Source organism: Parus major, chromosome 5 (genome assembly GCF_001522545.3).
Source record: "Parus major isolate Abel chromosome 5, Parus_major1.1, whole genome shotgun sequence".
Classification (NCBI taxonomy): Eukaryota; Metazoa; Chordata; class Aves; order Passeriformes; family Paridae; genus Parus; species Parus major.
The window spans coordinates 56,978,258-57,120,330 of NC_031774.1; the positions used below are offsets into that span (position 1 = coordinate 56,978,258).

The 142,073-nt window shown below is 48.9% G+C and overlaps 4 protein-coding genes across 5 annotated transcripts; 2 read left to right on the forward strand and 2 right to left on the reverse strand.

The window, feature by feature from the left end:
* Positions 1-10,434: 10,434 nt before the first annotated feature.
* Positions 10,435-15,209, reverse strand: JKAMP (JNK1/MAPK8 associated membrane protein). Of its 2 annotated transcripts, none has more exons than XM_015632216.2 (7): positions 15,101-15,209; positions 14,862-14,953; positions 14,144-14,298; positions 12,926-13,132; positions 12,085-12,266; positions 11,341-11,417; positions 10,435-11,076 (listed from the first exon to the last, which is right to left on the reverse strand). In XM_015632216.2, exons 1-7 carry the CDS (start codon positions 15,111-15,113, stop codon positions 10,807-10,809), a joined length of 996 nt encoding a protein of 331 aa, XP_015487702.1. In that variant the 5' UTR covers positions 15,114-15,209; the 3' UTR covers positions 10,435-10,806. The 2 variants fall into 2 exon arrangements, with proteins under 2 accessions (XP_015487702.1, XP_015487703.1); XM_015632217.2 differs by having other exon boundaries at positions 10,435-11,025; positions 15,101-15,208.
* Positions 15,210-15,360: 151 nt separating this feature from the next.
* Positions 15,361-18,544, forward strand: L3HYPDH (trans-L-3-hydroxyproline dehydratase). The gene is made up of 5 exons (XM_015632218.3): positions 15,361-15,964; positions 16,182-16,351; positions 16,636-16,758; positions 17,610-17,747; positions 18,062-18,544. Exons 1-5 carry the CDS (start codon positions 15,415-15,417, stop codon positions 18,185-18,187), a joined length of 1,107 nt encoding a protein of 368 aa, XP_015487704.1. The 5' UTR covers positions 15,361-15,414; the 3' UTR covers positions 18,188-18,544.
* A 1,529-nt stretch (positions 18,545-20,073) lies between these two features.
* Positions 20,074-22,667, forward strand: GPR135 (G protein-coupled receptor 135). The gene has a single exon (XM_015629707.2). The coding sequence runs from the start codon at positions 20,074-20,076 to the stop codon at positions 21,340-21,342; it is 1,269 nt and encodes a 422-aa protein (XP_015485193.2). The 3' UTR covers positions 21,343-22,667.
* Positions 22,668-31,500: 8,833 nt separating this feature from the next.
* DAAM1 (dishevelled associated activator of morphogenesis 1) lies at positions 31,501-121,426 on the reverse strand. Its single transcript, XM_015631815.2, has 27 exons — positions 121,342-121,426; positions 103,151-103,249; positions 84,100-84,323; positions 70,778-70,867; positions 61,946-62,017; positions 60,661-60,755; positions 58,565-58,898; positions 58,015-58,125; positions 57,794-57,897; positions 57,300-57,366; positions 56,859-56,976; positions 56,596-56,734; positions 56,173-56,231; positions 55,655-55,842; positions 55,034-55,339; positions 54,827-54,934; positions 50,685-50,714; positions 49,262-49,365; positions 43,977-44,061; positions 43,090-43,196; positions 41,221-41,309; positions 40,832-41,000; positions 39,983-40,090; positions 37,453-37,513; positions 36,713-36,844; positions 35,021-35,191; positions 31,501-34,427 (listed from the first exon to the last, which is right to left on the reverse strand). Exons 3-27 carry the CDS (start codon positions 84,280-84,282, stop codon positions 34,218-34,220), a joined length of 3,240 nt encoding a protein of 1,079 aa, XP_015487301.1. The 5' UTR covers positions 84,283-84,323; positions 103,151-103,249; positions 121,342-121,426; the 3' UTR covers positions 31,501-34,217.
* Between the last annotated feature and the right edge of the window lie 20,647 nt (positions 121,427-142,073).

Here is a 142,073-nt window from a genome sequence, read left to right on the forward strand (position 1 = left end):
AATGAAGGTACCTGCATTTCCCAGCAAGCTGGGAGATAAGGTTTCACTGCTTTTTATGTTCTGTCCTACTTTCTGTTGTGTATATTTGATATACTTTCTGAATGACAACCTAAAGACAGATTACCAGATGAAAAATTATTTAGATTTTTTACTAAAACTGGTATAATCAGGTTTCTACAGTGGAATAAAATCACATGAAATTTGGCCAGGTCCTAATTTGCATAATATATTAATTAATCATTGTTGCTTTATCTTACAGAATTTTGTCATTTGGTGCATAGCTGTGGTTTTTGCAGAAAATTATTTTCTTCCAGTCTTTTGTTTTGTTTTGTTTTGGAAGGCTTCAGATGTTTTCATTTAAAGTGTTAAACACTGCACAGTACCTTGCTCAGTTAATTGCATTCTTTTTAATATGGAAGAAAGAAATGAAAAGAAAATCCTTGATGCTCATCTTCCAAGAAAATCTTCCAAGAAAAAGGTTGAATTTGAAAAGCTGAATATAAAATTTTTGGATTCACAGCTTTTGACAAGTCAGAATTCAATGGTAAATTATACACAAAATTCTTTGGGTTCATTCAGTGCAAAGGTCAAAACTCAATTTCATAATTGGTCAAAGTGAGGGGCATTTATAGAGAAATGTAGTCCCTACCTTTTAAGAAAAAAATGAACTTTTTTTGATGTCTGACCTTATTAATTAATTAATTACTTGGTTACAAGGTAATTTTCAATAACACCAGGTCTGTACAGACTGTTTTTACCAGAATCATGGAAGAGTTTGCTACTCTTTTGCTCAATTTGTCAGGACATTTTTATAAGGAATGTTAAAAAGAGTCAGGGAGAGGCTGATTTGGGTCCCTCCCCTGCCTCTGGTGGAGCTGCTTGGAGGACCAGCTGAAAAGGAGAAATTAAAATCAACAGATATTTAGTGGATGCAAATTATGATGTGAATAGGAAATTCAGAAAAGACTGTTCAGACATTATCAAAGACTTTGTACACCTCCAGAATTTTAACCTGAATTAATCCTGCAGTGAGAGCCCCTCAAATAGATTTCACAGGTTAACATTTTAAAGTTTATTTTCATTACCAAGATGCATTGGTTATTTTTTTTAACTCTTTCTGTGATTAAATGCTTTTAAATACAGAAAATACTGCCTTAACCACTGCTCCTTCAGTATTTTTTCTTTGCAGGCTGTTGAAATTTTAAGTGTGAAATCTCAGAGGGGTTAGAAAATACTAGATCCTCATGCAGATATTATGAAAACTTTAAAAAAACCCACCAGTAGCAGTAAAGGGATTCATTATCTGCTGTTTTGGAAATTTCATTTGTTTTGACATATTCTGTTTTATTTTTATAGGCTATATTTAATTCTCATAGCAAAACTGAAAAAACAAAACCAAGCAAGTGGAAAAAATGGAATTTAAAGAGACAGACATTTTGGCATCCTCAGAAAAGAGAATCTGTGGCACAGAGGTTTCTCCTTCTGTCACCTGAACTGCAAGGCATCACAAAAGGTGTGAACAAACAAAATAATCCAAATATTCTGTGGATTTATCCATGTTGTATTCATGGAGCTCAATGTGCACATCCTCAATTTAACACTGTAATAATAATTTTATAATTATTATTATTATATATAAATTGTTTCTCTCTTGATGTGCCTTTTGAAGGGTTGTAGAACAAAAGTAAAGGGGGAAAAGCTGAGACTCTTCCTGGTGAACCAAACCCCATTTTTGAATCTGATCTAGGAATCCCTACAGAGAAGGAAATATGAGTTCCTGGAAACTTGTGTAAAACCATTGCTCAGAACTCTACTATTTTTCTTGGTGGCAGAACTATTTCATTAATGTCCTCGTGAAATGAATGTTGCCATTAATTAACAATGAAATTACTGTAAAAAATGAGCTGCAGCCAGCATCCAGCCATGGCCCTTGATCTTGTAGGGAGTTATAAATGTCTTATCTTTTCTCAGCTTTAACTTCAGCAGAAATATCTTTGCTGGGGAAGTTGACCAAGATGTTTTGCACTGTTTTTCTCTTTCTTTTTTTCATTTATTTGTTCTTTTTCTTTTTTTTTTTTTCCTTTGTGCTGCATTTTTACAGCTGCTCAGTTGAGTTGAGCTGAAGAAAATATCTCATCAATTTATTTTTTCCTTTATATTTTTTGCCACATGCTCCCCAAGCCTGTTCAAGATGGATTTCTGGTTCTGTATTTTTTGCTTTAAGACTGTTAGGATGCTGGGGTTTCTTATTCTTCTTTTTTTCCTTTTGGTTTATCCTCTTTGACTTTGTATCAGGTTTTTTTCCCTCAAACACTTCTTTAGGCAGGCTCATGCTTCTTGCACAACTCCTGTTTTGTACAGGAAATTAAAAAAGGAAGCAGTTATCCCTTGTTCTGAGTGAATCTTGTCAAACACACAAATAAATGCACAATGCTCACCCAAGAGAGAAATGGAAATTTGTGCTCAAACTTTTATTCTATAGACCAGAAGGTTGGACTTACCCACCTGAAAGCACCTGTTTTCTCCCTGTGAAAATATTTTTCTGTGGAAAATATTGCCTCTCCCCACAAGCCTGCCTTGACTTGTAATTTAAGACCTTGTAGTAGAAATCCTACAACTTCTGGATGTCCTTGCTTTCTTTGCCAGTTTTATTCTCATCAGACATGTCAGTGGGAATTAATGAATAAAGATGGAATGGAACAGAGCTCAAAAGCATGTAGACATGCCTTATATCCATATAAGATCTGAAAATTAGAATGCATTATTTTTTTTTTCTTAATTTTAATTTTTTTTAATTATTTTTTTCTTAACAATCTCCTAAATATGTCTGCATTGGTTTTGTTTATTAGGATTCAGCTTGATTCTGAGTTACTACTTTTACAATCAAAAATTGCCCAGGAAAAGAAGGATTTCAATAATGAACCTGTAAAGGTAAGAGAGATATATTTATCCTGGCTCAGAGTTCTTACTACTGAGGACATGGGCTAATGCTGAAATATTTGAGAGGCATTGGGAGGTCTGATGAGCTTTTGGAGAGTATTTCTGTGCTGGGATGCAAGGGAGGAGAGGGTGATGAGGTTAGGATGTTGATTTGGGAGGGACTAAATGTGCAGTAAGAGCATGGGGCAGACAGATGGACGTGGGAGGATTGTGGGGAGATTTGTCAGCAAGGATGAGGTTCCTGGTCTGGAAAGCTGAGTGTGGAGTTTTCAGAGTTGTCCTGGCTGGCTTGCTCCAAGCATTTTTTATGTTATTACTGACTTTCACTCTATGGGGGGTGGAATCTGAATCTCTTGGGGGCTCTGCACATGGGGGTTCTGCTGGCTGTGGCCAAAACCTCTCCTCCAGAAGTGTGCATGTCAAACAAGAGGCTGGGCCATTAAAAACTCTGCCATGCTGGGGTTAGGCAGCACGAGCTGGGAGCTGCATTCTCCCCATCCCATGGCCACTCCACCTGCTCTTCCACAGCATTCACAGACCCCAATCACCCACACTCCTATTTCTTGTGTCTCTTTCATTTTCCTGCTCCTGCCTCCATTAGCCCAGACCCACAGCTCCTGCCTGCCCCCACTGATATCACATTCCTACCACCCCATCCTTCATTGTCAAGACATCCCCATTTTAGGCCCTGGTGGAAGTTTTCTCTGAATTATTGCAGTAAATCTACTGGAGTGAGTGATGGTGGTCAGGACACCCCCCAAGGCTACTTGGCTGTCACTGCTCCTTAGAACAATGAGCAGCTTCTTTCCCAAAGAAAGCAGGGCACTGAAATGCTGAGTATGAACTGTGCTGCTCTCAAAGATTCCAAGAGCTCCTTTGGTCTACAGCAGGTGCTCTGTCCCCAGGGAAATTGTCTGACCTGAGACAGGATAAATCAGGTGCCAGGAGTGCAGGAAAGATCCTCTGTGCACGCCTGACTTTAGAAAAGTGGATTTACAGCTGGCCTTGAGGATTGTTCTTGTTCTGCTGGTGGAGAGGTTGTGCTCCCACATCACAGAGGACAGCTGTGGTCCTCCTCAAGCCTCCCTAAAAACCAGGGCTGAGGCTGTCACTGCTGAGCAAACCATTGTGCTGGATTCCTTCTCATGCTCTTTCTGGCAGCTGAGCTAAGCAGAATGTACAAAAAGGATGCCAAATAATACCTTGATACTTTCCTACTCTGTCTTTTCCTTCATATGATCCATCCTAAAACATCTTCCTCCCTCACCTAACACAATGCTGATGAGAATGTTATCAGAGGATTGCCCTTTCTTTTGTGTCCTAGCAGAATGAGGTATAAAAAGTGATTGTAGCTGTTTATTTTCACTCAGTGACACACTGGTAAAACTCTTACTTTTCTTTTTTTTCCTCCTGTTTTGATGAAACAACTGAAGTTGATTCCTTTTCTCCTCCATTTTTCTTTTGGGGCTTTCAGTATTTCTTGTATTTGCCCTCCACTATTTTCATTTGCAAAATGCCTCAGTCTGCATGCTGTGTTATGGAGGTGATGTGTGTGAGGGGAATAAATTCCTTTGTAGGAACCATGCCAGATCAAGCTCATTCTTCTCATTACAGTGATGCAAAATATCAAAGTAGTTCACAGAAATGAGACTCAGCTCACCTTTCTCTGCCTTCCTCACATACCTGTTTCTGCCAAGGGAGCCATTCCCTCTGTTCTCCATATTTTACTCTTTTTTTTCATTTTTTATACTGATTTTTCTGCTACAGCCCTTTATAAAGGGCTTTGTAAAGCTCGTGAGAATATCCAAACATCTATACTTTGAGTTTATCTGATGTTTCTGGTCTTTGATCACAGGAGTGGATACGAGGTTTACCCAACTTCAGAGTCTCAGAGGGAACAAGAACAGGCAGTGCAGCACTTGACATTGAAGTCCTGTGCAGAAGTGAGTTCAGAATCCTGTGTTGCTTCACATCCTGGGCCCAGTTTCATTCCTTTGTTTGGTTTTATTTCCTGGGTATCATCTTGTTTCTCTGTTCTCCAAGTCTCCCAACCTGCATAAATTGTTCCTGCCCTCCCTCTCTGTGCTTTTACCTACTGCAGCAAAACAAGAGGGATGTATTTTTCCACTGAAAAGTCATTTAACTTGTGACTTGTGCTTCTTTGGCCCTGACTGAGATGAATTCCACTATGCTGAGAGATGCACATACATCAAATTAGACTTTTTTTTGGCCAGAGCTGCTCGTGATTATATTTAAGTGCTCATCAGGAATAGGTGAGTGAAGTTCAAATCAGCTTCAGTTCCCAAAATAGCCAGGCTGGGTGAGGCTCAGGGCTGGTCCTCCCAGGATCCTGTCTTCTGCAGTGATCAATAGTCCTCCTTGGAGGAGTAATGCAAGAACAGTCAAATATAGAATGACCCTTCTTCTGTATAACCTCCATGACAAATGGAGTGTCAGGAACTTCTCTGGGTGAGGATGATATCTGCATTTTAATAGCTTTTGATGGAATTTTATGCTATGCTGGATCTTCAGTGCAATATTCTCCTATCACTGACTGACTCTTTTAGCTCACACAGACATTTATCCTCCCTAATAACTTATATCATTTATTTAATAAGGACAAGAATTCTCATGTTTTAAACCTGCTGTCTCAAAAGTTTATTGGTATTCTGAAGTTCTTATATGAGAAACAGCAACTCATCTCCTCAATTGCTCCAGCAAAGGGGTGTGCTATTTTTATACACCTTTATGTCCCTTCAACTGCCTCTTTTCCAGGCTGAGCAAAAACAGCTGGAAAAATCACCCTAGATAATTGTTACCCATGCTCTACTGACTGAACAGAAGAATAATTCCTGTTAGTTTGCAGGAGGTCTGGCCTCATACTGGAATTAATCTTTTTTTTCCTGAAAGACTCAGGTGATAGGATAGAGCAAATGCTTATCATAGCTGCAGATGACAAAAATGATAAGAGTGGGAGCACCCTCTGCAGGGAAGAACTAGAATTAAGAATTATTTTAGCAAGCCAGAAAATTAATTTAAGGGAAAAAAATTAATAATAATTTTTAAAAATCCATGCTTTTGCATTTAGGTAGAAACAGTTATTCATGCAAATCCAACATGAGGGAGATACTTAAGCAGTGAAAAACAGGATTAAAGTTGAAAAGTTGAACACAAGTCAACAAAGATTTGCAGCAGTGAAAAAGTCAACAGTCAGACCAGTGTGTGTGAAAAGGTGGCCTGGCAAAATTTAAGGTGTGAGTTCTCACTGTAGCTTTGGTATAGGACAGACCCAGAGTTTAAAGGAGGATGCAGATTATTTTGAGATTGAAGAGGAATTCAGTAGAGATGATTTTAAAAAGGCTGAAGAAATGTGCAACTTTTCCATTTGAAACAGGTAAATCTAAGAGAAGGCATGGTAGGAGCTATCAAATAAATAAAACTTCCTAGCAAGACAGTAAGCTTTTCTCCTTGTCCACTTCCTCAGACAAATCACTGGGAACAGAGAGATTTAACATAAGAAGAAGGCCCTTAGAAAGCATTGCCAGCACACAGAGGAAGCCCCTGGGATCAAACTGGAATCAGCTGAGTTTTGCAGAGACAGAGAATTTCTGCCACCAGGGTTTTTAAGGACAAATCAAACATCTGTCTGGGGTACTTAGGTCTAATTGATTCTGCTGTACAGCAGAGATGGACTAAGATGACCTTTTGAGATTACTTTCAGTATTCTTTCCTCTACTGTAAAAAGGAGAAGAATTAATCAGGCTAACCTTGGTAGAAAACCCAGAGAGAAACAAAAGAGAAATATACAAAATTAAAAATAAATAGATAAATTAAAGGAGCCTGTTTAAATCAATCATTCACTGATAGACCCTGCTTTTAGTCACAACAGCCTAAATCTAATGTGCAGTCATTAAAGGGTCTAAAAACTCTTTTTCTGCTTTTCAGAGAAGAGAGGTGAAATTTGGAAGGAAACAAAGAGGATTATCCAAGGGCAAGGCACCTGCCTGGGGCATAATCAATATTGTGTGTCTGGAGCATTGTAGGATTGCAGGAAAAGGCTTCCCTGGCACATGGTGGGGGCTGGGATGCAGCTGAGGTGAGGAACAGGCTTGTGAAATTTGGAATTTATGCTTTGAAATGATTCTGTACATCTTTCAGGCCCTTGGCTATCAGCTCTACCTGATCCTGTCTGCCTGGAACCGAAGGCTTCCCCCAGGATGAAATTTAGCTGGGTACTGGTAGAGCTGACCCATTATTGGGTCAACACAATTTTGTGGGAGCAAAGGAGGAAGAGTTTCCCTGCTTGTGCTGCTCTGGCTCTTCTCACCCATTTTATTTGGTGCCAAAGACAAGAGTGGCTTGTGTTGATTTGGGAAACTCCTAAAATTTGTCTGATGGAGTGAAATGGATGATGCTGTTGAAAGAAAAACTGTCTTTTTAATGTCAGAGGAATACATTAACCTTTGTATTTCCATAAGGTAAAACTCATTTTATTCTTCCTGATCTCTCTAGAAACAGTGAAACTCTTTGGAAAATATTTAGAAAAGTCTGGTAATACTCAGTTGTAATTATTTTTTTCACAGAGCAATAATGAAAGAAGATATTTTTGCAGTGAACTCAAGCCAGCAATATGCAAAAGCCTGAATGACCTGACAGTGCTTCATGGTAACATGTTAATAACTACTTCAAAACCAAAAAAAAAAAAATAAATTACTTTTTTTCTTTTTAAGGTGACATTTTAAAGAATATCTTTCAGTCCTTATATTTTACTTTTTTGGCACAGCAATCTACCCTATTTTATCTCTTAATGGGGATAAATCTTATAAATATTAATATTAATATAAATATAAATATTTTATCTCTTAATGGGTATAATGTTGTAAATCTTCTGATGGGATGGTCAGAGGAGATCTTTATTCAAAAGATGAACTTAAATTTTCTGGTGTACTGGTTTGCATAAATCTATTTCACTTACCATGTAAAAAACAAAGTTGCATATTGCAAATAAGGCACTACTTTCTTTGAAATCATATGAGGCAAATTATTAAATCTGTGTCTTCCAACAGTGTATAAAATCTTGGCTATAAAAACAAGTTTTCCTTATTCCTTTCATTGGTCAAAGCTTGATACTCAAGCTTTTCTTAAATCTGTACCTCATAATGTTCTTGCTGTTCTCATTCAGCTCATCAGCCTTGTAATATTTTTCTGGTTGGGTGTGGCTTTAATTTTTAGCAGAAATTCAAATAAATGATGAAGTAAGTTTTTTTCACCAGTTTTCCTGTGAGAAAAGCAAACTTTGGGGTTTTTTATGCAATGATTCCTGCAGAGCTGCAGGTCTGGTAGTCAAGCTGTGGGAAAACAAGATAAGCAAAACAAGTTTCTTAACATTTTGTGGGTTTTTCATATTAAGAAAAAAAATAAATAAATTTTACTCTGTATCACTACACAGATTTCTGGAAAATGAGTGGGAAATACTGAACACAGTGCCAGCTCTAAGAACAGAAGTTCAGCAATTAGAGGAAAAGATCAGTGGTTTTTATAGCAGGCTACAATACAAGCTGGAAGGACTGGATACTCTGTCAAAAATCCAGAATGGGTGATCACTGTAAGATACACCAACCTTTTTTATTTTTCCACACTTCCTTCTTTCCTTCTAAATCCCACAGTATATTAATTCTTAGCTGGTTTCATCAGGCACTGTAGTGATAGAAAAGGAGGAATGGCTTCAAACTGAAGAAGAGGTTTAGATTGGATTAAGTTTAGGAAGGAATTCTGCCCTGTGAGGGTGGGGAGGCCCTGGCACAGGTGCACAGAGAAGTTGGGGCTGCCCCATCCTTGGAAGGGTTCCAGGACAGGCTGGACAGGGCTTGGAGCAACCTGGGATAGTGGAAGCTGTCCCTGCCATGGCAGGGACTTGAAACTGGATGGATTTTTAGTCCCTTTCAATCCAAACTCTTCTGTGATTCCCTGAATCTGTAAAACACGAGCAGTGTGTCCATTCCACACTGAGACCATTTATTGGAAGAACCAGAAATGCTTTAAGGCATTCCTTAACTTCCTTAATCATCCTTAACTTCCACTTCCTGAAGAGCTGTGGGAATAGCAGTGAGGGGGCTGTAAAACAGTCTGAGCACCACTGATCTTCCCAGAACCCTGTGTTTGCTTTTCCACAAAGGATAAATAAAACTAACAGACCCCCAGCTCCTGCAGCTTGTGGCTGGGTGGTTATTGCTTCAGGACTATGTGGTTAATTAATGTTTATGCTCTTTAAAATTTTCATGTGAACAATTTGTACTGCTGCTTCTGTGGCTGCCATTATGTATATAAATATATATATATTCTTCTTTTAATGCTTCTGAGAGAAGATGATAAAAGACTTTATGAATTTGTGTTTCACATTCCAGGTTTTGCTGAAGGCTAAAGCACTGGAGTCCAGCTGAAAGGTCAGTGGTTGGGGTGCCAGGCAAGGTCCATGGGGTGCACTCCCTTCCTATAAGCTTTGCTTTTAACAGAATCCCTCATTCTGCTTTCAAAATCAACACACTGTTTTTCCAGACCTAACAAAATATGTACTCTTCACCTGGGGCTTGTTACTTTCCTTTTAAAAACAAGATCTAGCACAACATTTAAACCCAATACACATAGTCCACACAAAAACATACATGAAAGAGTAAAGTCCTTAGATGTGGTATTTTAACACAAATTTTAATCCCATATTTTAAAACTCTCCTCTAGATCACTGTGTCTGCAAATTAGACATTGCACACAGCAATACAGACAGTATTTGATTTAAGATCAATTACTACCTCAATCCCTAAATAAAACCTCGCTTCTGCATGCAAGACTGAGTTTGTTTGCACACAATTTTTAGGTGCAGTGAGCCTGTCAAGTGGTATTTCACATTAAAATAAAAAAAAAACACATAAAGCTATGAGGAAGGGCATATCAGACAAAATGAAAATAACCCTTCTATGGAGGAGAGTGACAGCTCGAGGCAGCCTGGCTGAGGTGACACCTTTCAAAGCCTCTGAGCTGTGGCAGACTCTGTCCTTAGCAGTGGTGGCAGGTGCTAGAATGAAAAAAGCATTGTTGTCACAAACATAGAAATCTGCACTGTTACAGCCAAAGATCCACAGTGGAAGGAGTTTGATTTGAGAGGATCTTTTTACTCTTGGTTGTTTTTGGCCCTTCAGCACTGCTCTGCCTCCTCCTCTAGAACCTCTACAGCATCAAGTTGCGCTGACCAAAATTAACCCAACTACCACAAAAAGAAAATCTTTGATCTATTTAATGCTCTCCATGAAGCACACAGGGCATAAACTCTACCTTATGGAGAATTTTACAGGGTATTTCTTCTCCTTTTACAGTGCATTTCTTCTCCAGACTCCAGACTCAAATATCATGAAGAATCTTTTACTGGAAGGAAGAAAATAGTCTGTATTCACTGGTGGGGGATAGAAGCTAGAGTATGTGATGAAAAAATCAAGTTCTCTGTTATATTCAAGCTCTATTTTTTATTTTTTTTTATTAAAGTCTATTGAAAACCAGGCTCTATTGTTTTATTCAAATATCATGTTAGGAAATGAACAATACATAAGCAAACCATTGTACTAGGATGTGTCACAAGCTTTTTATACAGATTCACAGTGATAAACAGATAAAAAGACATTGCTTTTGATCTATACCAGATACTTAGGAAGAACACAAAGTGCAGCTTTTTAATATTATACAGTCTCACCCAGAGGTGTTTCACCAGAAGTCTGGCACATAAACTTCTTTTTTGGAAACAGAAGTTTCCAAAGCGTGACAAGCACTAAAACTGCTTCATCCAGATCACTGGGACAGAGTTGCTGGCACAGGCTCCTTTTAATGTCCATTCCCACCTTCGGAGAGGATGCGTGAGGGCTCTGTGTACTTTGCTGTCATCAAGTAGAAGAGGGCAGGGGCAGGTACCAAGGCAAGCAAAGGCAGGTCCTGCTCAAGCTTATCCAGTTTGGAAATGGAGATGATTCCATAGGCATGAAGTAACCAGTGGCTGAAGAGGACAACGAGTCTTTTCTTCCTCACGAGCAAATCCTTGAAAAACTTGCAAAATAAACAAAATATCCTCTTAGCATTCAGCCTGTTACCCAGCTCCTGAAAGTTAAGAATTGTGACAGGTAGAGCACAAAAACCATGTGAAGCCTCCTGGGTTTGAGCCCTTCCAGCACACACCCAGTTTCTCAGTGCACCATCAGAGGGAATTCTCATGTGAGACTCCTCCAGCCAAGAGGGGAAGGGATAAAGGAAGAGGCTTAAATGTAAAATACACCACTGAGAAAAGGCAAGAGACAAAGTGGTCTCTGCTCACTCAAGTCTTTTTTTACTCTGAGTTTTAACACAGGAAACATGTTTACCCACCTCCACTTCAGAAGCAGACATGTACACAGCCAATGTAACCAAAGAGAGCACCAGGATGATGTATGGGAAGGCATAATCTAAAGGCAAACATGCAACATGTTAGCAGGCAAAAAATGGCACAGCTTATCCTTCAGCAGAGAGTTTTTCCACAGGTGTGAAGCAAACTGAGCTACTCTAGCTGCCTCTTAGCACAGCACCACACATGCACAGCAGTGAGGGTCAGCCAAGCACAGCCCTTCAGCTGCTCCCTCTGAGGTTTTCTGCTGTTTCTCAGTGGAGTTACTCAACACTTACACCACAAATTGAAAAAGGCACATAATGAGAAAAGTAGGCTGAGTGGAGATTTTGTGGCACTTCTCCAAATGTGACAAGAATGCTGGAAGCTGAACCAAAAATAGTCAATCTCCCCAAATTTACACTGAAATCCATCTCCAAAATCAGACAACTCTGCCTTAGCAAAAAATGGAACTAGCTCACTCAGAAGTACTTTCCTCTCACACCCCCTCTATTCCTTCTTTGGGAAAGGGACAATCTCCAGCAGCACTGCCTGAGGCAAAGCAGTGTTGGGCAGGAGCCTGGTGAGGACAGAGCTCCTAATGAGCAACCTTTTCAGGTGAAACCCCTCAAAATAACCCTAAACAATATCCTTATTCCCAAAGCAAAAAGTGTCCCTCCCTACTCTCCCTGAAGTCCTCAGTGTGCATTTATAGGTGTGTTCAGGAGTGTTTTTAGGAGAGAACTCACAGAGGAGGCCTCCTCCCACGGCCTGCAGCACGGTGAGGATGGGGAAGAAGTAGAGTGCTGCATAAATGCTTTTAAATCGGTCAGACCTTCCCAAGCCACAGGCAATCTTCTTAACCAGGAGAGGTCGAAGCAGCATCATCAACACGAGACAGAAGGCATAATAGATAAACACGATGGTGTACCTGGAAGAAAAAACAAATCCTTAAAATAAGCACTTTTCTCATGGAGATTCGAGTCACAGCTAAGGAATTTAGGGTTAGTCAGTGAGCTCTAAAGACTTTATAGGCAAAAGGTGTAAATGATGGGCTCACTTTTCCCTAGGGGAAACAGTCAAGATGTTTCTTTTCCAAGGAAAGGAAAACAAAAAGAAAAAAAGTTTTTAGCTACATAGTGACAGGAGGAGAGGACATTCTCAAACTGCACAAGGGGAGGTTCAGGTTGGACATCAGCAGGAATTTCTTCACAGAAAGGGTGATCAGACACTGGAATGGGCTGTCCAGGGAGGTGACAGAGTCACCATCCCTAGAGTTGTTTAAGGAAAGATTGGAATTGGCACTCAGTGTCATGGTGGTGTTGGGCCATAGGTTGGATTCAATGATCCCACAGATCTTTTCCAACTAAATTGATTGTGTGATAACCTGGGCTATGCCACTTGCTTTGATTACTCAGAAAGTCATTAAGTGTCGCTAAATCTACGAAAAACAGCTCAATGCACCAAGGATTATAGGAACTGACTTCATTGATCCCAGCTCCACCTGAACACTTCTGGCAGCTTTGAGGAGAGGCAGGGACAGAAAGGCAGCTGTACAAAGGGCAGGGAGCACAAACCCTTGACACTCACAGGGGGTAGACGGCCTCGTGGGTGCAGTGCACTGTGGTGATGTAGTCGGGGCTGGGGTTGTAGAGCATGGTGTACCAGTCTGAGAGCTTCTTCACGCGGCAGGAGCGGATGTGCAGGGAGCCCACGGGGTCACTGAGCAGCAGCGTCACCACGGCCGCCACGCTGCACTCCAGCAACGCCGTCAGGTGCTGCAGCACCGCGCTGGAGCTGCGGGACAACACACACCGGCACTGCCCCGCTGCCAGCTCCTGCCAAAGCCCAACACCCGCTGGAAACAGGGCCTGGGCTGGACAGAGCCTTCTGCAGAGCTAAAAGCCACTTTAACAATCTCAGATGATTTAGGGTGCAAAAGAGAAGAGCAGTGAAGGTAACGCGCCACATGTCTCAGGAGGGGTGACATTGCTGCATGTGATATAAGCAGAACTTCCAAAGTTGCAAGTTTTTGTTGAAGATGGTAAATATTCATATGTTAAACATTCCCAGTCCCCTATCTTTTCAGTCCTCATAGAATCACACAATGACTTGGGTTAGAAGAGACTTTAGAGACTATACAGTTCCAACCCACTGCCATGGACAGGCACAGTTCAGTACACTCCAGAACCATCATTAAAAAACTCCAGTCTAACACCTAATGGCCACATGCAGCTATGGATTTAAACTTCTTTTTTACAGAACTTCTCTGCTGTTAAGGCCACAGCAGCTCTGCTATCAAGACCCAAACCCAGAACGCATATTTCTAAAGAGAAAACTCAGACCCATCCGCTCAGTGCACTTGTGCAGCCCTGCTGACACTGGCCCAAGAGAGTGGGGATGATACAGCCTGCTGCTTCTGTCTGCTGGGAAACCAAATCCAGCCCAAGCTGCCAGATGGACTGTGCACCGCCACATTAAAGAGGTATGGACCATGCCCTGAGGGCAGTGACTGGAAAGGGTGTCCTGCAGGACACTTACATTTGTAAATAAACCCTCCTACAGCTGCTCTAAACTTCTGTGAACTGTATCAGCTCAATCAACGAGGGTGGATGGGGCTCTGAGCAACCTGGTCTACTGGAAAGTGTCCCTGCCCATGAGAGAGAATTGGAACTGGATAATCTTCAATGTTCCCCCCAACCCAAACCAGTCTAGGAACTGCTGGACAGTTCAGTATCTCAGACTGATCACTCATGGATAAAAGACTTCCAGTTTCAAACAACTCATCTAGAGAAAGGGTACACAAACCTCTTTTTTCCAGAATACCACTCAATAAAGAACCAGTGTAAAACCAGGGGCAACATGGCCATGAAGCCGAGGTACAGCCAGTCATAGCGGTCTGGAGACCCCACACATTCCCGGCAGATTTTGTTGTCATCAGTTCTTTGGCCTCTAGGACACACCTACAGAAAGCAGAGGTTGTATTTAGAATCCCAACAGCAAATCACTGCAGCTAATGGAAAAACAGCTTGAAGAAGTACAGGGCAAGACATAGACCAGATTTTAAAAAGACAAAACCTCAGTAATTTCTCTACTGAGATTTGCTCTCTCTGGTTCTTCATTTCAATATAAACAAGGGTGAGGCATGATTAAAAGCCTTCATGCAAGCCTCCATTTTCCTCTCCTGCTGTCACACCACTCCTTTTCATCTCAGCTCCCTCAGCAGGCTGCTCACAACCACTGTTCCCCAGTTTCTTGCCCCCTTTCATCGAACCTTTCCTGAATCTCGCTCTCCCTTAGCACTCCAATAAAATCGGAGAGCACAGTGATTTATTTTAGCACAGCTCTCCAACACCATCCCGTTCTGTTCCAGCTTTTCCACTCAGCTCGGGTTCAGCACCGAGCCTCCAGCACGTCGTTCGGGAACCGTGTCCCGTTTGCTGTTCTCGCCCCGCAGCCGCGGTCACCCCGAGCCGCAGGGCCGGGACCCGCCGAGCCACCCGCACCCACCGAGCCTCGCACTTACCCCGCAGTCCCCGTACGTCTCTACGGAGCCGTTCACCGACAGCACGGTCCTGCCGCAGTACAGCCCGAGGCAGGCGGGCTGGATGTCCACAGCTGCGGGGAAAGCGCGGGCCGCGTTACCGGAAGAGGCAGCGAACGCCAGTCCCGGCCCGCTCCAGCCGCTGACAACACCTCAACCCCATCCACACCCCCACCCTCATTCCCAGGCCCGTCCCGGTGCCCCATCCCGGCCGGTCCTACCGGCGCGGAACATCGCGGTAACCCAGCAACGCCTCCCCGGCACTTCCGGCGCGGCGCTTCCGCTTCCGCCGCGGGCCGGCTCCCCGGGAATGCGGGCGCGGGAACCCGCAAGGGGCGGGGCCTCCGGGGGTGGTCTGGGGGCGTGGTTTACGGGTATGGGCGTGGCTATGAGGCGGGACTGCATTATGTGGGCGCGACGTGCCGTGACGTCATGCTGAGATGCCGAGGTGGGCGTGGTCTCTTGTTTGTGGGCGTGGTCTCTCGGGGTGTGGCCTGTGGCACGGGCGCGCCCCCGCCCCGGTGTAGCGGGCGCGATGGCGGCGCAGGGCGGCGGTGACGGTGACAGTGGCAGTGGCGGAACGGGACGGGCGCTGCCGCCGCACTCTCCCTCGGGCGCGGTGCTGCAGACGGTGGAGATGCACACGGGCGGCGAGCCGCTGCGCATCATCCCGCGGCTGGAGGCGGCGGAGCAGGCGGCGGCGGCGGGGCTGTCGCTGCTGTCGCTGCGGCGGGAGGTGGCGGCCAGGCAGGACCACGTGCGGCGGGCGCTGATGCACGAGCCGCGCGGCCACGCCGGCATGTACGGGGCCGTGGTGGTGCGCGGCGGGGCGGCGGCGGAAGGCGCGCACCTGGCGGCCCTGTTCCTGCACTGCGCCGGCTACAGCGCCATGTGCGGCCACGCCGTCATGGCCCTCGGCCGCTTCGCCCTCGACTACGGGCTGGTGCCGGCGCCCACCCGGCCCGAGACCGCCGTCCGCCTGCGCTGCCCCTGCGGGCCCGTCACCGCCTTCGTGCCCTGGGACGGCCACCGCAGCGGCAACCCCGTGCGCTTCCACAGCGTGCCCGCCTTCGCTGCCGCCACCGGTGGGGACCACCGGGTTTTGTGGGGTGGTTGGTGGTGGGCTGGCTGAGGGGCATCAGGCAGTTATCTCCCTAGTTCTGCAGAGGTCATCAGGGTGATGAGCTCTATAAGGTGCCATAGGAGTACTCAAGTTACCATCCCCGTCCACTGGGTTCCTTCACTGGAGCCCATGGCTTCGCACAGTTTTAGCTCCTCACCTTCCTCCCTTTTCCTGCTCAGACTTGGCCATTGATGTCCCTGGCCATGGGAAGGTGGTGGTTGACATTGGCTACGGTGGCACTTTCTACGCCTTCCTCAATGCCGAGCAGCTGGGCCTTGATGTGTGCTCTTCAAAGACCAGAGACCTTGTCAGTGCAGCGAGTGCAGTGACAGAAGCAGTGAAGAAACAGGTATGGATGAGCACTGTGGTATCCCAGCATGTTCCCTTTGGGGTGACTGCACCAGACTGAGATGCTCAGTATGGTGGAAGAGTCCCGTCCTCCTGGCTTCACGTTGAATTTCAGTCTGTAACAAGGATGTGAAAAGGAGCCTTCCTGCTTCTCTCTGTTACCTGCAAAGCAGAGGTGGAAATGCAGTAATGTGGCCTTGTCCCCTCCCATGGTCTCTCACAGAAGCTGCACTGCACACATTGCTGCTGTTGTGTACATTTGTGACCTCTCTGTGCTGTTCCCAGTTCAAGCTTCATCACCCTGAGAGTGAAGACCTGGCTTTCCTCTATGGCACCATACTGACAGATGGGAAAGATGCCTTTAGTGAGGAGCCCACCACCAACATCTGTGTGTTTGCAGATGAACAGGTACAGAAATGAGCTCTTCTCAGGCACAAGAGGCACCACAATTGTCCCTTAGATCCTCTGCAAAGAAGAGAGAGTGTTCTGATTCTTAGTTTGGGCAATGATTGCTTGTGCTGCTGTCATGTCCCTGGAGAGCTGAGTGCCAATTCTGGTTTTGCTCCTAATAGCAGAAATCCTTCTTCACACCTTAGATGGTGACATTTCAAAAAGTTTCATATCCAAAACCTGTTGATTGGAATCCAGGATTCAGGGGCTGTGACAGGAACCCAGCATAGTGCATGTCCCTGAAGTCCTAATCTAGGGAACATCTGCTAGGGATGAACAACAGGAGAGAAATGGGGTGTTAAAATTCTGTTCTTGTTTGCAGAGCATAAGGTATGATCTAAATGGCAGGGGAAGTTTTGGTTGGACTTCCCAGCAGTGAGGAGTATGCAGCACTGGGACAGATCACCTGAGAAGCTGTGTTTTTGGAGATTTTAAAAACCATGCTGGCCAGGAGTTCCCTCAGCATAAGGAGAACCAATCTTGCCTTGAGGTGTGAGAATGGGGCAGGTGGCCTTAGCCCCTCTCAGTCCTTTTAAGATGCTGGGAAGATTCCAAGTGTTCCTAAATAACCTCAGTGTGAAGTAGATCATCCACCCCTAACTGTGCCAAAGCCAATCACAGTCCAAAAGTACCCCAAACTTGCTTCTTTTTTCCTTCTCAGCTGTGATATATCTGAATTCTCTACAAAACCCTGGGTTGGAGGGGCTTCCCCCAAGTGCAGTGTGAAGGTGGCAGAGAGAACTGAAGGGAGCAATCTCATTTTGTATTAAACCCCAAAATCTAGAGCTGATTCATCTCTCCTGCTGTAGGTTGACCGAAGTCCGACAGGTTCAGGGGTGACAGCTCGCATTGCCTTGCAGTACCATAAGGGACTCATCCAGCTGGGCCAGAGCAGAACCTTCCGGAGCAGCACCACGGGCTCCTTGTTCACTGGGAAGGCAGTGAAGGCAAGTGGCTTGTGCTGGGCTTTCCCTTGTCTCAAGGGCTGCTGGAAATGTGCACAGTGGGGAAGCAGAAAAGCCTTTCTGTTCCTGGAGAAGGGTGTAAGGAAGGAGGGAGGTGCCTGTAGGTCTTGCCCTCCCACAAACCTGGCCCTTGGAGGATTTTAGGACCTTGTTTTGTGTGGCTGCTGCACGCTTTGGGATGTAGCAGGACAGAGTGCTCGGGGAGGGGTGTCTGCATAAATGCCAGGTAGCACAGGAATTCTGTGGGGTTGGGAGAACCTTCTGTTGCCTCTACCCTCATCCTAATGCCCCTGCAGGAAGCCAAGTTTGGGAACTACAACGCTGTCATTGTGGAAGTCTCAGGAGAAGCCTTTTATACCGGTACAGCCACCTTCACTGTTGAAGAGGAGGACCCACTGAAACATGGCTTCTTCTTCAAGTGACCCGAGCCATGGATGGTGGCAAAGTCTCACTGATGGTGCTGCACTTCTCCTGCCCATGAATTTCTGTTTGCTTCCCCACACGTTGGAACAGGAACAGCCTTGGGTGGTGTGACAGCATTTGTCACATTTCAGGATAACAGGCTTGTTGCCCTGTTGTGATTAGCATATTGGGTGCACTATGATTAGCATATACAAGCTGCTCTGAGAAGCTGTAGCAGTTTTCTTCTTTTTCTTCCCAATAATTCACAGAAAACGGAGCTGATCTTGGGAGAGCTGCCTTCAGATTTATGTGCCTTCTCTATGTCTGCAAATTATGAATTTCAAAATTAATTTCTATTAAATGCCAACTGAAAACTCTGCCGTTTTCCTTGTTTTCACTCTCAGAGCTCATTTGCAGGATTCTGCTGAGTATGTCATGACTCTGGGTTTGAATTGCTAGCTCTTGTTGTCTCCTGCTCAGCCAGCTGTGCTGCTCTGTCTCATGCCCCGACTTCCCTGCTCAGCCTGTCCTTTCCTCACTCATTTCACGCCACCAGGGCTCTCCTGCACCCAGGGGCTGGATGCAGCTATTTGATCAGAATTTCCTATGTTCCTGCTGGGTGTCCATGCTGTGCTGCTTCCCTAAGCCTTCCTCTCTCGCTTATCTTGGACCACTGGCTGCAAATACCCTGTGGTTAACTTTCAACAGGAGCAGCTGTGTTTGAAGGTCTGAGCCATGAAGACCTTTGACTGCTAATTATTTACTGATTTTGTCCCAGTCCAGAGGCAGCTTGTGCACCAGAGTGCAGTCAGTGCTTGCTTTGTCAGAGTCCCTCCAGGGAAAAAACAAGCATTTGCAGTGGCAGGAGCAGAGCTTCAGACCTCTGGTGGTCTGTCACTTCCACTGTGTCTCTGGACAAAATGGTGCTTGTTAAATGAAGACACTCATGGGAGGAACTGGCACTTGTTAAAATGAGACATGAAAATGAGAATGATCATCTCACAGAAGCTCATGCAGCAGAAGGGAGAAAGTCATACTGGTGAACTTAGATAAGGTTGGCACAGAAAAGCCTGGGAGGAATTTCTTCTGTCAGCTTGAAAATAACTTTGTAGCAGGAGGAAACAAAAATCCCGATTTATGCAACTGCCGTGCTGACAATAGAGGGGTTTTAGGATGGTGTCTGGGGCTCTTGCTCCCAGCTTTCCTGTAACCCCCTTGTAAGTCCCGTACAACCTCTAGTCCAGGAGAACAAGAAGTGACACACACATCCTCTGAGCTTGCAGGAGCACACTCTTACCTGTGTTTTCATCTGGGCATCTCTCTTCTGACCAGCCCCCCAGCCCAGCTCTTGGGAAGGAGCTCGGACAGAAAGTCACAAAGCCCAGCACAGGACGTTTGGAGGCTCTTCAGGCATTGATTGCGATGCATCCTTCATTACCTATTCTCTACCCCCATCTCTAAGAAAATTCCAGCTAGGGGCAGGCAGCACGGATGACAGTGGGGACAAAGGGTCTTGCTGCCCATGGCAGATCCCTGGCCTGATCCCTCAATCCTACAGGTGATGATCCCTCAAAGCCCGGCCCGGTGAGCCGGGGTGGTGATCCCGGCCTCCCCCTGAGTGTCTCGGGGTAGCCGGTCCTTCGTGGTGGGGAGAGGACCTGCCAGGGGAGCACATCTGTGGGGACCCATGGCCGACTCCGGGATGGGGCTGACGGCGGTGTGGGGTGCGGTCCCCCGGCCCCACCGCTCGTCTGTAATAAGGGCTCCGCTCCGCCGCCCCCGGGTCCAGCCGGGCCGGGCCGGGCCGGTTCCCCGGGCAACGGCGGCCGAGCGACGTCAGCGGCCGGGGGGGCCGGGAGCGGCGGGGCCTCTGCAGCCGCGGCGGGGCCGGGCCATGAGGCTGCGCATGGAGCCGGCGGCGGCCGTGCCGGGCAACCTCTCCCGCGGCGGCGGCGGCAACGAGAGCGGCGGGGCGGCGGCGGCGGCGGCGGCGGGGGGGTGGTCGGCGGCGGCGCTGGCCTCGCAAGCGGCCGCGCTGCTGCTCATCTTCGCCCTCTCGGCGCTGGGCAACGGGGCGGTGGTGCTGGTGATCGCCCGGCACCGGCAGCTCCGCACGGTCACCAACGCCTTCGTGCTGTCGCTGTCGCTGTCGGAGCTGCTGGGCGCCCTGCTCTGCCTGCCGCTGGCCTTCCTCAGCCTGCTCAGCCGCCCGCCCGGCGCTTGGCTCTTCGGGCAGCGCCTGTGCCTGGCCAGCGCCGCCCTCCACGCCGGGCTGGGCATCGCGGCCACGCTCACCATGGCCCTACTCTCCTTCGACCGCTACTGTGCCATCGTCCGCCAGCCGCGGCACAAGATGGGCCGGCGCCGCGCCGCGCAGCTGCTGGCCGCGGTGTGGCTGGCGGCGCTGGCGCTGGCCGGGCCCTGGTACGGGCTGGCGGGCGAGGGGCGGCGCGAAGCCAACCCCGGCGCCTACCGCTGCGTCTACGTGCTGCCCTGGGGCTCCTCGCGGCTCGGGCCGCCCTACGGCGCTGCCCTCATCGTGCTCTGCTACCTCCTGCCCTTCGCCGTCATGTGCTTCTGCCACTTCAACATCTGTCGGGCGGTGCGGCTGGCCGAGAGCCGCGTGCGGCCGCTCACCACCTACGGGCACCTGCTGCGCGCCTACGGGGAGATGCGCACGGCCACCACCGTCCTCATCATGATCGTCTCCATCATCTGCTGCTGGGGGCCCTACTGCATCCTGGGGCTGGCCGCGGCCGCCGGCCGCCTGCCCTTCTCGCCCACCATGGACGCCGTGGCCAGCGGGATGGCCTGGGCCAACGGCGCCATCAACCCCCTCATCTACGCCGCCCGCAACCCCAACATCTCGGTGCTGCTGCGGCGCAGCCGGGAGGGCGGCTACAGGACTAGGAACAACATGGTGGCTTACCTGTCGGTGCCCGGCCGGCAGCCGGAGCCCCGGAGCCGGGCCGAGCGTGTCCGGGAGCGCTACATCAATCGGCACAGCGGGCCCCCGGGCAGCGGCCTGTCCTCCTCCAGCCCGGCCAGCGGCGGAGAGGTGGCCATGTGGGCCTGCAAGACTCCCGCGGTGCTCTTCTGTCGGGATGGACAGCCGGACACTCTCTCCGAGGCCACCCTGAAGGCCAAAGCGGGCGCCATGGACACCAGCCTCTGAGGGGATGGGGGCCGGGACGGAGGCCTCTGGCTCCGGGGCTGTCTCCCTGAAGAAAGTCCTGGTGCTTGGAGCCCTGTGCAGCCGGGTTACCGGGAAACTGTGATGGCACTGTGTTTCTTCTCCACTGTGCGAGCTCTGCTTTGGAGACCCGATCTACAAGCAGCAAGAGCTCTGCAAGGAAGGGAAATTCTTCCTTTTCAGCAGGCCTGATGCATCGGTGACAGCCACCAAGCCCAGCCAGCCTAAAAGCTCAGCTGCAGGAACAGGACAGCGTTTGCTCCAGACCTGCAGAAAGTGCCACTGTGAAGCTCAGAGGCTGACACACCAAAGCTGACTGAACGACTGTGTGAGCTGTTTGTTAAGTGCCAAAAAAGCAATTGAAAGCTGAGCACTGGCAGCTGGAAGCCGCTCTGAAATCACCACACTGTGAAAACCGCATCGTGGCAGGAAAATGTTGCTTTTACCCGTTATATGTGCAAGTGCCAACAGTCATACAGTCACAGACTGTAGGACAGGCTGGAAAAGTGATCTGTTTATTATTTTTTTTATTTAAACTCTGAAGCATAACAAAAAAAGTGATTGTAAAAGGGAAAATGTATGGTACTGGATGGGAAGGAAAGGAGGGTAATACCTCAGGTGTTGGAATCTCAGCAGCCTTTTCTCTTTTTTTGCGGGTACAGTCAACTTAAAATACTATGAATATGAGAAACATGAGTTCCTCAGACAGACTGAAAAGGGTGTGGGCGTCAACTGTGGTGTGCACAAGATGTATGTTTTCTTTTTGAGCTCATCCAAAGTGTCTGACATCTCCAAGAGTTTTACCATAATTAGAGGAGCTGTGTGAGAGAAGTGTGTGAAAGGAGAGGTAAACCAGTACCCCACGTGCTCAGTGTGTGCTCTGCAGCGTGTGAAAATGTGTATATGCACAGAGCAGATATTGTTGTATTGATGGCAGCAATCCACTGGAATACAATATATAAAAACCAGCTGTTTGCTGTTGAAAATAACACCATGAAAGTGCAATTGCATAGCATAAATTTGAATGAATTTATCAGTGTTCTGATAATATTGATCTTCTTGTTCAAAGGCCCAAAGCCTTAAATTAGTATTTTGAATCAGAAATTAAGATTTGGCCTTCATTTGTCTTTGCCAGAGTTAAGTGTGAGACAGTATTTTTCCTTGTACAGGCTTTAAAAATGCAGTGTTTTGGTTTTACCTTATTTTTCAGCTGTTTGTGATGCAAGTAAAAACAGTATCATTATTTTGTGAAACAAGAAATAAATTGTCTTTTATGCAGGAAAAGAAAGTGTCTCAGCCTGGCATCATCCTCAGGCCAGCACTGGGAAGGGAACTCCTGTAAAAAATTGCCAGATGAATGACAGTAGAGAGACCTAATGTTTGTGAAATTTTAATGGAGCTGGTTTCAGTGCTGTAAGCATTACTGTAACTTTCTTCTCTGATGTTCCTGAAGCCCATGAGGAAAAGATCTGACCCTTGACTACACAGCACTGCTAATTTGCCCTGCAGCTATTGGATTTTGCAGATTGAGCAGTATCTTTTTGCTGTTTCAGAAAGCAGCTGTGCAGAAAGTCCACTGCTCTTCACAGGAGCTGTTTGACAGCGAGTGAACACGGCTGGCTTGTTGGAAGGGAAGGGCAGGACAGGAATTTCTGGCACACCTGCCCTTCCACAGCAATGCTGGCTAAGTGTAAATGGAAAGGGATGGTTGAGAATGATGAGATTGGATTTCATTCTTACCTGGGGAGCTGCAGGTGGTAACAAGGAGGTTGGTGGGGGATAATTGATCATGCAGAGCATATGGCAGAAAGCTCCTGAAGAGGGTGGTCCTGCTCCCCTCAGTGCCTGGCTCTGGCCACCTTCCCTGTCCCTTCTGTCCCTGCCACCCCAGCTGACTCAGGCACTGAACAACCACTGATTCCCTCTTTTTCATACTGGTTTCCTTTTCTACTGATTTGATGTCCTGACCAGGGTACCACAGCCCAGGGAAGCATCTCTGTGGCAGTCAGTTATGGCAAGGGAAGGGTGGGGATGGCAGGACTGAGGGAGCTGCACTGTGAGTGGAAGTCACTCAGCTTTCTAGGAAAGTGGTGGTGAAGCTGCTCTAACACAGGTTTCAACATACTTTTAACAAGCTCAGGCTGGTGCATGTTAGTCTTGCATGTGAGGAATTGAATGAGGGCAGCTGGCTGTGGTTTTGGAGGCATCACAAATTGGCACATTTCTGTGAAGAGCTAACTTGGGCTGTAGCAAGGGGAGATTCTTGACCTGATCCTTTTTGACATGGACCTGGTTCAGCTTCAGTAGAGAGCAGCTTGTGTTCCAAAGCTGGCCTGTGCTCCTCAGAATCACAGAATCACAGAATCATTGAAAAAGGCCTCTTAGGTCATCAAGTCCCAGCATTGCCAAATCCACCACTAGCCCATGTCCCTCAGAGCCACATCTACATGTCTTTTAAATGCCTCCAGGGATTGTGACTCTTCCACTTCCCTGGGCAGCCTGCTCCAGTGTTTGGCAACATTTTATCTGAAGGAATTTTCCCCAATATCCAATTTAAATTTCTTCTGGTGCAGCTTGAGGCATTTTCATCTGGCCCTTGTATTTGTTACCTGGGAGAAGAGACCAGGTTGTTGTAGAGAGATCTCTTCCAAACCTCCTTTTCTCCTGGCTAAACACTCCCTCAGCCACTCATCACAGCACTGTTGAACAAGTCAGGTACATAGGTCTCTACAGCCACATTTTTAAAAGTATGTTTTAAAAAATACAACCAAATGGTCTTCAATAAACCACAAACAAAGCTGCAGGCTGCCTGCCAAAACAGTGCTCGAAATGCTGCTGTGTCCCAGCTGTGCTGAAGGTTGTGCCTCTCACCCAGCAACACAGAGTGGGTGAGGTCTGTCCCTGCACCTCACAATGGCTCCACAAGCTCATCTGGGAGAAAGAAACCAGTGGATTAAGCCACTGTTTTACTCTAGGTCTGAAATATCTGCCTGTAGTTGCATCTGCTTGTTCTTGGGTGAGAAAACATTGCAGCAGGTGGCTCCTGGCCAAGCCACTGTGGGACATCACCCCCACACCTCCCACATGCCCATGCTGCTGTCACCCCACTTAGAGGTCCCCTTTCTTTGGGCTGAAAAACTCAGAAGGCAGGAAGACACTGATGTTTTAGACCCTACAAAACTGGCTCTGAGGCTCCAACCCTCCAGCCTCTTTCCTTTTCCCTCCCTTGAGATGAGCCTGGACAAAACAATTTGCACAAATCTTATTTGATCAAGGATGGTGGGACATATTTTGGCACACCCAAAATCACGTGGATTGTTCTGTGCAGGATATTCAGCATAAGAGAAAGAGGAGCTCAAGTGATTTGAAGGCCAGTTCAGCCCTGGATCCTGGAGACAACTTCAGTCAAAGGCAAATTAAAAATGAGTCTTTGGGCTCTTTAGTCTCTTGTTGACTTTCCAGCACACTTAAACCCTCAGTTTAAGAGTACCTTATTATTTGGCAATGACAATACGCTCCTGACTGAACTAAAGCATTATATCTCAGAAGGAAAATATTAAATCTTGATGAATGACAAGCATTTTAGAACATACTGCTCCAACTGCATGCAGCAGTAGTTTTCCTGCTGATTCAATCGTCAGATTCATTCAAGTAGTTATTTTCCACTCCCTTCCTAATCTGTGGATGAAGCCTCCGTTCAAAGCAAATGCTGTGTGCATAACTTACGAACTGTGAACAATTAGCAGTCCAATTAGCAGTATTTATAAGTGACAGCCAGATGGGCTGTAATAGCTGCCATCAATCACCAGAACTGGGAGAGCTCAGGAGTACGAAACACCCCAGCACTGGTGTTGATTCCTGTATCCAGCAGATGCCAGCAGAGACCTAAGCAGCCAGCACAGCTGCCCCGTAGTGATCCTGAGAGAAGTCTCTTTCTGTTAATGAGATCAACCACTGCCCTTCCAAATTCCCAATCCGAGCACTCAGGGTAGGGGTTGTGACCCATGCCCAAAGAGCACCTCACCAAAACCTAGTTCGAAAGACAGATTCAACACGTGCTGCTCTTTGGGAAGTTTGTTGTACAGGCTGAAATGAATAATTTGGAAAACACATCAGAAAAGTGGCATTTTGTGCATGCAGGCCAGGGCTGCAAACCTGCAGCCTGCAGGGCTGGTGAGATCAGTCCTGGTGCTGGCAGGGTGCTTTGTTCAGCAGCACAGCTGCCTCTGCACTCTGGCTGCTTTTGTGTCTTCACATAATGACTCTGATAATTAATAATAAATGGGTGCTCATCCAGATCTGCTTGCAAAGCATTACAGAGCCACAAAGTGCTAGGAAGAAGAGGTCCTGAGTCCTCCAGGATGAATATCCCACAATAAGATCCAGTTTAGAGGGACCTCATGCCCAACTGCACAGTGCTGCTTTGCTGCTGCAAGCCTTGGGCTTGCCATGAGCAGTGGGCTGAGTTTCAGTGACTTCTCTGGGGCTGAACGTGGGAGGACAAGGCCAGCCCTCCTCCTGTAGCATGGCCAGCCCCTCCTGCTGCTCCCAGTTTGCAGAGGAGTGATGGGTTTTCAATGCCATGCTGCTGCCAGGCCGCTACCTGAGTCCTGAAGTATCTACACTCACCACAGCCAAAGTGCTTGGGCAACAGCTCAGCATTTCTAGGTTTGGTTGTTTGTTTTTTTTTTCCCTAGGAAATCATCACTGCAGGAAGCAGGAGGAAAAGTGACGTGGAGAGAGACAGACTGTGAATCCCTCTCAGCATAAAATGGTTGAGTCACAAGGGGAATCAAAGTGAAAGCAGCAGAAACCCCAGGGCACAACACCAAGGCCTGCACTAATTTGTCTGGGGAGTTATGGATGATCTCAGCCAAGAAGACCCCAGGAGGCTGTGACAGAAGGAAATTTAACAAGAGAGGCTGTTTGCTGGGGCTGTTTGTACTGGGTGGCAGAGCACACCAATGTGCCCACAGGCTCCTGGGGAGATCATAAGAGATGAGTAGGATCCAGCTGTGATTCAGCAGAGGAAGCAAAATCACCTGAGAGGAATTGCTTGTTATTTGTGTTATTTCTTGACCTGCTGGCACTGAGCTCCTCCAGGTTGAGCTGGTTTTACAAAGGCAAGCACTGCCAGAAGCCCACAAAACCAACTGGGGAGAAATTTCTGAGTACTTGGGATCCATAACTTTATACATCCTTTACTTTATACATCCTTTATTCTCGCCTTTATTTTTAATCTTATCTCTTGCATAGTCAGTTCAGAAACTAAGTGAACATTGAAAGGTAATCATAAAGATAACAAAGTTTTTTTAAAAGCTTTGTTTAGACCAGAGGATTGTGCCTTTGCTCAGGTGTCTTTTATTGTGTGCACTGAAGAGTTAAAGGTGTTTGCAAACTGCAATGCTGCACACATTTGCTTTCCCTTCAGACATGGGGACACCTCCTTGCCACCATAAAAAAAAGTGGAAAGATGCAGCTGTGATGACTTTGGGGAAATCACCCAGGAAAATGATATTCCTCAATTCCTGGGATGGAGATTGGGAGTGGAAATAGTGCTGGTCAGCCTTCCACATCTGGAGGAACATCCCTGTTTCTCCCAGGGGCCAGAACAAGCAGGGATTTCTCCTGCTTCTGCCACTTCAATACTTTGGATTAAACACTTGGGAGCTTGGCCCGAGGGATTCACTGAGGGATTCACACTCAGAGCAGGTGAAAATTGTCCCCATGTTGGGGCTGCACATGGACACCAGGCTGGCTGCTGTGTGAGGTTATGGAAAACACCAGGCTGGCCCAGCCCACCCCACTCCATCAGAGAGCAGCTGGGAGGATGCTGGTGCTTCAAAACCCCTCTGGATGGGCCCTACAAATTAACACACCCCCCAGGCTCATCTACCCTCAGGGCAGGTGTGGACAAAACCAGCAAAATTAATTTCTCTGAAATTCATCTTGCCCTCCCAGCAATTTCCTCACGACCCTGTAAATGTAATTTGCTTACCTGATTTAGCAACATACTCTGAACTAATCTCAGCATCAGGGATAAAAAAATGCTCTGAATAACCAGGTCACTTATCTTTTTTCTAGTGGAATCTAATGTGCTGCAGCACTTGTGCCTGGTCTGTGCCTGTGGCTTCTGTGCTCAGTCTGGTGCATTTTACAGAACATTTGGTAATATAGCATCCCTGAGGTCATGTCAAGTTCTGAATACAGCATCTGAATTGTGGAGTCTTTACAGAAAATGTAACTCAAATGGTGATCTCCTCCTGCTATGAAATTGGAAAGACTTGCTATAGAAACTAGGTCTTGCCTGAGTGCTCCTTACTGATTTCATAGCAAAAAGGGGTTTAGGGAATGAACAGGAGCTGGCCAAAGTGCAAATCTGAGACTTGCTTGCTTTTCCTTCAGCCCAGGGGATGCTCTGCACAGAGCCTGGCAAAGCAAAGCCATGTCAAAGTACACAGGCACAAATTCAAGCAGATGGAAAAGCTGCTGGTACCCTTCAGCACCCAAAGCTCAGATAAAGCCAGGGGCACTGTCCCAGCCCAGCCTACAGCAGTGTCCTGGCAGGCCAAAGGCATGGGTTAGGCAGCAGGAATGAAGCTGTGTCCTCCAGACTTGGTGTGGTGGTGCCCAGGATAATCTGATTTAGAGCAGCTCTGCTTGCTGTTGCCCAAAACCAAAGCATGTGTGTCCTGAGCCACCTCTGAGCTGAGAGCACATGGGCACGTACTGGAATATGGGCCAGTAAAGAAAGTAATGGGAAAATGGCAATTTAAATGACTTACCTTCACAGAATTGCTCTGAGAACTGGGAAACTCCAGCTTAATTTCAAGTTCTTTGTGGTGTGACAACAGAGTGCATACAAAGTGTAAGGAAAGCTGGGTAGAAACAGGCTCCCAACACAAACCCTGGCACTGGGGCAAGCCCTGGGGACGCTGTAGTGGAGTGGGACACTCTGTGGTAATTTCAAAAGCCATGAAAGTAAGTTCAGATGACCCACTAAACTGTTTTGAGTTAGTTTATCTTACACACATGGGCATTTTTGGAGCCTGCACGTTCACACACTGTGCATCCACCTGAAGGTCAGACATTGCCAAAAGTCACAGACAGGCCACAGGCTGTGACCTTTGGCTATTTGAGTCGAATTACAGCAGAGAGAATTAAAATCAGCCCTCCTCAACCATTCTGGGGGAAACTTGCATAGAAAATTTAGCATGAGAACTTTTCAGACCACACTAGAGATTGCAGAGGAAAACAAACTGAACTGATTTTGTACTTGACAGCTCTAAAATGCTGAAGTTGGAAAGTACCAGCAGATGGCACATTCCTCAGCCTGTGCTGAGGCTCCAGTGGGGCCAGGCAGCACGGGATTCCTCCCTGGCTTACCTGCACACACTCATCAAGCCTGGTTTAAGGCTAAAAATGACACAAAATGCTCCGAGGTTTCAGGTCAGAGCACTCCTGATTCAAACAGAGAGCTCTCCTTTTCACATGCATCTGTTGGAGGGCCCTGAACAGTGCCAGAGCTCACAGGAGAGATGTCTGCAGGATTTGCTGCAGGAGATGGAGTGGAGATGGGGCTCATCCCCTCCCTCCTGCATCCATCACCTTTGTGTCCTCATGGCCTCTCCTGTTTCCCCCAGGAGCCAAGCTCGAATAGTGTGTTCACTATTCCAAAACACAGGCTGGTGAAATAACCAGCTTTTATGGGAACTGAAATCATAGAATCATAGGATTGTTTGGAATTACAGAATGGTTTAGGTTAGAAAATACCTCTAAAATCAGTGAATCCAACCATTCCCCCAGCACTGCCAATCTCACCATGAACCATGTCCCCAAGTGCAATACCTACATGGCTTTTAGGTACCTCCAGGGATGGTGACTCCACCACTGCCCTGAGCAGCCTGTTCCAATGTTTGGTAACTCTTGGGACAAAGAACTTTCCTCCAATATCCAATCTAACCTGCTCTGGCATAATTTGAGGCTGCTCTCTCTCGTCCTGTTGTTTGTTACCTGGGAGAACAGATCAACCCCCACCTGGCTGTCCCCTCCTGTCAGTAGAGAGTGAGAAGGTCCCCCCTGATCCTCCTCTTCTCCAGGCTGAGCCCCCCCAGCTCCCCCAGTTGCTCCTCATGAGACTTGTGCCCGTTCCTGTGGCAGTCCAGCAGAGCCAGCCCTGCACAAGGACTGCAGATTTGATCAGGCTGTGTGATAGTGGTGATGGCAAAGTGCAGTTTTACCCCAGAGCATCTGCTTGACGTGTGACACGGGGACAGTTGCAGTGGGGACAGGTCCCACAGCACAGGTGGGAGCAGAACTGGCAACATCCCTGCTTTGCTTACCCTCTCCCAAGGGCCTCCAGCAGGGATCTCAAAGTCTGACAGGTCCATTGGGCCCACGGTCCCCTTTTTTGGGATTAAATAAATAGTCCAGCAGCTCCTGCCAGTGACACAGAGTGGCTGCCAGCAGGATGGGAGCTGGGTGTGTCTCCCCATGTAGCTGTGCCTGCCCTACTTGAGCTGAGCTTTGCATGCAATGCTGCAATGCTGCCGTGCCTGCATCGGGCCATTGCCACAACTCCTTGACTCATCTTCTCCGAGCTGGGGGGCGATGCCAAGGACACCGGGCTGCGAGGTGACACCTGACACTCCTCACTCCCAGCCTTTGGCATCAGGGACAGCTGCCAGAGCAGAGCACAGTCAGGGCTGGCTCTGCAGGTTTGGTGCCACCAGCCTGGGTGGCCCCATGGGACAATTCCTCCAGGAGCGCCGTGCCCGGCAGCTGCCCTGGCACCAGCGGGTCTGGGCAGGTTTGGATCATCCAGCACCCAAGGGTGTGCTGGCTCATGGCTGTAACTGGAGGGAACAGCCAGGATTTAGGGCACAAAAGTCTTTTTTCAGGTGAAAACCCAGCCAGGCAGGAGGACATGGGCTCACACAGCACAGTGCCCAGTCCAGCACAGTGCCCACCCTCGTTCCCTTTCCTCTGGGATGACAAACATTGTATCTGAAATTTGTATCTTAAACAATAGATGCTGCTAATCCAGCCGTGTGCAAGGGTTTGAAGTCACTGAAGCTTCAAAGTTACCAGGATTTTTTTTTTCCCCCATCAAGTATCTTGGTTGAATAAAAAGCTGTGTCCTGACCTCACTCACGTCTCCCTGCCCCTGTCCTGGGGACCATGATGTGTCACACAATGGCACAGCCAAGGAAACCTGCAATCTGCCATAAACTAGAATTTCAGGTCATCATAGGTTTGTGGGGTTTGGCCAGCTTGTTCACAATCTATTTATGGATGAACCCAGACCAGCCCTATGCTGGGGACACGGGAATTTATGATGGGAAGAGCAGCTGAAGCCATTCCTGTTTTCCCTGGGTCCTGGTCCACAGCCCTGGGCTGCTTTCCCATGACATCAGCAGCCCACGACTGCCGGGGTGGTGATGGAATCTGTGCTCCCTGCCAGCCCCAATCCAAACTGGGAAGCCCATGGGTCACAGCACAATGCAGATGCTCCCACCAGCACAGGCTGTGTGGTCTGGGGGCATCTTTGGGTACTGCAAAAATCACTCAGGAGTGCTGGAAAAAGAAAGTAAAACAGAGCCTGGATGGAAAGGTGTGTGGGAAAGGAAAAGGTGAGCAGGAATCAGCCAGAAGGGGTTTGGGCTACTGCCAAGGAAACATCACTAGACAGGCTCCCTAAAGGCACGGTGGCCAGCCCAGCCAGCACTTCTCCTGGAAAAAGGGACAGGATCTAATCTCAAGATGCAAAACTGGCTGCTGCCTCCATGCAGGATCCTGGAAAAGCCCCAGTGGGCTTTTGGAAAAATCCCCACCAAGGTGGGAACAGGCATCAGCACAAGGAGGAGAAATGAACGGGTTCACCAACTGGGAGGCATTTCAGAGCCCACACGTGGGTGACAATGAGGATGCTGCAATCCTGGAGGGTGGAAAACCCCTAAAACCTCCTAAAACCCAGCACTCAGGAAAAGGGTGAAAGGGTTATCACCTGACCCCAGAAATGCCTGCAAACACACCTGAAAAAGGGCAACCCTCAGAGAGCCTTTTTTTTCAACACCTGCCTCAATTCCTAATTATTTCATTTTTTTGTTCCCCTAAAAAATAACTCACGCCTCTGCTGTGTACACTCACCGAATTTGTTTTGCTTTATTGCATATTGCCATCTTAGAAAATGTACAGTCTCATAACATTACACAGCATTTCCCACTAGCTAGAACTACTAACATCCTTGCACCTAACAGACTACCTTAGTCACTACGAAGCTAATAAGGTCCAAGACAAACTTTTGTTTACAAATTATTATGGATTTTTTTTTTGTTTGTTTTGTTTTTGGCATTATTAAAAAAAAAAAAAAATCATCTTTAAAATACACACCCAAGAGAAAAGAGTGGCTACATACACCAGCACCAATCTAAAAGTAGTTTTCAACAATGGCACATGGAATTACCTGCACACAGCCTTTGTATTTATTTATAGAGATATAATATTTTTTCTTTTTTCTATTTTTTTTTGAAAGAAAACAAAGAAATGGCAAAGTCAGCCTGATAATCAGGCTGTTGTAAAACAATTAAAAAAAAAAAAAAACAACCCAAGAGGTTTGGAAGGGCAAGAGGAAATCTGTCAGGAAAGGTCCTGATGTGGCACTGGGGTTGCAGAGGCAGGAGCTGGGGTGGGTGCTGGCACCCAGACCCCAGGAGGAGATCACCCTTTCTGACCTCCACCACCTGTCCAATTAATAAACACATGTGACCAACCATTCCTTAAACCATCAGAAGCCAAACTTTTTTTTTTTTTTTAACCTTTTTTTTTTTTTCCTTCTTATTTTATATATTTTCAATTCCCCCCATAGTCCATTCCCTCAATTGTATCAGCCCCATTTTTTTCAGCCATAAATAAAAAATATAAATAGAGGCACTTTAGTTAAGGAATAGTATTATCATTACCTTTTGTCTTTATTTCCCCCTCCTTCTTAAAGCAAAGTGCTTAACTCCACCTTTGAACATAATCTGCAGGTTTTGCAGCTGCTTGGATATGAGGTGCTGGACTTTATTTCAGAGCTTACCTGCTATATTTATTACTGCTTTATATGCTACTCAGAAAGTCTTTTTTTTTTCCTTTTTTCTTTTTTTTTTCTTCTTTTTTTTTTTTAAAATCTACAGTGCGTTAAATGTTGCAATGAAGAAAAGAACAAAATGGTAAAACCACAGCTCTTGACAACTCTGCTTTGAGAGAGATTTCACAGCTTTCACTCAGCACACAGACCCTGTGGCCTTCAGGTGCTTAGAACCATATTTTTTTTCTATACAAATTAGTTTAAACAGCACTTTTGCTATACAGTACATATAGTTAACTGACATCCCAAACCCCACCAGTAATACCGATTATCTGACAAAAAAAAAAAAAGAAAAGAACAACCAACCTTATTTCAAATAGTGTTAATATCTAGTGCAACAGGGACAAACTCATCTCTCCACAGGAAAAAGAACAAACAAAAAAAAAAAGATCACAAAAGTATTGGTGGTATAAAAAGGTTTTGTTTTGCTTTCTTAAAAAACATACCACAAATAAATAAAAGTAAAAAGTAACAGTCCTCTATATACTCAGCATAATTTAAGAATAGAAATGTTAATATGTTAATGGTGGTTATTTTTTATTCTCCAATTCTTAATTTTCTAAACCCTTAAATTATTACTCCCTGAGAGCTCTGAATTACTTTTATTATTGGTTTTTTTTTTGTCTTTTTTTTTTTTTTTTTGGACTGACATTTGACAGGTAGTTCTGCTTACAAATTTGCAATGACAATGAACAGCAAACCAGTCAAAAAAAAGGACCTGGCTATGAGACAAGTGTTTCTTGGCATCGCTGCTTCTGTGTGTCCGAGAAAGAAAAAGGAAAAGAAGGTGGGTGAAAGCTGGTGGGTTTTACCCCAACCCCTTTGTATTTCAGAGACATTTGGTCCTGACCCACCTTGACAGAGGATACAGTTTGTCCCATTGAACAGAAAGCAAGAACAAAAGTTACAACGCAAAAGTTTGTGCTCTTCGTCTCCTCCGAGAACCGAACCTTTCCCACCGTCTTGGGCCAGAAAACGTTGCAAAAGTATAAATACATCAGTGTGGCGTTACAGCGAGAAGCACTTTGGGGTAAAGTTTGTCCTTTAGCAAGGTGGCAGCAGGAGGAAAAAGAGCATTTCCCAAGGATGACGGGAAGAGCATCTCTGGGAGCGCCCGCGGCGCCGGGCTGGGGAGCCAGCGCGAACGCGCAGATCTGCGAGTTTCTCAGAATAATCACAACAATGAGAGAAAACAAACAAACAAACAAACAATGCATTAAAGTTCAGTCAACTCTGCTTTTTTTTTTTTTTTTTCTTCTTTAAACCGCTTGGCTTGTGTGCAAGGCGTCCCCTGCAAATGGCCCCGGGGGGTTCTGAGCAGGAGAGCAGCAGGAGGCAGCTTCTCCCCGTTGGCTTTGGGACCACGGGGACAACCGGCGGCTTGGGGTTGGGTCCTCTCTTGCTCCACGGACGCGGCATTGTGCTTGTGCATGGGGAGAACTACTTTTTGGAGCGGGGAGGAGTCGGTGCTGGCACTCACCAACACGAGCTGCCCACACACCTCCCTCCACACCCCCCTGACCCGACTATATACACAGTATATACACACACCCACGCTCGCCCGCGGGGACAAAGAGCGTGCCACTGTTCCGCTTCCAATCGCAAGGCAGTGTCATGGAAACACAAAAAAAAAATAATAATAATAAACAAACCAACCAAAAACCACAGCCACTTCAGAAAGACTGACCCGCGTGTCTTTTGCCGGGTTCTGCTGTCAGTTTGTTTCTCAGAAGTTGAGCTTGGTGACGGGCCTCTCGCGGCCGCTCTCCGCCAGCTGGTTGGTGATGCGCTTGCGGTTGCGCTTCAGCTTGGTGAGGTCCTTGTCGAAGACTTCTCCCGAGCGCAGGGCTGACACCAGGTCATCGAACTCGCCGCTCTCCTCCCCGGTCTCCTTCGCCTTCCTCGCCTTGCGCTCCCGCTCCCGCTGCTCCTTCAGCTGCAGGCCGTGGTGGTGGGGGAAAGGAAAGCGTCTCAGTCTCGCACAGGAGGTTGTGGGGGTGTCCAACACATGTGTGGTGATCCCCAAAATCACGGAACAAGGGTGGTTTCCCACCCCACTGCTTCGCACGTGGGAGCTGGTCAGGATTATTATTGATAGACCACATCCCTGGAAGTGCTCCAAGGCCAGCTTGGACAGGGCCTGGAGCAACCTTGTCTAGTGGAAGGTGTCCAAGCCCACAGTGAGGGGGATGAAACTAGAACTAGGTCACTTCCAGCCAAATCATTCTATGGTTCTGAGATTCTATGATACAAGCTGTGGGTCACAGCCCCATGGCTGCTGCTCGTGGGTCACAGCAGTCGACAGCCAGCACCAGCTCTGCTGCACATTTCAGCTGCAAAACCTCACCAGCCCAAGGTCATTAGTTAATCAACTAATCAAAAGCCAAAAGCCAGTGAGTCTAAGACCACAGAAGCTCCCTTTCTGGTCTTCAGTGCTCCCCATGCCACCCTGACCACCACGGGGACATCATGACACGGTTGCCACTCCCAGGTGCCCTGGGGGTGCTGCCAGACTTGGTGTGTGCTCACCTGTGCCTCCATGCGTGCCCGGCGCTCCTCCTCCTCCTTCCTCTTCCTCATGTTCTCGTTCTCCTGCTTGGCCTCGGTCACAGCTTGAAGGAACTGGTCAAAGATGCCAAAGAATTCATCAGGCTGCATTTTGTCTGTGTCTTCTCCAAAGTGCTTCACAGCCTTGGAAAACTGGAACAGAGGAGACAGGGGTGCATCAGTCTTGGATAAATCCACTGGACTGGTGAAACTTTCAACCTGATGGAGCAGAGTGAAACACTTCCAGCAGCCATACCACACTGCAGGGCTTTGCCTCATCAAGCCTTGATTTCAACCTGAAATAAATCACCTGGTGTGTTACCTGCTGCCCTGAAAGACCTGGATCACTATCAAGCCCCCTCTCCCCATCTTGCCTCTGGCTCTGCTGAGCCTCCCCTGCCCCAGCTCCACTTTATTAACTAAGCAGCAATAAAAACAAGGAAGCAAAATACTGTGGGACTGAAGACATAAAACTAATAGTAAACACGGCAGGGGAAGGGAAACTTGCACTTTTAAGTTTTCCTTTGAAGTATTTTTGGGGTATTATTTATCATTGCCACATGCTCTGCTATTGAAACCAAATGTGTTGGTGAAACTTCTAAAAGAGATTTCTGCCCAGGCTCAGGCACAGCCCTGGGCAGGGAAATAGGGAGTTTTCCGGCCTCTTGAGCTGTTTGCACACCATTAATGTGAGGGAGTTGAATGAGGCCATAGCAGAGGTCAGGACAGGACATCCACAATCTGCCAATGTGTCCTGGTCCCCAAGCAGCCCCCGAGTTGTCCTTGGGACTGACACTCTTTGTTCTCACTTCCAGTCTGAAGGAGACTCTTTGTGCAGAGAAAGTTTGTTAAAATTGTGAAGGCACATTCTGGAGATAAGCACGCTTAAAAGAAAAGAAAAACAAAATCAAAGCACCAACAGATTTATTAGTTGCTTTGATATTGCAGGGTAGACCAAGAGGAACATTTTTAAAGCCTGCCTGTATGATTTAGTTTTATTTGCAGGGGTGCCCCAGGCTCTTCAAAAGACATTTAGTGCATTTTTATTTCTTTGTTTACTTAAGAAACTTAACACTTCAAGATGCAGGGAGGAATCTGAGAAGTGCCACTATATAAGTCAATATAATTGAGGTTAATCTTGCTGATTTTAATCAAGATCTTACAATTCTCTGCCATGTTACAAGAGAATCTGGTGGGGGAGGGAAGGCTGAAAATGCTCTCCTCATGTGATATAAAGTTTATAAAACAGGGATGTTTCTGCTTTCCTAAGACAAAACAGGAACACAACTTGAATCTGGACACGTGTTTAAAAAGCAAAGAGCTGGAGCACTCCACACAGCCCATCCCTTCCAACAACCATGGAAAATTGCTTCAGAGGGAACTTCCACAGATGCTGGGGACCACGAGCAGACCTTCTCCTCCAGATCCAGCCAAATCAGCAGGAGATGATACAGTTTTCTGAGCATTTGTCACCAGTCCTAACTCACTGCAGAGAATATCTGCCAGGTTACCATCAACAGGCCAAAAGGGTGGCCTGAGCTAGCCATGGCCTCAGGGAGCTCCATCATAATGCCCAAGCATGGGTCAGAAGGACAATGCCAGCTGGACAGGGGGTACAGCCAGGGAGGAGAGGCTGAAAAGCTGCTCAGATCTCAAGGACACTGGTGGCCTTACCAGCTCTTTTGTTTCCATCAGGAGATCTTCCACATCCGAGAAGCTGAAGCTGGCCAGTGTGATGAACTGGCTGACGACAGACACAAACTTGTCACCTGCTTGCTGAACCTGAGACTTCTGGAAGTCCAGCTCCTTTGGGGAGGAGAAAAAAAAAAGAAAGGTAAATCTGGTCTGATGAGAGACACAAATACCACTGGCCTCTGGAAGTGTCATTGGGAGTGTGACTGAATCAGTGCCAGGGGTTCTGCTGGCACCACCACTGCTGCTCCCCCTGCCATGCTGACACCCTGGATTACACTGCCTGAAGCTTTTAAGCCAAATCCTACAGGAAAGCTTATGTAAGCAGGATAATTCAGCAAGACAGCGAGTCCTTTGGGATACCTCCACCATTTCATCACCACTCTGTGATGTGCAGCTGTGCTGCAGAAGTGCTCCCCAACCCTCAGTGGTTTTACAGCCAAGGGGAGACTCCTCTGCACATCACAGGTCCTCCTTGGGCATCATCACTGGGCTTACTCAGCCCCCCTGGATGAATCAGACTTAAACCATGCATGTGCCTGAACACACATGGGAACTTCAGTGCCAAAACAGCCAGGCACACATGCAGGGCAGGAAGGAAAAGCATGCAGATCTCCAGGATGTGAGATAAAAGCTGGGAGCTCCCTGGCCTGCCTCCCCAAGGAGGGATGCAGTGCTGCTCAGAGCCAGGCTGCACTATACTTCATTTAAATAATACTTACAGTCTCCACTGCTCTCAGGCCACTTCTCAGAGTGTTTATTTCTTTCTCCAGCTCAGTCATGCTGTTGGAAATAGCAGGATGTTAATTTTCAGCTTTTACAGCAAAATCTACAGCTCTCTGACCAACTTAACCATGGTTTTCCCACTGAGAAGACCCCAAAACCCTGCCCACATTGCCTCCTTTTTGCAGACCAGTGTGTCTCAAGCAGCAGATCAGGCTGACAGCCTCTAAGCTGGGACAATCTCAAAGTGGCTGCAGCTGCTTGTTCCAAAGCAAAGTGCTCTTCTGTATTTTTAATCAAGGGGACTGTGCAGGTTTAGCAAGCTTAGCAGCCTCCAACCCTCTCCAAGCTAAAGGATGGCTCAGGAGAGGGCCTTGCTGGGCACAGATTTCTCTCCAGGTCCAGCAGTAGATGGAATCGTTGTCCCAGTGCACGGAGGAGAGTTTTTCAGGGTACCACGGCTGGGTGAACACCAGGCAAAGCATCCTTCCGAGGAGCAGCGAGGCTTTCACAAAGAGAGACAGCCCAAATATAGAGAAATGAAAATAAATCACCATGTCTGGCGCTGGCTTTGTTTACACAAGGCTCGAGCCCCCGATGAGCTTCAAATTCAAGTGCTTATGGGTTTCTACCACTTTGTCTGAGGGGAAGCTTTCTCACAAAGCCTCGGTGACCACAGGCTTGATGCCTTTCCAGGGGTGTCTGTGCAAGGCCTGGGGTCCCTGGAAATGCTGATGCTGGGTCATGGGGCAAGCATTCCTGGCAGGTTTAGTCTGGGAAAATGCAGTTTTGGGAGCCCTGTGCTCCAGCAGTTCATTACTAGTGGTGGGATTGACAGAGGCGGCAATTTCTGCTTCACAGCTGCAGGACTGGGGGGAATTCAGGGTTTTCCAGAGCTTTAGAAACTTTTTGGTTTCACTCTTGATTGGACCAAACCCAAATGTTACATATGGTGTCCAGTTTAGAGCGAAATGATAAAGTTTAGGGGGTAAAGAAACCCTCTGTGCAGGCGTTTTCTTTCCCGTATGTGTGCCTGTACAACAGCTGCAGATCAGGAGCATGGGAAAGCCAAGTCTCCACCAGCATGGAGCATGTCCTGCTCAGCCATGCCCTCAGCTGATGCCTACAAACTGAGCATCACACACCCACAGAACCGTGGAATGCAGGGGAATGACCCCTGCATTCCCCCACAGAACCCATCCCGAGTTGGAAGGGACTGACAGCAATCTCCAAGTCCAGCTCCTGGCCCTGCACAGGACAGCCCCAAGTATCCCACCCTGTGCCTGAGAGCATTGTCCAAATGCTTCTGGAGTCCTGTCAGGCTTGGTGCTGTGACTGCTGTCCTGGCAAGCCTATTCCAGTGCCCAACCACCCTCTGGCAGAAGAACATTCTTCCCCACAAGCCAAGATTTGTCCTGTCATTGTGCTCAATCCCAATGGCTGATGATTATTTTACATTTTATACATGAGGATCCTTGTTTTGCCCAGTACACATCTTCCCTAGGAAGCCACCACTGCTACAAGAAACCTTGGAAGCTTGGAAAACCCTCGAGCCACTGCAAACTCCATGTACATTTCATAGCATCATAGAATGGTTTGGGTTGGCAGGGACCTCAAAGCCCATCCAGTTCCAACCCCGCTGCCATGGGACACCTTCCACTATCCCAGGCTGCTCTGAGCCCCATCCAACCCAGCCTGGAACACTCCCAGGGAAGGGGCATCCACAGCTTCTCTGGGTAACCAGTTCTAGCTGCATGCTGTCTATATAGAGGTGCAGTTTCAGCCCTTTTCATGTCCACAGCCAACACAAAGCACTGCAGAAATGTGTGATCTTTGCTGCTCGCATCCCTGAAGCATCAAAACCCGTAAGCTCCTGCTGGAGTTAACCAAAACAGAGCCTCATTGATTTCAGAGGTACCTCAGCACATACTTGAGGGCTTTGCAGGGCAACAGCACATTCCTCCTGAACATAAAGGTTCAGGCTGTGTCTAAGGGCTTTGCTGAACTGGGGCAGCCTGTTCCCAACAGGTCACCAGGCAGCGTTAAAAAGCTGTTTGCAAACCCCAGAAACTCCATGTTGATACAAGGGGCAGGCAGGACCTGGATGCAGGTGAGTCCCTGACAGAGCTGCCAGGTCCTGCCCATGCTGCAGGCAGAGGCTCCCTGGCACATGAAGATAAACAGCTGCCCTTTATCTGCAGCCACACCGCAACCGCTTCCTCCCGGATTACTTAATGTACCATTAGAAATTAATTAAATGCTTTTGCGGTGAGATAACAACAGGAAGCGGCTGCTCCAAGCAGCTCTCCTCCCCCAAGCTCAGAAGTTTAGAGCCTTTGCTGCAAGGGCTGTGATTTAGAGCTGCCAAGTGATGTTTGCTTCTGAGCATGGCCATGGCATGGGATACAGCCCAGCAGCCAGGATCAGGCCAGGAGGGTGAGCCAGGGTGAGATGATGTGGAAAAGCACGCTGAAATGAGGGGAGAGGTGCTACCAGTGCTGCCTGACTGCCACCAAAAGCCCTGCTTACTTGACTTTGGCTGCCTGTGGGATGTCTCGCAGCTCCTCGTGCAGGCGGAGGACTTTGGGATATTTCTTTTCCACGACAGTGATGAGATAGTGCAGCAGGGTGATGTTCCTAGGAAAGAGGAGCACAGAGGTCAGTGTGGCAGCTTCTTGGGGAGCTCATTGTTCAGCCAAACCCCCTGGTTAAACCCCAACCCTAGTAATGAACTATTTGAGGATTTCTGCAAGGATGCTGCTTGATGCCTGTGTGGGGCCATGGCATGGGTCTGTCCCATGCACAGCTACAGGGCAGAGCAGCCTGGTCCCTGCAAGCTAGGGTTCTCCACAGGAAGAACCCAGGGGAGGTGACTTGAGTGTCACTGCTCTTGTCCTCCACTGTCTTTACTGATGGATGAGACCAGGCAGGTTTGAGACCTGAACCAACTCCTCTTGCTCGGTGAACAGAGCTCAGCAGGGCAGAGCAAACCAGGCAATGGCTGCATCAGCATGGGAGAGTGGCAGAGAGAGTTTCTGCAGAGAAAAGCCCCTGGAAACCCTTCCTCTGGCTCTTGGCAACCCCCTTCAAAGGGGTTAAAAAGCATTTGGAAGATGATCCTCCTAATCAGCCTTGGCTGCAGTTTAGCCAGCCGGGGAAGGAAAGGCCCCATCAATCCCCATGCTGATCTGCAGCTTGGCTTCCTTGAAAGCTGTCCTGCTCAAAAAAATGCACACCCACATCACTGGATGTGCCAAATTGGGCAGCAGGAGGAGGGGACTGCTCCCACCTACCCATGTCCCAGAGGTAATGCTAATGCCCCCTGCATTCCCCCAACACCCCTGGATGCTACCAAGGATAAGGGCAGGGGCTGCTCACTTGTCAATGCTGGACTTGGTGTCCGCGATCTTGTTGAGGCTGGAGATCTTAAACCCGAAGGCGTTGCCCCTCTGGCCCTTGTTCATGTAGTTCCCAAAGGCCAGGACCACCTCCAGGAGCTGCTGGAGGCTGGTGCTCTGCAGCACTGCCTTGGAGCCAGCACGAATAGCTGAAAGCAGAGAGGGGTGGGACATTACCCCCTGCCACAACAGCCCATCAGCAACCCCTTCAGTACCCCCAGAGAGTGACCACCAGCTCCTTCCCTTCCCTTCCCTTCCCCTTCCCCTTCCCCTTCCCAGTGCCAGCTCCATGTGGACCAGGTTGATCCTGGCACAGAGGATGCTTTTCCTGGGAGTGATCCCTGTGCTGGCACAGGTCTGGTCACTTGCCTTCCACCTTGGGTTTGACCTCTGCAACTCTCTCTGCAAACTTCTTCTTGAAGTAGAGGGACTGCAGCCTCTGCTGATAATGGTTTATCCTAGAAAACAAAGAGGAGGTGCAGGTTGAGCTTTGCTTGCTCCAGGCAGAGCTCTGTTGCTCCACTGCTTACAGCTGTGCTTACAAAGCATGCTTGAACCAAAGTGATTAAAAAATAATGACCCCTTTTCTCCCTGAAACTGCTGGGATGGGAAAAAAATTACAACTGAAGCTACAGCTGTCCTGGGGTGGATCCCCATGGGTTCTTAAGCACACACTTAAGCCTATCCCCTTAACTCAGCAGGCTCAACAAGTGAATTTTTACACTCTGTTGGTATGAACAAACAGTTCTTTCACAGCCACTCCTAAGCAAAGGTGCTGATGAGGTCTGGGCTCCCCATGGCTTTGTGATGAGCTGCAGCTGGAGAAAAGCTCACCTACAACTAGAACTAATGAAACTGGACCTTCTGATGATCAGAATGATGGGCTGGGCTGGCAAGTCTCTTTCCTGGGCAAGTCAGTGATGGCTCTGCTCATGTCACTTGTGTTCATGCTAACCAAGATCTCACTCCTGAGCACGTGGCAGTCTGATCTGAGTCACTTGGATCAAGGACCCAGGGGAAACATGCTCACACACAGGGCCATGAGCTACGCTGTTGTACTAATCAGAGGTGACAGAGACATCACACTCGGTTACAAACCACAAGGCAAAATTAAAAAGCTGTGCTGGAAATCAAGGGAAAACGTTTGCATCAGCACATTGTGCTTTCCAAAGAATGAAAGCATGGGAGCAACACTTAGGTGAGAGTCTGTGAAGAAGAAAGGTGACCTGTGATAGAAAAGCTAATTCTGAGCATCACAGAGCCCTGAGGGCTCAGGTCTGAACTTCACAGCTCCATCCTGCCTGCCTTTGACACTCAGCAACCACACAGCACATCACTGCAGTGCTCATCGGTGCATTTCTTGGGGAGGACAGAAGCATTTCTATTTTTGATCTCCCAGTGCAATCTCAAATTGTAAAACTCGCTGACCTTGCCAACAAGTGACTGGCTTGAAGTTCAGCTAAGAAATTCAAAGAGCTCAACGCTCAGTTCAATTTAAATAAGGAGCTTCAAGATTTTAACCCAGCACCTCTAGAGGATGTGCATGCAATAGATAAGGTTATTCATCCCTGAAGACTCCTACGTTTTACATGATTGCTGCCAGGAGCAGGAAGAAATGACATTTCCTTTCAGTCTCATATAGTCTCAGGAGCCCTAGGGATGAGTCAATCCTGAGGTGAGAGCTGGGACTCTTCTACACAGCAGGGCAAAATGTACATACATCAGGCTCGAATATTCATTAGGATGAAAGGGAAAGGAGCATTTTGTTATCATTTTAACAGCACTTCCCACCTGGGCCACAATGAATCATAGAATGGGCTGGAAGGGAGTGAAAGATCATTTAGTTGCAACCCCTCTGCCCTGTAGGGACACCTTCCACCTGACCAGGTTAGATTACAGAATCTCAGCATCATCAAGGTCCAAAGAGACCCTCAAGATCATCTATCTAGTCCAACCATGAACCTAGAACCACCACAAAATCCATCTCCTCATCCCTCTCCCCTGCTCTGTCCAGCTGCTGCTTGTATGGGAGCACAACCCTGATTTTAGGAGCACAGCATCACAAATTATCCTTACAATCTGGAGCACCTTTCTTGCCCTCCTGCCTTCTTGGCCCACTCATTTCTTGATGTGAAAAACAGTAAGAAGAGCTTATTTCCCAAGCAGGCTCTGTGAAACAGCCACTTCCCAACCAGTCTGTGCAGCCACTGGCCAAAATGTGTCCCCTGAGGCACCAACCTGCTCATTTCGAAGAGGAACCGGTCAGCCTTGGCCATGCGGTCCAGCTCGTGCTTGTGCTCTTCCAGCAGGTCAATGTCACCCTTTTCAGGAACAAACTTCAGGAGCTGAACAGGAGAAAGACAGCAGTGGACATGAGATCCAGGCACACTTTTTCAGGAGTTAAGAAGTGATTTATGTCCTTGAGTCTAACACCTTTTCAGCATGTGCAGGCAGTGAGCCCAAGGCACCTGTGAAATAAGTGTTACTGCTGTCCCTGTGACCTTCCTCACATTACTCCATCACGTCAGTGTCTCCTGCCTCTGCCCTGCCATCACTCAGCTCTTACTATGAATTAAGTCTGCTCCATGGAGGTTTCAACATCAGCTCTGCCAGAGGAGATGTCAGTCAGGGATTCCCATTTGCTGCAACTCTACTTATTAGCAAATGGAAATTTTGTGCAATGAATCCTCCCACATCTCTGCTCAAGGTGCAATTACCAGCTCAGCTTTAAGGACAGGTGAATAATATGCTTACAAAGGGATTCAGAATGGGTGAAAATGGGATTCCCCTTTTCAGGACTGCACAAACACTGTCTAACCTTTCAAAAATAAACCACCACTGAGCACAGATTTCAAGCTGCAGCCACAGAAAGGGGAAATGGCCCCACCTTGGGGTCCCAGGGCACAGCTGGGTACAGGATTGGCACATGGGGGCCATGCTGTTCCCAGCACTGATGCCACAACCAAGCTGCTTTCCTGCTGCTCCACCTGGGTGGGTTTTCAACATGTGACTGGTAAATAATTTGGGGCCCAGCACACTCAAAGCCATGCTTTGGTCCCAAGCACTTGGCACGGCGCTGTCTCAGCATGAGGCAACCACAAAGGAGCACGAGACACGTTGCCCACCTGTTCCAGCATGTCCTTTGGGAGGTCCTCCTGCTCATCCATTGTCAAAATAGCCCGTTTGATCTCCTCATTCGAGAGTTTCAGCCTGGGAGGTGGAGGGAAAGGAGAGTTATTCCCAGCCCAGCAATCGGGGAAGGCTCAGGAGCGTTTCCTTACACATCCCTGCAACACGAACAGCTGAACCCCCAGCCAGCAGCAGCATCACAAACAGCTTATCCAGCATGTTATGAAGGAGGATGTGTCAGAAACGTGGCAGAACTGTGCTCTGCCAAGGCTCAGCACAGCACTGAGCAGCCCTGGCCCTGCTGCAAACAGGGGGTCAAAACCCCCCCAGCCAATTCCCCCTCCCCACACCACAGCTGCCACTCCCTATCTCCCTGCTTTACAGTACTTTATGTAAGGATTGTAAGCAGTACTTTAAATATCCAGCTTTCAGATCTAACTCTTGCCCATAGCAATGCTGCTCCTGCAGTTCCAGCACCCCCAAAGGCCACAGGGCCAGTGAGGTTACATTCCCACTGGAAACAGAGCCCAGCCCAGGCTCAGGAGTGCAGCTCAGCACTGCCCCTGAACCCACTGCTACAACCCTGACGGAAAATCTGGCCAATTTCCACTGCTGTTCTTGGATTTAAACATTGTCCTTCCCACTTCTCCTGACCACCTTTGGCTGCAGTCTTCCTCTAGGAAAAAATTAGAAAGAAATCCAAAATTTGGGCAAATGGATGTTCAGCATCCATTCAGGAAACCCCTAAGTTTGGTTTTCTTTGGAAGGGTGGGGATTCAATGCTCTTGGAAGTGTAAGAAGCTGGAAACCAGCTTCTCCTCCACCTTTTTCTTCCTCTACTTCACCCAACAGGAACTGAAGATGCAGCCTCAAATTGGAGCTTTCCAAAACCACAGACCACTGTGTCACAGCGAGCACCACCAGGCTGGGCTTCCCTGGCAGGGATCTTTCTGCCAGCAGCCCACACTGAGCTGAGGCAACAGAGAGATGGAAAGACGCCCTTGGCTCCTCCTGGGCTGGAGCAGCCATTAATTACAGTTTAATTCGACTGCAAGGAACCGCTCCCTGCAAGGACTTTGATTGCAAAACCACACGTATTTTTCTTATTCTCTGCATTGTGGTCTGTAAAATAATCGTAATTAAATAAAGGGAAAGCCCAGAAACTCCTGCAACTCCATTTACCTATATCCTCTCTCTCGCCCAGTGTGCAGTTGTGGTTAAAGCCATTGCAACAAATCCAGTTTAAAAAATGTAATTCCCTGCACTTGCATGCAGGGAAAAACCACAGAGTTGAAAAGACCTGTTTGAAGAACCCCATGGCCCCTGTATCAGTGATCAGTGCTGCCAAGGGATGCTGAAACACTGGATGTGGCTCAAAGGAATGAGCTGAAACCAGAAACACACCCTGCAGCAGGATGTGAGACCTTGGAAGTCAACCTGATCAGCAGATCAAAAAGAAGATCAGGAGCTGACTTGATCACTCTGAGTAATTAAACAAGGAGGGTGTTTTTCACCCCCACACCTCTTCAGGGAGCAGACTGAGACTGTGGAGTTGGCTTTTGGAAGCTAAAGCTGATACAGGGAGGGTGCTGGTCTCTGAGGCCAGGGTAGCAAGGGCTTGGTTTAACTTGGAATATTTTGCTCAATACTGCTCAAGCTTCATTGAAACAGGTGCATCTTACAGACCTGGTAAGTAAATCTTCATTCCTTATGAGCCCATGTTTCTCATCCTGCACTCACAGTCCCCTCTCACCAAGGGAGCACCCTAGAGAGGGTCTGCTAATTAAGGAGTGAATTAAAATCTACCTCAGCCAGGGGAGGAAGCTCAAAGATTGCACTGAACAGTGGCCAAGACAATTGCTGGGGTCATCCTACAAGGAACAAATCCAGAATCCTTGGAAAATATCCCCTCTGCTGCTTTCAGTAAAAAGCAGCCACATCCTGGGGTCACCCTACCTGTCCCTTACAACAGCAGTGACCAGGGTGGGACATGATCCAAGGTGGGATATGAAACTGCAGAACTTCTTTTATACTCAAGCAGAAACAGGAATGCTCAGACCACCAACACCACTCTGCACCCTGATGAAAAGCAGACACTGGCTCAATCTGGGCATTTGGATCCCTGGGAGGCAAAAATACTCCTGGGAGAAGGGGGTGGGCAGGCAGCTACTCCTCATCCACAGCACCTAAAGCACAGAAAAGTACCACAATCATCTCCAGGAGGGTGGGGGAAGATGAGGGTGACGTTTCTAAGCCCTTACTCATTGAAAGCAAAGTCAACAATAAAAACACATTTAGAAAGAAAGAGGCTGGAAAAAGAGAAAACCCAAACTTTTCTCAGGAATCATCACAAGGCAGTGCCAAGAACAAGAGCCTGCCCCTGCATCAGCAGAGAGCAAGCGCGGGGCGCCAGAAGAAAACAGCTTCTCAGACAATTTGATGGGAAAGGGGCCAGTGAAAGCTAGAAGCTTATCTATAACCACAATAATTATCATTGTTGGCAGCAGCTGTCGAAGGCGAGCCGTCTGAGAGGAAGGGGGTCACAGGACTCGCTGTCACAGGGATTTAGAGGCAGCAGCCCGGCGATGCGAGGTGACAGCTCGCCAGCCCGGCCAGCGCGGCGCTGCTCGGCGCGGCTTTTGTCGGGCCCCGCGCAGGACGTAATAAGTGTGAAGGGGAAAAACAAATTCTGCCAGGAAAGGGACGCGCCCTCCCTGAAAAGCCACATTCATTTGAGTTAAAAAAAACAGCAGCCTCATGTCGCCTGGCTGGGAGAGAGGAATCAAACGAGGCATTCACCGCCAGCACAGCCGGAAAACGATGGAGCGAGGGGTGGATTTGCATCTGGCAGAACTCGGGACTAAAAATACACACCCATACACAGGGAGCAAAGGCAAGGACATGGTGGGTTCACAGAGGGAGACACGGTGAGGCACTGACATCAGCAAAGCCTTCTCCAAAAAACAGAAGGAAAAAGCCAAGCGTTAAAAATATTCTTGTGCTGCATTACAAGCTGGAGGAAAATCCAGTGATCTCACTGCGCAGTAATTTCTCCCAAAGCACGGGAAACAGGCAAAAAAATAAATCTACAGAGAGAGATAAAATATCTCACTGGCCGTAATCTTTCCACGCTGCGAGCCAGACAATGCCTGGGGAGCTCACAAATGTCTGGGCTAAATCAGGGGCCAAGCCTGCAGGTCCTTTCTATGTGAGTCTGCTCAGCCCCATGCTGGCCGTGCAAGAGAGGTGGGACAACAGCAGCCCAGCTGCCAGACCAGTCCCTTTGGAACACTGGGACCAGGGACCCACTGCTCTGCCCAGCTTTGGGATGGGCAGCTGGGGTGGGCAGAGGCAAAAGGGTTTGCCCAGTGATTCATGGAGTCCTCTGGAGATGCAGGAGCTGGACCTGAGAACACTAAAAAGATGCTTGGGCTTTACCTCTACACCACCTCTGTGAGACTTGGCATCAAATCACCCAAAGGGATTTTGGGGAGAGAAGCTCATTGTGGTCCTGGGAGTACCATGGGATGAACTCCAAAGCACTTCCAAAACATCTGGGGCAAGTCACTGCAACTTCAAAGCCACTCATCCCTGCATGAGCATGGGCCTGGGAAAAGCCATACAGAGGCCTGAGGACCACCTTGCAGGGCAAGTCTGATCCTGCCTTTCCCCTAGGAATTGGCCCACAGGGAAAGGCAGGCAGGCAGCAACCTCTATCCTGCCCTTTTTGTGGGATTAGTTACTGGCAATTCGTTTCCAGCCATTGCTTTCTTGGAAGAGAAAGGTTTGCTGGTGAGATGAAATTGAGACCTTCACTCAGTAAGACGTGCAGGATGCCTTTGAAGTTGAGTGCTTGGGTCTCTCCCCTTCCCACTGAAGGAGCTATTTGTGTGCTTAACTTCCAAATATACACTTAAACCTCTGGCTGAATCACACCTAAACCCACTCGACGCTCAGCCTACGTACGCCAGGAGCAGCTCAGCCAGTGCCCCAAATCCCATCGTTTTACTTGCTAATAGCTGCCTGCCACAGACATACTCATTTGCCTGCTGCTTTAAACTCTGCTTTCATCATCATCCTTTTTTATTTGGACTGCTAGGAAGCATGAAAATCCCCAGAAGCAGCCCAGAGCAGAGCCAGCCAAAAACAGGGCAGTTTTACCCCCAAAGGCTGCGGCACTCATCGCTCTCACTGCCCACAGGCTGCCAGCCACCTCTGGGAGAAGCACCAGGGGCTCAATTACCCACCCAGAGGTTTGTTTTTTTTGCAGACATCAGCCTCTCTAAGCCTCCTAGAGAAGGAAATCAGCTGGGCTGCCCCGACAAGGCACCATCTCCACTTGGAAGAACCAGACGGAACCCACAGTCTGGGAAAACACTGAATTCGGCTGCAAACCCAAGCCACCAGCAATGCTGCAACATCCTGGCCAGTCCTGGGTGGCACAGAACCTTCCGTGCCTTCAGACAGCACACTGAATATTTTTAAATTTTACTGATGTTGGATTTTTTTTTTTGCTGGGTGAGTCAGAAACAAGTGGCATTTTCTGCTGCTCTTTGGGTGTTTTTTCCAAGTAGTTACACTTGGAAGTAGATAAGCTACCTCCTTTAAAAGGATGATGGCTCATTCTTTTAAACCACCACAACCTGGTTTCCCTTTTCTCAGGATTCAGTCTTACTAGTGTAATTTACCTTGCCAAAATAATTTTTATCGTTTTGGCAGCTGTTTGGAGATCAGATTAAATTGCTGGTAGCAGTGCTGAGCCTGCCTGGTGAGGGGTGTGAGGGAGGCTGTCAGAGCAGCAGGGCAGCTGTAAGAGGGTGACATCCCCTTCCCAAAATTCAGATGTAGGCAGCAAGGTCCTGCCTGAATTCCTGCTGCTCCCTGCACCCTGCTGATACCCAGCCCTTCCCCAGCCCAGAGAGACCCTCTTCAACCACCAGCAAAGAGCAAAGAAAACCCAGGCTGAGAAAGATAAGAGGTGAAATCAATCCCCTTCCACCTCCTGTGAAATCTCACTGGGTATCCCATCCCCCAGACCCTCAGGGGCTTGCCAGGGTCACCAAATTGCCACGTACCCAGTTAATGGCATTGCCCCCCTCCGGGTCACCCCACCATGAGGATGTAAGGCTATAGCTGGGTTCAGGTGACACTGACTCTCCTGCTGCACTGGCTCCTGTCATCAACCCCCTGCTCCAGGGATGAGGAACACACTCAGGGCAGCCCAGGGCAAGGTATTAAGCATCCCCCCAGACTCCAGAGGGTAACAAGGCATTCACCATACCTGGAGAGGAGGATGTTGCAATTCTGAGCTCTCCGGCCGTCTATGACAGAAAGCTCCTTGACTTTGTGCCGGGAACTCAAAGTGTCATCGATGGCATCTTCCTTCTACGAGAAAACAGCAAGAAGAAAAGCCTGGAGAAGAGCCTTGGAGCAGCAAGGACATTTAGTACTCTCAGCACACAGCAGCATGATACACTCCCCTCATAAATCAGGAGTGTCACCACAGGTTAGGGGTAAAACCCCTCGCCTGTAACCGACACACAGCAAGGCATTTCATAAACCAGAGCTGCCTTTGAAGCCACTGGTTAGAAATGTAAATATTTTCTCAGACAGGGAAGATTTAAAAATCTGCAAACACTCGGGTGCTGCTGAATAAATGAAGGTGGGAAACATTTCCCTTCCCTAGCATACATACTTGTGATACTTCATTAAACCCTCACATGGAGTATTTCATTACGGGCTGCTGCACACACTCAGCATGGCTCTTCTTCCTCACCCCTGCTCCAAACATCTGTGATCACCCTTCATGCATCAGTCCTCCTGAGCCAGCTAACCAACACAGGCCATCAGACTTGTAAAAGCATCCAGCAGCTTTTCCAGTGAAATCCTCCCAAAAGAAGGGATTTGAAAGCAGGAATTGGTGTGGCATGAGCATCTGTATCTCCTAAATTGCTTGAACAGATGAATAACAATATTGTGGTTGTGGGCAGATCTACATAACAGCAGCTTTGCAGGGCTGCCCGAGGAGTTCATGTTGCCCCAGGTTTTAATTTACCATATTGCATATTTTAGTAAGGTTAATCAATTAAAAGCTGGCTATTTAATCCTTCTGGAAGGAACACAATCTGGAGCTGCAAGGTCATGAACGTCCACGTAAATGTCCACAAGCATAGGACACCTGGCACATGGCCACTGCAAAGGCCAAGAGTGAGCACTGAAATTACCATTTTTTTACTCATTTTCTTGTTTCAATGAAGAAAACATGCAGATATGAAATGGGGGGAGAGAGGCAGATGATGAAAAATGAGCCCCAAGTCATCCAGCACCAGCTGCCCCTCTCACATGCCTTGACTGCTCTGACCAAGCAGAGAGCTTCAGCCCATGGGTTTATTTCTATCTTCTGAAAACGAAAACTGCTCAGGGGTAGGAGCTTCTCTGTGTTCAGCTACATCTAAAAATCCAACTCCTGTACTCAGACATTGGCTTTGACCTCAGACCAGACAGCAGAGAGGGTGGGTTCTGCCTTACCAGCCTCCCCAGCATCAACCTTCAAGCTGCTCCTTCTGGTAATCTTTGCACCTCTCTGATTCAAGCCCATTTGTCACACATTAACCCCCCTCAGAAGCAGCCACGTGCCCCTGTGTCCCTGTCCCCAGCCCCACGCTCACCCTGCCCACATCACACTCCTGCAGGTGCTCACTTACCTGTCTGGAGCTACCATTCACAAAGAAGTCCTACAGCCATAGCAGAAGCATGGAAAAAGGCAGTAAAAACACATGCAGTTCAGTGATCTCGGCAAAACCAGAGGGAATTGAAGCACAGAGAAGAGAAACGTGCACTGTGGGGGGGTTTGGCAGCATGGGGAGGCTCGTGGGGGTGCCAGTGCCGAAATGGGGGGGATGCAGGTGAAAATGTGGGTTACAGGATGTGCAGAAGGGAAGAACTGATGGGAAAGGAGGCTCCATGAATGGATCAGGCCAAGGCACATCGTGCACAGAGGTGAGGAGGGGACACGAGATGAGGTGGGAGGATGCTGGCCAAGCCCTGCTACTGGCCCAAAGGCACAGCACTGCTCAGCCTGTCGTGCCAGGAGGAAAATTGCTGGTTCTTGCACATCTGAGGGACTGAAATGCCAACACAACTGCCAGGAAAAACAGGGCTCTTAAGTGGAAATAACGAGAGGCACATCCTGGAGCAAATCTGGCCACAGCAAAACTTCACCATTTGCCACAGCAACACGCTTCCCCTCGAGTTCTCATTCTCCCTCCTCCTCCCTCTCCCTGCTTCTCCAGGGCTTGGAAGCCTGGCCAAGTGCCACCCCAATGCCCACCATGCCCCTCCCAGGACCTGGCTGTCCTGCTGGGCTCCCCCACCAGACTGGAGGCAGCTGCAGTAAAGCCAGCACCACACACACACACACACACACACTCGAGTTTTCCTTCCTCGTTCCCCTGGCTGAGCTGTGCTGATCAGGAGTCTTGTGGCTAAAAGTTTCTGGTTCAGTTAAGGTTAAGGATCAATGTTTCCCTTATCAATCTCTTCCCAGCAGTCTCCTTTGTTAGACAGGCACAAAGCACATCCACGAGCTGCAATGGGTATCTTTATCTTCATTTAACTGGTCCCTAATTAGGAACTCTTCCTTCCATTTCAACCCTCAGACCTGTGCCAAGATGCTCAGACTTGCCCCAGGCTGCTGGAGAGGGAGAAGGACGTGGTGGCTTTTTTTGCAGTCCCCTGCTCTAGGAGAGGGAGGGCTCCTCATACATTTAGGTAGAGAAAAGGTTTGCTACAAAAACCTTCCCTCTCTGCCTCAAACCAGCCTCATCCCTGCCCCTTTCCCTCTCAGGAACCATGATCCAGCCTGTGCTGCAGGATGGTGTAAGGAGGAGCAGCTTTAAATGTGCTGTCACCATCCCCACAAACAATTCCCAGCTCTGTGTCCCTGGCCCCTGTGCAGGTCACTCTCCCTTGCACAGAGCAGCTGAAGGCTTTACCTCCTTCATCCTTTTTTGGGAGATGAATTCTTTCCCAGCTCACTGCTAAGCCCCTGGTTCAACAACACATATTTTTTCCACTTGGCCCTGACTTTTTTAAATCACTCACCACTGCAGGACCTGCCAGGACTGCCCTGACTGTGCCACTGCTACTTATCAACATCACTCCCAGCCTCTACCCCCATGAAGACTCTCAAGACATCCCTGACAGAGGCACAAATCCCTGTGTAATTTAAGCCCTGATGGTCCTGGACTTGCCCTTCTCCTACATGCACACCCTTAGACAGCTACTGCCAGTTCTCATGCCACAGCCAAAAACTCCTGCTGGCTTTTCTGTAAAAAAAAGCTGGTATTCTGTGCAGCTGCAGGGCTGAGACCTTCTCTGGGGACAGGGACATCTGCAGAGCCTCAGCTGGGAGGATACAGGCTCTCCTAACAGTTTCATGCATTGTGAAGCAGGGATGCTCCCAGGCTGAGCCCCAGGAAGTCCAGAGGGTTCCTGTCCTCCCCACATGGAAAGGGCCTTTCCCAAAAGCTGCAGAGCTCACTTAATAGCCTGCATTTACATCCCAGCCTGTGATGTGGGAAAAACATTTAAAGAGATGCTTAAAATTAAATACATCGTTAAGCCTCGGGTCTGTGCAGCACTTAGGGATTCCCAGGACTCTGACAACAAAACCAGACAAATCCCAGCAAAGGCAGCCCCACAACAGCCACCCTGGGGGGGTCAGAGAGCTCTGTGCACTGCACACAGCTCTGCCTGCTGTCCCCAAGTCCTGCTGGGGCACTGGCCACAGGGATGCACCACCCAACCATGTATTTTCAGATTTTTGTTTGGGGGCATGGGCAGGCAGGCAGACCCTGATGCCCCATGTCCTGTGGGTATTTTGAGTCAGGACAAGTGAGAGGTATGATCACTGAGCAAGTGGCTCAAGACAGGGAACAGGGAGGAGAAAACCCTGCTCCTCCATTGCTTCTTCGTGACAGAAACCAAGTTTTGCTGGAGCTTGAAAATGCTGTGAGTTATTAAACCACACTTAGTTCATTGTGCCTCAGGGACAGGCTGTTCACTCCCCCAGCCCCCCACCATGTGCACAGTGCCCCATGGTTTGCATATGAATCACAGAATGGCTTGGGCTGAAGGGACTTCAAAGATCCTCTAGTGCAACCCCCTTGCCATGGGCAGGGATCATTCCACTCAACCAGGCTGCTCAGAGCCCCATCCAGCCTGGAACACTTCTCCTGATCTCATGGAGCACATCCAACCCCACACCCTGCTGCCTGCACTGCCACTGGCTGCAGAGCCACGCACCCTCTCTCCATCCTGGGAGCACCCTGGGCACTTCCAGCTAGACAACCACATCCCTCAGGCCCAGGGAGATGTGTCCCATGGCTCCACTCACAAAATGAACCACCAGGTGAACCACAAGGAACTTGTGCATCATGTCCCCAAGGGCAGCTCCAGCCCCAGCAGCATCTCACAGGTGAGATTTTGCCTTGTCTTTCCCATCTGCCTTTCAGATGCTCTCACAGCATCTTCTGCCAGTCCCACCTCAGCCACTGCCTCCTACTTTCAGCTCCCTTTTGGTCCTCATCCCATCTGGGGTAGAAGCCCATGTCACAGACCTCCTTGTACCATCTCCCTGTTCCTCCTGGCCCCAAACCTAACCAGCCACTTCATCCAGCAGGACCTCAGCCAAGCCAAATTATTTTTAAATTCCTGCCTGGCAATAATCTGCATCACACCAGGTGATTCATGGGCTCAGGCAGGCAAGCCTGAGGGCAAACTGTCCTGCTGACACTCAGGTTTCTATTCTTGCTCCTCTTCCATTTCCATTCCTTGTCCTCAGACGTGCCCTCCAGCAGGCATGAGTCAGGCTCAAAAAATGCCAGGGGAAAGAGACATTGCTGTGGTCACCTATTCCCAAAACACTGGGGCAGGCAGCACGTACTTCTGGTGGCTTACTTAATATTTGCCCTGCTCTAATCCACCCTGATCTTTCCCTCAATTAGCCTCTGGAACAGATTAAACTCTCACACCGCCTTAATGAGCTTATGGGTCTGGTCCACTCCTTCCTGACACTGTCCCTCTGAGCCTGGCACGAAGGAGACAAGCTGTCCTCTCCTCCCAGGAATACAGCCAGGTGTTCAGCAGGTGAACATCCTTTTTCAGCCTCCCTCCTTGCTTTTTCTCCTGCCTTCTTGAAACACTCATTGTTTTTTCCCATTTTCATCCTGCCTGGGGTAAAATATGTGTCTAATTTTCTTCATATGCTTTGATGCCTTCCAAACTGGGGCTACAGAGCTTGAGTGGATTAAAAAGTGGAGAGTTTTGCCTGCAATGACATTATTTTGGTTTGGGATATTTGCTCAAAGCTCACATTTTGCTCTTGGCTCACTACAAAAATAAAAGGAGAGACCCACCCATGGTAGATGTGGGCAAAACTTAGTCCTTCTTGGCCAGAGAAGGATAGAAATTTTCCACCCAATACAGACACATGGAGCAGTTGCTGCTAAGAGCAACCCAAAAATATTACCCAACTGTGGCCACATCTGGGGGTTATTTTCATGACATTCCCTGTCTCTTTTTTTTTTGTGTGTGTGTTTTTTTAGTGATCCATCTTCGGGGTGCATGTGGTCAGGTGTGGGCAGGGGTGGAGCCATGAATGGCCACCTCAATGCAAAGGCTCTGGCACATGGAGGAGAGGATAAAGCAGATGAAGTGGATCTGGCAAACATGGCTTTGGTATGAAATAATGATGGGAGATGTGTTTTGGGACCACAAGTGAAATCACATGATCCTATAACAGTGGCACCTCAGCCAGGTGTGCCCACCCCAGGCCAGCTGTTACCTGCTGTCTTTGGTAGGCAGAGAATGTCCTTTCCAGGTCTTCAAGGTCCAGGATTTTGTACACTTTTGTGTCATCTATGTTGGTCCACACAGTGCCTGCCAGCTTGTTCTGCAAGACAGTGGGAGCATTGCAGGTTGGTCCTGCTCACTGCCCTGACATCACCACCAGCACCTCCAGTCTCACCACCCAAATTACTGCCCAGCTTACCTCTGGAAGCTTGGACCAGTTGAAAGACTTGAGGGCGTTCGTTGGCTGAGGGATGCTCTTCTTCTTGAAGGCCATGCCCAGGGGTGCTCCAAGGGGAGGCATCATCCCACCCAGAGGTGGGGGGCCAGGGGGAGGTGGGGGGCCACCTGGAGGAGGTGGTGGGGGAGGAGGTGGGGGACATACCCCTGGGAGTGGTGGGGGTGGCGGAGGGGGGAGAAGAGACCCGGGAGTTGGAGAAGGTGAAGGGCCACCAGGTGCTCCTGGTGGCATGGGAGGTCCTCCAGGACTGGCAGCACAGATCGCCCTCTGGGAGAGAAAGAGGAATGGGGACTGGTCATATGGAGTTAGGGGACACCACCTAAGAAATACCCTAATGTTGATTTTTAATTAATTTGGTTAATATTTAGGAAACAAAGGAAGCATTCAAAGACTTCAACACTCCTGACTGAGGCTCAGTGCAGGTGAGAGGCAAAATCATCCCATCACAAGGGACCTTGGTGGCTCTTAGAATAAGCCTCTTTCTCAGTCCCTCCATGCAGCTCAGCCTCCTGAAATCACCCCACAGCATTTGCAGGGGGTTAGGGACTGGGCCCACAACAGGGAGAGGGTTTGAGGTCTCACCCTGCTCATCTCGTGGAGCTGGGCTGTGAGATCTGCCACCTGCTGCTTGACCTGCTTGTGCTCACTGGATTCCTTCTCCAGCTTCTCCTTCATCTTGTTCAGCGTCTGCATCATCTCCTCCTTCTCCTGGGCCTTGGCATCACACTCCCTCTCCTTCTTCTCCAGCTTCTGCTGAAGCTCTGTGTGCTCTGGAACAGCCCCACAAGACCACTTTTAGGTGACAAACACTCTTTTCAGCCAACAGCAGCTCATGGGGGGCTAAACTCCACATTGCCCTGCAGAGAAGCTTCAGCTGACAAAATGAAGCCTGTGCTGTGCCTTAGTGGCCCATTTGGACCCTCTCCATGAAAAAATATTATTTGCTTTGCCCATTTCCCATGTCAGCCCCACGGTGTGATACTATCTCAGCCCTTCAAAAAAGCCTGCAGCTACACATATAAATAAACACATAAATACATGTGTATGTTAACTGTTTAGCCAAGGTTAGAGTTGACACTCTATATTTCTCCATCACTCACCTTTCCTCATTTTCTCTGCTTGCTCTTTCCACTGTTTCACTTCATTTTCATTGACTAACCTAAAAAGAAAAGAGATGCAGCACATGAGACAATCCTGCTACAGAATAGGAGACCATTACCAGCAAGGAACACGACTGGGGACACGAGATTTCAGGCTCCCAAACTGACACAACCTAAAAGCTCTGCTGCGTCTCCCCTCAGCAGGGTTATGTAAAATTTATCAGGGAACAAGTAAAAACTCTTAAATCTCAAACACTGCTTGCAAGTGCTGTCTAATGAAAAGGATGGGCTTCATTGATAAGGTGGGGTGGGTGAGTCCTGGGAAGACAACAGCTCCAGGGATGCTGGCTCACATCCAGCCGAGGAGCAGGAGCATCACTGTGTGACAGCAACAGGTAAGGAACACTGACACTGAGCACTTACATTCGTACAACATTTTTAATGTTGAAGTTTTCCAGGGGAGTGGCGTCGGGGTCCTGCCCTTTGTCACTCTGGATGACGATCTGCTGCACGATCCTGTCGAGCAGCAGCCAGTACTGGACAGTGTTGCCGCTTCTTTTATCTGCAGGGAAGGAAGGGGAGAGGCTGATGTGAGCAAAGGGGAGGTTGTGACGCTGCTGGGCAGGAGAGCTGGGCTGCCAAGCCTCCAGCAAGCCATGGGTTTCCTGGCCTCTGCTGGGACTCACAAGGCATCTGGAGACAGTGGTGCAGGATGGACATAAAGTGCGGGTACGCCTCGCTGTGCGTCAGCCTCTTCCTCGTCAGCTCAAACATCTGAGTTGCACTTTTGGTGTCGATGTGGACCTGTGGGCAGGAGCCAGGCAAGGTCAGGCCACTGCACCCACAACAGCATCGTTCCCTGAGCCTCAGCTCCAGACCCCACGAGTTACCCCCACCCCAAAACTGACAGACAAACCTGCCTCGCTGCCCTGCGAGGGGCAAAGAGAGGACAAAAGGGCTAAAGCTGGCTCTAGAATAGATGTTGCAAAAAAGCAGGGGAACAGAAAACATTTCCAACCTCCATGTTTTATCCAGAAGAGCACTCTTTGTCCCAGGGCACGCAGGTGTTTTTAAAACTAACTGTGGCACTGAGTGCCAGAGCCTACATCAGCAGCATTTGTACTCACCAGCTCAAATCTTTTGGCAAACTCCAGTTCATCTTCATTTCTAAGCATTTCAAAGAAATCTAAGTGCCTGAGGAAAGAAAGGGAAATAAAAAAACCCAGAACAACCTGTTAGAAGCAGATATAAATGTGACAATTAAATAAATTACAGGTAGCAGGTCCATCAGCTGACCAGACACTGTGGGGGCTTGAAACACCAAGAGGACCTTCAGCCTCAACTGCCTAGGCACTACAGGAGGTCCAAGGAGCCTTTTGGGATGAGAAGGGTTGGATGAGGGCTGACAGCACCCTTGAACCCCTGATGGCACATCCTCCCCAGCTCAACTCTACATCTGAAAGCACCAAAATCATGTTGGGATTTTTTTCTCCCTCTCTGAGACAGCAAGGAATTTCTCTAAGAGGTGTGACTTTAGAGCCATGTGATACCTGCAAAGGCCAGCACCTGAAGCAAGGGCACCAGACAAAAATCACAAGTGTGCTGGGGGGTCATTACTCACCGGTCAAGGGTTGAATTTTCATGTTGCCTTAGTTTATCAATGACTGGCTGGATGCCGAGCATGAGGAATTCGTATCTCAGATGGAGTCTGAAATCCAGGCTTTCCTGCAAGGGACAGTTGTGGGCTCAGCACAGCAAGGTGCACATCCTCAGGAAGTTCACTGAAATAAAAGCACCCCAAACACACCCCAAGCCCCCCTGTCCCAGAGCCCCGGCGCTCACCACGCCCGCCCCCTGGCTCAGGACGGCGTTGATGAAGGACATGATGGCTGTCTTGAGGCTCACTTCATCTCGGTACCGGCCCGTGCTCTTGTCCAAGTCGTTGATCAGCGTCTGCCAAACACACAGTGTCAGCTAAATGCCCCATGACAGCCCCAGTGCTGCCCAAGCAGCCAGGGAGCACAGGCAGGAACAACTCCTCGTGATGCTCCCTCCCATAGCTGGTGATGCACCCTCAGTTGCTGGCCACCCCAGCCCCCATTTGGGCCAACACCAGCCCATGCAGATATGCTGCAGCCTTGCAGAGCTGTGATCCCAGTGACCCTGCACAAGCAAGCCTTTTTTTTGGTGGGTGTTGCCTTAAATAACTGTTTCCTCCCTCTTCGCTCAGCTGCAGATCTCATCAGACATGGCTCTGGGCTAATTCTGGATTTTTCAACTTGCAAACAGCCATAACAAAACATTTGCAAGCAGCCACTTAAGACATTCAGGAGGAGAAAGGGACAGGAATGCTGAATTTCAAGGGCTGGGGGCTGAGTGGAGACCCACCTACCTGAAAACGAGTCCTTTCACTGGCATATTTCTGGTAGTGCAGCATCGCCTCCAGTACCTTTTTGTGGCCCCCGGGAACCAGGCACACGGCGCCCATGATTTCCAGAACTGCCACTTTTGTCTTAATATTCTCTGTGCTCAGACTCTGAGCGATTACATTAATGCTCTCCAGGTGGGCCAGGACGTGGGCCCGGCCCAGGGAGTTGTTCATTAGTGCTTTTATACATCCAATGAGCGAGGTATGTATTCGAGACTCTGCTGTCTCATAGTCCATGCTTTTCAGAAAGTTGAGGATACACGTTAAGCCATCCAGGTCGATGAACCGGGTCACAAACCTGCCAGAAAAAGGGATTTTCACTTTAAAACAAAATGCTAAAAGTCCATCTTTACCCTCAAACAAAGCTTGTCTGTTGATGTAAACCTAGAACCTTCCTGTATACCTTTCCAGGCATTCCAGAAAGCCTGAAGGACTCCTGTGGCCCAGACACCAGGATGGGGTTGTAAAAATCAATTTAATTGGTGCCTGGTAGCACAGGCAACCAGGCACCACCTGCACAAGGTTCTTCAGAGTGAGGATATTTCAAAGAGGACCAGATAAACCAGCCTTAAACACAAGTCCCGGGATGGAGGCTGGAAGTTTGCAGTCACACTGCAAAAAATAGCGACCTGAGTCTTGAGACCAGTCTTGAACTGGAAGAAGATCCCAAGCCCTGAAGTCACCTCCCCATCAGCTGCAGACACTCAAGGTGAGCCTTTCTGCCTTCTCCTGCCCCACCATCCACACCTTTCTCCTCCCTCAGGCACAGCTCCCCAGTTTTAAGGGATTTCTGATTTTTATGATGACTTACAACGCCACTGAACAGAAAGCAGACAGCAAACACAGGGCAGTGCCCCAGGCAGATTCACTAGAGCAGGCAGACACAGCACTGCACACTGCTGAGGCATTTTAGGGCCCCCATGCCCAGTGCCATCCAGGCTGGGTGTCCTCTGGTTTGGCAAAAGGCATGGGCTGGGAAAAGAGCTTTGGAAAGCAAATGAGCCAAGAACACCCCAGCACTGGGATGATTTTAATTCGAAACAAGCCATGCTGATGCGCAGCAACAAAAGGGGTAATTGCAGGCTTGGGGAAAATTGCTTTCTCTGCTCCAAAGCCTGCTCTTCTTCCAGCCAAAGTCAATAGGAAAGTTAGTGTTCACCTCCCAGGGTGCAAAAATAGGGCCAATAGGTAAAATTTTCTACAGAGCCTGCTGCATCCATCCAAAAACACTCAAACCCCACTTTTAGGGATTTTGTAAAGTTTCATGGCTGGCCACCAGCCCTGCTCACTGCAGGGACCAGCACCCACAAGGACCAGGTCATCACAGAAATCAGGTGCTCACCCTGGACCCTGAGAATTTCTTACCATCACCACAGGTGGAAGAAGGAAAGGTATTTGCAAGCAATAGTAAATTCGTTTCTTCCATAACCAAAACAGGTCAGGTGTTTCCTAATGGAATGTATTCCCATCAGAAGATGTTAACCTGAGGCACCTTAAGTGTTGCAAAAGTGTGCATGGAGACTCCAGAGAAAATAACATTAGGAAAAGCTACAGACATTCAGAAAGAGTCCCAGCCATCATTTATCCTCCCCACCAAAAATTGTTTTCCATTTCATAAAAGCCTGAAGATCCATGTGACTTTATTCCCCTATAAAGTGCAAGAGCAGTTGAAGTTGAAACAAAGGGCCTAGCTGACCAATAAAAATTGTTGTTTTCTTGGGGAAAAAAAAAATCAATCTTTTAAAGAATTTTTACCTTCTGTTCAGTACAAAGGAAAATCTGGAAAAATAAAAAAGTTGCCTGATTTTTTCTGAACAGACAGGGAGGTCCTGGTGGCTCTTGGTCACTAAAAGGACCAAGAAAAACAAACAAAATGACGAAATGTGACATAAAAAAAGCAGTTGGAGAAACAAAAAAAATACAAAGCAATTAGTGCCTCAGAGTCCTTGCTCCCCTCACCAGTTCCCATTTATATTCCTATTTAATCCCTTGCTCTGCCAGAGAACTCCAATCCAAAGCCACAACCACAGCAATAAAGCCAGAAAAGGGAAGGGAATTGCCTCATTGGTTTTGTCCGCAGTGCAGTCTTCAAACTTTCAATTGTTTTATTTCTCTCCTCCTCATCTTCTTTTTCCAAGGCGATCAGTGACTTTCTCTGTGGAAGGAGGAAGGCAGAAATCAGAGGGGGAATCCCTCCCTGTGTGCCTGAGCAGTGCCCACCACACACTGTGCCATGGGGATCCTAAACCCATCCTGGCAGTCTGGAATCCTTGTGGCAATCACAGAATTTGGGAAAAGGAGCAGAGAGGAAAAGCACTCCATGGTCTGCAAGGAGACAGCCTGGACTGGGGACAGAGGGATGAAGGCACTGTCTTCAAGCTCCCACACAACTCCTGCTCTGCTCTGCACTGGTGCAGCCTCACCTTGAGTCCTTGGGGCAGTTTTGGGCATCACAATACAAAAAAAAAAGACATTCAAAAAAGACATCAGGCTATTGGAGATCATCCAGAGGCCATGAGGATGGTGAACAGCCAACCCCCAGTGCAAACCAGCAGTGTGCATCTCAGTTGGGGACAGTGGCTGTGTGCACAGGATGGAATTTGCTCTCCAGTTGTTGCTGGGGATGGGATTTGACCCCTGCACCAGGGCTGCCTGCTCCCTGGGCATGCATGAGGCACAGCTACAGCTAAAGCAGCTCCCCAAGTGGTTCCTGCACCACCCAACAGTGCTGGGCCCCAGAGGTGTCATGGTGAGCCCTGCCAGCCCCAGCTGAGGCTAATCCAAAGCAGAGAGAACGGGTCCCAGCAGATATGAGGAGCAGTGCTGACCCCTCCATTTAACCCAGCTCCTCTTCAGCAGCACATCAGGGAGATCAAAGCCACCTCCCAGCATCTGGCAGGCTTTGATCACAAGCTCTGCTCAGGCTCAGGGCTCTGCCTGGCTGGCAGCCCATGGCCAGCACTGCGTGTTTCTGCCTTCCAAGAGGGAAGCAGCACACTCCCTGCTGGCTCACAGCCCCTGCTCATCCCTCTGCCCCATCCCTGCAAGTGTTCAAGGCCAGGCTGGATGAGGCTTGGAGCAACCTGGTCAGGTGGAAGGGGGGTGGAACTGGATGTTCTTTAAGGTCCCTTTCCCACCCAAACCCCATCCGTGGTTCTGTGACCGTGTGAAACGCCCCAGGTGCCGTAGGGGCATCTCCATTTTGCAGCTGTACCTGTTGGTCCAACAGATGACACTGCCTCTGTAACAGCTGCCACCCTTCAGGCACAGTGCTGACACACTGTCCCCACCAAACTCTGCCCCTCAAGGGGCTCAGAGGCACCAGAGCTCTGGGGGAATACTCACAGCAGCCATTGAATTCAGCTGATCAATGTAGAACTCTGGCCAGCTGGTGGCTCCTTTATTTTCTTCCTGGTCCTGGTAGGGGATAAAAAAAGTGAAACAAAAGCCAGATTAGTAGAAATAGTATTAACATTCCCTGCCCTTCATGACCAACCACTTCTGAAGCACCCCCAAGCTCTTGCATTCATTTATATTAATACAGTGTGAGTTTCTTTATTTTGAGCTTACCCCTGACTCCAGCTATGGGAACAGTACCTGGTTTATTGAACACCCATACTTGAAATACAATTACAGCACCTGCCTATGACCAAACACTGCCCCACTGATACTGCAGCAGTCCTGTGATTATCAGTTTCTGGGAAAACACACTGGAATTTTACATCCAAATCTCTCGTTTCAACTCTACAGTGCCCTTGAAGCTTTGGCTGCACAGCCTTGAATATGCTCAGGGGGGAAAATATTAACAAGCAATGAAGAGTGTTTAAATGTGACATGATCTAGGCTGCACTCCTGGAGCAGAACCATGACTTATCAACACCCTAAGAGAGACTCCAGGCACAACAGTTCCTCTGGGGACTTTGTAAGTCACTGGGAGGGAACACGCATCTGGCAATGTCACCTCTTGAAGGATGTCACCCCTGGGCCCATGATCGATGACACTGAATGATGCAGAGCCTCATCTGGTCATCCTGGTCCATGATGCCCTGCATCTGTCAGGGTTCATGAGGGGTTTTCAGTTCTACCTTGTTCTTGTAGGACATGATTGAAGGACCTCTGAGCCCAGCCCAGATAACTAATGCTGGAACAAGTAGGCAGAATTTGAGGGAATACTTCATAATTAACCTTTTCCTCCACTTTCTTTTTCTAGAGACATCTATATCAAAAGAAGAAGAGGATTTCATTGCAGAAATGCCACACAGGTCTAGGCTGGAGTCAACAGATACTACACAAATCCCAAACATTTCCCCTCAGTAACCATCTTCTCCTCACAGCCTGACTTGCTGCATGGCTCTGCCCCGTCCCTAACTGTAAGAGATGTTTGTAAACCTCATCCTACACCACAAACACGATGGTGAGAACTGGACACCTCCTCTCTGCTCCCTCTCTGTGCATGCAGACAACCGTGCCTGCTTTCAGCAAGCCCGAGGAGCAGAGTGCCAAATATTTACTGTGGCTCAAGGGGAGTACGTGGAAAATATTTGTGCATCCAAACTTCCCAAGCTGCAGCGTGCCAAGAAGAGGGCACATGGAGTCAAGGACGGGTAGTTTGGACGAGACTCAGTTTGCCCCTGGGCAGAACAGCCTGTGCCTCCAGACCTGACCCTTCTTTTTGCTGTGCCTGGCTCCAAGGAAGGGACAAAACAAGCCTGAGAGCACCAAGAGGCCTGGAAACCTCTGCCCTTTGCTTTAACACTTTTCCTCACCCCACAGTCCCTCAGAGGTGCCAGGCAGCTGGGGTGAGGCTCAGGCCACCTGTCTGCTTGGTGTCAGCTCTGTCTGACACAGCCATCAGGGCTTCCAGCTCCTCAGCCAAGCCCTGGGCACTTGTGCCAGCCCCCTGTACCAAGCTGCCTGTGCCCTGCCAGGGGAAGGCTCTGCACAGAGCTTGTGGGCATCCTGCTCTTCCCAGCTGTCCTGCCCCACTTAGAGTCCAGCATGCAAATGTGCTTCAGGGGACAGCAGAGCTGGGACATTCACAGGTGACTTGAACAAGGTCCTGTCACCTCCTGGAGGTGTCAGAGAAGGTCCTTCCCATTGTCCCTCTGTCCTGGGTTGATTATGATGTTAAATTGTATCCCCATTCTGATAAAGAGCATCCCTGTTCCACCAGAGAGACCAGCTGGGAAGGGTGGCAAGGTCCCCACCACGGCACAGCAGCAAGAGGGGTCCAGATGTGCCCAGCCAGGAGAGCTGGGCAGGGAGTGAGGTCCATGCTGAGGAATGGGGAGGGAAAGCAGCAGGGCTGGGTCATCCCTCATCCCAGGACCTTCCCACGTGCTGTGAACACCTGTGAGGCAGGCAGGGATGTGGACCTGCTGCTCATTTAGGGCTGAAAAGAAGCGGTGGAGCAAATAAAGGTCTCCAGGGGGTGGAGGGGAGGCTGAACAACAAAATTGGCTAAACTGCTCATTTATAATTAACGTGCTGCATTATAAATATTTCCCTTTGCTCGGCTCCCTCGGGCTCTTGCATTTCCTCCCTGAAACCCCCAATTTACAGAGCACTCTCAATTAAGTGCAGCAGAACCTCATTAATTCCGATGAGCAGCTGGGCAGGCTCGTCAGAAAGCAGCTTCCCAGGCAAAGGGGGACTGCACAATAAAGCAGGCAAAGATCAGGGCACGGGCTTCCCTCCCCTCAGCTCGCTGCAGGATGTTGCTCAGTGGTAATTACTGGGGCTAATGGTCTACAGCACACTGATAAGTGTCCTTTGGTGTATTCCTGGTGGCAAAGAAATCTCCTGACAAAGCGACAGCCCGGAGGGAAGTGAGTCACAAGGCTCTGCTCAGCACCAGGAGGAGGGAGGAACCTCTCCAGCATCAGGGTTTGAAAGTCTGAGTGTGTAAAATAGTTTCCCAGCACGCAGGGTGGGTTTTGGGATGTGGGTTTTGCAGACTGCCCTTGGGGAGGGATGCCCAGACACAGCTGAACACCTCCAACATCTCCAGGATGTTCCACTGCATCACTGAACATCTCCCCATTCCTTATTCTCTGGGCTGAGTCTCTGCTGTGTGTGCTCTCAAGCAGCAAAGAAGTGAGGGCTGATCTGAACCCTGCTGGAAGCCAGGCTGAGCTGCTCTGTTAGAGGCACACTGATGGTTTTAATTGCACATCAGCAGCCCTCACTGTCCTCCAAGCCTCGATGTGCTCAGCTGCAAAAATTAAGACATGCCAAAATTGCACAGACAAGGGCAGACCTCACTCCATCCCCTGCTTTGTTCCACCTGCTCCCCTCACCTACTTCTTTCCAGAAACCTGGCAAAACCACAAATCCCATCAGCTGTGGCTCTGGTGTCACCCTCTCGTGTCACTCTGCTGTTCCTCTGCATGGGGCTGATGGATGCTGTCCCTGGACTGTTCTGTGCCCTGGTGGCAGTGGCAGGGGGTGTTGTGTTGTGATGTGAACCCAATAAATGAGCTCCATCCCCTCCTCAGCACTGCAGGGCAAGCAGTGCCCAGTCAAGATGCCTCATTAGCAGGAGCTTTCCCAAGTGAAGGTCACCAACCTGCCAGCTCCAGCCATCCCTTTGCTCTTCCCAGGGAGATTTCACAGTCCCCTGTCATGTCTTGGTTATGAGCCTGACACTTGCACAGCCTTCGTGCCTCCCTCTCAGAGCATCAGCAGCTCCCACAGCCAGACTTCCCTCTCTTCCCAATGACCACTGAACAGAGCAAGTTCAGCCAATGGTGGCTCAAAGCAATTTCAAGGCTGGTCTCAACCCACTTCCACCTGGAAGGTGCATCCCCCCAAGCTCCTGCTGCTCTGACCTGCAGGAACACAGCTGCTGGGAGCAGTGCAGCCTCACAGCATGTCCCCATGGTGGTGGAGAGAATGACACCTGTCATGCTCCTCAGTTCTTTGCCACCTGCTCTGCTTCCTAAACAAACTTCTGGCAACATCTTTTGGATCCTCAGTCTGCAGCTGATGTCACACCTGATCCAGCAGCCTGCTTCCCTACGCTCACAGCCCATGTGGTGCTTTGGGATAACTGGATCTGCTGCTGCTTTGGGATAACTGATGGTGGCTGGCTGAGTTCCCCACCCACCTGATGTCCAACACAGCAAGCTACATCCTACAAGGCTGGAAGGAAAAGGCTGGCTCACAGCAGCCAGCTCCATGCAAGGCCCAGAGAGCCCTTCAGTAACAACACCCGTGGCTTTTCTCCAAGGTAGAAAGTGATAGGACAAAGGGAAATGGCCTCAGGTTGTGCCAGGGGAGGCTTAGACTGGAAGTCTGGAATAATTTCTTCACTGAAAATGTGGCCAGGCAAAGGAACTGTCTGCCCAGGGAGTGGTGGAATCACCATCCTTGAATGTTCAAAAAAGCAGGGATGTGACACTTGGGGCCATGGTTTAAAGGACAGCATGGCAGCACTGGGTTAATGGCTGGATTCAATGATCTCAGAGGTCTTTCCAACCTTAACAATTCTATGATTTTGGTGGCTCACCTCCCTCTTGGCACCACCTGCAAGGCTGGTCTGCCTCAGGAAAGTCACAGGAAGGGATTAAAAAAAACCCTCTTCAACTGGCACCAGCTGCAAAAACAGCAACACCCCCTCCATTTTTACACATGGTCCTGACATAACTTTCATTCTGCCCAGTGTTCCCCACCCCTCCTTGCTGCTCCATAAGAGCAGAGCAAGGGAAAGCTGGCAGCAGCTGGCAGCTCACTGCATTTTGGCAACCCCTGCCTCCCTGACTGCTCTGGATGATCCACCTGGATGCTGTTTGCAAAGTCAGAGAGAAAGCAGGAGGTGGCACAGATGAGTTTTAAAGTTTTTAAAAAATGAGGTTTTTTTAAGTTTCTACAGCCTTTGTGAGATGTTTAAATGCAGCCCAGCCCCACCAACATGGCCCAGCCCTTGCCAGGCGTGTGCTGGTGGAGGTTTGGGCCCACCACAGCCCCCCAGGGCTCCCTCATCCCTCCAGGTATCCCTGGAACAGCACCTGAATGATTCAATCAAGCTGCTTCCCCATGGGGCCATGCTGCAAAGGGCTGGAATTTCATCAGACTCTCCCCAAGCTGGGATCTCAGGGTCTGAACCAGCCCAGCCCAGCCTGCTCTGGTTTTCCATATGCTAACACTTCCCATACCCTCTCCTCCACAAACACACACGTGCCCTCATACGCTTTTCCCAGGGTTTAAAAATTATGCTCCCCATAAGCAAATATAGCATGACCAGATGCCTTTCGTAGTCAGCTGGTTCATTGTTTGAAAAGCTTCACTTTAAAATCCAAAAAGATTGCTAACAGATGCATTTTTTGGCCGGAGAGCGAGAAAAAAACCTTGCTTAAACAAAAGCGTGTTGTGATTGGAACTAAAAGGGGAATTACCTTGAAAGATAAAAACTATAAACATTTCCAAGTGAAAAACACCCCCAGCCATGCAAACAGCCAGTTTCTCTCGGTCAGCCTGAGCAAATGACACCTGAGATGGTATTTCAACCTGCTGCTGCAATAACAGCAGGTATATCTGAATGCTCAGAGGCCATGAAACCCTTCTCATCCATCCCAGGTGACCCTGGAGCATGGCAAAATGCCGAGCTATTTTATCCTCCCCTCCCCTGCATGCCATCTTTGTCAGCTTTTGCTCTTAGTTCTGCTACTGCAGCAAAAATATGGGGAATTGATGTTTTTTAAATGAAGGAAATGGAACACAAGCCCCACGAAGGAGCTGCAGGACTGAGCAGGACAAGTGGAGGAACAAGCTGGAAAGTGAAGCTCTCTGGAGGGAGTGGGTGGAAGGCACAGTTGGAGGGGAAAGAGGCTGGCTGGCTGGGAAATAGAGGATTATTGGAGAGACATCACTCATTTCCCTATTTTATCACATATTTCCCCTGAAAAATCACCACTTCTGCCTCTTCCTAATGAGAAAGGATCCTGGTTTTTATCTGACCCCTGAGGGAAATTTTAGATACAAGCTTTGCTTCACACTGCTCGGAATGATGCATCCAGGGTTAGAGATGCCCCCAGGTTTTCAACAGGCCTACAGAGCTCAGCATCACTTGGCATCCCTGCAGGTCGTTTTTCCTCTAGTCCAGCTTTAGAAAAGCTCAGCTGGACCCACAGGGAGAGGGGCAGAGCCAGACCCTGCACTCACATGAGCTGTTTTTCACTATCCATCCCTCCCACCTGGTTATTTATTCTGAGCTTCTGCCCCAACACCCTGTACTCACCCCTATTTTGAGGCTCATAAAAGCCACCCTTTGAGCTGCTTTAACAGCTTGACATGACACACATGGGCTGTCAGGAGCCAAATCTGTGGTTAAACAGGTCCTGCAGACTAAGCACGAAGGGTTAATCATTAACTCCCTCTGGAAAAAGGCCATCTCTTCCACTGAGGCAAACCCACAGCCAAAGAAACAGCAAATCTGGAAAGCCTCCTGCTTCCTCCCTGCACTTCCGAGCAATATCCTCTCCTGGAGAGCGGGGCCAGCAGGGAGTGAAGTATTTTGGGATGAGGTATGAAACGAGTCATCGTCCAGAAATACCACTTCTAAAAGCAGATCTCATCCTGCTGCTGATGCTTCTCTGCCTTTGCATTTCCCTGCTTTATCCCAGCCGTAGAGGGGCTGATGACTTCAAAGGAGGTCTCTCCAATAGTCTTGAAATCTCTCTCCTCACCCCAGCACTGCATGGCTGCTGGGTTTAGTGCAGATTTCAGTTCCTCCTTGGGTTGCTGCTGACACAACTCACCAGCCCCATCATGACATGCTCTTCATCTCTCTGTCCCCTGAGCGACTCAGGCTGATGCAGGAGGGCTGGGACCATGAGGAGTTCATGCAGTGCAATCCCCAAGGATGGGATCAAACCCACTGTCTCCATGGATGGAGAATCAGGGAGGACAAAGCCTCCACCCTGCCAAGCCAGTCCTGTGGGCTGGGATAGGCAGAGAAGCCAGGATACAGAGCTGCAGGCCAGGGGGAAATATTCCAGGGAAAGAAACACACCTGGGGAATAGCTGGATTTCCCCTATTTCCTCTCAACAGGCATTGCCAAGGCCAGGTGCTGTCAGGTCTCTTTCCAGGACAATCTAGCAAAAAATGTCTCATTTTTGGTTTCCTCTTATGCAATCTTGCCCATCATAGGAATATATAAAACAGCAGCATCTGGGACGTGCTCTGGACAGCTGAGTGTGTGAATAACACCGACAGCAAAGCAGAAGTGCCAGCCAAAATTGGCAGCAGAGTAAAGAGCAAAAACTGCTCAGGGGACAAGTGTGGATTGTTGGAAAGTCAGGCAGCTGCCTGAGACTGATGTCCACCTCTGCCAGCCCCCAGATGAAACAGGGTGTTACAAGCATCTCCAACAACAGATTGCTGTTAAACACAGGCTTTGGGCACATCCTGCACTTCCCAAATCACTGTCTCTCTGAGAGCAGCCAAGCCAGGCAGGCAGGGCCACTGTCCTGTCCCCAGCTCTGCTGCCCTGCCCAGAAAGCAGACACTGCTCTCAGCTGGAGAAGTCCAGCCCCTCTCCTCGATGCCAGGCTACCATGTAGGTGATCTGGCCTCATAAATACACAGGAGCACAAGAAAGATTTAGCATGAGCTGCCAGGGATATCCAGCAGTGTTTCTGCTGCTCACCAGTCATCATCACACAGGGCAGGACAGTCTAGAGCCTGCTGTGCACAGACATGTTCTCCAGCCCATGTAATTCCTGATTCCCTCCACGGCTGGAGCCTTCATTGATATGGTGTCACTCATTTTTAATTAAAAAGCAGGAGAAGAGCATTTGTCTCCACCAGCACATCTCCATCAGAGCAAGCACATGTGCTCTGAAGCTCACTGTGATGGTATCACAAGTAGGGAAGGAGTGGCTGGGAACAGCCAGAGGAATGAGGACCAGAGGAGAGCAGCAGCCAGGATCCAGCCTCAGATGGATGCCTGCTCCCAGAACCTCTGAGAATGCCCCACTTCTGTGACTCCTTCCCCCCACGAGCAAGGAGTTTCACAGCACAGCCTTTAAAAACCCACGAGAGCAAGGAGGTTCTGGGAAGGGAAAGAGCCACCATCAGCTCCATCTAAACCCTTCCTCAGGAGATTAGATAGCACATAATCTCCACTCACAATAATCATTACATGGCTTTGCTTGATTTAACTCTCCCATTATCCACACACACCAGGGCAAGGCTCTGCTTATCCACCAGGGAGTGACGAGTGAGCATCCCCTGCCCATTCTCTTGTTGATCCAGACCAGTGCCTGTAATTTGTTAACATCCCTCCTCCCCTCCGATTTAAATCTCGGGCATGGCAGGCCTCTGTCTAACAATAATACAGGGATTTCAGGGGTATTTATGAGAGGCTTAAAACTTAATCCTACATGAGCAAGGTAAGCCTGCTCTTGGCCTAAAATGTGGATGGAAAATCTGGTGCCATTGCTGCAGCAGGAGAAGAGAGGCGTTTACAGCAGTGAGCACCCTTTGAGTGGGGCCAGGGACTGCCAGCCCTGCCCTGCCCAGCCACCCCCTGCAGCCAGGTGAGGGGCACAGTGGCAAATCAGGGAATGCAATCACAGAACCCTACAACAGTTTGAATTGGCAGGAACCTTAAAGATCACCAGGTTGCTCCAAACCCCATCTAACCTGGCCTGAAACACTTCCAGGGATGGGGCATCCACAGCTTTTTCGGGCAACCTGTGCCAGTGTTTCAACAGCCTTACTGTAAAAACCTTCTTCCTTTTATCTAACTTAAATAAACTTCCAGTTTAAAATCATTACCACTTGTCCTACTGCAACAGCCCCTATTATAAAGTCTGTCTTCATCTGTTCTATAAGCCCCCTTTAGGTACTGGGAGGGGCTCTAAGGAGATGGTGAGCAGCCCCTTGCCCCTGCAAGGACAGCCTCAATGCCCACAGAGTTCCACATGGCCCTGATGTGCTGGCAGGGATGAGCATGGGGTTGGGGACACTAGTGAGGATTGTGGGGACACTCCCTTCAGCCTGAATGGGCTGGGGACCAAAAACCTTGTTTTCCCAGGGCCACTCCAGGAACAGGGATGTTTCTGTGACACCCCAAATACCACCTGGCATCCCAAAAGAGCTGTGTCTTTCCCCCCAACTCCTCCCCATCCTGCATGAGAGGAAAGAGGCTCAGCACCCAACAAGTCTCTTACTTTTTTCTTGCTGCAGTAGATCTGCCACTTCTTCTCCGCTGGCAGCGCAAACATGGCCTCTCTGTGCTTGTCTGTGAGGTCAAGTTCATCCTGGAAAGGGGAACAGAAACACCAAACATGCACCATGAGTACACAAACAGGTGATGTACAGACACAACCCCCCAGACAATCAGTGTACATCAATGTGGGGCCGCATCACAGCACAGCAGCAGCCCCACAGCATCACCCCGTGACTCTCGATTTGTCAGGGCAATGATGCCAATTCCCATCCTGCTATTGCTGACCTCTCCTGACTCTGGGCTGCAAACTTCCCTGCCTTGTCCCTCCCAGGTATCTCCTTCACTGCTTTTAAAGGCTGTAAGTGTTTTGGAAAGGATACCCATGAAGCCATCACGGCTGCCCACAGGACTCACACTGACAGCTTCAGGTGAGCAATCTCATCTAAGACACACAGAGAAGAAAAATTCTAACAGGACCTTTCTTTTTTATCATCATTGCTTCACTGGAGCACCCCACCCCGAGTGCTCCAACCCATTTCCATTGCTGACACCCTCATATCATCAAAAACTAGTGCTTTGGTTTTTGCTTTGTTTTCCTACGGCTAAAAATAGAAAGCTCTTTTCCTAATACCTACAGTTCATAAAGAGGTACCTCCTCTCCATCAAAACTGGATCACATACTGCCTGGCAGAGATAAAGCTGTTTACTGACTGAAGCCTTTATTGGTTTATCTGATTCTTTAAAGTACACATCCATTTTCGACTTGGAAGCTCGGTTAGCAGCGTGCCCTCCGCCAGCATGCCCGAGTATTATCAAAGCCTCATCGCTTCCTGGTGCTAGATGTAGGTCAAAGCTTTTATGAGGGAACTAAATAAAACATTCAGGCAGGGCTGGGAGGCTCGTTGCTAAAGCCAACGTTGATCTTGGAACTATGGGTGTCTCTTAAAATCACCACCACTGATGACAATCCTCGTGCTGGAGGGGTTTGGGGGCGGCAGTGAGATACTGGAGAGGCTGCAGAAGGTCACAGGAAAGCCCCCCAATGGCCTCAAGCCAACTCATCCCACCCAGACAGTGGATTTAAGTAAGAGGATCACCATTAAAAATCACACATTTAATTCCAGCAACCAAAAAAACCCCACATGGAAAACTCTTAATGCTTCCCTGCCTGAACAATTACACTTATCAACTAAAACTGGCAGCTCCTGTACCCCAATTGAAGCCTCATTTGGGGATGGCTGAGCAAGAAGCCTCTGGCAGAAGATGGCTCCCTGCATCAGCAAGCCCACAGGGCAAGAAATTCATCTGATCTAATTCATGCTCATATTGCATCCAGTAGCCAAGGAAGGGAGCTTTCAGCTATATTGTAACCCAAACCCAGAGGCCCTCCAGCACAACAACCAGTGACAGAGGGCTGCTAACAGTCCCAAACATCTCAGAAAGGCTTATCTATCCACTGCAGGTATTGATTTCTCTTCTTGATGAAATCACTCCTCAAAAGGAAAGGTGTTCGGAGCTTTTTCTGTTACATATTTCATGGAGGAGGCTTTGCCCTACATCTTCAAACCACCATGCTGCACAGAGCTGATGCTGGTGGAGTTCTGGAAGCAGACTTGGACACCTTTACAACAGAAAAAAAAAAAACATTTTGCTACAACAGAGACTGGGAAAAAAGAGAGGGCTGAGAAAACCCGAGCTCAGTGCGAGACACGTCTCATCCTCCTGCACCCAGGGAGGAGAACCTGGGCTAGGGACTACTCCAACAAGTGTCATTCTCAAACATTCCCATGTCCTTAAGAGTTTGGGAGGTCAGAGATTTGTATCAAGCAACCAACCTCCACCCCAGCCTTGGGCAGGTCTCATCAGCCTTCCATGCCTCAAAATCAAAACTGCACTTCCCCGTTGTCTCCTCAGGCTATGAGCCAGTCAAACATCCCAGCTCTGCTACAGCCTCAGTTCATAGAAATCACAGAATGGTTTGGCTTGGGAGAGACTTTAAATATCATCTAGTTCCAACATTCTCCACCCTCTAAACCAGGTTGCTCAATGGTCCCATACAACCCAGCCTTGAACACTTTTTTGAGAAGTCTAAAGGTGACCAACAGAATGATACCTACACAGGCTGAAATTCAGCTCATTGGAAAAGTAAATCTGGGAGTGTGGGGGAGGACAAGGGTCTCTTGATGAATATTTACCTCTGTGGTGAGGGTTTGAGAGAGCACAGGAAACTACTTCCACTGTGACCCCACTTTCCAGCCATGTGAATGAATCTGATAGTCAGGCATGAAAGCACCAGCCACCCACATCTGCACTTAGGTCCTTAGAAAAAATATTCACTGAAACTTTCAAAATGCCCATACCCTAAAAAGACAACTTGTGCAAATGTGAAGATTTATTAACCAAGAAAAAAAATCTAAACCAAGCTGAAACCTAAGCAGGAGCAAGGATGGACAAAACAGAAGAACATATTAGGTAGGTGCTGGCACATGACAACGTGCAAACACATCCAAAAAAGGTGCAGAAATGCTTCTAAGTCTCACACAGCACATTTCATTGTGCCCCAGCTCTAACATGTTCAGTCATCACAGCCCTGCATCACTCAACAACACCTACCTAATGATATCTTGCAGGATGCTTGGGAGAGGTGTTTAAATAAATACTGTGTGGCACCAGTGAATATGAAAATCCTCATAATCAAAGAGTGACTAACAACTGTTATTCGGAGCCTTAACAGTGACTCAGCTGTGAAGAGTCAGGTCTTTGCTGGTTTTTAAGTGTATGGAGATTCCTGCAGCCAGCTCTCACCCTTTGCTTAGGTTCACTGATGTGCATCTCAGTGCAGGCTGCTCAGAAACTGCCCTTTCCAACTCCAAAAGATCAAGAAAGGACAGGAACAACACCTGTTTTCTCACAGCCCACTGTAGAAATGCCTTTAACAACCGACCGGAGCCGCACGCGGCAGAGAAGCCGTGCAGAAACTCACACCCATATGGGCCTTCAATTAATAATTACAAGCTTGATAATTAGGTGATTCCAACTGGCAATTCATTTTATGGGCCATTTGCAATCCACACACTCCCACTACAGCGTGTGATGCTGGCAGCTGCTGAGGAGTGAGAATACAACCAGTGGGTCGGTGTCCGTCACCCTCACAGCCCTCACCCCTTGCTTCAGCCTCACCTTTCACAGCTCTGCCCCTTCCACCTGGCTGCCTCTCGTGTCAGGATCTGCCAACTTCACTATTTTTAATACTTTTTTGGAATCAGGTCAGTGGCACATAAAATAACAGCCTCGTTTTACCACTGAAAGGAAGTCTCTGCCCAGAGTGTTTTTACTGGAAAAAGATACGCTACTCTTAAATATTTATCCCGTACAGCTAAACTATTCACCTTTACATCAGGAAACAGGTTTCCACATTAAATCTTCATTTGAATATGGTTTTAGAAAAAACCTCATAGGGAAGCTTTGATTCTCAGTGTGTATGTTGCTATTTCCAGGAGGTAGAACACTTCCTTGCTGTGTGCTCTGCTGAAGGCTCTCCATTCCAGCCAAGCAAACCTCACCCCCTCTCTGAGCTCCACTGAAGGTCAGATCTCACACCACTCTCCTAAAGCTATCTAAGAACATGTGGCTCAGCTCAGCACACGGTGAGCACAATCCTCTGGGCCAAACAGGTTGTCCATAGCTTTCCCCTGGAGGACACACAGCAGCACTCAGGGACAGATGCTCCTGTGGCCTGCACCTCCCTGAGCTGGCAACTCGATGGTATGAGGAGACCTCTGGTCAATCAACCCCCTGGTCAAGCAGGGCCATTGCCCAGGGCCATGTACAGATGGCTTTTTGAGTATCTCCAAGGAGGGAGAAGCCACCACCTCTCTGGTTGGAAGCCACCACCATCTCCCATCACCTCCTGAAGGCAAAACCAGATCAAGACAAAAAGCCACTGGAAGAAATGTTCAGCCCTCCCAGCAGGAAAAGCATCAGGCCCAGCCTCAGACTCACAGCACAGTCCTTTGAGACAAACTCCTGTCCCTGACACTTCACTCATGCCATGTTCTAATGAGCATCTTCCACAGACTGAGAGCCACGGGCTTTAATGGGGACAACAGGAGGGAGACAGCAGGATACTGCAAATCTCCTGGCTTCAGGAATGATCTCCAGGGTGGCTTCCTGGAGCTGGGTGAACCCAAGTGCTGCCCACCCATGTCCAACAAGACCACAGCGAGACCAGCATGGGTTTTTCCCCGACATTCCACAGGTTCCTCATGCCATCAAACATTCTACATGAAGCATCTGGGGAGCAGATATTAAATAAAGAACAACTCCCTGTAAAGGGGTCTGCAACTCCAAAATACCCTTACTGTAAGAAGGTACTGTAAGGCTGTAAGAAAAGCAGATGAAAAACCTTTAAATCCAATGCACCTCTCTGGCTGATAAATTGTGTAAGTGTAGCACATGGAAGAGATGGGGGTCACCCACTGCCATAACTGAAATAATCATTATTTATAATTTGCTGGTTTGTGCTGGGTTTGTATACACACATATATATATATGTTTATAGAATGATAGAAAAGTTTATTTTGGGCAGAACCATAAAGATCAGTTAGTTTCAATCCATTCACTGTTAGCAGGGATGCCACCCACTAGACCAAGCTGCTTCAAGTCCCATCCAACCTGGCTTTAAAACTTCCAGGGATGAGGCATCCACAACTTCTCTCTCTCTGGATTTACTTATATATACATGTGTGCATACATATATATATATATATATATATATATAAATAAATATATATATACAGAAAGATGTCACTGGATCAATAAATGACCAATATAATAAACAGCAAGTGAATTTACTCCTGGTGGATGGATGCACAGAGTTTAGAAACCTCTGTAAGCGAGGTTATAGCACATAAAGATGAGATCTCTTGCATTATCAAATGAAGCATGAGAGAGATACAAGACTGTTCAAAAAATTTGGGAAAAAATAGAAGGAAAAACAAAGTGTGAACTTTTTGGCAACGTTCGGCATTAAGGGGTCCAGTATAGGAATTAAAAAGCCAATAAATAATGGCCTGTTGAAGCCTGCACTGCCTTCCTTTCTCAGGGGTCATATCGCCTTTTCACTCTCTTCCAGGCATTCTTCTCCAAGTTCATCAATTTGATTTATCCCAGAACGCTGTGGTGTCAGGGGAAATGGCAATCAGCATTTTTCCCCCCGTTCCTCATCTCATGTTTTTCCGCTGCCGGCCGGCGCTGCCCGCACGGCCAGAGCAGCAGCTGCTGCTTCCACTGCCAGCCCTGCTGCCTCCAGCAAACCCCTGCCTCAGAACACACCCTGCTCTGCTCCTTGTTTTCTTTTTAAGCTGTTTTCTTGGAAAAAAAAAAAAGACATATTAGTACTTATTAATCAGCGGCTGTTACAAACAACCCCCGCCTCCACACCCTGTGCCGCAGGAAGAGATCCTCCAGCTGCAGCTTTATTTAGGCAACTACAATTCTCAGTGTATGCAGATTTGTCTCTGGGTTTGTTTTTTTTAAAGTCTTTTGTTTTTATTATCACTAAAAAAAATGCCTCCTCCTCAGCACACTTCTTTTCAGCAGCAGTACCCTGAGAGCTTAAAAACACCTCCTCAGACAAGCCAACCCCTGCTAATGTTATCACTGCGTATTTTTAATTTCTCCATGACAACTTGCAGCTGCAATTACAGAACATGAACAAAAATCGACTATTCATATTTCTTAATGAATAAGCATAACAGATAAAAGATTATTATTCATTTTGCCTTTATCATGTAATGAATTTCCTGGATAAAGGAAATTGCTCGCAGCCAAGAGGATGAGTAGCAGCAACAGGAGGCCTTCAAAGTGCTCATGCCTAGTTAACCTCCTCCCACAATGAATTTTTCGTCCTAGTCCCAGAAAGACCCCAATCCACCCTGCTCAGTTATTGACCTGAACACATTGGACAGACATAAATAAAATATATATTCCTTCCTTCTTCTGCAGGAAAGATTATGGCCATCAATAGCTGATTTAGCCCTTCAATAAACTCCAGCTGCAGTTGATGCATGTTCCCATCAGTTCAAGCACCTAACTGGGGCAGACAGTATTTAATGCTTTAATATTTTACTTCAATTAATTATTTTAATAGGCAAAAGGTTTCAAAGCTGCTCATAATTCAATAATAGTGTATTTTAAGAGAGGTATCCAATTAGTTTCTCCTTTTTTGTTATCAAATATATATATAACTTCACATACACTTTTTTTTTGAATGTTATTTATTGAGCTCAGCCTTCTGTGACCTTTTCACCGACCTCATCTGGAAAACCTTTCTGCCATTTTAATTAACCCAGGGTACTTTTCCAGCCTGAGTTATTGATCTACACAGTTTCACCCTGCAGAGCACTCTCAGATCTGGAAGCCCTGCAGGTGCATCAGCAGCACACCTTTTCCACACAATTGTACATACACCCTGAAAAAACAACAAAAATATGTCTCAGCCTATTATCTATTACTGTGACAGCTCAAATGGATTCAATCCAATCAACCAGAGCTGGGGATGGCTGTCCTTTGGTGGGTGCACCTCCTACCATAAAAAGCACAGCACTGGAAAATCAGTAAGGTTTCAGATGTGAACATCTCACCTCTTTACAGAAGAACCAAAGCAGCAGATCCCTTCTCAGTCAGATTTTACACTGCTTCTGCTGCTGGCACCCCAGGGAGCTGCTCAAGCTGGAAATCAAGCCAATGGGTCAAGAGTGGCTCCAGTTGTCCCCTGCCTGACAGGGATGTTTGGGTAGGAACACTGTGGATGGCTGGTCTGGGGCTAAACCATGTCAAGGTTCCCCCACATAATGCTCTGGGAAAGGTTTCAAATGAGGGCTGGATGGAAATAGAGGCTACCAAGCCCCACACCAGCTTGATCCTGAAAGTTTCCCAAGAGGTACCACTCTGTTTGTGGGAGCTGAAGAGTGCAGCTACGGGAAGCAGAAGCCAGCTATAGCCTGATGCTGATGGAGGAACAGAGGATGGAAATGGACACCTGGGTGGGACAAGTCCTCATTCCCCACAGGCCTGGCTTCAGTCACACCTGGCACCCTAATGGCAATTTTAAGAGCTTACTCAGGTGCAAAGGGTCACCCTGAGAGGAGGTTCCTTCTGACCAAGGCTGGATGAGACTTGGAGCAACCTGGTCTGGTGGAAAGTGTCCCTGTCCATGGCAGGATGAGATGTTCATGGCATGGAATGAGATGATCTTTAAGGTCCCTTCCAACCCAAACTACTCTGTGATTTCTATGATTTCAGGCTCTGACACGCAGAAAGACGTCAAGCACAAGGATATAAACACAGACTGTCTAAGAGGTGTTGGGTGTGGTTGGGAAAGGGAAGCTGATCCCTGTAAATAACAGTATTGATCAGAACACTGGAGTTCATGGGAATTAGGATTGCAGGGCACTCAGGCAGGATCCTCCCTGCAGGGCTGTGAAGACCTCAGCTGCCAAAAGCTGACCTTGGTGATGTTCCCACGATGAGGAACACCCAGACTCTGCCAACAGCAGATACTACAGCAGCACGGACAGCTTCCACTTGTATCTGCAACTGGAAACAAGGCAGGCACAGGCAATTCCCAGCAGGAATGCTTCCAGCTGAGGATGGTGATAGAGCACAACTCATCTGCTGTCCAACCCTGCTCATAACTCCAGCAACACCACCCCACCAGTGAGCAGTCAGAAGAAGACTGCTGCTGGAGCAGATTCCCTGTCCAAAGAGGCTGGTACCCTCCATGGTGACCTGTGCCAGAAACACTGAGATCATGTGCAAGCCAAAAACCTAAATGCCTCAATTAAGGTCACCCATTCGTTACCAAATGAGCTGGCCAGGCATCTCCCAGGGATGTGGCCTCCTCTTTTACGAAGTGCAAAGTGGAAAGCATTTAGCAGGTAGACTATATTGTTTTTCCACTTGTACTTCTCCTGGAAACAAAGGGGTTCCTTATGTGCTCTCTGCCTTCAGCTGAGATTCACATTGTGCTGTAACATGGCTCCTTTGTAAAATCAGGGCTTGGGAACAGCACATTTTTTGGGCAAGCCCCCACGCTGGTTTGTAGCAGTAACAGATACTGCAATTACAGGGCTGTTTCTGCTGAAATACAGCGTTCCTTGGTGGATTGGTTCATTTGGGTCCAGGGAACACATGTAGGCAGAAAACCCTTATTTTCTGACTGAGTAGGTGTGTGACTTGTCTATCAGATGCTTGTCTATCAAAAGGTGCATTTAGAGATTATCTGGGAGGGCGTTAACAACACGAGGTGATGAAAACAAGCACCGTGAGCACTGGGCTGGGATGGGAGCCCAGCAGATCCAGACTGTTCACATCTGAGAAACAGAAACTGGGCAGCCTGGTAAAAGTGTCCATGTGGCACATGGATCCCTGCAGAGTGAATTTAAAAACAGATATTACCGATCATTTGGTTCTTAAAAGTGATTCATAAGCCAAGAGAGCTTGGCTTTGGGAGACAGCAGTGGGATGGGGTCAGGAGCTCCATGCTCAGCATCTGGCTCTGGACTGACTCTGCAGAAAGGAGTGGCTTGCCCAGGACACAAGGGCTACTGCAATTGTCCTTTTTTCCAGACACCATCCACATGCTTTCCTTTGCAGATATAGGGGAAATGGCTTTGGCCACCATTCAGCAGTTCTCAAAATCCTCAAGTCCTTAATGCTGGAAGGACCAGGCTGCAAAACACAGCAGCTGACCTGCAAGCATGAAATGCAAAGCTTGGCTTTGCAGCTGATCCCTCAGCTGCTACTTAAAAGCCGTGTTGTTTTGCAAAGCCCAAAACCTCATACTTTCTCCTTATTGGATTAGAAACCGGGGGGGAAAAGCACATTACTGAAGTTCCTGAGTACAACTGGATATCACTAGCAATGAGTTCCCAAGCCAGAGCTGTTACTGACACACAGCAGTGCTCATGCTGGCCACACCACCACTTCTCCTCACGTTTATATGCTCCCTGCTCAAGAAGCATACAGAACAGGCATCACCCCAGCATGCCAAGAGGAAGGGAAGGCACAGCTCCAAGGGACAGTTGTGCATGGAGAACCCTGCCCCAGCACTGCACATCACGAGCCACAGACCCATCGACCACCACAAAGCCTTTCAAAGGCAACAGATTTAATGTCTCTGACAGGGGGTACCATCTCCTGACTACATCCTGATAGCATCCAGAGAGCAGCTCAGATGAAATGCATTAGTTGTCCCAAGTACAGCAACAACAAATGCTGTGATAAATCTTATAAGCTGCCAGAGACCTTTTTATTGTTCCTCAGGCTCACAAGTTTCCACTACTTCATAAAGCAGCAGGGAGGGGATACAGCCGTCTTCCATCTGAGGGGAAGGCATAAAGCCCAGGCAACATCAGTGGGCAGAGGTCTGCACCCACCCTGAGTCTGGGGGGCTGGGGACACAGCCATTCACCTCCCCAAATCCCAAAAACTTGTCAGCTGCTGGAATCTGGGCAGAGGGACCCAGGGAAGGTTACCTGCTCTGGTTTCACAGGCTAAAAACAGCCTGCTGCACATCACAGGCAGGATGCAGGGCTGGATGGAGGTTGCTCTAATTTCTTCTGCATCACTAACTCAGAAGTGAAAAGGCTGCAAAGCCCCATTGGGAGCAGTAAATGGAATTTCCTTAAAGCCTGGGGAAGATAAATGTTGAGGAATGTCTGGGGCAGCATCTCCTCTGAACCCATCCCTCCAGCAGCAGGGATGCAGGCTGGGAGCAGGGTGTGGGATCAGGGAGAGGCAGCATCTTGTGCTTCAGGGGCAAGCAAAGCCACACCAGACTCAGCAGCTCCTCTGAGCATCTAAGCTATCTGAGGAGCCACCAGAGCATCACTCCAACTCTGCAGGGATGGAGATGCCACTGTGACCCACCCCACTGTGAAGAGAGCCAGAGAGGAGTCCTGGGTCATGCTGGGGCTCCTCCTTTCCTCTCCAAATCAACCATCCCAGCCCCCTGCCCGGTGCACACCACCACACACAGAGAGTTTCATTACAAGCCTCGGAGTGACAAGGAGTGTTAAGCAGATATAAAGGACATCAGCCATTCACCCATCTGGTGGAAAGTCTAGTTGCTGGCGGAAAATAGAGAGGATTGTTATGGCAAGATCTACCATATGGCACCATTATGTGGAGCTTTGCAAGTGCTTTCTCTGAGCATGCAAGCAAGATTTCAGCCTTTGAAGAAATGCTGTATTGTTAGCCTGGATACGCAGGAGCCTCTTGAAAGAAGCTGTGGCAGATGGCACAGCTTTGTTCTCTTGGTTCGCAGGCAGTTCGTGCAAGCCCAGACTTCCTCCTCTCTGGGGCACAGTGATCACTGATCCTCCTGATGTGTCCTATGGGAGGAATGATGGCTCCTGAAACTCCTGAAATCCAAAGGATGCTGCCTGGCAGGTACCACACCTCTGCACGAGCCTCAGGATGCAAACACCGCCTACCCAAGCCGGCAGGACACAGCGGTGCTGTGCACGGAAAGCTGCACAAAATCATAAAGCATCGCCCCAGCCAGAGGAGCTGCAAATCAGTAAATCTTGCTGAAATACTCTGCTTTTGTTTGTGCCTCTCTGCCAGCACCTGCTCCTCCCTGGGTGGCTGAGCCTGGCCGGAGCCCCGGCAGGACAGGGGACAAAGAAAAGCCTTTCAGACAGGGCCGGTGCCTGCTTGAGCGACATCCCAACAATGCTGCAACAAAACCCATTCAGACCAGGCTGGGGGAGAGGCAGAGAAAGGGAAAAGGTTCCTCTGGGAGGAAGTGGTGATCAGTCATTGACCACAACAACAACATCTGCATCTGCCCTGAACCAGGGAAAAGCCCCTGGCTGCTGCATATGGCTGGCTGGGACAGGGAGCATCGTCCCTGCAGTCTGGGATGAAGATCAGGCATTTCTTATTGCTGAAATTTGTGCAAAAAATAAATTTAAAAAAAAAACAACCACCATTTCCCTGTTGTTCCTAATGCAACTAAGTGAAAAACACCTGCACAGACACAGAATAAACCCCTGACTATTTATCTATTCTATTTACCTATCCTAATTAAAATCCAAACTGTCCATCTAACACAAAACAGGCCAAAAAACAGACATTGGGAGAGCAGCCCAAGCCTTTAGCTGACCTTGGAGTCACAGCTGCTCAACGTCCCTCTGCAACTCAGGCCCTCATCCTGTGCTGCTGGCATGGGACAATCACCAATTTCTCACACTACGGATGTTTCCTGCCTCAGATCAACAAGGCACACGTAAAAACACACAAAGCTCAGGGAATATTTTACAGGATGGCTCCAAAAAGAAAAGGACTTCACCCTTTGATGTAAGGAGCAGGCTGGGATCTGCAGAGCAGGAATCCCACTCTTGTTGTTTGTGTCTGTGGGAGGATTGTCCATGCCAAGAGACCAAACCTACTGCTGCAACGTCCCCAAAGATACCCCCTATCCCAGGCTTGAAATCCTCCATCCCTCCCACTCTGATCCATGATGCCAACAAGTGGGGCAGAAAAGTCACAATTAATCTGCAAGAGAAGATTTGGCAAAGGACCAACTCCAGCTGGCAAAGCCTCCAGATCCCCTCCAACCCTTTTAACTTCCCTCAACCCAATGGGCTGAGCAGCCAAGGGCTTTGGAGGGAGCCTCAGTCCCACAGGGCAGGCACAAGCCATCCCACCCAGGAGGGCTGAGCATGATGGCATCGGGCTCCTGCAGGCGTAAAGATCAGCCCAGCACCTCTGAGTGCTTTCTCTGTCTCTCTTCCAAATGTTACACAGTGGGTTTGTACAGGAACAGTGGGATACTTTCCAAACCATTTAACTAATGCTGAAATTTAACACCCCACACCAACAGGTTACAGAGAGCAAGAAGGAGCCCTTGTAAGGATGGGGGGTGGAATTTGCAACTTCGCTCCCCTGAATGGGACTCTGCCTTCTTGAGCTTGGCTTCTCCCTCCCTCCCAGTGCTGGTTTGGGTAGAGATCTGCCTGATGGGTTTTTTGGGGAGCCAGGGGGTTGTAGCTGCTTGTGTGGGAGCAGGGTGGGCACCCATTGTCCCCTCCCTGCCTGGCTTCAGTCCCCAGGGAGGCAGCATGGCTCCTGCTGCCAACATGCCCTGGAGCAACAGCTGCCTCCAGGCCTTTTCCTCACCCTTGGTTGAGGAAAAATAACTGAAAATCTCCACAGCATGGAGAAGGACTGGGGAGCAGAGGGGCCACACCACAGTGTGCCCCAGGCTGGACTGGCTCCTGTCTTGCTGCACACACAGAGGTTCCCTGTGGCACTGCCACTGCACAAAGCATCTGGATGAGTTTTTTTGAAAATCCTGGGCTGAGGTGAGGTACACAGGCTTGGTGGGGCTCCAACAAATGCATCTCCAGAGATGCCCCCTTCAGCCCAACAAACCTTTGGCTGGGGCATGAGAAAAGTGATCCATGGGAAAGAATTTTCCCAGGAAAACCTGATTTAGCCAAGTTACCAGTGGAAAATAAATTGGGATGGAAGCAGCCACTTCACCTGAACAAACCCAACCTGACCAGAGGAGTCCTGCTGTAGAGACACTTCATCCCCACTGTGCTGCACTGCCACATCCTGCCCTTGGAGGATGTCTTGGCAAAACCAGCTTTTATAATACAACCTGGAGCTTTCCTCTACCAAAAGGCCCAGCTCAACAGGTCCAAGCTGCCTGGCATCTAATGGGATGTGCTGTACCTTGAGGTGTGACTGACCAGTGACATAATTCCCAGCTCCCTCTGTGCATCCAAGCACTGTAGGAAAACCTCATTTCACTGCTGAATAGAGTATAACAAAGTAGAACACCATCCAAAGTACCACACCAAAATGTTTTTGCTTAAAGGAAATTAAAGCTTTTTTTGGCTGTCAATCTTTTTCTTAATCCATGTTTTTTCAAGTTTTGGAACCAAGGGATAAAGAAACAATATCTTGACTTTCCAAATCTCAGTGTAGCCCACACCTGACAATTTCTGTGAAGCTGAGTGCCCAGCAAGTAAAGTCACTTGGCACCTATAGGGAACATTCTGCTTTACCAGCTTAGACCCAACCCCCTGCTGTAAGAAATTAAGAGTTTCTAATGAGAGACATCATCCCAAAGTGGCAGGACTTAGGGCGGAGCAGAGCTCAGGGTCCAGCAACAGCAGCCTCCCTTCACGCCAAAGTTTGCCTGAAAACTCAAAACCAAGGCTGGAGAGACCACGAAGAGGGGGTTGAGAGGGAAGGGGGAGAAACCCCAAAGCTCAAACTGAAATTAAGAAGTATCCTACTCACCACCAGCTCGGTGAACATGGCATCCAGCTCCTCCACCGGTGGCATGGGCAGCGAGGGCTCCATGGTCTGCAGGGCGAAGCTGCTGTCATTGCGCAGCCGGTACGTGATCTCGGGGTGGTCGCTGCTGCGGAAGCAGCAGAAGATGAAGGAGATCCCCCGGCCGCTCCTCTTCCTCGGGGCCATGGCCACAGTCCTCTGTGTCCCTCCCTCCTGGGCACTAGATCCTGCGGGGAAGAGAAGAGCGGAGGCTCGAGCAGCCGCCCCGCAGCGCTGCGCTCCCGTCCCGCGGTGGGAGGAGGAATCGAGCCACCCACGCGCTCGGCACCGAGGGGAAGAGCAGAGACAGTTTTCACGCCAAATATTTCTGCTCAGATTTGACGTTTACAGTCCTGGCAACCTTGACGACCACGCAAATTAAAAAGATGGATTTGCTTTGCCTCGTGCCAGAGCTGGCAGCGGCAGGGGTCACGCCACTGTCCCCGTGGGATGAGTCCTGGGCCCCACCACTGTTGCCAATCCCAGCAAATCTGCAACAACCTCCCCGTGCCATGGCAGCCAGGCCAGCCCCCCGCATACCCACACCTCATATCCCCTCATGCCAGAGGTATGGAAAATTCAGGAGACTGCTGTCAGAACAGCTGGATGTGCTTGGGGCCACCAGGTCCCCACCATGGGTGATTCAATCCTTGAAGACCTCATGTGGTTAAGCATGCCCCGAGCTAAAGACAGCAGCAGAGCTGAAAAAATATCCTGCACGCTTCTCCCAACTCTTAAACGTGTCCCTAAACATCCACCAGCAACCCCTGGTACGGCAGCTCTTTTTCATGGAAAGTTTTACTTGGCTTTAATTAGATAAACCTTACTTGCAGCTCCAGTAAATATTTACAAGACGCGATTTCAGCTGATAAAAATCACACGGTGCCGGTAGCTCAGATTTTCCTAAGCAGTGCTGACGTTGAGCATCGCTCGCCCCAGCACTGCTTGAGTTTTGCTGATTTCTGAAACTCTGGCTGAGGGCAAAGATCAGGGCAGGAACCATGTGTCCTGCCTGCCTAATGACAACAAGGACCAGGCAAAGCTGCCCCAAAATTGGGACTCTTAAGTCAGCGACACATGAGGAGGGTCACCAATGAGGAATGAGGAGTGTGTAGAAACACTCTAATGAGAAAAATCAACCAGCGAAGTAGGGAATCTTTCAAAGCCTAAACATTTGTCTTACAAAGTTACACACCCACATATTTTATCTCTGCAAAACAAGACACTAAGATGTTAAGAGACTGGACAAACAGCCAAGGTTGAAATATGGATGACTCAGATTTATTAACAAAGCTATGAAGAGACTCGGGGGAAAAAGGTCAGCATTTAGAAAGGAGTGTCTGATCTCCCTGGAGCCTGCCATTCCCTCCAACTATGGATTTATACAGCAGAATAAACAGCTGCTGTACCCTGTGGAGAGCCAGGGCTGGGGTCAGACCTGGGGTGAGACCCTGCACCACCACAGCATGGCAAACACTGCCCTCTGAAAGCAGGGACCTTGCAGAAAATCCAGGCTCTACCCACAGTTCTTTAACAGAGGATTTGACCCTTGAAATGATCTCGATGGCACGTTTTTAGCACATGGTGTAATCATCTGCAGAACCACAGCGATGGGAAACAGCTATTGGATCTTCACGCAGGATAATCCCAGGCTGTGCAATTGCTCTGTGCCTACCCTGGAGAGTCCCCCCCTTCCTGAAGGGCCCCAAATCTCATTTCACATTTTTTACATCTTGGATGTAGAAATATGCAGCCGCTGGAGGAATTTCAGCTGCCATGAAAGCTCTCTCATCACGGCTCCCCGGCAGCCAGCACCGCAGCAAATCCATTAGCAGCCGCCTGCTGGCATCCCCTCGGTGTCAGCAGGGTTTGGGGACCTGCTGCCGAGTTTCTCGCAAAAAAAGGGAGGGAAACAAAAAGCCAAAGGCACACGGATTTCTGTCCACTCCAACACGGGAGAAAACACTGCAGGTTTGAGTTTTAAAGAGCCACATGGAGCAGGGTGCAAAGGGAGATGCTGGTGGCTGCCCAGAGCTTTGTGCCCAGTGCAGGAGCTCTGTCCCAACCTACACTGGGTCCTTGGATGTGCAGTTTGGTCACTTGGTCATTCCATGGGTACAGCCACACCATTCCCAAAGCAGTGTCTGACCCTGATCCTGCTCCAGGAGCTGGTCTGGAGCAAACAGACCCAACTTCTCCACAGGGCATTCTCCATCCCCTTTTCAACACCATGTCGACCTTGTCCTTGAAACCTGCTGCTACCTCCAAGCTCTGACTTGGGCTTACAAAAACCTGTGGAAGGCTTTTATCAGAACAACATCTGCTCTTCAGAGATATGCACTCCTGACAATGTTTTATGAGGAGTCTGAATGGCAGACCAAAAGGCAAGGTTTTATTTTGGGGTTTAGAGCAGACAGCCATGTAGCAACCAAGACAAGGCACTTTTCAGCTGCTTCCAGCTCTGGAGCTATTGAGGTTCTTCATTTTCATCTATAAACAATTTAAAAAACCAAACCACCCTATAATGTAGACTGAGTGGGCTGTAGGTTATTAGTAACCAAGGCTAAAAAAAGGTTAGGGAGGGAATATGTTAGCTACCAGGCAAATAGCATTAAACCTTCAGAAGGCTGATGAATATTCATTGACATGATGGATCAAAATCAAAACACAGCTCCCTGGCAGGTCGTTGGGAGCTGCAGACAGCACAGCTTGCATCATCAGAACAAAGTCCAGCTACACAGCCTCCTCCCCTGCAAATCCTGCAGAAATTGGTTATTCAAGAAGAAAAAGCAGCAGCCCCTGGCAATCTGGAGGCTTGTGTTGAGGAGAACAGAAGGGACATGTTCTGTGCCGCATCATATGTTAAGTGTCCTGCTCCCACCTCCTGCTTGTACCTTTGACCGCTAATTAGATCAATAAATTTAAGTCAGATTGTGATCTGATGGTGCCTTCTGGCCTCTACTATTGAGCGGGCCTGAATAAATTAAGCTTAATTGCCCCTGTATGAACAGAGTCAGAGAAGATGGGTTGGGATGGGTCACAGAAGGAACCTGTAGCCAAGCCCAAATCTCAAGGCAGGACTGATGGGGCTGAATCATTCCCAAACAACTCTGTTTTCACAGAAACAAGGCTGAAAATGTGTGTGTGATGGGCTCAGAACTGGAAACCCAGACTGAAGAGAAGGAGGAGAAGGAGCTTAGCTCACGTGTGAAACCAGCAGGGATGGAGGCCACCCGGCTCAGTGATACAGAGATAGGAGTTTAGTTCTCCCCAGCCCCAAGAAGAAAAGCATCAAGCCTCCATCGCCCTGAGCAGTGTTTAAATGAAATCAGTCATTAGGAGAAAATTGGACCCTGGTGTAGCTTCCGCCTTTGCTTTAAGGAAAGGAGAGCAGCAATTACCACTTGCATATTCAACAGCCTCCTCAGCAAGCTAAATTAAACTGCGTGGAGCAACGAGCTGCCAAAGCCTGTCTGTGACCGATGCCCCAACCAGCTGGTTGGGAGCCAGCACCGGTATTGCAGCATTGCGGTCTGCAGCCTAAAAATACCCAACAAGGGCACAAACATATGCAAAGGAGTGTGCACGCTCCCCTTCACACCCTCCTCCTCCAAACCCACCCAGGAGCCAGGAGCTAAATCCTCAAACATGAATATTAGCTTGTTGTTTTTCTGGCTCCCCTCCCAAAATGAGGATGCAAGATCCTGAGCGAGCTCTTTCTCTGAGTGTGGAGCTTTATTCCAGCACTTTGCACAAGGAGGGAGTGGTTTTGCTGCAAGTGTAACAGCGTTCACTGACCGTCTCTGCCATGTCCTCACCAATTTCAGCAGCTTGGGCCATGTCAAGCTTTGCCTGCCTTTACTCTGCAAGAGCTTCAGCACGGCCTGGGATACTCCCAAACAATGGAAATATTCCAATTCTCATCTGTCACTGCGAACTGACCTCCTTGGCTGGTGATGGTTGGGAGGCACTTGGCCTCAAGCAAGGACTTTAGGAAGACACCATCAGTGTCACCAAGTGTTAGAGCCAGCGGTCCTGGACCCCTTTTCTCTTAGAAAGCAGCAATTTGGCATTCCACACAGTTTGGCATTGCACACAGTGCACCCTGTTGTCGTCCCACCCCACCACCGAGCAATGCTCATCCTCCCTCAGGGTTTCTCCGCATGAATTCAACACCCAAAACAGGTCACAGCACAAGATAACTTGCATCATTTTTTTTAAATAAACAATTCTAGATCATTTTTCCTACCCTGTAAGTCACATCCAGACCTCCACAGCAATAAAAACCGGATGCTCACACATTTTTCAGATCGGCTGTATATTTGTAGCATTCCCTGAGAAGCACCAAAGCACCTTTTTAATTTTTCACCTTACAGACCTAAGACATGCAACACCTTCCTTGGCTCCACTCAGAAACCCAACCTCTTCTTGGGTCTGATTGTGAGCCTTCCCGAGTGTGCCCATGGTGCTCTGCCCATCCAAGAGGCACCAGCACATCCCTCTTGAGAAGTGCTCCTCCATTTCATATTTGCATCAAAGCTGGTGCATGGGAACACTTTTTACTAAGGGGGGCAGGGGTGGGTCAAAGCATTGTTCAATTTCAAAAATAAAAGGTTTGACATTGAGCTCCTGCATGGATGAAATGCCCAGAAATAGGATCACCTGCCCTCCAACACAGAAGCTTAAAGGATCTGAGCCCACTACCAGCACCTCCACCATGCTGAGCATGGTGCTGCTATCCCCAGCACAGCTGCTCCTGTTTAAAGCAACCAGAACGATTTTTAGGCCATAAACTCTGATTTCCAAAACCCCCTTTCTCCAGTGTAAAGCTGTTTTCAGGCACAGGCTGCACAGGGAGCAATGTTTGTGTTTGGTGGAAAACAGTGCATAACATCAGGAAGGGGCAAAAAGCCCAATACATTCAGTTAAAAGGCTTTAAACTATTGATTGTTTTTTCTCCATCCATCTACTTTCAAAACAGCAGCCCAGAAGGGATGGGAACAGGACCTTTTCCATGATGCAGCTGCCAGGAGGAGCCTGACTCATCATTACTGCATCACAAGAGCTGCGATTCTCAGCACAAGCAAATCTCAAAGACTTGGATTTCGTGGATTTATAAATAACACCTGCCAAATCCTGAATTACCCCTCATCCCAGAAATCCTATTATATTCCATGAACACAACAAAAAGAGTGTTTTGTGTCTCCATACCTGATACCTAGAGGCCACCAGCACACTGTCCCTGATGCCATGAGGAGATGGCTGCAGCCACAGGCTCTCTGCTCACTCCAGCAAAGCCCCATCTGCCAGCATCATCAAAAACCCAGTGCTTGCCTAAAATGTGTCACCTCCTCTTTCTATTCTTTCCTTTCATTGTGGCATTTGTCACATCCTGAAGCATACATCTGGGCCTGCTGTCTCGAAAGAAAACATTTTGCTCAGCTCAAGGGCAGATGGCTTGATGGCCACAACCAGGGTGCAGCAAGAAAAATTACACTGAGTTTATTACAGAGACAATGATGGAAAGACATAGTTTCACAAATTTGTAAAGCACCAGAAAAGCCCTTCTTTTTCCACTTTAAACTTACACCTACCAAAAGTGCTGGGAGAGACTTTTTTTGTATGTGTCTGCATGGGGCTCCCACTTGGAGGTGTTGATGCTATTCAGGGAAAAGGGCAACAACCTCCAGCGTGCTGTGAGAGTTCCATGGCCTGGCTTGCCTGTCACCTCCCCAGCACACGAGTGAGGGCCCTGCCAAGGGAAGCACACACGCTGCTGACTCTGTAATCCACTTTTCAGGGGGAAGAGCGTGGTGCACAGCAGGGTGAGACGGGATCTGTCTTAACGCTCTCCAGCTGAAATCAATCCTCGGAGCAGCGCTGCTCGCTTTGGCAAGCCTGCAAAAGTCTGGAGCAGGGGATGGTGTGCTGCAGGACGTTCCTGCCAGGGCATGGAGACAAGCTTGGATGCAAGGAGAAGGCTGAGGGCTTGCAGCATCTATCAGGAGCTGGCCCAGGGAACCCCACGCAGCCCTGGATCCCCTGTGGTGCACGGCTCAGTGCACAGATCAATCCAACCAGGAAAGACGCTGCTGCAGCAAAAGTTTGTTTAGTTTTTGAAGATTAAAAACCAAACCTTGCTGGAAGTTTCCCAGCCATCTAGACGGTGAGTAGCACAATAACACTGGAGGTCACGAGTTCTCCACTAAAAGGGTAAATTTCATCAGTGACAAGCTGAGCACCGGCGCCAGATGCTCCAAACCACTACAGACCACTTCTTACAGGAGCTCCAGCAGATCAGCTCTGGCAAATACCATTTATTTCAGGAACAAGGACAACAACATGAAGCCACAGACAAGACCCAGTTTGCAAACCTATATAAATATATATATTTCTTGATATTCACTAGGGTGCTGAATGACCCAATTTTACAGACACACACATCCCGTTTTCCCAGAAACCAGGCGGATTTGTGGTCCTCTTTTTGCAGAATCAAACCAAAAAAGTGGGGTGGGTTGGCACTGGTGGGAAGAAGAAACATTTTCAAGTCACATATCGCTCCCTTAAATGTACTTAAATGATTTGCATCCTGAAACCAGGCACAATGCTTACCCAAGCCCAGGAACACAGAGGGAGGCAGAGCTGGCAGGGGGGGCTCTCCAGGAAGGATGCTGGGGCATTCTCCTGAGCTCCCTGTGTCCCAGCCCAGTTTTAAAAGGCAACACGGAAGAAACAGCAGAAAGACAGCACAAGGGGCCGAGAGGCCCGGTGCTCCCCTCACCCTGCTCTCATTTTTGGGCAGCAGCTGTCAGTGCTGCATTGTGGTGGGGCTCCACAATCCTTTCAGGGATTAGCACCCACCTGAGGCTCTCCTGAAAGCCTGAAGCCTTGCAGGGAAGAGCATCCTAGAATCTGTCCTGTGCCATTTGAACTTGGTCTCTCACACAGCCTTCAGGAGTGTCTGGGCTGGGTGATGCCAAGCCTTGTCCAGGCAGCCCTCAAGGACAAAACCAGTCAAGAGAGAGGGATACAAGACCCCCTGGGCAGCTCAGGAGGCTCCTACAGCCTCGCTGAGCATCCCGGGGGGAGCATCCTCTTCCACCCTGGCTCCATCCCTATCATCCAGCACAAGCACCAAGCCAGCCCCACTCCTTTCCACTGCTGGTTTTGGGAGAAAACTGCTCATTCAAAGCACACCACACCCCCAGAAGGTGCTAATACCAGCTGTAAAGCCCAGCCCAGATATCACAAATTCTGACTATTCCCTTTGACGATGCAAATACTGTTAATACAAACTCAGCATCATGGCAAGCCAGAGAGGAGTTGTATTTCCCACTGGAGGAGGATATTTGTTTGTCAATTAGCCTTTTCCTGGAGAACAACAGTTCAATCAACAACCTTCCTTTATTTTAATTCCTCCCTTATTTTCATCCCTGTTCCTCCAATGAATATTTGGGCTGTGACCATGATTTATCATATGCAAACCCTCACTGCTGAGCTTTCCATTTCACTGCTCCCCATTTCAGCAGTAATCCCTGGGGTGAAACTGGCTGAAGGCAGGCAGGTTTTCTTCCTCTTTCAAAGCCTCTGAATTTGGCTTCACAAAGAGGAGTTTCCAAGTAGCTCAGGAGCAGATGCTTCCAGTCCATCAGCACAGCAACATCTGCCATGGGGCCATCATCACGACAAGGCAACAAGGAGCTACTGGCTGAGTCCCAGAGGGCTTTTTTTGGGTGGTGTTTTGAGATTTTTAGCACTATCCATGCTTAAGATGAGGCTACTGGAACCACAGGTGTTCAGGCATTTCGTGGTGTGGAGCAAGCTGGTTTCTTTCTCTCTTAAAATGGAAACTGGATGAAGGCTGCTGTAAACAGGAGTCCTTCCCAGCGGGGACCCTGATGGCTAAATATCATTAAACTTCAAGATATCATTAAACTCATAGTACAAAAGGTGCCCAGAGCAAACAAAACACACTTGTCAGATCCCTCAGCTGGCCTACCCATCTGCAATGCTGATTTCCTTTTAAAGGTTTTTAAATTCTGATGTTAATCCACAGTGATTTCTCCGCCTAAAGTACAAACTTGGGGTTGAGAATTCCTTGATAAACATGTCTAATGGCAGAAAAGGCCCTCTGGCTGCTTTTCCTTCCAGTGTGACATTAATACCTCCCTGTGTTCCAGCAGATGAACACAAAAAAAAAAAAATGTATATGAGCTCACATCAAGCACAACACGATCCCAAATAGCTCTCACCCAGCCTGGGAAAAAACAGCAACTTTTATCACATTTCACTGAAATATTGTTTGCATTCAAACAAAGGAAAAAACAAAAAACTCAGGGGAGCACAGCAAGTGAGATTAACTGGAAGGCTTGGCCATACTTATTTTATGTAGCCACAACACAATGTAGCTCATGGCAAAAGCCCTGCTTTGACCAGGATGGATCTGCACAGCCCTAGCCACCAGGACTCGATTTTCCAGGACAGCTGCACAACTCCACCACCTGCAATTCACAGGACAATTCATTAATGGGGGCACGTGGTTTTAATTGCCTAATTATCCAGCCTCTGACTGAGGGGAGGGAATGGGGATGAACCAAGAAAAGGCTCCTCTTCCCCTGCTGCAGCATCCAGAGGGGAATGTCAGCCCAGTGGAGGTCCCATGGGGATGCATTTAAAAATCAATAGAGGCTATTTTAATGCTTAATCCAGGAAAGTATCAGCATCAGCAGTGTCAATACAAACCGAATTTAAACACACTGAGTACATGCACAGGATTGTTAGTTTTTCCTCTGTGCATTGATTTAACCAAGTCTGGTTTTCCCCTGAGAGTTTGGAGTCCAAACAGGGCATCCACAGCATCTCTAGTGCTTCAGGCATCCTGCCTGTCTTCATTTCCATATACTGCTCAAAAATTGAGCCTCTCCACCCCACATTTTAGTGAGAAAAACCCCCTGGAGGGGCAACATCACAGCAACAGTGGCCACATCCCTGCCACAGCTACATATGGGAGTGGGTATCTCCTCTTCACAGGTTTTCACACTGCACCTGGCACAAACTGCAACACAAGCTCCCCACCCCTGTAGATATTCATACAATATATCCCTTTTCATTAAAAAAAAGAAAAAAATAAAAAGAGGCACCTAGAAATTGCAAATAACCACTTTGAAAAAGTCACCCAAGGGGATCCCAAGAGGCTCAGACACCCTGAGAGAACACAACTATGTTTGATTTCTTAAATTTAATCGCCTCTGCAGCAGGAGGGCTGGCTGTTGATACATCTGGGACTCACCACACTTCCGAAGTGCCCAGGAGCACAGATGCACCTTCCCCAAGGACACTGCAGGCACAGCTTGGGCTCAGAGAGCCACAGGGTGGGCTCAGAGAGTGTCACCCACTCCTGCTGGAGTTGGGAACACCAAACCCTGGCACGCTGCTCTCTGCAGAGATGCTCCCACAGCACCGCTCCACCTCGTTCACCTTCCTCAAACCAGCCCTGCCCCTTCCCAAGCTGGAAATGGTTCGTTTTCTTTGGGTTTGTGCTGGGATCCGTGTTTCTGCCTGGTTTTTGAACCCAAAGCACTACAGTTGCTAATTCAGAGATGTTGTAGTTACTGCTGTGCAGTGCAGAGCCACGGTCGCTCCTGCTCCTCAGCGAGGAGGCCGCGGCTGCAGGAGTTGTGAGGGGACACAGCCAGGACAGCTGACCCCAGCTGACCAAAGGCTGTTCCAGAGCACTTGGAGTCATCCTCAGCACGGGGGACACGTTTGGAATTATGGCCTTTTTACCTCTCCCCATCAGTTTACCCGCAATGCAAACCGATGGAGAACTTCACACGGGTGAGGCCTGCGGGTGGGCTGGGTCCTGCAGGACTCCTCACACCCGGCGAAGGCTTCAGGTGCTCTGGTGATCAGTGACTTGTGGCATTCCTTCAAAGCTCCCCTCCCTTCACGGCTGCAGGGCAATGCATTTGACTGACACCACATCTGCCCAGCTCTGCAGTGAGAAAATACACCCCCAACACCCAGAAACACTCTCCCATTCCTTCAGCAGCTTCTGAAACACCTCTACCAGCAAAAGTGGCTGATAGAGGCCACTCAGGGGTGCAGCTCTGCATTCACCAGAACATCAGCTCTTCCAACACTGCCCAGACAACACCACAGATAATGAAGTGTGGCCCAACAAGCCAAATAGAGATTGAAATCCATGACTCCATCTCAAGCCCTTTTCTAGAACAGACAGCCTGCAGGTTTCACTGCCCAGACACTGCCCTAAACACTGGAAAACATTTTCCTCCCTTGTCTGACCTCTGCATCCCATTGCCCCAAAATAACACTGCAGTCTGGATGGCCTAAACACAGGGTAATGACATAATGCCAAGAGAGACTGACCCTCAGATCATCCAAAAGCTTCTGACTGTCTACAGGGGAAGGAAATTAAATGGCTTTTGGATTACAAATCTTTGCAGCATTTTCCAGCACAAGACCTGTAACACTGAAGTGAAAGCATGAAGAAGCTGAAAATTGGATTTAGATACCTGAAAATTCACTCCACTACTGCCAGAGTTGTCACAGGAAGAGAAAGCACCCTGAAATAATTGCCTCTCCAGGCTAAAATTTTCAAAATGCCCTTAGCACAGATTTTTAGAGCTGGCAAGAGATACCCTTCCCCACGGACTGCAACATGAGCTGTGAGAGTAGGAAGAGAGGAGAGAAAACATCTTCCAGGCAATCACAGGCATTTTTTCCCCAGCTGAGTGCCAGTGAGAAGAGCAACCCATGCATCAACAGGAGCACTTGACGCATGCCAGCGCTTTCTAAATTCACTTTCAGAAGATTTACCAACACGTCCTATGGAAAAGGAATGCGTGCTATGCAAATCCAGCCTCAGACTGCTCCCTGCCTAATCTAGCTTTAGATTCAAATGCTTATTACCATGGCGTCTAATCGGGTCATGTGTAATAGACAGGTTTAGTTGGGGCTCCCAGGACTTCAGCTGTGTTCTTACTAAGGCACTGAATTAAGAAAGAAAAAAGGAAACAAAGAGGGGGGGGGGAAAAAACCCCCAACAAAGCAAAGAATTCAGGTTTTAGTGGAAACCAGGCCTGGAAAAAAGCATTGACACCTACCAGTAAAAGCCAGGCTGATATGCAAACATTTGGCAGCTCACCAAGAACACACTGAATGTCAAGTCCTGTTTGCACCCCATCATATCCCTGCAGGGAAGCTGGTGGTGGCTGGTGTTTCATGGTCTCTCCCTTCCCCCTGAGACAAGGTGATGAAATGATCTCACACCCACATAGGACCCATCTACCAAGCCCAGCTGGTCACACCATAACCTCCAGACTACCTTACAGATGCTGTGAGCACCCACACCATCACCTCCAGAGCCTGGGTAAGATGTGGCAACCAGGAGCTGTTGCTGGTTTAGGGAGGAAGGGGGTACATCACTGCATTAGGGTCTGCAGCAGGACACAGGGACCATGGGAATCTCATTCCCAGAGGCAAACCCCTCTCTGTTTGCTGGCACAAGCCACACAGCTCTGGCCAAGGTAACCTCTGTCCTAATCAGCACCAGGAAAAACGCTTCATTTAACTTCTGACTTTGTGAAATTTGTTCTGCTCAAACCAACCTGGTACCTCCAGGACACAACCCACAACCTCTTACCTCCACCATGCAGCTGCAGCTCAGCCACTGGGCACCAGAAATAACCCAGAGGCAGGGACACAGGACCCCCCACTCAGGCTTCTCCTCCCCATCTGCTGCTCACCTGCCAGTCTGTGTTTTCCTGTGATACAGCATGTGAGGTTTCCAGCAGCATTGCCCAGCTCCCACCTTCAGGATGCTGAATCCCAGAGCATGGCCTCCCCTGCCTCCACAGTGCCAAACTGCACATGGACTGGCAACCAGCTCCAGCAAAAAGCCCAGACATCCAAATTTTGCTACCAGTTTCTGAATACCCTGCAAGACAGTGCTGACCCTGTTATGCTACCAAAACTACATTTGGTGGGTATACCAACATGAATGGGAAGATTTCCTTCTGTGAATCTCAGCAACATAAGCCACTTTTAGAGTGAGGCTGCAGGATGAACTCACATTTATTAGACATCAGAGAACTGACTGAGGTGAACATCCCCCTGGCAACACCTACATGTCTGCACAGAGACCTGCAGCGTGGGCTCTCTGGTGTCTCATAATGTGGCAAATCCAACTAAAGCACTCTTTATAGCTTGGATGTTCATAACATTTATGTGTGTTCCCTGGTGTCTAGTACAGGCTGAGGCTTCATTGCATCCCTTAATAAAAAAATCTCCACAATGCCCTTCTAACTTGATGGCTGTTTTGACAAAAATTGCAGCAACTCCACAGATCTGAGATGAAAAACCTGGCTGAAAGAAAGGACAAAAGCAGGCAATGGACTTAATGAATTGTCAGTGACGGGAGGAGGAGCAGATGGACAGACTTTAAAGCTTCCCTTCATCAGGAAATTAAACTAAAATCATGGGTTAACTTTCATCAGTGCACACTGTTACTGAGGAGAGCGAGGCAGCTGAAATTCTGCCACTCATGCACATGTTTCCCTATGCTTCATCATTTACTGAATTAATAATCAAATGCTTTGAAAGGAAAAGGAAAAAAAACAACCCAGAGAAACCAGAGGCTGCAGCTCTCAGTGCTCTCATCAGCCTGTTCAAAGACCAAGACAGATTTACCAGTGCCTGCATCGCTGCCCAGCTCTGCTGGTGTCTGGCTAGGTTCTCCCTCCAGCACCTCCCCAGCTCACAGCTGTACCTGGAACTGCTCTGGGGGACTTTTTTCCTTGCTCCTGTAACCAAAACAACGAGCAGGGATGGTTCAACCAGGTGGAAAGACCCCTGTATCCATTCAGCCCAGCCTGTGGCACAGAAGGAAGAAACTTTGTGAGACTCCCTGCCTGAGGACATGGATGGAGAAGCTTACAGGGGAACCCTTCCCAGCACCAAAGCAGACATGAAAATAGCATTTACCAGGTCATAGGTACTAAATACACCAAGCAAAGTCACAATCACTTGTGAGCCAAAAAAGAAAAGCTCACATGTTTGTATTCACAGCCACTGCCACTTGCACAGCAGTCTCCAGAACAGGGTCATTCCCAGTGGTGACTGTGAGGAAGTCCTAGTGAAGAGATCCATGGCACAGAGGCTCATGGATAGCTCACACACAAGTGATAAGATATTTCCAAGCCTCAGAAGCCACATTGCTGGAGCTGTGGATAACACACAGGCAGAGAGCACGGTTTGCTTATGATAAGCCAGGATGACAACCCAAATGTAAAAATAATTTAATGAATAAGTATATTTAGATTTATAATCCCACAGCAGCTTTATTTATAGGGATGCCAATCACTTTTACACAGATATAAAATTGGCTGGCAGAATGCCTTAGACTATATCCAGAAACCCATCTGTAACAAATCTAAGCTGTGATATCCCCGTGTACGTTTGGCCAAACAATAACGCTGATGCCAGTCATCTTCACTTTAAATGTGCAGATGGGCCGAGGGGGGCTCGCCAAGCCTTCCCCACAGCCAAAGATGGATGAATTCCCCTATCACTTACTGTAAACTGGTTGGGAAAAGGAGCAGATGAAGGAAAACCAGTCACCATCTGGGCTGTGTGGATTCCAACACCAGCGCAATGCTGGCTGGAGAACAAGCCTGCATCCAGCTCGCTCCAGGTGAACCTCTTTCAGAACCTTCCATCACTGAAGTGGGGAGCTGTAAGCAAGGTGAAACAGCCCCATGGGGCTCTGCAGCACCTTTAAAAGGTGGGGGCATTAAAGTAGAGCTCTTGGGTATGGTTTTTTTTATTTTTATTCATCGTTCAAGACACAAAGCTGGGACAGAGGAAGATGCAGGAGAAATTAACTGAAAGTCATCACTTGGCTCAATCTCAAAGCAGATGAGGATTTCTAGTGATTCTTGCCCAGGATCTCACAACTTTATCTAAGGCTGCAGATGTCAAGGGGAGAGGCTGCTGTGGATTTCCACAGGGCTGGTGACCACCTGGAAAACTGAAAAGTCACAAGTAATTCACAAGAAACAAGAGAAAAACCTGCTCTTCATCCCAGTGGGACTTCTGGTGACTGGTTGTCTCAGAAATGGGGCAAAACAGGGATGGCTTCATGTCCAATACACACTGTAGGTAACTGCAATTCATCCATAAAGCTTTTAGTATGTTGGCACATGCCAAGGTAGAAAAGGTTATTCTGGAATATTACTTTGAATAGCTCTGGGAACAAACCCAGCATTAATTTACAACACTTATTCAGCAAGTGATTTGAATAAACTGAAGAAGGCTCATGCACACATACTGACAGCGTTATTTGGTAGATTTTTGCCTCTGCTCCTGAGATAATTTATGACAAAACAACTCCCAGCAAAGACGATCCCTTTCCAGACTGGTAAGTGTATTCAATTACCCTTGGGGACAAGGTAACCTCTCAATATCCCTTCCAGCAAAATTTTAGTACCATGTTACACCACAAACTATTTTCACATTGGCATTTGCTCTGATTTATCCCTGGAAATAAGTTTGTCTATAAGAATAACTGATGTAAAGAAAAAAACAGAAACCCAACAGTTTTCTTGCTCAAGGACAAAGCAAAGTGAAACAACCAAGCACAGACCTACGGCATCCTCGATCCAAATGTTTTCCAAAACATTTCCAAATGTTTCTCAAAGCTTCCAGATGAAGCTTTCATAACGAGGCTGCAACCCCTCCAAAGCCTCAGGCATTGAGCGTGGCACCATGGTGTGCTGCAGCAGAGACACCAAGGAGATGGCTGCTGGTGGCTCTGCCAGTGACACACCTGCCAAAACCCCCCCACCCAGGGCCCTGCACAGAAAACACAGTGTTTCAAAGAAAAACTGCCTCTGCTTCCTCCACAGGGAATATTCCAGTGTGAACGAGGAGCTAGATTGCTACCTGGGCTTTCAGGAAGAGTTAGTCCCTCTGTACTGAGGTAACACCTCGAGTGCTGTGTCCAGGTCTGGGCCCCTCACAAGAAGAAGGACATAAAGGTGTCCAGAGAAGGGAAGGGAGCTGGAGAGGGGTCTGGAGAATAAATCCAATGAGGAGCAGCTGGGGGGGCTCAGCCTGGAGAAAAGGAAGCTCAGCAGGGACCTTCTCACTCTACAACTCCCTGACAGGAGGGTGCAGCCAGCTGGGGCTCAGCCTCTGATGCCAGGGAACAAGGGACAGGACAAAAGGACATGGCCTCAAGCTATGTCAGGAGAGGATCAGCTCAGACATCAGGAAGAATTTCTTTCACTGAAAGGGTTGTTAAGTACTGGGACAGAGTGCCCAGGGTGGTGGTGGAGTCACCATCCCTGGAGGTGCTCAAGAAACAACTGTGTGTGGCACTCAGGGCTATGGTTTGGTTGACAAGATGGTGTTTGATCAAAGATTGGACTCAACGATCTTGGAGGACTTTTCCAACTTTAATGATTCTATAAATACATGTGGCCAGATGTCCTCACATTCTCAGCAGGCTTTTAAGTTTATTCCAGGCAACTCAAGAAGATCCTTCCCTGCCTCTCTTTTGGAATTACCAAAAAAAAAAAAAAAATCAATAATAAAAGAATTCAGTAAAATTATTTTAAAAAAATTAAAACCCACTTACAGAGTGGTAAAGAGAGAAAACCATACATTTTCTACACTTTTCTACATTTCAAGCTAAAAATGCTGAAGTCCTGTCCACACACCATCAAACGTTTATGGTTATTACACAGAGAAAACTGAGACAGCTGTGGGAGATTCTGCTCTGAGCAGCTGACCACAAGCACAGCAGCCAGAGGATGAGCACTGAGGTCTCAGCAGTGCTCAGCTGCAGGAGCTGACGGCTCTGGGGAGGGGGGACTGGCACAAAGCTGATCCCCATCCCACTGCTGACACAACTTCCATCGTGCCGACAGCCTCATCGGAAACAAAGCAGGGTCTGAGTCCTTCAAAGTCCAAAGCTCATCTCCACCTCCTTCAACATGCTCCTGGACACAATCAAAGCCCCTCCTATCAACTGTACATGGGCTTTGGATTAGAACTTTTGTAGAGTAGGGAAAAAGAGCCTTCCTCGAGGATGATAAAGTCTAGACACTACAATATATTTTCCAGCTGATGCAGCAAACCGAAAAAGCCCTCCCTTGATCTTGGACTGTCACGATCAAAGCCATTATCCTGTTTGGAGCCCTTCTGAAACTTTAGCTTCCAAATGTGCAAGTTATTTTTAAAATCTAAACCAGGCCAAGCCTCTTGTTTGGAGTTTTATGAGGAAAACGGGGTGTGCTCCTCCCAAAACTTCCCCCACCACGTCTGGAAGTGGCTGGTGGGCACATGGTGAAGGACCAGAGCAGGGAAGGAGTCCCACGTCTGGGGACACCTCAGTGGCACCTGGTGGCCACGATCTGCTTGCCCAGGGGGACACAGCTGAACCCCCCAAAGTGGCTATGGTGTGGGGAATATTCCCCATCCTTGACTGAGAGAGAGTTTTTTGGAGACCAAACATTGTTTGCCATCCCCATCCCCAGGATTTGTGCCTGCCTTTGGCACCTTCCATCTTTTGTTACTCTGGAGACAAAGAAAAGGAAACAGCTTGAGAGGCTTTAATTTTCTACAGAAATTAAATAAAACTAAGCACAATGAATTTCCTTTACTGGGTAGCAGGATGATCAAGTGCACAAATAACATCCAGCTCTGCACCAAGGGACAAAATCATTTCTCCAGTCTCTTGGAGCAGGTTTTCAGCTGGCTGGAAGAAGAAATACACAGCCCTGCAAAAGAACAGGAAAGCCAAAGGGGCATCATCCTCTGCCTTAAGTGGGATGCTCAAGGAGAGGTGGTGGAAGACCAGCCAGCTCATCCCAGACCAGCTGGCGCTGTGATGAACACCAGAGCTCCTGGCATGTCGTGGCCTCTGCAGGAGAGGGAACCTGTGGTCAGCCACAATCACCAAAGCTCACACTGTCCAGACTGGAAACAAACAAAGGATGGATGGTCTGGAATGATGAGGAGCTTGGAGAGAACTTTGAAGGGCTTTTTGAAAGCAGGTGACCACCAAGCCTCCCTTCCCACATCCTAAGGTAGACTTTTAACAGGATATTTTTCAAAGAGATGGGGACAGGAGGTGGCTCACACTGCAGAAAGAAGAGAGCAACACACAGCATTCACATGCTCCAAAGCTATTTAAAAGCCAAATGAGGCTCCCTAGTGAGCACTTAATTTAACTGAGCAACTTCTAAAGCACCAGGCAAATGAGCCACATCATCTCCTTTTCTTCCCAGCATCCTTCTCCACCACTCTGTCACCTCCCTTCCCCTCCACTCCCAGCAGCTCTGCTTCTCCTCCCCACTTCTCCCTCAGCCCAAACCAAGTGGATCTGTAAAAGGCTGAGCGAAGCAGGCAGGCACACACCAGCAGGATGGGGATTAGAGACCTGCCACCCCCTCCTGCACCCCTCACTGTGGCTGCCAGGCAGGAGCAATGGCTGTGCTGCACATCACACATTCCCAGTGCTTCAGGAGGTGTCTGAGCCACCACCAGACTTTCCAGCTGGGCAAACATCAAGGAAAAAATCAGGTTGACAAGCTTTCTTAAGAGTATTTCCATCAAATAGGACTTTTCCCACCTCCGTGCACACCGGAGCAGAACGAGCAAAGGCCACTGGCAACGTGGTGCTGGTTGTGACAGCCACCACATCGGTCCCAGAGGGGACAGAGGATTTGCCAGTTTGTTTTGTAACTCCAAATTGTTACTCTGGAGCTGGGACAGGATGTGGGGATTGTGCCCAGCTTCAGCTCTGCCACAGCAGAGTCCAACACATACCCCATCACCATGTCTCGTCTCTACACTCCCACAACAAATGCAGAGAGAGGATGGACTTCAACCTCAACCTTCACACAAGCAATTTTCCCTGAAGCCACCAAAGCCCTTGAGATCCCTTTGGTCCCACCTCGTCCCCTTAAGTGTCCCTTCCCTTTCATGAGCTTCTCCCAGGGAAGGAGAACAAAGCCCAGCTGCACATCTGTATCCCCACAAAGGTCTCAGAACCTCAAAAATTTATGCTCCCTCTCACACAGGAAAGCAGAAAAACTGATGGTAAAGGCTGCTTATGGATTTAAAAGCATCTAAACCCATCAGGGAAGCAGCATGCTCCCCAAACCCTCACTCCCAGGGGTTGCACATTGGACATGATGAATGAGGCAGCAAAGGCAGCTGACAAGCCAGCACCTCAGAACCCAACCCTTAGCACACCAGCTCAGGAAGAGAGAGAAACCAAAGGGAAAAAAACAAATTGTCCAGCACCACACTGCCACCTGAACAGGGCCACTCATCTGCTCTCGGTGACAAGCACTGAAGGGAAAACATCCCACAATTCACTCAGGCATGAACCAGGGCCAGGTTCAGCACCTCACTGCTCTCCCTGTGAGGTTTCCCAGCCTTCCCACCCTCCTCTGCAGTGACTTCCCTGTCCTTCTCATCTCCTGTGTTAGACATGGGAAATGTGTGCATTAACAGTCCCCCTTCCCAAACCAAACATGCAAATACAGGCTGAAAAACAGCTGATTCCCACTCCTGACAAACTTACAGTCGTAACTTATTTCCAGACAGAGCTGTGATTTTTATAAGGGATACCAGTGGGCTAAGGAGTCAAAGCCATAACTGTACAAGTGAAAGCAAAACCTTTCCTTCCTGTAAGGCCTTTTTTTCCCCCCTGCTCCTGAAATGACAGGGAGCAACACAGCTCTTGCCAGTTTAGCGGGGTGAAAGCTTGGCTGAGAGCAGCCTCATTAAACTGGCTGGGTCTTTCAGCGCCAATCCAAACACTCAGTCCTCTGATCACCGCATGACGGGCTGGGAACCACAGGCAACTCACAATTAAACCCGTGACAATCAGGAAAAATCCGTACAACCCACCCCCCCTCAAGCTGAATCCACCAACACCATCCCCACCCTCCCTGCTTTCATTTATTTATTTACTTACATAAGCCTCATGACAGATAACTTGGAGGAAATCGGATGCTTTAATGATTAAGCGACACTTAGGAAGCCCTCTGGAAGATAAATACGCCCTTTGGTAACCCTGCAACAGAAACAGAAGGTACAAACAGACAGTAACTAATTATTCTGATTAAATCTTGGAAGACCTGAAATACCCGACTGCAGCAGAACAAAGCCAGCGTGCGCAGGGAATGCTCGTAAAGAAAAATAAGTCACACCCATTTTTTGAAAGAATTCACCCAAATAAACCCCAAGTGCTTCTCAGTGTTGTTTTTGTTTGTGTGTGTTGTTTCTTAAGGTCTAGGCAGCTGATAGGAAATCTCTGCCATGCCCTGGAGGGATCCCGTCGCCTTCAGCTAAAATTAGACTTCAAGGGAAGCAGCGTCTCCAACCCACCACGCACTCGAGGAGCGGCGTGTGGGGGTTTTTCCTCCCTTCCCATCGAAACCAAACACGGAGGGGTTTTTGGATTAAAAGAATTCAAGGAAAATAAACAAATAAGGTGCACTCCTAAGGAGGAAGGCGGGGACAGCGGGTCTGCCCCGCTGTTAGGCTGGGAGGGATGCGAGCCAGGAATGCGATGTGGGCAGGTGGGGATGCAGCAGAGTCACAGGGACTGGGCAGGATGCTATGGGATGCTCAAGGCAGCAGTGAGAGGGACTTGCAAAGCCCACCAGCAGCCCATCCACGATATCATGGATATGGAGTGAGGCACCTGCTTTATTGGTGCCCAAGACACCAATGCCAGGAGCCTTTTAGAGCCAATACTGCAGACCAAGACAAGGGGATGTGCTCAGCAGACATTCCCGTACTCTCCTTGCCTTGGAGGAAAACCATAATTCCCCTCCACCCCTTCCCTCTGCCCTCCCCCCACCACACTAAATGCCAGTGAAGCTCAGGGGAATATTTAATCTCAAACCTCAGTAATCAATCAGTTCACCCTCATGCATGAGAAACAGTCACAGCGGTAAGCACCAAATCCCATTTCCATCCAGCAATAGGACGGTTTAATTACGTACATAACATTTCCCTTTTAGCATAAATCCTGAAGAGATCCAGGCAGCCCCCAGGTTGTGGGTGTGGAAAGACATGGTGATGGGGAAGAGCATGGGGAAGGGGTGGAAGAAAGGGAGGAGAAATCATTATGGCAATGATTTAAAATGACAACTTTATATGGCTGCTCCACTTTGCCGTTGGCACAGCCATCATTTGACCTTGTGTTTGCTGTCCCAGAGGATGGGAAACAAGCCCAACATCCAGCCCTGCCACCAGAAGCTGCATCTGGTTCCATTCCAACACACCAGCAAACATGTGGGAAAGAGGGCATGGAAAATGGAAGATGGGCACACATGGAAGGGCCTGCTCAGGCTGTGATAAAAATACCAGCAGTGGAGCCTCTCCACTGGTGCTGCCAGACTTACCCCAAAGCCTGCTCATTTCAAAAGGAGCCTTCCCAGCTGGGTCTGAGCAGGTTTGGGATCAGTCCCTGTCAACACCTGTATTTCCAAGTGCAAGAAAGGCTGGACCAGCAGGACCATCACACAGCTGCCAGTGCAACAGGTAGGCAGCTGTGAAATACATCATTTCTTTGTCCAACCAGACCAGTCCTGAGGGGCACAGCTCACCAATGGCCATGCTGAAACATATATATATATATATTGTTTTTAAATATAACCACATGCAGAGACTGTTCCAATATATAGGAACAAAAGAGGGGACACCCTGCTGAAACCCCATGTGCAGCTCCACTGCTCTCACAGCAATGAAGGAAATGAGAAGCAGAGACCAGGCACACACCTGGCTTGCCACGGTGTGTTTTGGCTCCAGGAACGTTTCTGGATTCTCCAGCTTGAGCTCTGACCTCCAAGAGATATAAAATGGTTTTGGAGCCACTTGGGAGGAGAAGTGGAGGGGTCCCTGGGGGCTCAGCCAGGCAGGTGGAACAGGATGGAGAGGTGCTCATGGGGACAGCTGATCCAGTCCGTGCCCCACCAGCTCAGAGGCCTTCAAAACACCCACTGTGCACAGGAAGAGGCCAGGAACAACCCCAAACCCCCAGTGCAGAGCAGAAAGCAAGGTCCCCTCATCCATCCACGACCACAGCTCCAGCCTCACCAGTCCACAGTGCTCAGACAAAGCAAGGGAAACAAGCTCAGGACTGGGGGTTTGGGGTTACCTTTGACTTCTCTCATGTGTAGCAGAGCTGTGTTTCTGAACCCTCTTTTTCCAGGCAGATCCAGTGGCAGGCTTTGTAAACACATGTGCATTGCTTCCAAGGGGCTCATAAAAGCAGCTTTTGGAATGGGAGGTGGCACAGAGCTACAGGAATTTTTCAAGTCCTCTAGAAAGGAAGCATCACACAGAGATGTGGAGGGAAAACCTACCTGTAACCCAGATTTCTGCACTGTGGTCTCCTTCAAAGGCCAATGCTCTACTCCCTCCTTTTTCCTTTCTTTTTCTTTTTTTTTTGGCTTCAATTTCCCCAAGATCTGTAACATCAGGAAATGCTTGGCACAACAGACTAAGCCCCCAAACTCCACACACAGGGAAACTACTGCTCTTACACCCTGCCTGAACGCTTTATCCCACCCCAGGAGGTGCTCAGTTAACAGGGACTGGGCACCATCAGATGCTGGCAGCATGTTCCCAGAGGATCCAGCTGTAACCTCATCCTCTCCCAAAGAGCAGAACTTCACAGTGCAATTCAGGACAGAGATACTCCATGCAGTATCTAGAGCAAATTAAACCTCCCAGGCACAGCAGCAAGCATGGATTTATTGATTCATGGAAAACGTCCTTATAAATTACTTCATTCAGATCAACGGGACAAGACAAAACGAGGACTTTCCTCGGCAGTGAGAGGTTGCACTGCAGTCATTTCAGTCCCACATTCCAGAAGAAATCACTTTTTCAGAGCAGACATTTCTTACAAGGCTTTGGGGGACTGGCAGAGGGCAACACAGAGGCCAGTGGAGATCTGTGTCACATCTCACCTGGTCCCCATCTCTCTGCCCCACAGCAGGCAGAGCCAACCATGATTTTTGCAGGCAAATAAGAAAAAACACTGCTCAGCATCAGTTTCACATCTGCACAAGCTCCATCCACACCGGCTGGCTGGCTTACACAGGGCTGCAGCCACCAGGTGGGATGGGACACAGAGGCTGCTGCCCCCAACAGCTTCCCCAGGCACCCTTCCAGGGTCTCCTCCCTGTGGAACAGGGAGCTGGGATTGTCTCCCTGCTGAGATGTGGCACAGATCTCTTCTGCATTGTCCTCTCCCAACCCTGTGAAGCAACATTAGAAGTGTTTGCTCTGAAAGTGATTTCTCCTGGAGTATGGGGCTCCCAATCACTGCAGTTTGTTGATCTTATCTGCTTCTCTTGCTACTGATGGCTTAATGTGCTTTCATCAGGCTCAAACTCCCTTCAGGGCTACCTGTGGTCTGCATGCAGAATGCTGAGCCAAGGCTAAGGCCACTTTCTGCAAGTGCTTGTTCCAGTGGCTAAATGCATCTCAAATATAAATAAATATCCAGATGTCCTCATGCCTCGTTCAGGATCCCATGCACCTGGCTTTGGCTTCCAGGCACGGGCTGAAGAGCTGCTGGATGCCATTTTAGAGCTTCTTGATGAAAAGGCAAGAGAAGCATTCTCATTCCCCAGCACAAAACATTTCCCCAGCTTTTATGCACGTGCAGCGCTCCCCTGCACACTCATCAGTCAAACCAGGCTCAGGCACTGCCCTTCCACCCTGGGTTCAGCGGCAGCCCCGCTCCCAAACTGCCTCTTTTGCTAATCACAGCTCAAAATGCTATTCCACAGCTCCAAATCACTGCCTGTGCTCCCTGTCTTCATATTAGCTTTGAAAATCAGCACCAACCCGAGTGCCACTTTGAACCACCAGCAGCCAAGAGGCTGAGTCACGGTGCTGGATGCCTGCAGGATGGTACCCACCGAGGGCTTCTAGGAATGCCTCCGCCTCCTGTGAACTCCCCCGCTGGAAACATTCAAACTGCAATTATCTCAGCAGATTAATAACGAGTACAGCACCTCTGGCAGCAGTCTGAGGCAGCAATGAGCTGAAGTTACCAGGGCACACACAGCTGCGTTTGTGGTCACCTCCGCCCTGCCACGCTGCCTCACCCCTTCCCCAAACACACCCTCAGCACCATCGGCACTTTGATAAATAAACCTGTCACATCTGTTCGCTTATCCCAACGCTGAGGGGTTGCCATTCCCACACTGGCTTTGCAGAATAAAATGCTAATGGCTTTCCCAATCTCCGGTGTGATGTGGTTCCTCGCCTCCTCCCAGCCCCAGGGCACAGCTCCTGGCTCCCCAGCATCCTCCTGCCTTATGGACCGTGCAAGGGCAGGGAGGTGACATCTCACCTTTCTGAGCTGGAAACTGGCCCCACCGAGGAGTGCTGCTCTGCTCCAGAGACAGCAGGAAAGGGAGGACAAACTGCCTTGCCCCCGGAGGACTATTCTCTGCCTCCCTGAATTGACAAACTCAGGCACTGGCACAGAGGACAACGAGGTGTTTCACCTTTCAAGGGTGAAGCTGATTTCCCCTATTTTTATCTAAAATTTGGGGCAGGCACCAATCTCTTCTCTGTGGTGGCCTGTGATAGAACCTGAGGGAGCAGGATGAAATTGTGTAGGGGGAGGTTTAGGCTGAATATTAAGGAAAGGTTCCTCCTCCAGAAGGTGGCTGGGCACTGGAACAGGCTCCCCAGGGCAGTGGTCACAGCCCCAAGCCTGACAGAGTTCAAGGAACACTTGGACAACACTCTCAGGCACATGGTGTGATTTTTGAGGTGTTCTGTCCGGGGCTGGAGTTGGACTCAGTGGTCCTTAAGGGTCCCTTCCAGCTCAGGACATTCTATGCTTCCATGGTAATTTACCTCCTCACTCCATCTGTAAGCCAAATCAGGGATAAAGCAGGCCAGTGGCTCATTATTTTAGGAACCATGATGAGACACATATATTTTTTGTTTTAATTAAAGGGAAACTCATTTACTAAAACACTTCAAATGGCTTAATTATCCCAATCCAGGAGTTTGCTAGAGCATTTTTTGTTTTGTTTCTTACTAAATAACAGAAGTAATCATCATAGGGAGGGCAAACACCCATTTCCCATGGAAGTCATCCAGGCTTTTCCAGACATCCTGGGACAGAGGAACAGGAAAGTGTGAAGGGCTGGCACAGAGGTGGATAAGAGGGTTAAATCCAGCTGCTCAGAGATAAGCTGGTTACACACTAGAACAGCAAATGGGGGAATATAGGTTTGCCAGCCTCCAGCAAATGCCTGCACAAGGCACTTGCATGGTTGACACAGGGTATTTAACTCAGAAGCTGCCAATATTAGAGACCCTGAAGCCACATTTCCCTAAAGCTCTCCTAAAGAACTGCTTTCATGGCTCCTCTCAAGCCAGCAACAGTGAGGGCTGAAAAAACTGAGTGACTACTGGCTTTGAGGTCAGCATGGCAGGGAAGATGCAGCAGCACATTTCACCTGTTGTTGAGACTGTCTGGTCTTTCGAGGACCCTTGTGAGGCCAAACACAGAAGAATCTGAGATACTGTCACACAGGACAAACCTCAGGAGACAAAGCAACCAAAGACCCATCCAGCAGCTCTGACAGAGTACCAACATAGACAGAAGAGGGTGCAAACAGGCATCCCCCAACACACAGCTTGTGCCTAATCCCAGGCACACACATTCCCAGGTGACACCTTTGGACTAACACACTAAATTTCACCACTGGCCTTTAATTCACCTTTTGCCTTCCAGGAGTAAAACTTCTTCCAACTGCTGCTCAAGCTGACCAACAGCTTTTTATTTTCCTTTGCATCCAGAAATACTGAACTGCTGCTACTGGGAATTATGTAAAGATAGAGAGGGACCTTTTCTCTGTCCTGAAGCCACCAGCCATGTCCAGGTAGGTGCAGCTCAGCCACTAAACTTTAAAACCTGTCAGACAATGGAAATCTTATGTCTATGCTGGAATTCCTCATGCTTCCAAAACCTGCATCACATGAAATTCTGGAGCTGGAGCCCTCCACACAGATGCCCATTGAGCATCCCACACTTTGGCCCTGGTCCAGATACAGGTAAGCAGGAGAAAGTCTCAGCCATGGGATGCCCCAATCCCGCTCTTTCCACGGCTCCATCCGGAGGCAGCCAGCTGCATCCCATGTTCGTGTGTTTTCCATAATCAGAAAGGGAGTTAGCCTCCATAACCACAACCCAAAGGGTATATTTAGCTCCACTGGAAGACAAAGGAGATCGTGTCCACCGCAGATTAAATTAGCTGAGCCTGCTTACGCCAGGAGCGCCCGTCTGCCATCCATCACAGCTCCCATGGATTTATTCCTAGCTCCACACTTTAGTGCTCCCCCATGGAGGAAAAGACCTGCTCCATAAAATCTCTGAAAAGCAAAGAGGTGGAAGAATGGGTCCAACAGGTTTCCAAAGCCTTAGGCAGGACAGTCTCTTGCAAGGGGTTGTGTCACCTGTCTAGACCCTGGAGCCACGGCATGGGATGAGGTGCAGGAACCCATATGGGGCTGCACCTCCTTCAGCCCACAGTGAGGAAGAGGATGACAGGGAACAATGGGGGACCCTCTGAAACCACCCCAGAGCCCAGCCCCAGTGTGTCCCCTGCACCCTAGCACAGTACAGGAGGGCGAGGACACTTCTCTCCCTCATGGTCTTCAGGACCTTTCCTGCAGATCTGCCTCCCAGTAAAAGACTCAATTCTCCTTCCTAATTTCCATGGATATAACTTCATCCCCCACCTCCTTTGCTGCAGTCTCACACAACTCAAAGACGCAAAGACGTGGTTATTTTTACATTTTCCTCCCAGGAGATGGTATCTCCACAGGGCACAGCTGCCATGCCTCATTAGATCACTGCACCAAACCGCCTCAGCCCCACGACAGCAGAAGAAGTCGGGGGGACACCCTGCCACCAGGTATTTTTCTGTCTCACTGGCATCAAAACTCAGCAGCTTTTCTGTCAAAAGCATCCCAAAAAAGCAAAACAGCACCAGTCCTGGAGGTTGTTCCAGCTCCTCTCTCTGTAACTCCCACCCAAGCACTGAAACCATCTTCCAGTCATCCCAGTTTTAGATTTTTCTGAGGCTTTTGCAGTTGTCATGCAACCCTGGAAGGCATTTGCTTCATCCAGATCCAGACCTTTGTGGATTCAGGATTCCCAAATTGACCCAAATTTCCCCAGCACAGAAAGTGACTGGGTTTGGCCATGCCATAATATCAAGGTCCACAACATGACCTCCTTGATGTGGCACATGGGCTACAGCACATCATTCCATGTCTTTAGACCCACATCTCTTACTGGGCACTTCTACACTGAGAGAAGAAAAAAAGCAGCACTTCCATGAATAACCCAAGAGCTTTTGGAATTTGGGGAGCGGGGAGATGGAGAACAAAATTCTAGGCATGCAGGGAAAAGCTGGTTTGTGCCCCCCTAGGAGAGCACCAAGAGGGGTGGAAGGGTGGTTTGCTGCATGTTACAGCACATCTACACCCTGCAAGTTTACCCTTGAATACAGGGGTTACCTTGAAAACAGGGTAAACTTTCCCCCTTTCCCTGACATCACTCTCACCATCATTTGTCCATAACAGCGAGGCCAGGAGTGCAGGGAAGAAGGTATCACCTGTGCACGGCTTATCTGTAGCTACTTTACAAATAAAAGTGATCTAATGAATGTTCGCACCCTAGAAGAAATCCTAATGCCCTTCCCCCTCCTGCAACTCCCAAAGCAAAGCACAGACCCAGCTGCTCTGCAACCTTATCTTGATGCAGAAGCAGTCTGGGACAGAGATAGAAGGGTTCCCCGAAGGCACAGCTTATTAAAGGCATCTTTCCTTAATCGGTTCTCTTCAAAAACGCCGCACTCAAGCGCCGTTCCCGGACTGGTTTTCATCACAGCAGCAGCAAACACCCCCAGCCTGGCCAGGTCCTGTGTCCCCCTGGAAACCCACAGGGGTTTCCAGGCTAAAAAGCAACAACCTAAGACCAGACAGATCCACCCAGGCCAAGGCACTTTGGGGACCCCACAGCTGAGAGTCGCAAGGAGCTCCCAAACACAAACATCACCCTTGCTCTCTCCCCAGGGATGTCACAGGAATGGGGGCCAGCACAATAATGAAGTCCACGGGATGTTCCCTCTTTATCCAGCAGCTTTTCCCTCCAACCCCACGCCTGCTACCGCAGGGGATTGCACCAAAAGCTCCTAATCCCAGGTTTCAAGAAGCAGAGCTACAAAACAACCACACAAAGAGGCAGCAGCTCGCACGCATCCCGGGAACCTCCCCGCAGCCAACGCCTCTGTGTTTATCCAACACCAGATCTTCTCTGGTTCAGCTATTTTCATCCACCCTGCTATTAATGGATGCAGAAGGCGGCTGGGTGAGGCGTTCGACAAAAATCTCATTTAGAGATCAAGACAAGCTTAATTGGTTTCTAGCCAGACCTGCACAAAGATGGGTTACTCCACAAATACAGTTGCTAATCTGCCCATTATACTCCCTAAACTCCCACCCACAAAGAAAAAGAAAATAAAGCAAAGATGCACAAAGGAATGCAGGATTTTGAGCGTGTTACTTCCAGCGAGGAACACACCACGAGTGGTGAATTCTGCAAGAACAAGGGCTTTGCTTTTCTTTGAAGGAAAAGGATAACCAAGTGGTAAACAAAATAACAACAAAAAGATTAAATCTGCATTTTCCACAGGCAGTCCCCAGTCATTCCGGGTTCCTGAAGAGCATTTCCAGCAGCCATTGTTTCTGTGGGCAGGCCAAAGCAGGGGGAAAGCTTACACAGCCAAGGAGACGTCATGTCACAAGTGACAGAGTAGAAAGGATGGGGAACCTCGTGATTAAAAAGCACAGGACTGAAACCCTGGAGAGTTGAACTCACTTCCGAACTTGGCTGTAAAAAAAAAAAAATAAATTAAATTCGCGAATTTCCTGTGTGATCACATCCTAGATGATTTATTCAAAACCTGGTGTTGAAAAGCCAAAGGAGGGGGAAGGAAGCAGGAGGAGGAAGGGGAAGACACGGTGCTGTGGGCTTTTAATACGCTTGGGGTTAGACCAGCACTGGCAAGCTGTGAACATCCCTCTGTACTGGGCTCTGCATAACCTGGAGCTGGTGTTGGGAATGAATTGAGTGTCCCACAAGCTCAGGTCAAACCCTGCCCTGCTGCTCTGCCCAGGTGTGTGCCACGGGCTCACAACACCACAGCCCTGCCAGCAGCATCCCAAAGGCTTCTGTAACGCTGGACTCCCAACAGGAACACAGCCACGTGCAAAATGGAAAGCTTAGGGATGGTTTCCCCTCCTGGAGCTACACGAGAATTTAGAAAGAACATAAAGCTGTCCCCAAATGCAGTGTGCTGTAAATCAGACACAGCCCAGCTCCAGCACAGGTAGAGGCAGGTGATGAAAAGGTCTCTTGGTTCCAGCCTTCTCCCCTCGTGCAGCAGCCTGGGACTCCCAGCTCCAGCAGAGAAGGCCTGTTTATTTTCCTGAAGGCCAGCCAGCTCTGGGCAGGAAGTGCTGCACCCAAGGGAGAGCTGAGCTGCAGATCCTCCAGCAGGACACAGCCAAAAACCAGCGCCAGAAAGGACGGCAGTCCTGTGCTTAGGACCTTTACAGCAACATCCCTTGAGCTGAGAGCACCTTTGCAGGACCTTTTTGGAGCAGGAGAGTTCAGAATAGCGCACAGGGACAGAGAGGTGTTTTTCCAAGACCTTCAGCCACGATGTGAGCTCACAAATCCAAGGCTCAGTGCAAACAGCAGCCCAGTCTCTGACATTGGACTAGAGCTTCCAGGCATGGGGATATGGGGTTGGTATGTCCCAAAATGCTGCTGTGGGAAACCCAGGGTTTACAGATTCAAATGTTTCCTTTCAGCAGCAAGACAAGCTGTAATTAGCAGCACTGAGTCCAACCCAGGGGCTGGATAAGGACATTCCCGTGACATATCTGACAAGGCGACTGCTGGATATGTTTTCCTTGGCTTTTTTCCCCCCTGGAAAAATGAGCACCCATATTTCACAGGTCTTACTGCTCTCACTCCGTGTTGCCTGGAGTCAGTTTCCCAGAGTAAGGGCATACATTTCAGAAGACACTGTAACAGCTTTGGTCTTGCCATCCCCAGGGATGGGTCCCTCCTTAATTATCCCACAGCCCATGGCATACTGGGGATGCCAGATCCCAAAGACACGGTCTCAATTTGACTTTCACCAAAATGAAAAGCCCAAACCACAAGGCAAAGGTAAAATAAAAACATGAACATGAGGCAACTGAGCTACAGCTGCGAGACACATCATCACCACTGTCTCACACGTCTCTCACCTAGTTCAGCCTCATCCCCAGAGCAAAATCAACAAAGCTTCCTCTGATGCAACTACAAGCAATCCTTTGGAAATCAATTCAGAGAATTTTGAGGCTAAAGTCCCTCTTTGCTCTCTTTTTCTCAGGATGAAAGCTGTCACGCTACAGAATGGCTTTAAAACCCTGGATGTAAAGTAAGTCCTAGTGTGCCAGCTAAGGGAATGGCACAATTTCATGACTAGGTAACCCAAATCACAGCCTGTCACACATCACTGCAGTTTGAACACAACTATGATCAGCACTGCATCAATTAAGAACTGACAAATTTTGCTGAACCCAGTAAGTGGAAGACCAGCATTTAAAACATAAGTAAACGGGGGAAAAAATGATGAGCATAAAGCCCCAGCCCCAAAAGCAGACTGACTGACTGTAGGGATTACAATATTTAGCATGCTCCAAAAATTTTCCTCAACATCTTTTTGCTCCATGTGATGGGCAGGGATTTCTCGTGGCTCCAGAGCCACTTGCTATTTCACATGCAATTTTCCAGCAGTGCTCTCCATGGAAAAACAGATGGAGCTCATAAATGGATGCAAGTGGTCCCCAAAAAGCTTCCAGTCTCTTTGCAGGGTGTCTCCAAAACACTGGGACAAGGAGATGGCATGCTGGGGTCTGAAAACCAATCTCCCCAACCCCGAGAGTTTTGGTGAGCAAATGGCTTGCGTAAAGTTTCTGTCAGAACACCCATTAGAAGTGCTGGCATTGTAAACAAGGTTGCTCCAGAGGCACCTGGGATTAGCACTGTTCAAACAGTCCTTGGCATGACTTACTGGAGCACCCAGGAGCAGATTTGCACGTTCAGCTTTTCTCCTGCCTGACGCTCGCCCGGCACCAAGAACAACACCCCAGCTCCGACAGCCTTAACCCTGCTGGAGTTTGAGACACGGGGCAGGAGCTGGATGGAAGAAGCAAACCCAAGGAGGCAGCACCGTGGGGCTGTTTTTTTCCTGTGTTGCAGGATGAGATCCAACACCAGGCTGTCCATGAGCAAGCTGGGCACACAAGGGTCCCTCTGCAGAGGCACGGCAGCTGAAAGCGACACATGGGATGTGCAAGGAGAGCGGTGCCAAGGCAGACAGGGCAGCTGAAAAACACCAGGCACCCTAAAAGCTTACCCTGGTATCAAGGCACAGAGCAGCCTCTCTTCCCTGTGCTGGGCACACAAGCCAAGACACTCCTCGTGCCTCAGGGGCAGAGGGAAGGAAACCTCAGCCAGTGAAGCGTCCTTTGCATGCGATTCCTCTGGAAGCCAGGCACGACAAGGGTATGCACCTTCCCTGACACATCTCCCCCACCCTCAGCTCTGGCAAGAAGGTGCTCTGTGGTTTCCAGGAGCAGCAGCAGTGTGAAACAATAGGAACACGAAGGATGACTGGGCTCACGGCAGGGAAAGCTTTACACAAACAGATTTATGGTCACTTCCATCCACACAAGTGTCCTCGAAGGAAACAGCTGCACCGGACCACAGCTGACACAGACTCTCCAGGATGGGACATGAGCTCACAGCTCCTCTAAGCACCATTCACTACGTTGATGCTGAGGCCAAGCAAAGAACAAGCACTCAGAAATAAAAGAAGAAAAATAACACACCTCATGGCTAGGTAAAAGTCAGATGGATGTGCTGCTCTGCCTCAGAAAGGTCTGGACAAAATAAACATTCAGGAGCAGCAACAGGGCAGACCCACCATGGACTGAACTCTGTGTCACACAACCACCCAAGCCAGAAAACATCCCCTGCACTGCCTCCATGGCCATACCACAGCAAGCAATTAATCTTGCCTGTTTGGGGTGGGGGAAATGGTCCCTGGACTGTTCCTCAATCATCCTCCTCCTCCCTGCTGCAGCCAGGAGAAAACCTTGCCAACAGAGTTTGCCTGTAACAGGCACCAAACTGCTAGAAAATCATCTGAGCAACATAAAACATCTTTCCATGCTCCCCTGTAACACACTGCACTCTCCTTCTCACACCTCAGAGCTGAGTGGCTGCAGATCCCACCCCTGAACGATGCCCTTCTGCATCCCCCATTTTCAGACTCCGGGTTGTTGTTTTTTTTTTATTTTAATGACAAGTGCTGTCCTCCCCTCCCAGCCCAAGTGGTGCAAAACTGGCTGCCAGGTTCAGAGCACAGCCCCAGCTCCCCTGCCCTGCAGCCCCAGCACATGGACAGTTGTGTTCCTGCCCAAAAACAGTGGGAGGACTTTCCTGCTTGGTGCAGTCTGCCCTCAAATGCTGGACCCCAGAGCCTCTGAGGATGCCCCACTCGCTAGAAGGGGAGGCAAGCCTGTCCTCACTCCTGCAAACCATCGGAGGAACCAACACCCTGCAGAGCCTCCCCTAAAAGCTGCCAAGCTCAGTTTTGCATATTGGTACAGAGCCCAGCTGCTGGTGTTTCACACACCACCCCCAGAGCCTGCCTCTGAATGGCACAATTTTGAATTACTTCCTCCTGCCATCCTGCCCCAAGGCAGGATCTGCCAGCAGCCCAGCCCATCGCCACGGGAAACAGGATGAAAGCCCCATGTGAAAGAGGAGCAGCAGGGAGTAAGGAACACCAGGAGATCCCACTGTGTTCTCCTCTGCTCTCCTAGGGATGGGCACAGGCCAGGTGGATTAACTGGGTCCTTCCCCTCTCTTTATCTCACCAATCTCTGGCTGTTGCCAAGTTGTTTTGAGCTTTGGCATGGCTGCTTTCCACCCAGAGCCTGCACAAAAGGGGACGAGGAGCCTCAGTGCAGAATTCCTGGCAACAGTCCAAACCCAGAGGTCGGTAACTGGGTCACTGGGTTCAGCTTCCGAAAACCATTCCTTCAGGAGGTGTGGTAAAAGCAGGCACGGTCACAGACAGAGCTGGACACTCCTGAGGCTCCTCCACCACACCCTCCACACCTCATTTCATCACCCTGTCATAACAGCACTGGTGGCACCGGGACAGAGCAGCCTGGACAGGGACAGACAGCCCTTCCACGCAGGCTGCGAGCACGGGGGGAGACACGGTTCAGGTAAAGCAGCACGTAGCTGAAAGCACATCGCTATGCAGTGCTCAGCCCCAGGAATGCAGAAGGGAAACATGAAGCCACTTGTCTGGCACGGCAAATAACCCTTCAATCATCCGCCAGGCCCTGCCGGGGAGCTCTGGATTGGGAAAGAGAGGATGACTCCAGCCAGCATCGCATCAGCTCTCGCCAACCGCGCCACGACGCACGGCTGCGCTCCCTCTGTGTCTCCAAGAGAGCTCCAAATACAAAAAAATGAAAAATCCAAGCAGCAGCAGAGCAAGAGGCATGTACTGCAGGGAGAGAAGGGGTTTGAGGAGCAAGCAGCATCAGCACCCATCAGCACTGGCGTGAAGAGCAGCTAGCTGGTGGGTAAGAACACGCCTGCCCAGCACCGCCCTTCCAGCGGGTCACGGCAATGTTTTGAACACAGTTTCTCAAGGCAACTCAGTCATGAGGAGCAGAACATCGAGAAACTTTCTGAGTCATGGTCACATTGACTCACCAGTGAGTGTCTCTAGGCTGGGCCACCCCATCCAGTTTGGCTGACTCAGGAAGGGACCATGAGCAACCTCCTCAGCCAGCTGCTCCAGACAGGACAAACCTCCTCCATTTAATGCATTTGTAATAAACTCCCCTCAAAAGGCTGGGGGTGAACACAGGAGGGAGCACCAGCAGGACTGGGCGAGCAGAGACTCATGTGAGGGCACAGAGGTTGCTCCAGACCTGGGCACAGCATGGGACAGATACCCTTGGGAATGACCCCACCCAACCCCACCATGAGGAAAACACAGGCCAGATGTTCAGACGACTTCAGGCGATAATTTGGTTAATTTGCTATAATTCAGGTGGCTGGTGTTCAGGCCACACCAATCATGAAACAAAGCACTGTCAGCTCAGATTCTGAAACTCTTCAGTCAACTAACCACGTCCTCATGGTGTGCCAGGGCCGCTTCTCTCATTTCCATCTCCTTTGGTTTTCCTCTCAGTGGCCACAAAGATCTGAAAGCTTTATGACTCACTGAGCTGAGATTTTCTGTGCTACCCCAGAACTCCTGGCTCCTGTGTATTCCACAATGTTATGACATGCCACAAGGACAGAGGATATCAAGTGAAAACCGTCTCCTGAGAGGGCAGAAGGGTAAGTAGGCACCAGCACAGATTTCCTCCCAGTCAGGGAAGAAAGGAGAGAAGAATCAAAGGCAAACAGCAAATTACAACATGTATCTGGCAAGAGGTTGTGGAGCCTCTAATTTTTGCATTAAATAGAAAGTTGGAAATCACAGAATCACAGAATGGTTTGGGTTGGAATGGACCTTAAAGACCATCGAGTTCCAAACTCCTTCCTCTAGTTTAGGCTGCGCAAAGAATATGTCATGAAGGGTGAGGGAACTAATGCAATACTCAGAAGAGCTTCTGCTGGAATATTTAACGATTTTCCAACCCTTAACTAGCTGTTTCTCTCATCCCATAGTATGGTAAAGACACAGAGAGTGACTAAATCTATGTGACTTAGCATCTAAATTAACCAACAAACAAGTCAGGAGGAGGCATTCAGTATTTCTGCCCCAATTTACAGCCCTTTGCTCAGATCAGCTCCTTTTTTTTTCAGCATGGCACTGACATCTGTTGTGTTGCATGAGTGAAAAGTACATATATGATTATCTTAAAAGAGTGGGGGGGGGGGGAAAACAATGTGGACATGATTTGAATTTTATGGCATTCAGCTGCCACGACTTGCAAATAAACAGCTGTCCCAGCAGGTCCATGCAAGCTTAGCAGCACAGCAGTAAAACACAAGGTTTTTCTTCCCTTTTAAAAGGGTGTTAATTATATTTTTAAAAAATATATTTTTATAAGAAAATAAATTGCAGGTTGAAGATTCATAGTTAGGTCACACTCAATTCCAGCAGAACAAGCACATCCTGCTTCACATGGCCTCACCAGTCGCTCCACAGCAGTGGCAGCTTTCTGAAGCCAAGTTAAGATATTTAATTACCAGCATCAAGTCAGAAACCAAAGCGTCCAACAAAATCCTCATTTATGAGGGAAGCCTGCAGAAATGTCGTTGAGCAGGCTTTGGCAATCTCCAAAGCTGACAGCTGGATGCCCTGGCTTATCGACTGCTAGAGCACACACGGAAAAAGAGCTCGGAATAGTTGCAGTGCCGAGCAAGCCTTCAAGGCAGCCCCAACAGCCTCTTAAAAAGGCTCACAGAAATAGGCAGGCATCATTTATTAATACTTCAGAGATAAAAGTGGCCATGTAGGACCAGCTCAGTGGGTGTCTGTGCAGGAGGAGGATGGGCATGAAGACCACCTGCCCTGGGTGGAGCATCTGTCAGGATCCCCATGCAACCAGCTCAGGTTATAAATGCACCAGGTACGTTTGCAACCTGGGCACGTGGTGGGCTGCTCCAAATGTGTCAGCCAAAGACTTTTTGGGATGGACCCAGCAGAGACGGTCAGGTTTTCCTATCCAAAATTGGAATATGTAGCAAGAGGAGCCACGCTCCGGCTGGCTGACAAACAGAATCTGTGGGAAGCCCAGCTGCCCAACAGCTCCATGTCCCCACTGCCTTGGGTTCCTCAGCTGTGACATGACAGCGCGGGAAAAAGAGGAGGAAGGAACCAAAACAAAGCACAGAAGCAAAGGGAGATAAATGTGATCCAGTTAGACCGGCTGTCCCCAGGTCTTGCCTGTCCTCACCAGAGGAGCCAGCCCGCCGTGGCTGTCCCTTTCCTGCTCCCTCCTGCACCCCTGCCACAAACAAAGGGTCAGATAAGGAGCCAGCTCAGGTCAAGACCGGTTTGACTCCGTTTCAAGCCCAGGGGAGCGGATTCAGCGCTGATTTTACACCTCACCCATCCTGTTTGCCTCCCCGGGGCAGAGGCCAGTACATGGAGCAGGGTGCACGCCTGGCTGGCTGGACCCAAAAAATCCCAGAGCCATGTCAGGGCACCACCGGCAGAGCCACACACCAGCTGAGCGCTGGCCAGAGCCAGGAAGCGCCACTGCTTCCTCCTGTCCCTCTGTCACACAACATTGGGCTGTCGGAGATCGTGGACTTTGGCTTTTGCTTCCTGCTCCTGACAGAGCAGGGGCAGGTCCCGGCATACGGCCATGGAAAGGGCAGGGCGAGTCACTCATTAATCGAGGAACAGCAAGGTGGATGTCTGACCCACGGGGTTCGGGAGGAAATGCACGCCAAAACAAACCCCGGTGCTCGTGGAAAAAGAACCAGATGCTGCAGGACCCATCCACTCCTAATGGGACTCAAAGACAGGCAGGCAGGGAATGCCAATAGCTTTGGAATACATTGATTTTGAAAGGGAGGATACCGAGGTTGCACCACAGTTCACCACTGATGCATTAATACACACCAGCACCTGATTTTGTACGCAGTATCAGAATCAACCTCTAGAGAGGGAAAAAAAGGAAAACGCTGGCTTCTCCCTCTCCGTGCCGCCAGGAGAATCTGGCTGGCTGTACAATGCCAGGCATCTGCAGTGCTCAGGCCTGGTCAAAACCACCGGGGCAGCCTATGCCATGAGCTCCCCTCTCCCTAGCACCTGGAAAATGGCACTTGGCTGCACCCCATGATCTTCCACCTGCCTCCGATTTCCACGGGGAGCCTCTCGTCCCCAGTTTGGCAGCACAGCCCTATTGGTTCACGTGGCTTTTGTCAGGAGGCACATTATCATCTGTCTTTGCTTTAAATTAACCTTGATCACTAAAAGATGCAGAAAGACTCTTTCACACCAGCACCAACGCGAGCCTGCATGGTGTGAAAGCCATGAGTGTTGCAGACTCCAGGGATGAAACCCCACTATTCACACTGAAGACTTCGTGCCAAGCAAAAGACCAGGACCTGACCACAGGCGTCACACACCAATGGCAGTGGGTGCCAACCCTCAAGCTCCATGCAGCAAAGGCATTGTCCCTTCTTCAGACAGATCCCTGACCGGAATCCTCCCTCCCAGAATTTTTGGATGGGCGCAGCCAGTGACAGACCCGACGTCCCCACCTCGTGCCTGAGCCACACACCTGCTTGTAGCCAAGCCAAAGCCCAGCCCCAGCTCCCACATCAAAGCAGCGGCTGGACCAGAGCACGCCTGCAGTAAAATGTGTGACACCAGCACCAGCGGCTTGGCACAAACAGACCATGGGGCGGCCCCAAACTGCTGTGCCTGTGGGGAGGCACTCAGGAGGCTGAGACCCCCCCCGAGCCCGCGGGAGCCCCATCAGGGGGGGTCACATCGGTGGTGTGGGAGTCGCCGCAGGGGTGGGAGCCGCCGTGCCAGCCGGCGCCGGGGCTGCAGCAGCCTCCGGAGGCGTTGCCATGGAGAAGGCAGCGCAGCAGCAGCATCCCGCATCCCACGCCCCCGCGTGGGCGCCCCCAGCCCGGCGCCCCCGGGGCTGGGCACCGCCCGGGACCCGCCGGGGAAGGGGGACCCGCCGGGGAAGGGGGACCCGCCGGGGCCGGAGAACACGCCATGCTGCGGGGCGCCGGCAGCGGGGCCCGGGCGCTCCCCCCGGGGCAACAGCTCCACGCAGCGCCCGGGGCGGGGTGGGACGCGGGCTCGCCTCCCTCCCCACGGCGGGGAAAAGGCAGAAAAGCCCCGGCCCCGCTGCCGGAGCTCCCGAACCCCTCCCCAGCACGGCCGCGGAGTACGGGAGAAGGGCAACACACTCCGCCAAAAGCCCCCCGAACCGAAAGGGGAGGAGCGCCGAGGGGCTCGGAGGACTCACCGCAGCGCGGCCGCCGTTCCTGCCGGGGCGGAGGGCTCGCAGCCCGCGGTCCGCCCGCCGTTCCTGCCGGGGCGGAGGGCTCGCTGTCCGCCCGCCGTACCTGCCGGCGCGGCGCTGCGCTGCGCGGCGCGGAGCCCGCCCGGCCCCTGCCCACAATGGGCCGCGCCCGCCCCGCCCGGCGCGCTGGCGTCAGCGCCCGCCCGCCGCCGGCACTGCCAGTGACGCGCGGGGCGGGGGCTCCGCCAGCGGGGGTGCCCTGCCGGGGCTACCGCACCGGGGGTACCGCACCGGGGGTACAGAACCGGGGGTACAGAACCGGGGGTACCGCACCGGGGGTACAGAACCGGGGCTACCGCACCGGGGGTACAGCACCGGGGGTACCGCACCGGGGGTACAGAACCAGGGCTACCGCACCGGGGGTACCGCACCGGGGGTACAGAACCGGGGATGCTGCAAAGGGTGTACGCCACCGGGACCCGCACCCGGGACACCGCACCAAGGGCACCGTTCCCGGAACCCGCACCCGGGACACCGCACCCGGGACACCGCACCGGGACGCTCGGAGCGCTGCGGGCCCGGCACTGCCCGTGCTGCGGAGGAGGAGGAGGAGGAGGGCAGGCGGGAGGGTCCCGCTCCCGCCGAGCGGCGAAGATAAAGTTTCAGCCGGCTGGCGACATGGGTGACACGGACATGCGGGATCTGTGTCGCAGCTGCCTGGCAGAGGCCTCTCAGGATGCGGCAGTCTCCGCTTGGATTTAAGAAATCGATTTTCCAGGGGTTCCCATTTCACGTGAATCAGAGCAGCAATTGGATACACGGTTGGATTCCTACATGCATGGGAATAACCTCGCTGCATGAGATGGCTGAAGGAGCAGTTTGTGTTCTTGGTGCAAATCAAAACTCAGATCAAATTAATAGCATGGAACATTTTTCCTTAAGCAAACTTTTTTCTTTTTTTTTTCCTGGATAAGAGGTCAAGCTATTTACATCTTGTATAATTTTTTTTTTCTTTCTTGGCAACAACTATTTAGGAAGGTCTGAAAGGCAGGAAGGGATTTACTGTGATTGTGTTTCATATGGAGTATGCACAAAAATTGATATTGAAATAAAGGAAAAGCCACTGTTAAGTGGCAAGTAAAGAAAGAGCATCCTTAGAGTTGATACCAAAACGTGGAATAAAATTACAGAATCACAGAAGGGCTTGGGTTGGAAAGGACCTTCAATATCATCTCATTCCAACCCTCCTGTCACGGGTAGGGACACCCTCCACTAGACCAGGTTCTCATTGGCCTTTTCCATCTGTGCCTTACCCTTCCTGACTCCATCCCTAAACATCAAAATCATATCCCTGTACTCTTCCTAGGTCACCTGTCTCTGCTTCCATTGGATGTGCATTTCCTACTCACTCCTCAGCCATTGCCTTGCTTGATTTCTTGCCTGTTGAGTGTTGAAACAAATGGAAGACAACAATCACAGAGGCAGTTTTGGGGTAAAAAGGTGTTAAGGGCAGGTTATCTGGTGCAGCAAACCCAATGATGGTGTTGTGAAACTGCAGGGACAAGAGCATAAACATCTGCACCAGGGCACAGGGTTTGGCAAGGGAAATTATAACTCACAAAATCTACCACAGTCCTTGATGGAGCCAAATATGTGGTGGAACAACAGACATCTAATGGATATAAGAGATATTGATTTCCTAAAGGCTCTGACAAAATCCTTCATCACAACACATTGAGGGGAGTAAGGAGCCATGGAAAAAGCCTCAGTGGTTTATAGACAGAAACCACAAAGGCCAAACTGGGGTGGTCAGTCTGCACTGGAGCTGTGAAATGGGGAGTTTCACGGAGATCTGAGCAGGGGCCCGTGCTCAGCATCTTCATCAGTGATGTAGGAGTGGGTGGGGATATGGTGAGGGTTTCTGGTGACACGGAGCTGCTTGCAAAGGCAAATGGCACCTGTCCTGATTTAGGGCAAATTTGGGGGGAAACTTCCAAAGGGGACCCTCTAGAAAACAGATTCAAGCAGCCCCTCCCCCAATCAGTTCAGGAAAAGATTTCCTTGGAGAAAAGCAGAAAAAACTTGTTTATTTTACAAGGAAATTATTCACAAGCATAAAAAAAAAATTGAATAATGCTAAACAATAAAACCTCTCACTGTTCTGAGGAGATGATAAATTCAGAAAGTCCTTGTCATGGGGTGCAGCTCAGCTCACTCAGTCTCGTATCAGTCCCTCCTGCGCTGGAAAATGCTGTGTCCCAGCCCCAGTGGGCCCCAGGTGTGAGCTCCTGGTGTTTGTCTGGGTTTTCAGTCCAGAGCAGGCCAATCAGTTCCAGGAAAAAGGAAAACCACACTCCAGGGAACTTCTCTGCCTCAGCTGGCTAAAAACTAACTAAAAGCAAAGGAGAGCTCTCTCCCACTGTCTCTCCTTGCTGCAGACAGCACAGTCCGTGTGAGAGAGTGCAGGGGAGCAAGTGCAGTTTCTAAAAACAAACTGTGTGCTTCTTTTCTCCCCCTTTGCACTCAGAACCAGTCTTAGAGGTGCAGATTTAATATCCAGCATAAGCAGAACACACAACTGGGGATACAAGCATCATAAAGTCACCCCAGGACAGCACCAAACCGCAGCAGGACCTCAGGATGCTCAGTGACAAAATGACAGATGAAATTCACTGGAGACAAATGTAAGTGACGAGCCTCAGAGGGAGAACTCCTAACATCACACACATGGCAATGGGCTCTGAACTGACTGCAGCCCCTCAGGAAAAGGATCCCGGGTTTTAACAAGGAATTTATGAAAGCATCAACTCATTGCTGAGGAGCAGTCAAGAAAGCAAATAGACGATAGGAGTTAATGAGGTAAGAGGAAAAACTGCTGTACAGATTCCTGGTTTTGGTCACCTCCTGAATACTGTGAGCAGCTCTGGCCTCTGTTCTCACCAAAGAACTAGTGATCAAAGATAGGGAGCATTTTTCACTGAGGTAAATGGTTAGGCCAGGACTATTCAATCCAGTATTTCTATACAAGCCTCAGGCTCAGGAAGTCCTGGAACTGCAGGCAGCCTGCTGTAGGCTTGGAGAGTTTATGGGAAAATATCCCTGAACACTTCTCATACCCCTGGCTTATCATACACCATTGGCTATGAGAGGATGCTGGGCAGGATGGTCTCTGCCTCTGACCCAGCACAGCTTTTCTTTTGCTCTTCCATTCATCTTTTTTTACCTCCATAAAATTACCCTCCTTCCTACTCTTCTCCTCCTCAAGGACTTTCATTAACCATGTCGTGATGGTTTGATCTGGAAGCTCCCAGCCTGGGTAAGTATCTGCTTAATGGTTGGCATCTGGAATTGCATCTTCCTCATCGAAACTGCTCAGCCATTTTCTTGTAATTGCCTCCTCGGAGCTTGTTTGGACGCTGCTTATCAAGCCCCATTGTGTTGCTTTCCTGCTTGTTTTTCCAACAGCCGCCTATTAAATTAAGCTCCTGTATTCAGACGGGAAAACCCAATAACCAGCTGCCCAGAGCCTCTCTGGAGAAGTAGGACACATGCAATAGTCATCGTGTAAAACTGATGAGCATCCAGCCCCGAGAAAGGGAGAGCATGGGTACCAAGCCTGCTTGGAAAATAATCCCTGTAATGCTTTGTAACAGGAGGGAGCTGGCAGGGTTTGCTCATTGGATGAAAAACTAAAACAGGACTTTCTCAGAGGTGAGGGAAAGAAAATGGGTTTCTTGTTCTAAATCTGGAAGAATATACTTGGTAGTGTTCATCATTAGATGCTCACTAGACCCTAAGAAATGTTCTCTGAGACCAATCCATGTCAGATCAATACTTCCTTGTCCCTGGGGGAGAGTTTTTATGTGTCTGTTCCAGTGAAACTTAAATGGACACTCTTGATTCAGCTGACAGTAATGGAATATAGGCCCCATCCCCTTACAAAAATTAAATAAAATGGATTTTGTAGGAAAAAAAGCCCCCTCGAGGTTATAGTCTTTCAGGCTGCACAGATGATATTCTCAGCAGAAAAACAGGCCACAGTTTTTATTTAATTGTTGCTCCAGTCTAAGCCAAAGACTTGCACCAAAAGAACAAAACCATCATCTGAGCCTCTACCACTATCCCAGTCCACTGGAGTTTATGGGAAGATTTCCATCAGAGCAATCAGGTTTTGCCTCAAAGGTAGGAAACAGCATTATGCTTTTTGTTCTTTGATATGGGGTTTTTAGAGTACTTAGAGGACCTTAAGCAGTTCTGTAAATGGGCTGGGATGTTCTGTGTGAATACAAACCACACCCTAAACCAATGTTATCTCCAGGAGTGCTGAGCCCAATCTCACCCCAGGATTTACATCAGCCCCTGCAGCTGGCAGGGGGCAGGCAAAGCTTTGGTGTAACATTTCATAGCCTCCAAAGGGAAAATAAACGCATTCCCAAGGCAGGACTCAGCCGGCTGGGAGCGTTTGCAAAGACTCAGTGGATTTAGGCCCTGATTCTGCAAAGTCCTTAAGCTTGTAAGGAATTTGTAATTTGCTTGTAAGCAAATTCCCATCCGCTTCAGTGGCATTTAATCACATGCACATAAGTGCTTTATGGCGTACCAGGGAGCTGTACCTTGGTGGAGGTGGGGATATCAGGAGCCCAAGTAATCAAATTATTTTCCAGTGTGTTCAGAGAAGGGTAAAATCATGGAATCATATTACAGAATCATAGAATGGTTTGGGTTGGAAGGGATTTTAAAGATAATCTAGTTCCAACCCCACTGTCATGGACAAGGACACCTTCCACTGGACCAGGTTGCTCAGGGCCCCACCCAGCTGTTCTTTCTAAGAAATAAAAAATGCAAGAAATACTTGGAGAGCAGATTGTGAGGCTTCTTGCAAACAGCTATAGCAAGGTCTCACTCCAGCCCTGCCCTGTCTAAACCCACTCTGCTGGGAGATGCTGGGAGAGCACAGCCTCTCCTGGCTGCTTCACCTGGGAGAACACCTGTGGGAAACAGATGACTCAGATGAGTGGCAGAGGGATATAAAGCACTTGTAAGTGTGCTGGGGGTGTAAGAAGCCCTAAATTATTTCAGTGCTTTGGTCATGGCTCTCCACTCCACCCCTCTCTGTGCTCCTGTCATTGCCTTTCTCCCCTTTCCACTGGTCCCTGCAGCTGCCAGAAGCCCCTCGTGCTTCCCTTGCCATCCATCCTCCCAGCTGTCTCCTGTGAGATGCTGCACGTGTGGCCGTGCCCTGGTTTGCATCATCTCACTGGTGCCTGGTGTTCTTTGGCAGACTCCTGACACTCAGCTCCTGATTGCTCACAAAGCCAAGGGCCAATCTTCCTCCCTGGATTGTCCTGCCAGTGCCAGGCTTCACCCAGAGCTTTGTGCCAGCCTCAGATGCTGGCTCTGGGGGAACATGTATTGTTCAGGGTGGCTGGAAGGCTCTATCTCTTCCCCCCTAGACTCCCCAAAGTGGCTAGAAAATGAACCATTCCTAATCAGGTCTTTGTAACTTTGCCCAGGTCTTTTTTCTCCTCCCTATTCCTAGAGACAATTTTTTGCAATTCCACTGAACTGCTGTAAAAGGTACCAAACAAACAACAATAACAAAAAAACCCAGAACAAATTAGTGGATGAAAGTTCAGTGCCCAGCTTTCTTTTTCATATCCATGGTTCTTTATCTCCTGAGAGCAGGGAAGGAGATGAGATGAGAGGTAGCATCCAGGGAAGAGGTGAGGCAGGAGGAAGAGGAGTGAAGGGGTGGGAGAGGGGTGTAAATCAGTGCCTCTCTCTCAAGGCCAGAGACTGCTGCAGATTTCCACCAGCTGTTGCTGGGGCTGTCAGAGAAGGGCTTAGCAGGGATGTGTGCACACACAGCCTACAGGGAGAGCTGCTTTTATTTGTTCACATCTAGCAGGGTTTGAATTTATTGCCTTTGCAGAGGGGCCAGCAAAAAGCCAGAGCATCACTTAAATCCCATTTAAAGCCTCAGATTAAGGCTTTGCAGGAAGGGAAAACAGGGAGGTGGAAATGGCCTGGCCAGATCTGGCTCCATTGCTTGGGGGAGTGGGCTACAAATCCACATGGCTACAACAGCCAGGGGGACATGTGAGGCTGTTGTTTTACCAGCGGAGCATCCTTTGCTGCAGACCTGTAGCAGTGACAGTGAGGAAGTGCCAAGTCACCTCTCACTCATGATGAGCCTCCAGCCTCTTATTGGAGCATAAAACCCCCAGGTCACCAGGTGGGTCCCAACCCAATTCTGCCATCCATTAAGGAGAGAAGCTTATCCAAAGGAATTAGAAGCCCTTATCAAAGGCCTACCTGCATTTGGAATATCTTAATCCTCATGATTTTTGACAGGATCCGATACTCTATACCTATCTTACTTCTGCAAGATGCCTAAGCCAATTCTTGGCAGAATTTGTCCAAAGTGACTCAGCCAAGGTCACTCTTAAGAGTCTGTGGTTGACCTGGGAATGGCTCACAGATACCCCAAGTCCTGTCTGAGCACAATAAATCACAAAACCCCCTCCATCTTGCTCACTATTTTGGTCCCCCTGATTTGTCCTGCATCATTAAATTTTTACAGTGCCTGACTCAGATGACTTTAAGTTTGTGCCTCCTGTCTCCAATAACTGCAGAGCTAAGAGGTTTTGTTCCTCACAGCACAAGGGCTGGAATGTGAAGACTCAGCGACCAGCACAGGCAGGAAAATTTCTCCCATCCCTGACAGCTGTGTAACTGCATGTACATGCTCCTGGTATCTTTCAGAGCATCAGTGTGGCCTTTACAGGTCCTGGTGCTGCATTTCTTTCTGATCAGCAGAATTCAGGACAGATCTGCTCCAGGACTTGAACAACGAGGTTGCAGACAGCAGAGCAGCAGAGTCCTGTTGCATCCCTGCCAAGAGATCACATCCTGCATGGATGGAGCCAGCACAGTACTGCTCCAGCCTCCCTGCTCCATCCCTGGGCACTCCTGGGGTGACATCAGCACCATGAGATCATCTCTCTTGAGTAGCCACTCATGAGAGATCACTCAAGAGAGATATTTTCTTACAGGTTTTCCCTGGAGGGCTTCTGGTTACTCTCCAGTTGCAGTTTCTCTGCTGCGAGGACTTCCGCAGGCTCGTGTTCCCTTTCCCATGGTGCCCAGATGTTGCTCCAGTCCAGGGTCTCCAAGCAGCTGTGGCTCCATCAGCTGTCAGAGCCACTGTGCTGGGGAATGTTTGTGATGGGGAGGTGTTGCAGCCACCTCTGGCTGATCCAGGCTGTACCCACAGCAATAGCCCTACAGGAAAGTTTTCCTGGCTTGGCATGGGGTCGGACTCTGCAGGAAAGGTTTTCTCTTTCCTCTGCTCAGCCTTTTCTCTGCCCAAGCACACAAACCTCTCCTCCTCAGGATGTCCTCAGCTGCCCATGGCTGGTGATGCTCAGAGGTCTCAGACTCAGGCTGCAGCCTTGGGAGAGCAGCACCTTCATGGCACAGGAGGAGCCCCTGGGAGGGCAGGGATGAGCAGCTGGGGGCATTAGGAGATGTGGCAGTAACAGCAGCCTCCCTGTATCACTGTCTGCGTGGTGGATGGAACCCTGAAAATGCCTTCGGTGCCTCGGATTACTGTGACAAAAGGGTGTTGCTAAACTGACAGAGGGAAATCATGGTCACAACAACAGCAGGAGGCACCTCCCCAGTTGCAACCTCTTTAGTCACAGTTGGATTACCAACCCCATTCTTATATTTTCCATGGGGGTGGCATGAGTAAGAGCTGAGTCCTGGGGATGCCTGTTGCCTGCAGAAACCCTTAAGGAGAGAAATGCTGATGGGACTATCAGGCTTGGCTTTTCATCCCTTTATGTGGGATGTTGAGTGGTTGTGCAAGGAGTGGGATGGTGACTCAGGTACAGGACAGAGCCAGCCCGGCGGGCAGGATGTTGAGGACTGCTCCAAGCATCCCCTAAGGCAGTGTCACTGGAAGGGGATGGGAAAATGCACAGTTCAGCCTTTTCCACAGTATCTGCAACACCTCAGTCCCTCCAGAGATTATATCTGGGACATGGACTTGCCTTGGAGAAAAGCTCACAGCTCCTGCAGCAAATCTGCTCTGTTCATGGCTCTCCCTGTTTTGACCAGTGGTGAGTAGGGAATGTCTCAATATCTCGCAGGTTTATGTATAAGGGACAGTGCAAATGATGGGCAGAGGGCTCAAAGACAAGTCTCACAGGTCTCCTGCAGCTCCAGCCGTGGGTATCCTGGGAGACTCAAGCCCCTGCCTCAGCCTCCCCACAGCCGCTGGGGTGCTGGATGGAGATGGCCCCCGGCTCCCTCCAGGGTCAGAGTCTGCACCCCAGGGTGATTCCCTTCACTGTGGGGACCTGAGAAAGGCAGGAATGGGGGAGAAGGACTTTCCCACTTGGGCAAAGCTGATGGGAAGGAAACCTCGCTCCCCCAGCGCTGACTGCCGAGGCGGTGGGAATCTGAGCTCAGCCCCTAGGCGACTTAATGGGCTTTTAAAAAACCCCTTTGTATTGGATCCATTCTTCTTCCCAAAGCTTGCTGGCCCCGCTCCAAGGGGAAACCTTTGATTCTACAAATACACCACAATTATCATCCCGAGGAGTCTCAGCTATCAGGCTCCCCGCCTCCAAAAGATCAGCAGGATGCCGGAGAGGTGCTTAAATCATTTCATCCTAAGAAAGCCTTGGGCTGTAACAGCTTCCCTGTGGCTCGGAAAAAGCCACCCCTCTCCCAAAAGCCTGGCTCCATTTTTCTGCCCATGATACCGTCGCTAGAGGAGGCAGGGCCGCTGGGCTTCCCGGGGATTGCCTCAGTCCTGGGACCCAGCTCGCCGAGATTTATGAGCTCACAAGAATCTCGCCTTGGAGTTATCTCCCCCTCCCCGCTTTTTCTGGCTGTGCAGAAAGGGATTCGGCGATAGTGCCCTGCTGGGTACCGTAACAAGCTCGCTCTGTTTGACAATTGCGAATATTTTTCTCCAACATTGCGCAGGCCCATGTGCATGGGCTGCTCCCGACTTGGTGTGAGGGAGACACAACCCAAAAGCTTGTCAAGCACTGCATCCATTCCCTGACTCCTATCCCTTGCTCACAACTCCCCTAAGCTCTCCTCCAGGTAGTTTTTTTATTCTTTTTAAATTGTTGCGAGGTTTTGTTGGGTTTTTTTGGGAGTTTGGGTTGTGGGGTTTTGGGTTTGTTTTGTTTTTGCTGGTTTTTTCCTTGTTTGTGTTTTTTTGGTTTTTTGTTCTTGTTTTTGTTTTTTTCCAGAAGTATTTTTATTTTCTTCAGGTAATACAAATCCTGCCCTTCTACAACGCTCTCCAGTCTAATACTGGGGTTTTTGAAGGTGCTCCACTTCCAGCAGGAGTCCAGCTCTTCCCTCCTTACAGAAATCCTCCTTTAAAGCACGTCATCAGTACTCTTCTGCAGCTGTTTTTCTTAGTAGTCTAAATAAAGCTTTCAAGTTACGACTCCTTGATGTGAAGCCAGATTCAGAGGCTGTCAGTTCCTTTGTGTATCCTCTACTTGTCCGGGGGTGTTTTGTTTTATTTTGGGATGGCTGCTTGCTGCAAAGCTGTGCATTTAGCAGCCCATTCCTGCCCCATTCTGCTCCTTGCCAGTGACAATAAAAGCTCCAAAGCACCCCTGAGTTCTGCCCCTGCAAACCCTTTGCACTGTGCCTGCCTTTCTGCGAGGATAAAAGATTTTACAAGCAGGAATTTGCTCTGGCCACGGGCTCACTGTCGCAGGAGCCCCTGGGAAAGGTGTTTCACTGTGGCTGAGCAGCCAAGGCCAGTCGTGGGATACAGATGGAGTCCCTCCCTCATGGGAATCAGCTCTATGGGGAAGGCTGGTCTCCTTTGGTGACACAGCCACCCCGTGGGTCTAGTAGAGGCTGCTGTGACATGGCATTGTCTTTGGGGATGGCATCCCCATCCTGCTCCAGGGCTGTGGCCAAGCCAGCCAGTTCCCTGGACCAGCCCAGGCTGAGCCAGCTCTGCCACCAGGCGGGATGTGGACCCATAGCCAGCTTAGGGACTCACACAGATCACTCCAGAAATCTACAGGCAAGCAACAGGCTGAGACCAAAAATCCGCTCCTATCCTTTATCAAAACCACTGCCTCTTACTTAGGATGCTCCAGGCATGATTCAGCACTCATTATCTTCATTGAGCTGGAGATTAGGCTGCAATATTCCCAGATAATAGCTTTATTAGCTCTGTATTATTCTTTCTACATTATTTATTTACACTGAGTCAAGAACACTCAAAGCTTTCACTGAAACAGTAACACCAGCTCATCAGACAACATTTTACGCTGAGCAAAGATCCTGTGTAGAAGGAGCTACTCCAGAACAAAAGTACCCTTGCCAGTGAGGTCTTTTGGGCTCAAGGAAGCTGTAGGTGTTATGGGTGCCCCACCAGATGCTAATAGTGTGGAAAGGTCATTTTCTAGAATTTCAGCACAGGCCATAGATTGTTGTGTCCCGTTCCCTGCTGTGCTGGTTCTGCCAGGGCTGCTCCTGGCCCAGGGACAGCTGACATCCATGGCACAGCTCACCAGGGAGTCTTTCTTGAGCTCCCATGACCTGTCTGCCTCCAGCCATCCATTCTGTCCCAGCACAGGCTGGCACCAACCCTCTTTTGGCTGGAACAAGATTGCATTCTCCCTCCCTCTCTCCTGAAAAAGGAATTAGACTGATTTAGTGATAAATGCATGGGCTCTTGGCTTTGGCCTTGCCTTGCCAAGACACAGATGGGCCACTGCAAAGCTGTGGTAACCCAGAGAACCAGTCCTGAGTAAAAGGAGTTGGCCTCAGGAAGGGCTGCCTGGGAGGTCCTGCACTATGTGCTGGTGATGTAACCAAGTCCAGATTTTCCTCTGACTTGGTGTCACTGCAGAGGATGACTGTGGGGGATGACAGCAGCTGAATATCTATACACATTTGCCCCATCCTTAATGACCTTGTCATGAAAAACAGGAGCTGACAACCTGACTCTCCAGACAACCAGCTCCTTCCTGGAAAAGGAAAGGACCTTTTCTGGTACAGGGTACTCGATTTTCTCAATTTCTTTCCAAGTAACTCTCTTTGCAATCAGAGCTGCTGACCATCTTATTAGCACACTGCCCAGTCTGGACTAAAGGGACACATATGATGATGGGGTTTTTTAGTCCACATTCTCCCTATGAGCTCTCAGTACCCATTGCTTCCAGAGCTGAGCACAGCCCCACATGACACCTGACACACTCCCCTGGGAGGATGCTCCAGGAATGTCATATCACCCACCTAAGTTCAGTAGGTGCAAAAGCAGAGCTGAACATGCACAGGGTTGATAGCCACAAATGGCCCTGCTCTCCCCAGTTCACTCCTGGAAGAAGGATTCCCACTTGGGGAGTGACTGCTTGGGATGTACCCACCACACAGATGCTGTGGCTCCTCAGCAAACCTGGCAGATGCTGGGGCCCAGCTTTGATGTGCATTTTTTCTTTCTATTTGAAACAGTCTCTCCTGGAAGGGTTTCAACTGGAGGCTGTATATAAAAGCTGCTGTTGTTTTTATTGGGCTACCATCCATCTGTTTATAACACAGATGCCCTGAGTGATTCTGCTGGTGGGAAGTGAAGGTGAAGTGACTCCTTTTAGAGATGTTTAACATCATCCATCTTTCAAGCTCTCACAGCACTGCCACATGTCTGGGGTTTGGTATAAACACTGGAGTTCAGAGTCAGTGAGACAGAGCAGGGCAGGAGGTGCAGTTACGAGATGTCCTGCGTCAGAAGTGGTGCAATTTGTAGCTGCTTGGAAACGCCCTGGCAGAGAATCAGGGGATCTGGGAGACTCACCTCTCCATTCCTGGCCCAGCCCAGGGGCAGCCTGCCAGCCCCAGAGCACAGGCACCAAGCCCTAATGGAGCTACAACACAAACTGCTCGTTTGCTTGCTGTTTGTACTCCACATCAACCAGAGCTGGCTGGAAGGAGCTCTGGATAATATTTGCTTGTTGTGTTCCACTTCAAAATCCCAGCTCCAGCTTTTTGGAGCTGCTAGCAATGTACTGCCCTGGCAGTGCCTCTAACTGAAGCTCTAGTCAGCCAAGAAGGGATGAATTTGTCCCTTCTTTTGAACCACAGAAGGGGAGTCTCCATCCCTCTCTCCACCTGTGGTACCCACCTGCATCCCACCTCGGGCTGTTCTACGGAACAGCCACTGGCACCACCAGCCCAGCTCCATCTGCTCCACCTCTCTCCCATCCCCATCCCTTTCCTTTGGGACATACCTTCCCTGGGTGCAGATGTCCTGGTTCCCTCCATGCCTCCTGCAGCTGCAGCTCCTGGCACTTGGACACAACTAGATGTCTTGCCCAAGTCCAGAGAGTGGACGAGTGTCAGAGGAGAGATGTGGCCATCCCTCCCTGTGCTGTGCCTCCAACCCAGCCCCGCTGTGCGTGAAAAGCGCACAAACCGGACATTAAACTCACCATGTCTTTGCACAAGGCTGGCCACGGCTGGGGCTGCCAGGGAATTATCAGATGCTCTTGTGGCTCTGCAGAGAAGCCAGGATTCTAAGGGAAGGGTTACTGATTGCATTTTGGCCCTGGGGAGCTGTGTTGGACAAACTGCTGTATAATCACTGCACAGTCCAGCCTGCAGAACAGCACTGTAATATTTTTCCCTTATCATCATGCAGCTTTGGAAGCTCTTATTTGATCTCCTTTATCCATGTGAATGTGTTCAAGAATGCAGCAGCCTCTGCCTGCAGAATAGTTCCTATTGTTCCCTTTGTTCATGTGTCTGGGCTGTTCCTCAGCCTCCTCTCTCCCTTCTGCAAAGAGACACACTCTGCATGGTCAAAAAGTATCTTTACAACTTGATCTTAGGTATGAACTCAGCCATGAGAAAGGCAGAGGGCATATTTTCCTGAATATTACAGCTTTTTGTGATGCAGAGGGAACGTGGTGCAAGGTACCCTGAGCTCATATGGTGAATTAGCTGCTTTTAACTTCAACCAGGATCTACTCAGCCATGCCCAATGTGCAAGCTGCTCTGAATTAATGCTGAAAATGGATGGCATTGGATTGGGCACTTTTGGGTTATCTATCTATTCTTCCTGAAGTGCTGACCCTCTTAGTTTGAATAAATCCACAGTAACACAGCAAATCAGCCTGGAGGAGAAACAAAGAATCTGAGGGCCATGAGAAATACAGATCCTCATTTCAATTTTTTATCCTGCTTTTCTTCTGATACAAAAGCTTATACATGCCTTCATGCTGAAAACAGACTGGAATTGACTTAGATATTAAAAGTATTTCACTTGGAGACTTCTTTTTGTGAGTGTGGAACTGAATTCAGTGCTTTTCAAAAGCAGGCCTCCAGCTTTGCAAAAATGTCTCTCCCCTTTCTACTTCTCCTTCTAGACAGGTTTGCAGCAGGTTATCCTAACATGATCTGCACAATCTTTACACCCCATTGAGAGCACAGTTTCAAACCTCAAACAAATCTCAGTTCCATCTGAAAACCCATCTCCTCTCCATCCTCCTTGTGGAGAACCCATAGGAAAATGTCAAATTATAGAAATGAGAACTTTGGCACAGCTGAGTTAGATCAGGCCAAGTTAGTCATCAAAGTTACAGCGGAAAGTTGTTAATCTGTTGGTGATTTGCAAGCAAATAATTTTTTATATTCTGTTTACAAAATAAGAGAATTGATATTATTGGTTGAGGCTGGAGGCTGATGCATCACCAGCCATGGTAAAGCAAAGATGACAAGGAGCTTGCTCGCACACTGAGGAAGGTGAGCTCCTTCATTAAGCCTGAGTCATCACTTCCATTGGGAGCAGGATGGAAGGATGGCACCAGAGCCACTGGATGCCACAGGGCAGGGGCCAGAACCTGCTGAGAGCCTGATCCTGCACTGCCTGTGGCACACACAACTGGTGAGACAGGTTGGAAATCACTGGCTCAAGGCTGGATGTGTGCTTTGGCTTTCCTACCTGCCTCACTGGGAATTCCTTTAGAAATCCTCACTGGGAATTCCACCTTAGACTGAATTTACATGAGTAGGAGGCCAAATAGTTATTTAATTTTTTTTTTAGGTCTTGTTCCCTTTTTTGGGTGCTGAATGAAGCCAGGGAAATCACTTACTGCTGCTCAAGTCTCATGGATGTGCAGTGCTGTTAATCTCAGACTTCATAAATTGTAAATGAAGGTTCCCAAAATCATGAGACTTGTATTTGTTTATTTTTAAGTAAGAGAAGTTGTCTCTTTTTATTGAGGTTTTGTGCTTTCAGGATATGACGTGGCTTTCCCCACCCCACACATGTAGCAGCAGAAACAGCCCCAAAAATTAAAATTCCTATTGCAATTGCCTGACCCCAGAAACAGGAATTTGGAAAAACATCCCCTCCCTAAAGACCCAGCTGAGACCTTTGGACATGGCTAGTGTAGGTAAGGTCAGACTTTTCAGTTCACAGGGACCAGGGTTCTTTTTACCCTGATCTCTGAGCAGTGGCCTCTGAAACTGCCATTGCCATTATTTGATCTGCAGACTTAGGAGGAAAAAAACCCCAAAGGGCAGCTGACTTTCAACACAGCCTCTCCTCTGCCTTGTAGCAAAACCCCTTGCCAGAGTGCAGAAAGCAGTAAAACCCCCCTGCCCAGCACTTCTATTTTCAAGCAATGTCGAGGTGAAAATCCCCCCAAGTGAACCCTGAGTATCTTTCCTCTGCTCAGCTCACAAAACAAGAGCAAAGAACAAACCTTTCCTGTCCCTCCTACCTCCCTGAATCCCTTCTCATTAAGGAAAGAAAAGGTCAATATTAGTGGTGTTGAAATGGAGCACAAGGACCGAACTGCCTCCTGTGCCTGGTGCAAGGCGCTGAAAGAGCCAAGCGTGAAACAACATTTTCCAGAGCCTCCATCAGCTCAGGGGGCTGTCTTGGCCTGCCAGTGTGCAAGGAAGGAGACTGATTTCAGGAAGCAATTTGCAACTAGCCCCTTAGGAGACTAAGGGGGGAAAAAAGCACCCGTGAGTGGGTCATAGCTTGGTGTCTCCTGACAGAAGTTTGAAAAGTGCCTGGCAATTTGGGAAATTCAAGAGGTGGTGGACAAGTCCCACCAGGAGGACACTGAGGAAACCTGAAGCTTACCACACCAGAGGGTTCTTGGTGAGGCTTCCCATCTTGGCCCAAGGCACTGTTTTCCATCCTCTTAGCATCTGTTTGCCAACCCATCCATGCAGCAAAGCCAACACCTGAGCCTGTGTCGTCCTCATCATGAACACAGATTCTCAAAAGTGGCTTGGAGAGATGATGTTTCCCACCCCACCAATTCATCCACACATCTTAGCTCTCTGCAGCTGTCTTCTGCCTTTTTACAGCTTCCTCTCCCTGGCCTGGTAGATGCTGTCCTGGCAAAGCATGGATTTGGTCAATCATAACCATCTTTCTCCACTTTCAATGCCACCACCTTCATATTTCCTTCTGCACTGCCTTTTACTCTTCCCACTTATACCTTGTCATCCTCTTTGAGTCCTGCCTGGTGATGGTTGCAGAGATTGAAGCTGGGACTGGCACCCAAGGCTTTGAGGCTGTACCCTCATGGGGAGTGGAGTCTCCTGTAATCTCGTGGTTTTCTCTCTGTTCATCTCCATCCACTGTTGCCTCTGTTAAATCTTCTGGCACTCTGGGTGCAGAGAGATGCTCTTCTGGTCTGTATTTATCTACCATCCCTTATGGTGCTGTCCTGGGTTCAGCATGAGAGATATTGCCTAAGCCTGGGTGAAAAACAGGGGCCAAAGCCCCTTGGGACCAGCACTGCAGTGATCTGTATGCTGCAAAATGAGCAGGGATGGAAGGCTTAAATGTCCCAGAACTGTGCAACAAATACTGTCCTGTGAAAAATAGGAATACTTTCCCTTTTTATAGCCCTGATTTGGTATCAAACCAAGTGTTTAAAAAGCCTGACTTTTCTGCAGGGATGGAAAGTTAGATTTTTGACTAACCTACCTCTTGCAATCTTTAATCTGTTTTAGACGGAACCTTTTTTTAACATCTATTTTTTCTTTTTTCAGTGCAAACAGACATAATTTCTACACCACCAAAATACTCTTTTCTTGTGCACCAACAACACAGGGCATTTTCCTTGGCAGACCAGGTAAAACAGTGCCCTGAGGGAAGCTGAATAGGCCCTGGTGATGAGTTACTGTGTCTAACACTTCCCAAGTACAATCACAATGATTTATGACCGCTGACATGACAAAGATTTTGTCTGGTAGTGAGGAGTGATGGCTGATGTCCCTCAAAATGCTTATCATTTCTGGCAGCTTAATTGAATCCTGTTAACAGATGCAACAAAACTGAGAAACATTTCTCCTCCTAGGAGTCCTCATTGGAGCAAAACAAAGATGATCTTGGCATTATTTCCCTGTTTTCAGGAACTCTTCTTTGAAGTCAGAGGGTTTCTTATGAAGAAAAGGAAGAAGGAAGTTTCCTTCAGGAGGAAACTTTTTCCTAAAAAGAAAATGCCACCAAAGTAGTATATTACCTTCATATTTGATTTTAGGACACCTTGGCAGGAGAACAACCTCCCATGATGATTGATAAGAAGGGACCCTTGGAGAGTTGCTGCAGTTTTCCCCTGTGGAGTGAGGCATCCCACATTCAGCATGCAGAGGACTTGGGCTTACATCCAACTTGGAGCCTTGCCCTTGTCTTGGGGGTTTTGAAGCTTTTCAGACCAGTTGAGCAAAACCTCAGATAACTGTGACAGCCAGGGCATCCAGCCCTGGCTTGTGAGGTGTTCTGGGAACAGCTCTGCAACACAAGAGCTCGGCAGATGCAGGGGAGGAATCCAGGCATCTCTGCCAGGCCTGCAGGCAGCTGGGAGCGCTACAGGAGATCCCTGGGTGGCTGCAGTGCTGCAAAGGGGCAGCCTTTGCTCAGCACCCAAGAGAACAGCAAACCCAAGGCCACTGGAGGTGCCTGGAGGGAGAAAGTTCCGTAGTTCAAAGCTGCTGTGTGTGCAGGAAGAGGCTAAAATGTGGAGACAGTTTTCAAAAAGGTTCATCCATAGCAGCAATGGACATCCGTGGCCTGGAAGGACTTTCAGGAAAGATAAAGTTGTGCATACAGCATGTCCTCTTGCAGCAGCTGAGTTGTGCTACTCTCTCATCTGATTTCATGCACCAGCATGTTATCTTTTTCTCGGGAAAGCCATGGAACTGGGTAGAATTTAAATTATACCCCAGAGAAGCTGGCTTGCTTGTTTCTCTGACAGAGGTCATAATGAGGGAGTTGGGATTCCAGTTATAGCTCAGCACAGCAGATGTAGCTGTTTTTGCAGATGATAAAAATACAGCCTTGTCTCAGGAATGCTGGAGAAGTGAGGCATGCGTGTGGCTGGCTTTTTTTTTTTTTTTCCAGAGCTGTTGTTTAACTCTGGCTGTACTGTACAACAGTTGTTCCCGTTGGGAAATCAATATTTACACAGTAAACAGCAATGAGACATGGGCTGGGTGCCATCCAAGCATGCAGCAGGACCTGCTCTGGTGAATGCCCTCACCTCAAACTGTGAAAAATGTTAGTCCTCTCTCTTTTGGTGTAGGAGTACTTTTCATTACCAGTGATGAATACTACTTTATTTTTACTCTGCTCTCTATGCTTTCCAAGGCCTTTCCTTGCAAGGAAGGAGGCAGACACTGAAATATGGAAAGCTACATTATATACTCTCCTATATCACACACAGCTCACCTCTTCTGATCAGAGCTGAGTGCTTGGTGCACTGAATTAGCCACCCACTCTAAAGGAAAGGAATTTATCTGAGAAAGCAATCACAACTAACACTTCAAATACTGAACTTCCAACTCCAGCTTCTGCTTGCTCTCATCTGTATGTCACAGTATCATAGAACTGTTTGGTTTGGAAGGGACCTTCAAGACCCTGCCATAAGCAGGGACACCTTCCATTAGACCAGGAGGCTCAGAGCCCCATCCAGCCTGGCCTGGGACAGTGCCAGGGATAGAAGTGTTACAGGAACCTCCTCAGGGATCCTGCAACTCCACTGCCTACAGAGACCTTTCCCTGGAGGACAAACACCAGTGACCTCCCTTCAAGGAGCTGGTCTCTGAGGCTCAGCTGGGACTGACACAAACCTAGCAATGTGATCTCAGTGCTTTGCTGTTCCCCAGGGCACTGCCAATGGAGGAGTGCACTACAGGCAGAGTGGCACTGCTACTCTCACTTTATCTGGATGCTATGATGAGTCCATGTCCTCTTGGATTCACAACAACACACTTGAAGCTGGCTCTGTAATATTGCCTGGCCCTGTATTCCCTCCTGTTTGCAGAAGCACAGCTGTAAGGAAAATGTTCTGTTTCTAATCTCTATTTACACAGGATGGTGATAAAGAAATTCCTTCACAATCATTTAATCTCATTTTGGGCTGACACCACCATCTTTGCTCAGCCCAGCTCCAGAGCAGCAACACAAGCAAAGACGACACAGTGATTTGTGGGCTCGGGAAGGGCAGTCACACAAAAACAATCTCTGTACCAAAGTACCCCTCAAGTCTTGGGGTCAGTTTTGAACCTTTCTCTGCAAGAAAGACATCAAGGGAGTGGAGTGTGTCCAGAGAAGGGCAATGGAGCTGGGAAAGGGTCTGGAGAACAAGCCTGATGAAGAGCAGCTAAGGGAGCTGTGGGGGATTCAGCCTGAAGAAAAGGAGCTCAAGGGGGACCTTCTCACTCTCCACAACTCCCTGATAGGAGGGTGGAGCCAAGTGGGGTGAGTGTCTTCTCCCAGGTAACAAGTAACAGAGGAAATAGCCTCAAGTTGTATAACAGGAGGTTTAGATTGGGTATTAAGTGAAATTTCTTCACTGAAAGCATAGTCAGGCATTGAAACACGCTGTCAAGGGCAGTGATCGAGTCACTATCCCTGGAAGTGTTCAAAAGGTGTCTGGGTGTGGCATTTTGGGACATGGTTTAGTGATGGGCTTAACAGTGCTGGGGTAACAGTTGGACTCAATGATTTCAGATGTATTTTCCAACCTAAACAATAATGTGACTCTAAGTTTTTTGCTGAGCACGGTGAGTGAGACAAGTATCTCACCAGGCAGGACGATACTGAGAGGAAGGACAGCCCCATCTTCTGGAAGCTGAGGTGGTTGAAGCTTTTGCCCAATTTTGCCAAGAGATTCGAAGCAAGAAGCCTGTTCTGGGGTGAGTTTCTGCAGCAGAGAGGTGCTGCTGACATACGTGCTGTCCCCACCGTGAGCTGGCCTGCTCGTGTCAGTAAGCTCTGCATGAACTCACTGCCTGGCCCTAAAGGATTGGCAAAACAGGAAACTCTTTCAAAGGTGTCTAAGGACTTGATGTTGATGTTTGAATTTCCCTTTCATATTGCTGCAGCATTTTTGTCCAGGCACTTTATCCCTGCAGCTCAAAGCTGTCATTTATTTGTAGTCAGAGATTTTGTGCTTTTGAAATTAAAGCCAAGGCGGACAGAAAATAAAAGTATTCAAAGACACTTTAGTGCATTAGACAAGTGTTAATTAGGGGAAGCTGAGTCTTTCCAGCCCTTGAGGCGAAGCATATCTGGTGTACAAATAATTCAGAAAAAGGCAAAGCTGTTCTGCCTAGTGAGATTTTTGGTCCTATACAGTTTGAGGAAAACACAGAATGTACTCATCAGTGGAAACAGAGTTATAACAGTGAGAGTAACTTAGAAGGAGCTGATGGGGTCAGAGGCAAATGCAGAATGTGTGGCCACAGCTGGGAAAGCAGCATCCTTGCTCAGCCAGACACACAAGCAAGAAAATGGGCTGAGAAAACATGGCAGGGTTATTAAGGGAGCTCCTCTGGTCACAGCCCAACCTGTGAAATGGGTTCTGTCTGCTCACAGCCTGTGATCACAGAAGCAAGCAGTGTGTATCTCACCCTTTTCCTAGGAGCTTTTGGGAGCCAGCTCCCGAAACAGCAATTGGCAGTGATGGTTATTAGAAAATTATTAAAAAATACACTCTTGAAGCTGCACCTGGAGCAAATGGCCACGTTTTGATGACAAATTTTGGCAAACTGTATACTTGGAAGAACTATGGAAAAAGAAATCTACCAAGAATCTGTGAATATAACCCCTTAGGTGAAACTTTGTCCCACTTGTTATCCAGCTCAGCAAATAGTAATGCACTGCCCCTGAATTCAAATTCCTATCAGAGCCATTTTCCCCAGACAATGGTTTTCTTTACCCTGGTAAACACAAAAAGTGGGCATTTTCTCTGGGGAAGTATTATCAAACAAAACCTTTACTCCCAAAGGGAAACACTTTTCCTAAGCCATTGAGATGCTAAGGGACATGTTACTTTAATATCATCTTAAATGAAAAAAATTATATGTCCTTTCATTTAATTTTACTAGTACACATATCTGCCATTGAAGTTCTGACTTTATTTTAAAAGAGTGATTTATGCATTTAGCTTTTGGTTCATTTTAAACTTATTTTAAGAGTCATAAAAAAATCTCACTTTGGAAGTGCAGAATGATTAATTTCTCAACTACATTTTTGCTTTGAAGTGTCTGTAGGCTGTTAATAAAATAAGTCCTTTTACATTTTCTTCAAAGTCACAAAACACAAATACACATGGATGGATGCTTTGGGCCAAAGAAGGGGGCTGAAAACCTGTCTGGCAGTGGGAATTTAGCTGAAAGGAGGAGGGGAGCTGCTGTCTCACCAACCT

What these genes read in the sequence shown, in the direction of transcription:
- L3HYPDH (XM_015632218.3), top strand. Translation starts at nt 15,415, where the DNA reads ATGGCGGCGCAGGGCGGCGGTGACGGTGACAGTGGCAGTGGCGGAACG. An exon ending in CGCCTTCGCTGCCGCCACCG is followed by an intron (nt 15,965 to 16,181) that starts GTGGGGACCACC and finishes TTTCCTGCTCAG; the next exon opens with ACTTGGCCATTGATGTCCCT. An exon ending in CAGAAGCAGTGAAGAAACAG is followed by an intron (nt 16,352 to 16,635) that starts GTATGGATGAGC and finishes TGCTGTTCCCAG; the next exon opens with TTCAAGCTTCATCACCCTGA.
- JKAMP (XM_015632216.2), bottom strand. An exon ending in AGACGTACGGGGACTGCGGG is followed by an intron (nt 14,299 to 14,861) that starts GTAAGTGCGAGG and finishes TGCTTTCTGTAG; the next exon opens with GTGTGTCCTAGAGGCCAAAG. An exon ending in CGTGGGAGGAGGCCTCCTCT is followed by an intron (nt 11,418 to 12,084) that starts GTGAGTTCTCTC and finishes GTTTGCCTTTAG; the next exon opens with ATTATGCCTTCCCATACATC.
- GPR135 (XM_015629707.2), top strand. Translation starts at nt 20,074, where the DNA reads ATGGAGCCGGCGGCGGCCGTGCCGGGCAACCTCTCCCGCGGCGGCGGC.
- DAAM1 (XM_015631815.2), bottom strand. Translation starts at nt 84,282, where the DNA reads ATGGCCCCGAGGAAGAGGAGCGGCCGGGGGATCTCCTTCATCTTCTGC. An exon ending in CTGCCTACCAAAGACAGCAG is followed by an intron (nt 50,715 to 54,826) that starts GTAACAGCTGGC and finishes CTATGGCTGTAG; the next exon opens with GACTTCTTTGTGAATGGTAG. An exon ending in TTCCTCTTCGAAATGAGCAG is followed by an intron (nt 41,310 to 43,089) that starts GTTGGTGCCTCA and finishes TTTGTTTTCTAG; the next exon opens with GATAAACCATTATCAGCAGA.